This window comes from Mytilus californianus, unplaced genomic scaffold, assembly GCF_021869535.1.
Source record: "Mytilus californianus isolate M0D057914Y unplaced genomic scaffold, xbMytCali1.0.p SCAF_3, whole genome shotgun sequence".
Taxonomy (NCBI): domain Eukaryota; kingdom Metazoa; phylum Mollusca; class Bivalvia; order Mytilida; family Mytilidae; genus Mytilus; species Mytilus californianus.
In genome coordinates, this window is record NW_026262679.1 from 118108268 (window position 1) to 118252446 (window position 144179).

The 144179-nt window shown below is 32.8% G+C and overlaps 3 protein-coding genes and 3 long non-coding RNA genes across 6 annotated transcripts in view; 3 read left to right on the forward strand and 3 right to left on the reverse strand.

Moving 5' to 3' along the window:
• Window positions 1-4632, reverse strand: part of LOC127735949 (aspartate and glycine-rich protein-like) — a 6853-nt gene extending 2221 nt beyond the window's left edge. Inside the window, exons 1-2 of the mRNA XM_052246403.1 lie at window positions 4589-4632; window positions 1680-2298 (exon numbers count right to left, since the gene is read on the reverse strand). Coding sequence (XP_052102363.1) covers window positions 1680-2297 — 618 coding nt within the window. The 5' untranslated portion in view covers window position 2298; window positions 4589-4632. The remainder of the gene's footprint in view (window positions 1-1679; window positions 2299-4588) is intronic.
• A 27180-nt stretch (window positions 4633-31812) lies between these two features.
• On the forward strand, window positions 31813-35346 carry LOC127733611 (uncharacterized). Its single transcript, XR_007997144.1, has 3 exons — window positions 31813-31993; window positions 34170-34320; window positions 35230-35346. It is a non-coding gene; the product is annotated as an uncharacterized LOC127733611 (long non-coding RNA).
• Window positions 35347-43176: 7830 nt separating this feature from the next.
• Window positions 43177-44458, forward strand: LOC127733612 (uncharacterized). The gene is made up of 3 exons (XR_007997145.1): window positions 43177-43196; window positions 43335-43738; window positions 44349-44458. It is a non-coding gene; the product is annotated as an uncharacterized LOC127733612 (long non-coding RNA).
• A 4405-nt stretch (window positions 44459-48863) lies between these two features.
• Window positions 48864-50064, reverse strand: LOC127733613 (5-hydroxytryptamine receptor 4-like). Its single transcript, XM_052242934.1, has one exon. It carries the CDS (start codon window positions 50021-50023, stop codon window positions 49013-49015), a length of 1011 nt encoding a protein of 336 aa, XP_052098894.1. The 5' UTR covers window positions 50024-50064; the 3' UTR covers window positions 48864-49012.
• An 18265-nt stretch (window positions 50065-68329) lies between these two features.
• On the reverse strand, window positions 68330-79217 carry LOC127735950 (mytilin-3). Its single transcript, XM_052246404.1, has 4 exons — window positions 79129-79217; window positions 73545-73618; window positions 71165-71417; window positions 68330-70489 (listed from the first exon to the last, which is right to left on the reverse strand). Exons 2-4 carry the CDS (start codon window positions 73600-73602, stop codon window positions 70276-70278), a joined length of 525 nt encoding a protein of 174 aa, XP_052102364.1. The 5' UTR covers window positions 73603-73618; window positions 79129-79217; the 3' UTR covers window positions 68330-70275.
• Window positions 79218-93974: 14757 nt separating this feature from the next.
• Window positions 93975-98036, forward strand: LOC127733614 (uncharacterized). The gene is made up of 2 exons (XR_007997146.1): window positions 93975-94013; window positions 97186-98036. It is a non-coding gene; the product is annotated as an uncharacterized LOC127733614 (long non-coding RNA).
• The last annotated feature ends 46143 nt before the right edge of the window (window positions 98037-144179 follow it).

Sequence of the window (144179 nt, forward strand, 5' to 3'; positions counted from 1 at the left end):
CAACTTTGAGACAGCCAGGTGGGAAATGAACATTTATCATTTCGGGGACTTTTAAAGCTGACTTTGCGGTATGGGTTTTGCTCATTGTTGAAGGCCGTACGGTGACTTAAAGTTGCTAACTTCTATGTCATTTGGTCTCTGGTGGAGAGTTGTCTCATTGGCAATTATACCACATCTTCTTATTTTTATATTTCCTCATTGACGAAGACCGTATGGTGACCTATATATGCTAACTTCTACGTCATCTCTGGTGGAGAGTTGTCTCATTGGCAATCATACCACATCTTCTCATTTTCATATTAACATTATATCCCGCACCATATGTCGTCATTAAAAAAATAAGGAGTCATGGTATAATTGCAAATAAGACAACTATGCACCAGCAAATTTAAGCAACTATAGGTCACCGAACAGCCTACATCAATGTGCAATACTCATACCGTATACTAGAAGTAGGCTATTAAAGGTACCTTTGTGACAAAATGTAAAACAAATCAACCCAGAAAACCAACGGCTTGCTTTATGCTTAAACAATAAATGAAAAAAAAAACATGCAAAGACAACCACTGAATCACATGCTTCTCGCTTCGAACAGGCAAGGTTGAATTGTGGCGAGATTAAACAAGTGTGTCAGCGCTCAACCTCCCCCTAAACCGGGAAAATGGTGTAACAGCACAACGTGAGAACAAACTGTCTTTTAAAACAGTTGGAAATTATTTCACGTCTCAGATCTACACGATGCACAAAATATTACAAACAAAAGGACAAATGACACAATGCACGGATCTCAGAGTACCCACAGTCAAATCCAATTACATCGGAACAACCAATAAATAAATCCAGTATTCCCAGACTTAAATATCAAATAGTACATATCCAAAAGGATTAGGTGCAAAGACTTCATAAACAATCTGAAAACGCTTGGCTTAGTTCATTTCCAACATATAACTTATCGATAGGATGTAGGATCATGCGTGTTCATTACAATAGAATTTTTTTGTTTTGATTTATCAAGAATAAAATAAATGTTACCACTCATAAAGACAACATATAAAGATCACACAACAGTTCCAATTGTCTTTATGAATTAGTTACTAGTAACTCAAAAGATTAATACGTTTACGTTGATCGTATCTAAGTTTATGGTCTCTATAAACAACATTACTATAATAATTTAACAAGCACATTCAAAACCCTATCCATTCAATTTTGTTGCCATTCTTTGTTTTTGCATTACGAATTGTTATTTTCATGTAATTACAGTAGTAGAATATTGAGTCAATTGAACTGAAGAAGGCACCAAAAATATTTAAATTTTAAACGAATTAGCACCAAAGAAAGAAGTAAGTTCATAGACGAAGGGAACAATATATAAGAAACATAAAAGTAAGGAAGTAATAAAGGCGAAAACAACATGCGAGTTGAAAGAAAAAAAGCCATATAGACAAATAGAATAAGGAATCTTACATAAGTGCCAACATCAGAACTATCTTTTTGTCGTTTTTTCATTTTAACTCAATCGTTTCTTTACTCTTCCAGTTTTCATTTCATGTATAATATAAAAATAAGGAGATGTGATATGATTGCCAGTGAGACAACTATCCAACCAAGTTCGAATGAAGTGGATGTAAGCAATTATAATTTTTAATACGTTTTTTGTAAGTGATAAAAATGCATACCTGGAAACCCCATATGTTTTCAGAAAAGCTAATTTTAGCGATGAATTCTCCCTCTCCTGTTGTTGTCGTTACATCAAATACACAAGTTTCTTCTTTTTCCGCAGTATCTTCTTCATCAGGACAATCTTCATCAAATTCAACATCTTTGTCATCCTCATCAAATCCAAAATCTATGTCATCTATGTCTAATCCAAAATCTTTGTCATCTTTATCAAATTCAACATCTTTGTCATCTTTATCAAATCCAAAATCTTTGTCATCTTTATCAAATCCAAAATCTTTGTCATCTTTATCAAATCCAAAATCTTTGTCATCTTTGTCAAAACGATGATCAGCAAAACTCTTTTCGTCATTAAAGCCATCATCGCTGTCATCATCATCGTCATCATCAAGACCATACATTTTGATACCATCAATGGAACTTGAATCCGATTCACTCGAATCTAGATCATTCGAATCATTCAAATCGTCGAAAAGGTCGTCTTGATCAATATTCTGACTATCTAACGCACCAAGATCAGTTCTATCTTTACCATTTGGGTCATCGGTGTTAAGTGGCTTATTAGGTTTGCAATGGCACCTAAGTGCCATCAGCACTACAATCAATGTAATTCGCATTCTGAAAAAGATGAGGATTGTGTTTGTATTTCAATGACATATATAATCAGTCAGCTGATTAAATATATTAATATAAATGTCACAATATAAACATTAAAATCCTAAGCCTTATTTGTTTCATTTCTTTTTATTCAAAATCATTAGTTTAGGTCAATATAAACATAAGAAGATGTGTTAAGATTGCCAATGAGATAACTTTCAAATGGGAGACCAAATGGCGTAAAGTTAGCAGCTATAGCTCCCTATACGGTCTTCGACAAAGAGCAAAACCCATACGGCATATATAGCAAGCTATAAAAAGGCCCTGACATAATCGAGTTGACCTAAATCAAGTGTAAACATTCGTCACAAACCACCATGCACCAACTGAATGAATGTCATTTCTCTCTGATTAGAAGTTGCTTAGCTCTCGACCACATCCGGATATGCATATTTAAGATCAGGGTCACCTTATTTTAATATACATTACGGACAAAAGTTCACGCTGTAATATGAAGATGTTCAGATCCGGATCTTAACGCAAAACGTAACTAGAGCCAAACATGGGTAAAATGTACATAAGGTCATTTTATATTTGTATCGACTTTTATCACATGATACATCACCTGACTGCAATATTCAATATAGTAACCTACATCTTTTCTCTTATACGCAAACCAAACCTAACCAGGACGAAACTCAAACCTAACCAGGACGAAATTCAAACTCAACCAGTACGAACGATCGAATAGAAACACTACACACCCAAACGCCATTGGACGAAAGAATTATAAGGGGACGATCATTTGATTTACTAGGGTGTGGGTAGTGGTGGGGGAGGTTATCAGGGGAATTTTGAAAATGAATATACTGGGCTGGTAGGAGCAAAAAATGAATAACCTTGCACAAGATAGGATAGAAATGAATAATCTTCGACACAAAATGCAGGAGTACAAAAGTGAAAATAAATTTTCGCGCGGCCGCGGAAACAAATAAGCATACGTACTAACAAACACATCCCCCTAGAATCAAAGGTCGTCTCTTCTTCTATGCTTAGTAAAACATATAAATTAGATTATACATAATACTTTTTTTTACCTTTTACTTATCTAAAATTGTTTATTTCTAAAGATATGACAAATACGTTAGAAAAACAAAAGTTGTCTTTCTTCTTGTAAAAAAGCGAGGAAAACTGCTAAAACTGTACATGCGCTACTGTATTTGCAGAAAAAAGCAATTGCTATGAAAATATCATATGGGGAAAAAATCATAATTCAATATATTTTGTTTATATTTAAAATCCTCGGGGTATTTCACAACTAAAAACATTTATCAATGATTACGTTATTTATAATATATTTAAGAAAATTGTTTGTCTGTGCTTTACTTTACAATGTTAGTCCTCATCATTGTGCGTTATTGCATAAAAGCTTTATAATTAAATTACAGATGTGTTATTATAAGGATTGCAACATTTTGATAAGAAGACGACGATCACGTGGTGTTCAAATTGAAGTTTTGCTTTTAAAATGACACTTCCATCACTCCATAAGAGTAACTACAACAATGCAAAGAAACATTGAAAACAAAACAAACGAACAGTTTGATTGAATTTCTAGTCTTGAGCATTTAAATGCAATTATAAAAATTAAATGCTTCTTTTTGTCATTTTATTGGGTTGTAAAATGATGCTCTATTGATTGCCTTTATCATGTTTATATGTTTGACGAAATGATAATGTGCTACGGTCAATATTCACATATCTTATATTAATTTAAAGTTTAGTGAAAAGCGCAAATTCTAACAGGAAATCTAATTTATATAAAAAGAAAGTTAGTGAAGAACAAGTATAGGAATGTCTAGATCATATTAGTTTACATTCTACTGGTCTTTAGGGGCCTCGGTGGCCGAGTGGTCTAAGTAGTTACTACTGTAATCACTAGCCAGTCAACACTGAGGTTGTGAGTTCGAACCCCGCTCGTGCGGGTGCACTCGACTCCAATCTTAATTGACTAGGATTACCAGTTTTCCTATCGAAGGTCGGTGATTTTCTCCGGGCACTCCGGCTTCCTCCACCAATAAAAACTGGCCGCCACGAAATAGCCCAAAAGCGGTGCTTAAAAGTGGCGTTAAAACACCAAAAATCAAATCAAATCAAATCTACTGGTCTTTGAAAGAAACTTGTTAATATATTAATTCATGATTTAAGTCGAAAGAGACATTTCCCAAATGCATGTTTTTTTTCAAAAAATTTCATGCAATAATAAAATGGATATTGATATGATAATAAAAAAATATGTATTTTCACTTACCTCTGTTTTCTTTATGACTGAAACAATCGTACTTAGTCGTTAACACTGAAACAATCGTACTTAGTCGTTAAATAACTAGGTATTATATCACTAACATACGTTGATAAGGTCCTGTTGTAAATCTTTTCAATAACATATTTTATTTTTATTACATGTTAATAGTTTAATTATTTTCAAGCATCTTTATATAATTTTGAATCCGTGATTGGTTTTATATTAAGTCTTTTAATCCGTTTATCATAATACAGAAGAGAAAGGGAAGTATGACCCGAACAATAACGCTGTATGGAGTTTGCGACCAGACGTCAAATAGAAAGAGCACATCGTTTTACAGATCATTTGGCAAGAATGATAAAATCTGTCAGCATATCGTTTAAAATCATTAGAGAAACAGATTCCACCATCAAATGTCGTGCAATACGATATTTCTCCACTCTCGTCCTACTGGTATTTGCAAAATACTAGACCAACGAATTGCGGACTTTTCTATTTAACACAAAGAGAATGTTAACCATAAAAGAAATAGCTTTAACAACTCTTGAAAATTGGAAATCGCTTGATATCAACTCTCGTTATTTAATTTAAATACTGATGATAAACTCGCCAAAGGCTCGTTTATTATCATATTGAAATCAAATAACTCGAGTTGATATCAAGCGATATGCAATTCTCACTAGTTATGAAACTTATAAGTATTTGTGATCTCCTATTAACTATTAACTAGCTATATACCAACTTTTATCTTACTCATTACTGCTGATTACATTTTGGAATAAATACTTTTCTTTTTTCCTTGAGGACCCGACATACTCTACTATATCTAGAAGATGCCTTTCTACAATATCCGCTGGCCTTCAATTACGAATACTGGTTATTTGACCAACATATCGCAATCGTTTTTTCGAACAATCAAGTTATTGAAAAAAAGAACCTTAATAATAAATCGTCGTACTTTAGACGTTTATGCTAATATATGTGCACTATTATTTCAATAACTAAATATATATATGCAGACGGAAAAATGGTGTCAAAATATTACCTCTCCTGCAAACACTGAAAACTTGATCTTTTCAATGTTTGTCCCGTTTTACCGAGGACGCTATTAATAATAAATTCACAATTATAAAACATTCTGGTAAATATACATAGTAACAATAGAACTGAATTGAAATAAAAACAAAATTTCCATACAATGTTATCATTTTCCCACCCGTAATAGCAAACGACGAGTACAGTAGGCTATAGGAGCTTTGTGTAAAATTCGTATAAAATGTTATTATGCGAATACATTCATGGCGTACCAATTTCAGTTATTTTTCTACTGGCTATGGAACATGCCAATTAGCCGTACATGTATGTAGCTATATCAGAGAAGCTAAGGATAAAATACCAAAAGAATCGATTGATATGCAGCAAAGATTAACATTTTTGAAATGAAGTTGCTAAGAAAATTCAAGCGGACTTTATTCCTATTGAAACATTAAATGCGAATACATCGAGAAGACCGCAAATACATGAACAAAAATCGACCGAGTCTCGACCTATTCTTAAAATTGTAAAAGAAAAATTAGTAAACAAGTTTTAACGGATTGAACCTACTAACTACCGACACTCAAATTATTTTTCCATTTCCATGAAGTTCATCTCTAGAAATTCCATACCATCTTCCCGTTTCTATTGTAATTTTAAGGTTCCACACCGGATTTTAATGATATTGTCACAATCTGAAAATGAGTGTTGTTATATATTATAGATATTTATGGAACGGTTCAGGTTCAACTTGAACATCTTTAGTGGACGGTTCTGTTTCAGCTCGGGCTACTTTAGACCTGTTAGAATCCGCTTGAATCTCCTCTGTTGAATCCGACGGGTCGCTCACAACCGTTTCCCTGATGTCCGTACATTTTGATGTGGAAGCTGTTTTAGCAACAATTTCGCTATTTTTTTTCGTTCTGTTTTATTCCATTTTTTTTTTTTCTTACATTCGTCTCTAAAAATAACAATCAATAAATAAATATTTATGTCAAATTGTCTAATGTTTGAGGGGGCGTGCAGGGATACTCCATCCCCTTAAGCCTAAATCCACTTCCTCTACCCGAATCCCATAATTGCAACTCAATATCCCTACTTCCTTCCAATCCCATAACTCCCGCCAAATCATGTTACAAAATTGGAAAACATTTCAATCAAATCGCATTTTTAATATAAAAAAAAATAATTTGATCCCATAAGTCAAAAATAGCAAAAAGACTACAATCAGACTTTCATACATTTTTACGCATAGAATAGTGCATTTATAATTTTCGATAACAGAAAAAGTACAAGCTATCAAAAGGACAAAATTAAGGGGGGAAATAACTTAACCAATGTTGTTTTTCATTTCATTTTTGTGTGTGTGTGTTTATGGTTTGTTTCCATGTCTTTTTGGTTTTGTTAATTGTGTTTACGTCTTCCTTGTTATTCATTTTTCAAGGGGGATGGCTGCATACGCAAATTTCTTACCGGATAGATTCATTTGCAATTTTGTCTTGAGGCGTGGCCATAAGTTTAGCAAGTTTCGTCGAAATACGATTTTTTAGTTGTTTTGTAGATTATTTCTCATACAGCGCGTCATTGGGAACTGAATCAATCTTTGTCTTTAAGTTTTCTACTATTTGTCCTCAGGAGCAGAGCTGAAGTTGGTAAGCTATTGAAAGAAGAACAACTTCTTGGTCTGACACAAACACACTGGTTGTCTTCCTCATTAGAATAATTGGTTCTGAAATAAATTATTATCTTCATATTTTTTTTTATTCATTTGGTTTAAAGTACCGAATCGAACACATGCGCCTCATCTCCGCGCCAATGATATACCCTTTCGTGACCTTATTTCCAGATATACTTTTTTTTTGATGTATGAAACCAGTGGAATATAAATACAGGGAGGGAAAGGAATAATATGCTGGAAAGATTTCATTCAACACTCTTTAAGTTTTACCCGACCCTAGGACATATCAGAGATGATAAAAAAATAATTTGTTTCTTGCCATCGGTTTAAAACATTATCGTTAGTATGACAATAAGTTATGACATGCATATTCATATATTTGAAATCTGTTATTCTAAAATTAAAACGTCAATACACAGTTTTGTTTACCCGCTTAGGCGTATTAATCACAAATATATAATACAGAATTTAGAATCAACAATGTTGAACAAAACATTTGATTATTTTGTTTCCTTTGCGTATTTTTTGTACATTGTAAACGAATTAATTGCAGCTACATTTCTAGTGTAACATGGTGAATGTATTCGGACTGTTCAATTGACTTAGTTGTTATTTGTTCAGTGATATTCTTTCATTTTATCGTCTGCATCTTTAGATTTTTTTTAATTATACAGTATTTAATATAAAAATAAGGAGATGAGGTGTGATTGCCAATGAGACAACTATCCACTAAAATTCAAATAAAGTGGATGTAAGCAATTATAGGCAATCGTACGGCCTTCAACAATGAGAAAACCCCATATCATATAATCGGCTATAAAAGGCCCCGACATGAAAAATACGAAACAATTCAATTGAGAAAACTAACGGCCTAATTCATAACAAATGAATTTACGAAAAACAAATATGACAGACATGAACCAACGACAACCACTGAACTACAGGCTCCTTCCTGACTTGGGACAGGCACATAAAAAATGTGGCGGGGTTAAACATGTTTGTGAGCGCTCAACCCTCGCCCTAACAAGGGACAGTGGTGTAATAGCAATTAGTCTATATTATCATTGCATTAATTTCATAACGCTAGCTTCAGCCTTTCACCATAACCTGTGATATATTCGATAATTTAGCCATAAAAGGTTTCTTAGCATTTTGTTGGTATTTTTTTATGAATTTGGCAGTCTAGTTTTAAATAATAGTTTTTTTCTCAGCGTGAATTTTAAATACTAGTATGAAATTGGAAGGAGATAGAGGTGCATGTTGGGAGTATTTTAAATTCTAAACTCTTTAATCGTAAAACTCAAACACATACAAAAATAAGAAGATGTGGTATGACTGCCAATGAGACATTTCTCCACAAGAGACCAAAATGACACGAAAAAGTAACAACTATAGGTCACCGTACGGCCTTCAACAATGAGTTAAGCTCATACCGCATAGTCAGCTTTAAAAGACCCCGAAATGACAAATGTAAAACAATTCAAACGAGAAAACTAACGGCCTGATTTACGTACAAAATAATGAACAAAAACAAATATGATATACAGAAACAAACGACAACTTCTGATTTACAGGCTCCTGACTTGGGACAGGCACATACAGATTGCGGCGGGGTTAAAGTAATTTGTTCGCGCCGAACCCTCCCCTTAACTTAAGACAGTGGTGTAACGGCACAACATAAGAACAAACTATGCAACACAATAAACGAAAAACAAATATGAGAAACAGCAAAAAACAACCAATCACTCACAGGCTCGTCGTGTTGCTCATGTGAGTACAAACCCGGTGATAAATGTAATCGGTAGGTCACATTCGAGGAAAAGGGAACGGTATTGTAGTTACGACAATTGGAACATATCTGTCGTCATCTGTGAAACAGATATTCCATAACGATCAACCAACTCGTGATGGAGTCTGTAAAACTAACGAATGGATGATTTCAACTTCACCACTTGGAACTCTTGGTTTAATGGCTTCCTTGTGAACAGCAACCCTCTATCAAGGAAATCATTATAGGAAATACAAGCCCTGGAATATCGTATCAACTGGGAGATGTATACTCTGTATGGAGGCGCTGCTGGAATGTTGCTACATAGAAATGGAAAGTTCACAATTGAGAAGCTGAAATCATCTCTTTTGTGGTAAAGTTTTGTTTTCAACCAACCCTCAGTAACCTTAAAAATATTAAAAATTGAAAACCAATCAAAAGAAAGAGAAAAAATCTCAACCCTCTAAGACAATCCTTCAACATATTAAAATCATTACAAACCTGCTCGTGCATTTTTCATTGTTATTCAACGCAAAATAATTATCTAAGATACCTGGGACGATCTCATTTCACAAAGGATTTCTATTGTCTACTTATTGTACCTCGAACTTAAATACCCGGTGTAGGTCTTTAAGTTGAGGTTCAATTTACTAAAAGTTAATCGGGCATGACTAATTAGATACGCCCTCTTAAAATCAAGGGGTCCGAAATAGGATCGGGAAATAACACCCAGCAAAATATCATAATTTACAATTTTAGAAATTTTTTTATTCAAAATGCTTTTGGTTGCTTTAATATCTCCATTCAATAATCAATTGGTGGAAATACTAAGCTGTCCCGAACCGAGAGATGTTGGCTGCAATAGGAATTTATTTAAATAAAAAAGTCCATATCTCATTTACTTATAGTGGCCGTTATTGTTTGTAAATTCATGACGTTCTGTTTTTTTGGCATTCGTCTACCGTGGAGAAAAAAGGGGGAAGGAGGGCTAATTTGATTTTGATTTTTGGCGTTTTAACGCCACTTTTATGCACCGCTTTTGGGCTATTTCGTGGCGGCCAGTTTTTATTGGTGGAGGAAGCCGGAGTGCCCGGAGAAAACCACCGACCTTCGATAGGAAAACTGACAATCCTAGTCAATTAAGATTGGAGTCGAGTGCACCCGCACGAGCGGGGTTCGAACTCACAACCTCAGTGTTGACTGGCTAGTGATTACAGTAGTAACTACTTAGACCACTCGGCCACCGAGGCCCCCAGGAGGGCTAATAGCTTAGCTTACGACTTCGATCATGGTTCAACTGTATTCTATTACGGCATACGTTTTACTTCTAGCGAACGCTCTGCCTTATTGTAAAAAGTGCCACTTTAAAATTGTAATCATTTGCCTCAGGTTGATCTACTTTGCATCTCGTCGTAAATATACATGACATATTTGCCACTGGACATAAAAGGAGCAATAAATTAATCAGCTTCATTTAGTGACGTATAATCATTTGGTTTCAGTAAATAATCGTCACCCTTGTGGGGAATACAAATATGGTCACTTGGTCTTTTTCCGACCGGCAGTAAAACGCTTGCCAAAGTGGGGCGTCCGTTTGGCTGTGCGGAATGTATCAAGTTTGCAGCCACGTCCGGTCAGATTGGGGACGTTAAATCCGATACCTCGTGTACAGAAAGTGCCACACTCTTTGCACGTTAAGAATCCTTGCAACAACTCTTTGAGGGGTCCGTAGGTTGCCTGTTGCAAGGCAAAATTTCTGTCCCTATCCAATATATCCTCATTGTCTAGTGGCAGTCCAAATTTCCCCGACCATCATCCCAGATGGCCTCTATTATTACAAAACCTACCTATTGTATTTATTGTTAACTTGTTTTCGTCCTGAACATTCATGAAATATTTGCCACTGGACGTTAAGCAACCAACAATCAATAAATCAATAAATAATCGTCTCAAACAGTTTTCCAATTTTTATATTTCATTTTTATTGAAGTATTAATTTTTAAGAGTAAATCTTTCTTCCATCATTTTTCTCTTTGCATTTAATTTTTTTTTTTAACATTACAAAAACGTTGTCGTGGTACACATCAGGGGTTACATTGTATCCTTTAGCAAAACTAATAGGAGAGGGGACAAGAACAGAAAAACGATCTTCATTGAGTGCCAATAACGGCTGTCTCATCTACGTATCACCATTTGCTGTTTCAAGTTTATCTCAGACTGGTATAATAGTTGCCATAAAAGCAAAAATGTATAAAAAAATGTTGACAACAATTTTTCAAGGATTCAACTTATTTTGGGCGTTTCATTTATTTATCTTTTAGATATTGTTTTGCTAATCGGTTTCGTTATAATTTTTTTTTATCTACAATTGTCCTAGCAAAATTCGAAAAAAATGTGTTAAAATCAGCCATGCGACTTATTTGAAAAGATTTAGCTGACCTTTCTTGTTGATATTACACATTTCGATCATTCAACTCGTGCATAGATCGTTTTTCCCCCTAATGTTTTTTTAACGTATAGATAGCGTGAAATTCTCACTACACCAGGAATCTGATGTACATTCCTATTTCGATGGGACAAAACTGCGTATTTATATATCCGATAAGCCAAACGAACGCACCCATTTAGTAAGGACGGGAGAGGTCTCAGATGTCAATATTTCTATACCCAAGTGAATCATTTGATTTTGAATAAAAGGTGATAAAGATATACTGTACATTAATGCGAGAGCAACACAAATACACAGACATATCAAAACATTTATAGTCGATTTTCAGTCTTTTTTTATAGAAAGATCCGTATACAGAAAAATAATCAGTGAAAACCGCCTAATGACTTAATAGTTATACAGAGTTAACTCAATGATAATTACCGTCAAATATTATATATCCCAAAAGTCACATTTAATTTAATACTATTTACCGTCAAAGATATCCCAACAATCACTAGTCCCTGGTTGAAAAATGTCACCTGCCCTATTTTAATTTTGATCGGTGAAAATTTAAAAAGTTGTAATATAAACCAGTAGAAGAAAAACACTTCACTGTATAATAAAACGGTAAAATAAATGATGATAATGGATGACGACCAGCGGCATATAAAAAGAATATTCAGGACGATAACATGTAAATACAATACGAATATTAACCCCGCTTTTTACTAGACTGACACGCTGAGTCGGTGTTTTTATACGTAAGTTCCCAAGATATTAGTTCGCAGGAAAAAATGTCACCCGACCCGGACACATTTCCGACTCTGAGCCGACCAGTCTGTGTTCCTACTCTATGATGTCACGTTTTAAGCGCCAAGTAATAGCCAATACTAATTTAACGTCTTTGTTTGGCCCGGTCGGGAATCGAACAAACAACCTCCCGCTCTCGAGGGGAACACCTTCACATGAGACCAACCAGTAGAGCGGTAGTACATAATATACCAAAACCTCAAGTACAATAAACAATACAGTTTCACAGACTTCTCACAGTTACTAAAGCGAGCTAAAAGTATCTAACCTAAATTAAATGCGTGAAATGATATTGTCAACTACACGTAAACATCGATGATCGACTTTAGTGTAGATTTCATGGATCAACGCTCTCGGCAAATTAAAAACTCTTGCACAAATTATTTGGGTGGTCCGAATGTGGCCAGGTGTTGCAAGTCTAAATTTCTGTCCTAATTCAATATACCCACATTTTCCAGTGGTATTTTAAAGTTTCACGTCCAACCTCACTGTCGACGTCCTATTGCACGACCTACCTATTGAGTATTGTATTTAAAGACTTCATGCGTTATAGTCATGAACATGCATGAAATATTTGCCAATGGACGTAAAGCAAACACCAATCAATCAACTTCATAAATTGTTCCATGTACTTAGCACTCAAAGACAAGATCTTGTAAATTGCTATGAGGTACTATTTCTTTTAAATTTTTATGTTTTTTTTGTGTTTTTTTTTCCTTCAATTTATTACATAAGTGACTGCTTATAAAAAAGTTTTATATTTTTTACTATGGTTCTTATCTACTGTTTTAATACGATTTATAACATGATGTTTTGTCAGTAAAGGATAAAACTAAGAAAGGTTAAAGTTTTTTTTGCAGGTGTTTTGCTTCAGTTGGACATAAAAAGGGAATAACGGACGACTAAAATAAAAGAGTTTGTTTTCATATAATACATCGAACCTACGAATATATGTCACCTAAACACGTTTTGATCGGGTCAGTGAAACCTAGTTGATGCTATAGATGTCACATTTATGCTTTTTAATACGATTTTATTCATTGAAGTTTGCATGCATAGTTTTTATTTAAAAAAAAAAACCAAAGCAAGATCTATTAATTAATTGGACTGAACAGACAACACTAATTATTTTGCATTCGCATGTAACGTAGTGTAGGAAAATTACAGAATCAAAAAGGAATGAACATTTACCGGATGAATATTGTGAAGGACCTTATGCATCTAGGTCTGTTCGATTAAAAGTTCTGAAACAAGCTGTTTAAAAAGCTAATTGATGGAAGAATTTACTTACTGTTTTCTTAGGTCTGGTCTGTTTCATGATTACTGACAGATTAAAAACATCATATATATATATATATATATAACAAGAAGTTGTTGTGCAGAATATTCATTGGTCAGTTATAAATGAGGTATGTATAGGGTTTTGAATGCCTCATTTATTAAATAAGAAATCGTTATTTTGAAAAATTGGATCAAAAATATAAATTTACCCCCTAATTTTGTAAAACTATCATTTGGTGTTATTTTAATGCTAAACAAAATATAATAAATGAATAATTGAATGATGTACTGCCATTTTATCGGTCCGTTTCCGTTGCAATTTGGTAACTGTTAATTGTATATATCAGTCTGAGTACTGTTTAACTATTATTTAAGGTAAACATATTTAGACTCGTCCAATTCAGGGGAATTAGGTTTCTGCGAGTGCTTTTTGTGTACTTTTCTTATGTTTTTGACGGTTTGTAAGTCAGTAAAAGTTCAATGATTAAGTTAATATTGACATTAAATGACCTCCTCACAAAAAGGGCTGTTCAAATCCCCTCGCCCTTCGGGCTCGGGGATCTGAACATCCCTTTTTTTCGGAGGTCTTTTAATATCAATATTAACTTATCATTGAACTTTTACTATTACATAAAGTATATGTATAAGAATAAGGAATAATGATCAAATTTAAACCAACAAGGACCACTTCCTTTTTGTGTCTATTAGCTTTTAATGTTCGGGATTTGTACGTTTTGGGTTTCTTCCATTGCCATCGCTTTATTATTATATATATAAAAAAATGTCATTATACGTTGTTGGAAAATTTGTTGGGAACAAATGTGACTGACACATGTCTGTCTAATACATTAAAACTGTATGGCAACAACCTCATTCCAATAATTAGCTAGGGATATCTCGGACCACGTCCATGTATACAGATTTATACCATCTGCTACCTGGTGTGTATCTATACACCATATATTTGTAGTAAGCACTAAACACTACGTATTACATTGTTCTCATTTCATCTGGCGCAAATGTATTTAACTTAGTAGTCCGTTAGCTTTCCTGATAGGCTTTCTCTTTCCTGGAGCAAGCCATTTTACTGCTGTTTATGATAGTGATAGTCCAAGAATGATCAGCAGAACATAAACTGGAGACAGAAAGGAAGGTCTTGTTTACAGTCCTATACCGGTCGACCTGTAATACAGAGGATCTGGATGGGGTCTACTGAATAGAGAATAATGGGCCAAATTCGTAGAAAAATGGGCAGAAAAAGAAGAAGACAGAAAAATAGGCAAACAAAAAAAAAAGAATAGAGAATAATAGAGTGCTAAAATATAAAGAATACAGAATAATGGGCAAAATTTGTAAAGGTAAGAGAAAAATGGCAGAACAATATAAAGAGTACAGACCCTCTATTACAGGACCTACTCTTATGTGTATTGTTAATTTGTGCTCGTCCTGAACATGCACGAACCTTTTGACACTCGAAGTTAAGCAAACAACCATCAACCAATGTATAGTATAATCAAGTTAATTCAGTTTATTGAGCGGCTGCAAAGCTCTCGTAATCTGCTTAATTCTGAGAACTGGATTGTAGGAATGATTTTTAGCACAGTGTATAGGTAAGCTCACGGAGAGAAGGAATTTGGTGTTTGTCTGTGGTATAAATAAATCAATAACAAAATGAGGAAATCCAAATAAAACATTTCAAATAAAAAAAAAATAGCGTTGTATTCCAATATTCTAAAACACGCACAAAACCCTGTGTATATCGTTACAGAACAAAAAGTACAATATACACTTTCAGTTAAAAAAAACATTATAGAGTTTTACAGGTCAGATTTTTCAGGTTTTATAGAGTTCGATATCCGCTGTTTTAAACAATATTAAAGGGGCATAGGCTACGAGATATAAAACAAATAGGATATTATTTTTTTTTTGTTTAATCATTAATGAAAGTGAAAAAGCGAAATAATAATTCACTTTTATCAGCCAGTTTGGTTCAATTTTATCAAAAAAAGCTAAGAAACATCGCTGATAAATTATTCATGTGCAAGTGAATAATTCGACCTTATATAATCCGTATTCATCTGACTTCCAATTTATCCCCTTAGGATAAAATTGAGAATGGAAATGGGGAATGTGTCAAAGAGACAACAACCCGACCATAGAACAGACAACAGCAGAAGGTCACCAACAGGTCTTCAATGCAGCGAGAAGTTCCCGCACCCGGAGGTGTCCTTCAGCTGGCCCCTAAACAAATATATATACTAGTTCAGTGATAATGAACGCCATACTAAACTCCAAATTGTACACAAGAAACTAAAATTAAAAATAATACAAGACTGAAAAAGGCTAGAGGCTCCTGACTTGGGACAGGCGCAAAAATGCGGCGGGGTTAAACATGTTTATGAGATCTCAACCCTCCCCCTATACCTCTAGCCAATGTAGAAAAGTAAACGCACAACAATACGCACATTAAAATTCAGTTCAAGAGAAGTCCGAGTCTGATGTCAGAAGATGTAACCAAAGAAAATAAACAAAATGACAATAATACATAAATAACAACAGACTACTAGCAGTTAACTGACATGCCAGCTCCAGACTTCAATTAAACTGATTGAAAGATCATGTCTTCATCATATGAACATCAGGCACAATTCTTCCCGTTAGGGGTTTAGTATCATACCATCATAACATATATGAGAAGAACATAACCCGTGTCATGCCAACAACTGGATTTTAAATAAATGTGTTTAGTGCCGATGCAAAGACCCTATAAGTGAATCAATATTAACGCCAAAATATGCAATCTTTAATGACCTGACAACAGTATCGTAACTATATCCCTTCTTAATAAGTCTATTTAAAGGTTTTGTTAGCTTCAGAGGTGAATACTGACATTTTTGTGCTTTATAAAGAATATTTCCATAAAAAATTGGATGTGAAATACCTGAACGTATAAGAAGTCTGCATGTTGAGCTATATTTACGAATGATGTCCTTATACCGATGATAAAATTTAGTAAATGTTTTGATAGGCGTGTTCAGCTATTTAATGGAAAAGAATGTCAACATTGAAAGTGAAAGAAGGGTAAACCATTTGGTTGACTGATTCGATCCATAAAAACTCATTCTTATACAGGTAAAAACGATTTTTTTAACCTATAAAATGAAATCAAACAGACCTAGAAAAATCTAATTGCACGTGTTCGCTATCCATTTATATCTGTTTTTATGCTTATATCGGATTATATGACCATCGGCAGTCTTAGGAGGTCACCTCGATAGTTAATTAGATGGCGTCTAGACTAAAATACACACGAAAGGCTGATACATATTATCGCGTGTATGCATCGTAAATTGTTTATTTAAGACTTTTTATAATTTGGATATACAACATGTACGTTTTAGTATGTTATAAATCAAATATGAGAATTTGAGTCAAATCGGTGAACATGAATTTGACAGCTAATGACCCTTTAACGTAATATTTACTTTTAAAAGAATATTCGCCTTTCCATCGATAACTGATCAGTGCATGTTAAAAGATCAACTGTTAAGTACAAACTATCTACTAATGAAAGATAAGACCTTTCTTATTCGACACCATTTATAATGTTGACGTATATTTTAGTGATGGTACTTACTATCCAGATGTATTCATGTAAACCAAGTTACAGAGAATACATTCCGAATGGATATATTGTTCCGAATCCTTGTGTATCACCCGGAGTATGGGATGCAGTCGGCCATTACAACCCATTACATCATACACTGACAAAGAATCAGTTTGGTGCAGTGAGTTGTAATTATGCATAAAACAATAGACTAATTATTTCATAGAATGTAAAATTATGATATTTTTTTTCAGTGTAACGAGGAAAGGGTGTTTGGAAGGGTTAGTAAGCTGTGTCAGCAAATGGAATAAGGGCGAAATGTATCTATTAGTGCCAAGTAAATATTACCCCTTCCAAATATTTACCCCAAGCTAATTGATTTGCCAAAAGAAAGAAACTTATTGTAATGGAGAGGTCCATTTATAACGACATGAATAAGTCTGCATTTTTCAAGGACTATAATTTGATCCTTTAAAATAAGCATTGTATAGGTGCAGAAAATTATAGTGGACCTGACAGTGGCGGATCCAGAACGTTTTGTAAGGGGGGGCCCCGCTCCAGTCACGCTTCAGTGATTCCCTATATAATCAACCAAATTTTTCCCACGAAAGGGGGGGGGGGGGCGGGCCCCCCAGGCCCCCCCTGGATCCGCCTATGGACCAAACGCGCGTATAGTATACCAAATTATAAACCTGGTATCTGTGATGAGTTTTTTTTAACCCTTTGAGCAGATACTGCAGAACGTTTAACCTCTCTATATACATTTTTTTCCATGCAACTCCTGTTCCATATATTCTTAACACCCTTATTAATGTATTAAGGTTTTCCTTCCCTCTTACTTCTTGCTGTCGTGTTTTACTCACTTTAAAAGACGGATTTTCTTAGCATTGCAATTCGACAAATTAAAAATCCTTATATATGAAGTAAACTAATTTGATACCATGATAGATCGCGACAATTAGGCTAGTTCTTTCCGGCTACAACACGAATCCAAACATGTCCCCACGTATCAGAAAACCACTTAGTATTGACATGAATAGCAGAAATCTGATTTAAAAAAAGAACTATACCTGTGTGTAGGTTAAGTAAGATTGATGTCTCCCGTCTAGTCCCTTCATGTTGTTTTTTTAGGATTATGGGAGTGAAACAAGATGGTCACACAGGCTTTGTCACCTCGATTCCGATCGAGATGGTAGAACAAATGGAGAGGAACTAGGCGATCCTGATTGTTATTGGTTTGTAGGAGAAATCCCTGCCCACAAACCTATAGGGCATCCGGGTAAGTATAGAAGTAAAAACTCATGAAAGTCTAAAACTTTAATTACACATACGTGTTGACATAAGATGAATTTGGCTATTCATTTAAACCTTAAGGGCATAAGATACAGTTACAGGGGAGATAATGACGTTGCTAACGTAAAATGTTATTTTTCGCGACGTCAAGAAATATCGGGAAAAGATGCATTATTCGACTGATTTTTATCAGTAGTTCGAAAATGAATACATCGACCCCTCTTTTAAAAATGACATTTGAATTGATCATGTATCAAGATTAGTTGTACCAATTTTTATGAAAAAAATCACCGATGATTTTTTTTAAATCAGATAAATGTACAGCAAAAAATGACGATTTTTTTTAAATCATAAACATTTAATAAAAATGAATTATTTCCAAAGAGTTGATACACAAAATTAGAATATACTTATGTAAAGAAGATATTCCAAATCCTTTTACAAAAATCTGCTTGTGTTTACTTTTTAAAAAAGAAAGTCAGGTAGGTCTGTCCAAAGGATAGATATGTCCAAGACCCTAAGATTTTGAATAAATGTCTAAAATTTCGATCTCATTTATCTCTAAAAGTAGCACATGAAGGTTTTTTTTTTCTTATTACATATTTGAATTGACTAGGCGAAAAATAGCTTATATGCACATTTTCGTCAAAATTTACCATGAGATCGAAACTTTATCGTATGCCCTGAAGGCCACAGAGCTGATTACGTGTTTACGTATTTTTACGTCCCCTACTTTCAAATGTTTAGGTTTGGATGTTCATGATGAGAATAGTTCAAGAAAAGCCCTTCGGACGGACGAGGTATGAAAAGTCTTATTTTCCTTAGTTTACAATATGATTTGGTAAAAGCATTTTATGCTGTTGCAATTTGTTTTCTTTCGGTGGAAATAGTTTGATATATTGAATTATAATGATGTACGTTGTATTTATATTATAAAAGATTCCAGTTTTACATATTTGCGTTATTATTCTACTAACTAAAGTTGGTTTACGTTAATTGTTTTATTAATATATACCTGGTCTTTTACGAAGTTTAACCCCAGGAATAGATTACCTTAGCTGTAATTGGCAAAACATTTCGGAATTTTGGGTACTCAGTGCTATTCAACTTCGTAATTTATGTGGTCTATTTGACTTTTTTGATTCGAGCGTCACTGATGAGTCTTTTGTAGACGGTGTGCTCATTTTAAATCCTGGTATCTATGATAAGGTTTTTTTTAACAACCATTGGGTCGATTATACTGCTGGTGGGCGATTCGTCCCCGAGGGTATCACCAAGCTGTAAGCACTTGTGTATGAACATTAAATATAATTAATCATTTTTTGCTTCATTAAAAATAATAGCCCGTAATGTAAATACAAATATCTTGTTTAATGAAAGACTGAAAATCGTAATTTGTAAAAACAAATTATATATACTCGAATTTAAATAAAAAACAATTATCTTAAACTAACATCATCAAAAGCTTGATTTTTTTATTGACAACATTTTTTTTTTACTTCTGTTGGACGTATTTTCCAACCGACAATTGGCCTTTCAATGGGATTCAACTGTTAACGTATGCGTACCGACTTTATTTAAATGAGTCAGACTTCATTCAAGAGCTTCTCAGGGAGAATGAACAAAAGTTAGCATTATGTTTTAACTTCACGTTGCCCTATAAAGACGATGTCCTCTCACTAAATTATTCAAAATTTGGTGACTATGTTGAACGCATCTATCCTTTCGAACTTGAAATAAAGGATTTCACAGATACAGTTAAGTCTATCTACGATCAGTTTATTTTAGGGATGTCAACGAGTACTCGATTACTCGAGTATCGCTCGATAGTACCGAGTATCGATTACCAAAATGATACTCGACTAATCGGTTTCCTGTAAGAATGTTGTTGCTTTCTTGCTTTCTTAAGCTAAAACAACAACAACAAAAAAGGTTTTTGAGAGCGCCTCCCTGGAAATTAAATATTAATCAAAATTAATAAAACTTAAAATTCGATTCGAATGTTTGTGTTTAAATGTCATTTAAAATTCCTCCAAAGAAAGGTAGGATATATGAACAAGAGCATGTTTCCAAGGCTTACACCTTTGGCTGATCTTAATTATTCCTCCACTTCTCTACCGTAAGAGTATATATTTTCTTCAGCAGGACTGTTAGTTACCTAACAAAGATGAGAAATAGCCTCGTCCCAGAAAAAGTATACAAGACGATATTTTTCAATAAGAACAAATTCATTGCACCCTGTGTTGACCCTCAGAAAAAGATTATGTTCTAATCATCACCCCTTTGGTGATCATTAAATGTGTTTTTTACGATTACTGTTGTTTGAGTAATTATTTTTCTATAGATATTAATTAATTACTTGATCAGATTATTGTCAGCTTACATAATCAGTTCATGTAGTAAATGAACTATTAATTATGATATAAAATTCCTTTGACTATTATCTAGTCCTAAGTAATAATGTTGAGGGTTTAACGTTTATAATGCAACGACCCACAATACATAAAATGAATATAATTTTGTGTTTCCATTTTGTAAATATTAAATGCTTGACCGAGCGAGTTCTTAAGTATCGCTCGGTAAATACGAGTACTCGATTAGTTTATCTTCACCGAGTTGACATCCCTAATTTATTTACAATCACTGGGTTGATGCCACTGCTGTTGGTGGACTCCTCCATGAGGGTATCACCAGCCCAGTAGTCAGGACTTCTGTGTTGATATGAATTATCATTGGTCATAATTATAAATTTATTGTTTACAAAACTTTGAATTTTTCGAAATACTATGAATTTACTTCTTCAGGCAAAGATTACCTTAGCTGTATTTGGAATATACCTATCGAAATTTTGGGTCCTTAATGCTCTTTAGATTCGTACTTTATTTAGCCTTTTTAACTTTTTTCATTCAAGCCTCACTGATGAGTCTTTTCTCTAGCGTACACATTTGAATTGTGGTATCTATGATGAGTTAATTCTTATCTTGACTTCTAGAAATTGGCAATGTGGTTAGGTAGAGAACAAAACTGTTCGACAAAAGGGATGATTGTTGCTTCCCAATTATAAACTTTCCATCTTGTATGTAGCAACATTACAGAATTTTCTGCATGTGGAGTGTAAATTTATTCATTACTACACTATTCCAAAGCTTGCGTTTCCAATCAAGTGTTCATTTCGGGGCACCTGAAATTACCCCAAGTTTTTGTGATATTTGTTTCTCTCAGTTTTATATAGTGCTTTGTATACTTGTTTGACTTTTCGTTGTCTTACGGTTTTTCCCTTGGCGTTGTCAGTTTCGACATATGAGTTTAGAATGTCCTGTTTGTATCTTCCCCCTATGTTTGACTGTTATAAAATGTTAAATTATTCGAAATACTAAGGTGTTTTGCATCCCATCCACAAGTATAGATTGATTACCTTAACCGTATTTGGCACAACCTTTCATACACAAGTATAGATTGATTACCTGAACCGTATTTGGCACAACCTTTCAAAAATGTTGACTTACAATGATCTTCAAATTTGTATATGATAAAGCCTGTCATAAAAACTGCTTTGATTCGAGCGCCACTGGTGAGTTTTGTGAAGACGAATCGTTCATCTGCTGTACAGAATTGTGAGCTTGTTATCTTTGACTAGTTTTTATTTCTTAAAACTATTAAAGATAGGGAAAATGTGACAAAAAAGTTAATATGCCAAGAGCTACCTATTCCCTAATTTCACCAAAACTATAACATGTCTAGAAAAATTTATAACAGATAGGAAAATATATAATCAGCAATAATTATCATAAATGACGACTTACAAGAATGTTGATATGACTGAAACCATCATACGAACGTTTATGGAAGTTATTGTTCTTCGGTGGTTTGATTAATTCACGTGTTTTTTACTATTATTTTCCAAACTATAATGTAAAGGTAGAAACTGTTAACAGCAAAAATTCCAGCAATACACGACTTACAAAGATTAAAAAATCATTATACAACTCCTTAAAAACAAATTTTGTTCTTCTGGGACAGACCTGGGGTCAATTGCATACCAAAGTAATTAATTACATTTCAATTAAATTTATTTTTAACTGTAATTAATTACATCACAATTACATTCATTTTCAATTGTAATTAATTACATAACAATAACATTGCCAACGTAATTAATTACTTTTCAATTACTTTTGTCCAAAGAAATGTAAGAGCTATATTATATAAGATAAAATCATAAAAATGGAAACACACTAGAATGAAACTTTTAACAGTGAAAGCATTTGTAACAAATTCAAATTTCAAATGTCATTGTTACATCTAATCATAATTCGATTTTTAATGCTGACTATTTGATTTGATTATTTTAATTTAAAAATGTTTGTAAAGATATATATATATATATATACAAGTGGATACATGTTTTTATTCTTAAATAACTTTTTCTTAAAATTGCAAGTTTCTACTAAAATATTTATTTAGATTTTTTTTAAAGTCTTTCTTACTTATCTCATGTCAGTCAAACAATTTAAAGTAACTTTCAAGCTTCCATTTATTACAGAAGAACAATGATAGCATTTTGCTTTTAGATTTCCATACTTCTATTTTGTGAAGTATATTGGACTTCATTCTTTTATCATATGTTTTGACTGCTATATTTAAAATTTTGTAGAATGTGTTTAAATAATAACCATCTAAACAGATTTTAACATATACATATGGTTTTTACTCCTGGTTTGCCCACATTTAATTATACCAATTATCTATTAGTAAAGAAAACAAAAAAGACAAAAGGTTTAATGAGCATACAATTGTATAGTCTGTTCCAACTTAATAGGTTTATAGTTTATCTGTGTTTTCTATATATTCAGGTATTTTTCATTTTTGTAGTTTATATTTCTATAGATAAATGGTAAATAAATCGAACATTTTTTCTCAATAATTTAATATCAATTCAAGCGATTCATTTGACATACAACTAATAACAAAACAATTATGATATAAATACACCAATATATGATAAAATTGTCTTTTATTGCAGACATAATTTATATTATTTATGAATCAAATTTATACATGCATTGCGTAAGGAAATAAATTAAGCACTATGGTGAAAATCAAGTAATAAGGGGCACTATATGTGACCAAACATGAAATTTTGGGTCCAAATGAGGTCCATGGTGCAAAATGAGATTTTTTTTTTCAATAAGTACCTATTTGTAATAGAAACATTACTGCAAATTTTCAGAGTGATACGGGCTGTAGTTTTATAAGAAATAGCCTTTTGTTACAAATGTTTTATCTCAAAAGTGAAAAATAACAATTTTGCCCTTGTTTCTGGTATTTGGTGAAAACTTAAAAAAAACACAGAATACAACAGCTGTGTTTGTTATTACATCTGTCTAATTGAAATAAAACCGCTAGTTTATTGTTTTCTGTTTGGTATTGAATTAATAATAAAGATCGTTTTTGTTACATCTTGCGATCCGTTTGTTTGACAATCGCCAATGGCAGTCAGCAGGGTTTGGGAACATCCGTTGTTCGACCTGTTAGTCAAATGCGTTTAGTTAAAATATACTTTGTCGAAATCCGGATATGGTGTACAAATTTTTGCACCTCATGTTTGTGGTAAACCATCTTTTCCACAAGTTTATTGTTTTCTGTTTGGTATTAAATTAATATTAAGATCCATTTTGTTAGATCTGGTGATCAATTTATTTGGCAATCGCCAATGGCAGTCAGCAGGGTTTAAGAACATCAGTTGTTCGACCTGTTAGTCAAATGCGTTTTGTTAAAATAGACTTTTTCACTTCTTTTGGTCTTTTGGAAATTGTTGTTTGTGCTGTATTTAGACCCCTCTACCAAGAAATTTGTTTTACATGCACACGTATAAAAATTGCGGTTTTTATCCAACGCAATCATAGGTTTGAACGTTGTTTTCAATTTAGACTTTTATATATTTTTTCGTTTGGGCTTGTATTATATTTTCCTTCGGGTTTATATGATCCGTTCATCCTATTTCGACTCTTTAAAATTCAAGAGTCTTTCCTAAATTGAGGTAAATTATATGGCCTTCCAAATACCGTTTCGATCCCTAACATCACTGAAGAGACATTAATTGTCGAAATCCGGATATGGTGTACAAATTTTTGCACCTCATGTTTGTGGTATACCATCTTTTCCACAAGTTTATTGTTTTCTGTTTGGTATTAAATTAATATTAAGATCCATTTTGTTAGATCTGGCGATCAATTTATTTGGCTATCGCCAATGGCAGTCAGCAGGGTTTAAGAACATCAGTTGTTCGACCTGTTAGTCAAATGCGTTTTGTTAAAATAGACTTTTTCACTTTTTTTGGTCTTTTGGAAATTGTTGTTTGTGCTGTATTTAGACCCCTCTACCAAGAAATTTGTTTTACATGCACACGTATAAAAATTACGGTTTTTATCCAACGCAATCATAGGTTTGAACGTTGTTTTCAATTTAGACTTTTATATATATATATTTATATCTAGGTTAAACAATTAACAAAAAGAAATGATACCCTGTCAACATATCTCTTTAAAAAATAATGAAGTAAAGGATTTGAAATAATTATATATATTTAACAATCCTCATAATTTATTGTTAAGGCAATGCTGGGCATGTTCTTTTCCTATTTTTTGATTTACAATGTCCAGCTAATTTATAGTGTACGTTTCCTTTTTTTGTCATTTTCTATTGCTGATTTAGCAAGTTCAGTTATGGCACTCTTGCTATGGGCAAGCTTCTTTATTTATGCAGCTTGGTGCTACTTCTGTGTGTGAAATTATTAACAGCTTGGGTGTAAATTTCAGAACAAAGTATTTATTAAAATCAAAAAAAATAAATACAGTGAATGAATAAAAAGAATTTTAAATGACACTTATTTATTCTCAAGTTTCATTTATTTACTTTTTACATATTTTGTTTCGGAATGTACCAACAATTTCCAAAAAAATGTCAATAATTTGTCAAACTAATGAACATTTTTTGTATTTTTGTTAAAATATTTGTCAAATTCAATACAACTTTCTGGTAAATTTATAAAATATCTTTGCAACTTTTCCTTGATTTAATAGTAAAATTAAGTATCTTTTATAAAATTTTACAGGTAAAATAAAGATCAAAATATGACTATATATCAGAAATAAACTATAATTGTTAAAACAACAAAACACCCTATGTTTTTATAAACCTGCAATTAAATGTGGGCAAACCAGGATGACACCATACATATGATGGTTTAAAAGAAAAATTGCCTTTGGCATTTTTATCAAGGAACATGTTGTAAAATTAATTAAGAGAAAGGAAATATCTTGAGGCTAAGATAATTGTTAATTGTTAAAACAATATATTTACAAATTATATGTCAATCATGTCAATAAATTGTTATTGTTTATAGTTTTTAGATTATTTTTATGCATGTGAAAAAATTGCTAAATTAAATACAAATAATGATTATATTCCTTGCTATAATGTTTAATGAAGTATTGTTATAAATGAATGTTATTTTTTTAACACAACAAAATGTTTATAAAGTATTTAAAAAAATCGAATTACAATGTGTATAATGTGTGTGTGCATCAGAAAAGCCCACAATGTTTTTTTTTTTAATTTCCCAGCAAATATCTAAATGTAATTGAAAGTAATTGAAATGTAATTCATAATTACATGGCAAAAAGGCAATATAATTAATTACTTTCAATTACATGTAATTGAAAATATGCTCAATTACATTTTACATTGAATTACTTTCAAATTTGAAATTAATTACAGCTTATTACAATTACATTTTTAGCTCACCTGGCCCAAAGGGCCAAGTGAGTTTTTTCTCATCACTTGGCGTCCGTCGTCCGTCGTCCGTCGTCCTGCGTCCTGCGTCCTGCGTCCGTCGTCCGTAAACTTTTACAAAAATCTTCTCCTCTGAAACTACTGGGCAAAATTTGACCAAACTTGGCCACAATCATTATTGGGGTATCTAGTATTAAAAATGTGTCCGGTGACCTGGCCAACCAACCAAGATGGCCACCATGGCTAAAAATATAACGTAGGGGTAAAATGTAGATTTTGGCTTATATCTCTAAAACCAAAGCATTTAGAGCAAATCTGACAGGGGTAAAATTGTTTATCAGGTCAAGATCTATCTGCCCTGAAATTTTCAGATGAATCTGACAACCCGTTGTTGGGTTGCTGCCCCTGAATTGGTAATTTTAAGGAAATTTTGCCGTTTTTGGTTATTATCTTGAATATTATTATAGAAAGAGATAAACTGTAAACAGCAATAATGTTCAGCAAAGTAAGATCTACAAATAAGTTAACTTGATCAAAGTGGTCAGTTGACCCCTTAAGTAGTTATTGCCCTTTATAGTCAATTTTTTACAATTTTCATAAAATTTGGAAAATTTTGTAAATTTTTACAAAATATTTTCCACTGTAACTACTGGGCCAAGTTCATTATAGATAGAGATAATTGTAAGCAGCAAGAATGTTCAGTAAAGTAAGATCTACAAACACATCACCATCACCAAAACACAATTTTGTCATGAATCCACCTGTGTCCTTTGTTTAAGATGCACATAGACCAAGGTGAGCGACACAGGCTCTTTAGAGCCTCTAGTTAATTACCCCAGGTCTGTTCTGGGAAGATTTGTACACATCTCACTGGCTTTTAATTCTTAAATCATACAGATACATAGAATCTGTTAGAAGAAAAATATCAGCGATAAAATATGTGTGGAAAAAAACTTATTTTGAAAACTACAATAGACAGAAACTGTAAACAGCAAAAATGATGAGCAATACAAGATCTAAAAAAAAAGCAAACATGAGCGAAACCATTATTTACCTCTATATAAGAGTTATTGACCTTACATGATGGTTTTAAGGAACTTTGATGTTACGATTTAAAATATAACGATAAGGAAATGTGGTATGATCGCCAGTGAGAAAACTATCTACCAAAGGTCAAATGACGTGGATATAAGCAATTAAAGGTCACCGTACGGCCAAAAACGATGAGAAAAACCCGTTATAAAACGATTCCGTATAGTCAGGCTATAAAAGGCTGCGACATGAAAACTGTGAAACAAATAAAACGAGAAAAAATAACGGCCTAATCTTAACAATACAGTTTACGAAAAACAAATATGACAGACATAAACCAACAACCACCACTGAATTACAGGTTCCTTACTTGGCACAGGCACATAACGAATGTGGCAGAGATAAACTTGATTGTGAGCTATCAATCTTCCCCTTACCATGTAATATTACAACATAAGAATACACTGTAAAATTTGTTGCAAATGGCTTAATCAATAGTTCGGTACGAAGCACAACAAACAACTAACATAAAATCATTAACACAAAACACGATACTCACAGTTACTGAAAGTTAGTTTCTAGCCAATTACAACTAATAAAAAAACCATGTTATCCCAAACTAAAGTAGCAATCAGTGCAGATCCAACTGATTTAGTATAAAGACGGTGATAAAAACACATGACCTTCTGCAATGCCAAATTGTATGTTATCATTATCGATAGGCTATCGATCCTTTAAATAAACTTATTCTAAAAGGTTACCAATTCAACACTGTAATTAGATCATTCAATATTGTTTTAATTGGTACTAATATTGATTTTGTTATCAGTAAATTAAAAGCAAACTAAATATTATTGATATATATACATATACACATTCATGGATCTACAATCTGTCGATACCTGTATCTTGGCATTTTCTCTGACTGTTTATGACGTCTTTACAAGAAATCCATTGGATGTTGGATATGTACGGACTGATAATTTAGTGTTAGATGCATGATTTTTTATTAGTTGTTAGTGGCTTTGAACTAGCTGTCAGTAACTGCAATTACTCTCAGATCTGTACTTAGTGTCTTTTTAGTGTTTGGATGTACAAGTACCCGGTCACGTCCACCTGTATTTGTAGTATTTGTATTTTTATCCATCTGATGAGTTAAGCCTCTTTCAACTGATTTTTATAGTTCGTTCTTATGTTGTACTGTTACACCACTGTCCCAGGTTTAGGGGAGGGTTGGGATCCCGCTAACATGTTTAACCCCGCCACATTCTCTATGTATGTGCCTGTCCCAAGTCAGGAGCCTGTAATTCAGTGGTTGGCGTTTGTTTATGTGTTGCATATTTATCATTCGTTCATTTTTTGTACATAAATTAGGCCGTTAGTTTTCTCGTTCGAATTGTTTTACATTGTCATTTCGGGGCCTTTTATAGCGGACTGTGCGGTATGGGCTTTACTCATTGTTGAAGGCCGTACGGTGACCTATAGTTGTTAATTTCTGTGTCATTTGGTCTCTTGTGGAGAGTTGACTCATTGGCAATCATACCACATCTTCTTTTTTATATATAATAAGATCATGGGTACATATAGTAAAGGAGTAGGCCCAGTAAGACCCCATTTTTGTCCCAAAATATAACATTTGAAAAAAATTGTTAAAAATGTAAATTTTTAGCTATTTATTGGAAAGTTTAATACTTTTGTTACATAAATATTGGCTGTTTTTGACAATACAGTGCACATGCATCAAGTATTAGCATCATTAATTCATGCAAAATTAATGAAATCTTCACAATTTTAGCATTTTTGCTTATATTTAGACGGTTTTTGTCTAAAATGGTAGTGGCCGCACTTGTGTTCAGTCTTAATATTAAAATATATGTTGTATTTGATAATAATACATAACATATATAAAGGTTGAGACTGAACACGAATGCGGCCACTTCCATTTTTGACAAAGACAATATAAAAAGTGACGTTTTGTGGCATATTTGATAGATTTTAATACTTAAGCTTGCATTTAGACGTCTTTAATGACCAAATCATTTCAAATCTTTTACTTAAACTAATTGAATCGACTGAAGAAAATACCTAATTGTTTAAAAAATGTCAAAAATCTTGTATCAGATGTACTTCAAATTTTGGGCCAAAATAAGACCTTACCGGACCTTCTCCTTTAAAGAGTGATTTATTTTTACCGATTTGTTTTTACATGAAAATGACTTGTTTTAACATTTAAACCACATTTAAGCTAATGTATCATACATGAGATTCAAATTCAAAAGTTGTGGATGGGACAAACGACTTATTAATAATTTGTGTTCTATTAGGAAGAAATTACTAGTAAACAATTTGTAGATTTCACAAAATAATGAACAGTTTTAATTTGTAAAGTTTACAAATGCATTTCCACGCCGACCTTTCAAGAACAGTTAACAAAACAATTATGTTTTATATCAAGTTTGAAATGTTAAATTATTTTTTGTCTTTTTCCTAAGACGTAGCGATTACAACTTTGTTTTAAACACATCTCTTTTTTGTGCTTAAGAAGTAATATTATATCCCTCAATGTAATTGAAACTTAGTGAATCTAAACAACTATAGCACAAGAGCGAAGTGCAAATGGCTAAGCCCTAACAAATAGATAAATGCATTGATCGTCAGTGATATATGTTAAGAATATCGAGGCCGTTTCGTGGTATTCTTTAAATGAAAATGCCAAAAAAATGAATAGGTCACTGAAAGTGTTCAAAATGTTCATAATTTATAAGGATTAAATATTGAAGTACGAATTTTGACTGATAAGAAAGAAAACTAAATTATATAATTGTTAAATAAAGTATAAGCTGTAAAGTCTTCTAAATAGAGAATAAAAGGAAAAATGTTTACCGTACTGGTTTTTTGTTTGTTTGTTTGTTTATTCGGTTTTTAATTAATTTATTTTTTTGGTGGGGGTTGTTTTTAAATTATTGACCGGTAACTTGATGCCATTTACTATCCAAGATGGCATCAGGCTTTCGTACTACCTTAAGTATTACAAAGACGATAATGTACTCGTGTTAAACGTCCAGTGAGAAATATTGAATGCATATCCGGTCGAGAACGCCACGCTATACGAACACATTTTGCTGACTATAACATAAATGTATTCTATCAATTCTGTCATTTACCAAAAACAAGCTTTTCTCTTTCTTGTAGGTATTTGTGAACCTGTTGGGAGTGCTCTATGTATAATGGAGCAAGGTTTCACATGCAATGACTTAGAGAACAGTGCCAATCTTAAGCCCTAAAATGATTATTAATAAAAAGCAGTAGTTTCTTCATGACAGATTTTATGTGTATTAAATACAAGATATTGAATAATAAATGCACTGAAATCTAATTGATATATAACAAATTTGCATGAAAATATATTTCTTAACAATAATCAATGAAAAGTAAAATAACAAAAATACCGAACTCAGAGGAAAATTCTAGACGGGAAGTCCATAAACAAATGGCAAAATCAAAAGCTCAAACACATCAAACGAATGGAAAACAACTGTCATATTCCTGACTTGTTACAGGCATTTTCTTATGTAGAAAATGGTGGATTAAACCTGGATTTATAGCTAGCTAAACCTCTCACTTGTATGACAAATTATAACATATTATAGCATACACCATTATATTCAATATCCTTCCATTTTTTTTTAGAATAATCGGTATGACAATACAGCAGCACGACTGAACAATATTGTTAACCTCTTTTCTCTTTATATTGTAAAATGAAGATTATCTCGGCTATAGTCTCTTTAGATTCCGCTAAGTTCTCGTAAGCAGCTTAATTCTAAGAATTGGAATGGACGAAATGCTTTTATCACAGTGTTTAGGGGGTAGCTGGTTGGGAGAAGGGAATTGGTATTTGTCTATGTAATAAATAAGTAAACAACAAAATGAGGAAAACTAAATACGGTATAGTGATATAACATTTAGAATCTAAATAGATATTATTGTGTTCTAGAATACAGACAGAACCGTGTGTACATGTATATCTCAACGAAACAGTACTAAGTTAACTTCATAGGAAATGCTTTAAACACGAGGAAAAGGAATAATGGTGTCAGTCTTTGGTAAAAATAAATAAACGACACAATGAGGGAAAGCAAACTGTTAAAAAATGTTTAAATTTTTAATAAATATAAATATGTTCCAGAAACAGACAGAACCTTGTGTATATCGCAACGGAACAGGAAACAGTAAACATTTGTTATGTTCAATCTGGACAAATGGAGTCTTACAGTTCAGATTATTCTTCTTTTTTATAAAAATCGTTGTCCCAGTTAGCAGTATTATGGTACCCTATAAAATTACAGAGTGGTTAGTGATTAAAAATCTAGGCTTGGGTTTTTCAAACTTTTCTCCTTTCCTTCGATAACTGATCAATGCATGTCAAAAGATAAAGTCATACGTAAGAACTGTCTAGATACGATAGATAAGACCTTTCTACTTCGAGACAATTTACAATGTGGACGTGCATTATAGTTATACTGTTAACTATCCAGACTTTTTCATGTAAACCAAGTTACAGAGATTACATTCCAAATGGGAACCTTGTTCCCAATCCATGTGTATCACCAGGGATATGGAATGCAGTTGGCCATTACAACCCATTTCATCATACACTTATCAAAAATAAGTTTGGCCGGGTGAGTTTGTCAATCGTTATAAAACATTAAGACTGATTCTTGGAGTTCATTACTTCTTCGCGGGTTTTTTTTTATGTTATTCCGGTTGAAAGGGGAATATAGTATATTTAGTCTGATTAACCTGTTGTATTCTGCAATTGAAATAAGAAAAAAAGTAATGTTGATGGAACTTTCGAACATAACTTTTTTCTTGGATTTGATGTAAATGGATAATATTGCATGGAGCCTTCTAACAATTGTACAAATATGTCCACAATAGTTATCTTTCTTTTATGGTTTGGGGTAAACCACTAACTGAAATTTTATGTATGAGAACAATTTGCACAAAGATAGAGAAATGTCTATGTTGACATATAAGAGTTTTCAGATATACGATATACAAAAGAAAGGTGATGTACTATGTCTGTTTGTTTCGCTCACACAATTTTGTCAATATAATGGAATTATATGCGACTGTCATACAAGTGAGAGGTTTCGCTAGATATAGAACCAGGTTTAATCCACCATTTTCTACATAATGAAATGTCTGTACAAAGTCAGGAATATGACAGTTGTTTTCAGTCGTTTAATGTGTTTGAGCTTTTGATTTTGCCATTTGATAAGGGACTTTCCGTTTTAAATTTTCCTTGGAGTTCGTTTTTTTTGTTATTTTATTTTTTGCTCAATATCGTGACAGATGGTCATATACAATGAAGTAAAGAACTTATATTTCCTTTATATTTTTTCGACTTTGAGCGTTCCTGATGAAGGTACATTCGGAAAAACACGACGGATGTATAACATTTATAAAGTGTTGTTTTCACATTGTATTTCGATGTAAGCAAACTCTTGCACAATTCATGTCTTCATTGACTGTCTATGACGTTAAAAAACTAAATCTCTGGGATGTGTTTTAGTTGATTTTAGTCTCTGATGCATGAATTTTTATTATTTATAGTTTTTGGCTTATAACTAGCTTTCAGTAACTGCGAGTACTCTCAAATGGTACTTTCGTGTTAATTTGACCTGTTGATACAATTTTTAATGTATTTTTGTTATTAAATGTTTACTTATTTAGTGTTATATCTCGTCTCACTATATATATACCACCTTTGATAAGTGTTTAGTATGACGACAAATTTTCACTTTTGTTCTCGTACTAGGAACAACAAAATTATTTATTTTGTAAAAATTATTTCCGTACTCCATGTATACCTTACAACAAAATTATTTTTATTTACCTGTGTACGTTATTTTATTTGCCGGCATTTTTTCCAAGGTTATGGTTGTCTTTCTGATATTGTTTTACATCTAACCCCCTTGTTTTATCAATTTTGTATTTACATTGTGTCATAGATCAAATTTATTCGTTCAGTGTATGTTCACTTGTTTTTGTTAATATGTCTTTTGATTGAGTTAAGCCATTTCAATTTATATTTTATAGTGTGTCTTTCTATATTGTGATGTTACACTATTGTTTCAGGTTGGGGCCTATTAAAATGTTTAAACCCGCTGCATTTGTTTGCACCTGTCATAAGTCAGGAACTTGATGTTCATTAGTTGTCGTTTGTTGATGTGGTTCATATTTAGATTAGACCGTTGGTTTTCCTGTTTGAATGGTTTTACACTAGTCATTTATGTGGCCCTTTATAGCTTGCTGTTCGGTGTGAACCAAGGCTCCGTGTTGAAGGCCGTACTTTGACCTATAATGGTTTACTTTTACAAATTGTGACTTGGATGGAGAGTTGTCTCATTGGCACTCATACCACATCTTCTTATATTTAACTTCAATGCAGATTGTTTTGTAGGTGTCTGCTTGCAATTAAAGACTGTGTAGTAAACATCCCTGGTTTTCAAAGCGTTCTATTTTTCTGGTTAATTCAGAAAAGCGCGTCGGACGCACGGAATTGAAAACGTGTTATTTGCATATAAGTAATTACATGAAGCGTTTTTTTTATCAATTGGTAATTGATAGCTATAAAGATTAACAAAATTTAGCGGACATGCTTGATGAAACAAATATCTGACGACGAATTTGATAACATACTTTTTTCATCTAGTATGCATGATTGATTGGTTACAGTATTTGATCAAACATATTCACGCAGAGAAGTAAAATTTCCAACAGAATTAAAAACAATATATAAGTTTAGTAACATTGGTGTTTGATACCTAGACCCCCTTATGTACATTTTAGGATTTTACGAGAGCGTCAAATTATTGGAGCTTAAGGCTTTGTCGTATGGATTCAGATCGAGACAATAGAACAAATGGAGAGGAACTAGGCGATCCCAATTGTGAATGGTTTGAAGGACAAGTTCCATCTGGTTTACCTATAGGCCATCCTGGTAAGATGCAAATAAAAACCTAAACGTAACAATAATAAATGTAGATGGAACATGAACAATATTATTTTTGTTAATAAATTATTGATGTTTTGCTTTTTCATATTATACCTTTATGTAGAAATACATTAACTAATTGCTTAAGCACTAATGAACCGAGCTAAGTCATATGAATGAACTTTAATTTGTGGATAACTTACATTGCGATATCAGAATTGCAGCAGATTGTGCTTTCCGTGCCGTTTTTATTTCATCTACTGACATGTCGTGTTCATAGGTATTAAGGAAAAGACATGTTTCTAAAAACTTTACATAACCAGTCACATGCGTAAACACAATGTCTGAACAGTCGAACTAAATGGAATAACAAATAATGGAATGTTATTCCAAAATTTAAAAAAATATTTATTAATGATTTAATTCAAGATTTATCATGTATAAAATGTTTTCTCTAAAGATCGGAGAATGGAACTTCTTTTTGACACACCAAGTATCAATATTATCCTTCGAATGATTCAAAATTCATACAGAAGAACAATTTGTGATTTTAGACCAATTTTGAAATAAATCAAAGTTGTTGGAAATTTATGAATCATTAAAACTATGTCACACAGACAATAACTCGAGAGGACCTAAAAAAAAATAAATGAGACCAACGACGATGAAAAACGCTTTTATATAAAAATAGTTCTTTATTCCGTTCTAATATTTCTATAAGATGTCAGTTCTATTGCTTATCGTTAAAAACCTTCCAGTAAAAGAAATGAAGTTCTTGGTGATAAAAAAAAAAAACAACGGTTTCAAGAATAATTTTTTTTCATGTGAGATGTCATGTAATTTTAGAATGGAATGATGTTGGTGTGACGTTCTGTAGACAAAAGCGTTCTCTAAATCTCGTTTCTTTTCTTTTAGGTCTTTGTGAACCAATTGGGAGCCCCCATTGCCTAAGAGAGCAAGGTTTTACCTGTAGTGACTTGGAGAACAGCCCTCATCTTAAACCCTAAACTTATGTTCGTTACTACAATGTTAGCAGTGTCTTGTTTCTTTTTTTTTCAAATAAAAGAATATAAGATCATTAAAGGACTGAAATTTGTTATATCAAAAACGTTGCATTAATTCAAGCTCAATTTTAAAACTATTATCAGTTTTAGCATTTGGTAATTAATATGTCTCTATTTTGACAAAGGGATACATACTGTTTAAGTAGTGATATTTTCTTCATCTTTCATATAACCTTGTCCGAGTTAAATATTTTATAACCAATGACATTGACTTTCGATATTTGGCATGATGGTGTTTAACCATAAGACGGTGTGTCGAATATCAGCAGGAACAAAAACTTCGTAATAGAACCATAAGTGACACAATATATAGTTACACACAATATATGAAATGGGCAGTAATCTATGATATACATGTGTTTTATCATATTTCAAAGTATTTGCACTTCAACACTTATATTAACATCTTTTCGATATAGTATGAATTATTTACTTCCACCCAAAACTTTTCATGTACCGTTTTAACATTATATATGTTTATGATGACATGCGTCCTTTTTTAACCAGATCCAATTGAAATTTTTTTCATTCTTCTGTGTATCTATCCATCGCCCTGATTCGATGGAAAACTTTATGTACCAAAGCCTGAACGTATATTTATTTACTTTATGACCCCTCTTCAATTTAATAAATCACTGTTCTAAACAGAATAATGTCAAGGAATGTGCTTCAGAGAGTTAATCACTTCAGGAAAACATAATGGAATAAACTTTCCCGGAGACGGCGCTTGACAGTAATTTTCATAAAATTAGAAATAAGAAATACCTCTTGTTCTGGAACATACTACATCTCACATAAGCAAACAATCAGTAAATCCAAAAATGTACATGGTTAAAAACTTTAATAGATATAAGAAGATGTGGTATGAGTGCCAATGAGACAACTCTCCATCCAAGTCAAAATTGATAAATGTAAACCAATATAGGTCAAAGTACGGTCTTCAACACGGAGCCTTGGCTCACACCGAACAGCAAGCTATAAAGGGCCCCAAAAATTACTAGTGTAAAACCATTCAAACGGGAAAACTAACGGTCTAATCTATATAAAAAACGAGAAACACTTTAAGAACCACATCAACAAACGACAACTACTGAACATCAGATTCCAGACTTAGGACAGGTGCAAACAATTTTAATGGTACCAAACCTTCACCCTTATCTGAAACAATAGTGTAACATCACAACATAGAAAGACACACTAAAAAAAAATTTCAATTGAAATGGCTTAACTCAATCAAAAGGCATATTAACACCAGTGAACATACACTGAACAAATAAATTTGATCTATGATACAATGTAAATTCAAAATAAATAAACTAAGGAAAGAATAATTAAAGTAACATGTTATACCGCTGTGAAACAATTTAAGAAAAACAATATACTTGAACAAAAATATCAGCCATTTGCAATTACTTTAAACACAGGTAAATGAAAATAATGTTGTTGTTAGGTATACGTGTACAGTTCAAATAGATTATTAATACTCATTTTAATGCCGTTATAAAGTGTACAATTAAAGCGCTGTTCCTTTGCTTTTTATGTGTGTGTGTTTTTTTTTTTTTTTTTTTTTTTTTTTTTTTTGGCTGTGCATGTACAGATTTTGTGCCACATATCCTTTGTTTTTCTATTAATTTATTAGATATCTTGGTATCATTTATAACTAATTTATGCCAAGACATACGAATCTCAATTTGAACTTAACTTAACTTGAATTGAAAATTATTCGAGTTCCGCAGCTATCATTAAATATGCACTTGTTCCAAGTCACGAGCCTGTAATTCAGTGCTCATAGTTGGTTGCATAGGCTCCTGTCATTGTTGACGACCGTACTGTAAATAATGAAATCAACACGTTACATAATTTCATGCGTCCGAACATATAGTTCCTTACTTTCACGTCATTTTGGTTTCTATTGGATTATTGTTTCATTAGCAATTGTACCACATCTCCTTAATTTTGAACAGAACACTTTCGTCTGATTGCAACATTTTCATTAAACCATTATAAAAGAAACTTCCTCTTGGGAAATAATACATTCAATGATTGTCAATACTTAACAAGCCAGGACAAGCGATAGGCTGAACCAGATTTTATGAAAATAAATGTTAACACAATTATCTTTAGAAATTCTAGTTTTAAATTGTTTTGCAATCTCCTTTTGATCAACTATTGCATTGCTTTTACAATTGTGTGAAAAAAGTAAAATAACAAAAATACCGAACTCCGAGGAAAGTTCTTAACGGAAAGTCCCTAAGCAAATGGCAAAATCGAAAGCTCAAACAGAATGCAGTGCATTTCCAGCCAATTTTTTTTTTATTAAAATCCACATTTTATTTTGTCACCATTGGCTGTTCCCTACCCTTGAAGATCATATAAGGCATTGTCTAAAGATAAAATACATTAAATGTTGTATTGATTTTATCAACTTTCTAGTAATTTTAATGACTATCGTTCAAAACCGGCTATACCTTCATATCCCGATTATGATAACTATATATAAATATAGGTTGTAAGCTTTCTGGAAAAGGACCAAAGTATCATTGGCAATTGACAAATGTAGTCAGGTCATTCATTACAGATGCTATTTTATCCCATTGTATAAAATGATATGATATCGAATAATCTGACAAAAAAGTCCTTTATTCCTTATATCTGAGTATTGTGGATATTCGCATAACACATTTGGAAATAAATTCACATATTATAAAAGGGTTGGTAATGCGCCAATATCAAGAATAAAAAACAAACCTCAAGAACTCGCAAAGCGTTTTGTGATTGCACCAGCTGACTAGTAATGTGGTAGTGGTATAACATGAATACTACACGGAAGTTCCTCAGAAGGCAATTATAAGGTATACTACATGCAATGCCGACCTAAGGCCTCATCTGAACATTTGAAGGCATGGATCCCTACTATGTATTGATTAACTACAGTACACAAAGAAACCTTCAAATACTGTTTCTCCTCAGCTTCAAGTAAGTGTTCTACTACTAATCCTTCTGCGCTTTTAACTAGATCCCTTACTTAAATTAGAGATCTTGTTTTTGCAGAAAGAAAAAACATGTGAAAATGATTGAATTGAATATTTTTTTAATGTAAAAACATATTAAGAAGTTTTTAGATAATTTACGTGCTTTTGGTGGTCTTTTCAATTCAGTTGACATGCATGACTTTTCGACACTGTACGATACACTTCCTCACATTCTTCTCAAACAGAAGTTTCCTTCCTTTAATTAAATGGTTATTAGAAAATTCTGATTGCAGACTTATTTGCTGCAACTCATTTAAAACCTTCTTGCAAATTTTCAACTTGACAACATTTAAGTACGTTTCGGCTCTAAAGTTAATAGACAGACTGGAGGTGTTTCTATGGGCACCGACCAATTGCACCCTTCTACTAGCATACTTGTTCGTGTGTTGTTATGAATCAGAATTATGACAAAACTCAGTAAAGCTCCGTCTTAATTCCATTTAATTAATAAATTTGATTACACTTACAATTAACAAATGATATGTTTGCTCTAGATAAGCACAAATTCCCAAATTAAACTGCTGAAATTTACCCAAAGCAATAGTAGTCCTTTTCTAGATTTGGAGATTTCAGTTTCACAGAGGAAAACCAAGAACATATTTTCCACAAAGGATGCGATTGTTCGTTCCATATTGTTTATCGCCCTTTTTGGACAATGCAATTCCTTTTGCCCCTTCTAACGATGTGTATATTTTCAAACTCGCTCGTGTCTGCAGAGAAGTTTTAGATTTAAATGGACGTAATCTATGTAAACCAGTAAAACTATTAAGTCAGTGATTTCGATATTATAAATTACTTAAATGTGTTACTAACTTATTTCATAGGAACGTTTGGCTGTACCTAGAATTCTTATCAAAAACGGGATATTAAATGCTAATTTGTACAGTAATGTTCTTCATTAATTCTGTAAATTTAGATACGATATAAGTAAACCTATAGATCCTATGAATAAGTTTTATACTTATTCTTATAGAATATCAATTTAACAACATTGTAAGATCTTAAATTATTGTTTTATCGATACAGATATTGATTTGCTTTTGATTAATTTAAACATAAATAGATATGTCTTGCTATACATTTATGAAAACGTATAGCTCTGCATCCTGTCGATAGCATTAACTTCTATTTTGACATTGAACAAGATCATACCATTCTCATACTGTTGATGACATCTTTTCACTTAATACATTGGATATGAACTGATTAGTGCAACAGTCTAGGAGAACATGATTTATCTATTGTAGTTGTTATTAGATTTGAACTAGCTTTCAGTAACTGTTAGAACACTTAGATTGACACGTTGTTTTTTCTGTCTTTATATTCGTTGTTTTTGCGCTACATGTCTATCTGTTGACGCAAGACATTTCTAATTTTTTTTTTTCTTCAATTTTTCGTATGTTGTGCTGTTAAACTAATGTACCAGGTGAGGGTGATGGTCGAGCGCTTACAAACATGATTAACCCCATCATCTTCTACTAAGGCCTTTCCCAAGGTAGGAGCTTGTAATTCAGTGGTTGTCGTTGGTTGCTGTTTGTCATCTTTGTTTTCAGTTATTGTTTTATTATCAATCATGTCGTTAGTTTTTTGTTTGAATTGTTTTACATTTTGTCATGTCGGAGCCTGTAATAGCTGATTATATTGCATGGGTTACTGTATGGGAGCCTGTAATAGCTGATTATACAGTATGGGTTACTGTATGGGAGCCTGTTATAGCTGATTATACAGTATGGGTTACTGTATGGGAGCCTGTAATAGCTGATTATACAGTATGGGTTTGAAGGAGGTACGGTGAACTATATTTGCTTAAATCCGCTTGATTATTTTAATTTTTCATTGGCATTCATACAACATCTCTTTGTTTTATAACATGGCCATTGTATCGGGGTATAAAACATAGAGGTAAAACATTTCAAATGGTTGTTTTATGTCTTGTATTGTAAATATTTATAGAGTTTCAGTTTATTTATAGTAGTTACGTTTTATCTTTTAATACTGCTGTAGTTGGTCTCGAGAAAAAATTGCTATTGTATGGTGTATTTTTTTTGTTTTTTTTAGTTTTTGTGAAAAGAGTTATTACACGGCATACTATTTAACTGAATAACGACAGTTTAAATTAAAAAAATTGTAAGTAAACATTCAATACTTCTTCTTGTGCAGGTGTGAAGCATAGTTTGTGTTTGGGAAAAGACGTAGTGCATGATTAAACAAATGAATATCGATATCTAAATTTGTATTTTAAATTAATCTAACTATTATTAAAGCCTCAGTTGTCGAAGTAAAATATACAATTATATTCGTCACTCGAATTTATTTTCAGAACGTGCTGGTCGCGAAGAAGTTATAAAAAAATCCCCCAAAAAAATATTTTCACCATCTGCATGGAAACAGAACTAGTATCGGTGCTTCATCGATGACAGATGACACTTTTGTGCTGAAAAATAATTTTCCCGGGCTCAGTTCTGCTTACGTTACGGAATTACAGAGTTATTTTGCAAACGATATAAACGGGCATTCCATTCAATCCCCGAATGGCTCTTTTTGTTATGAATCTGGCGAAATTTTAGGTGAATGGCAACACGGTAAAAAAATAACGAACAATAAGTGCAACGTGCTTAACACACAGATGTAACGTAATCGACATCTAGTGACCAGAGAAAACATTACAAGGGACCACTTTTAATTTGCAGTGAGGTGTCAGCTTTTGTTCCGTTTTCAATGTGACTTTGAGATGTAGAGCATTGAAATTGGCCCTTTCTTTGCTTTAGGTCTATCTAGTTCTTGTGTCATGAATTCATACCCTTTACCCTTTTTTTATCATTGCAGATCAGTGTAGGTACCGGAAATCCCGTTCAAACGTGATTTGTCTTCTTTATGGAAATTCAAAACGGTTCTCTTGAATTGAAAAAAAAACATATTGACTGCCAAAGTAACATGCTATTTTTAAATATTTCAAAATTCATAGTATGCATATTATTGTTTAGTAACAACAATGGTCGTGTATGTTACGACGTATTTTTGTTAAAATCAACAAAGACCTATCGAAACATCTGATACGAAAATTTATGAACACTTTAAGATATTTGGATGATATGTTGGCTCTCAATAATGACAAATTTAAATAGTATGTACACTAAAGATATTTATCCTGTTGAACTTACTTCAAATAAAGCTTATACTAACAATGAACACTGTCCTTTCCTCGATCTTGATATATGTATCTTTTACGGGTAGCTTAATACTAAAATTTACAATAAAAGAGATGATTTTTCAGTTCCTATTGTTAACTATCCGTTTTAAGATAGTGAAGTTCCCTCGGTACTGTCGTATGGTGTTGATATATCTCAACTTGTTCGATTCGATCGTGTATGTAACAACGTATTTGATTTTAACGAAAGAGATCTCTGTATTACTGAAAAATATTACACATCTTATATGTTCAGGTTTGGTAATATTCTATACAAAGCACAAAAATGTCGTCATTCACCTAAAAAGCTAACCAAACCTTTAATCAGATTTATTCGAAAGGTATATAGTTACGATACTGTTGTCAAGTCATTAAAGATGGCTTTTTTGGAATTAATATTAATTCACTCATGGTGTCTTTGCATACCAAATATTTATTTGCAACATCCTTTCAATTCCTATTGACAACATGTATGAGAAATTAAATTGTAAAATCTCTAGAGGAATATTAACTATCGATTAACTCAAACTGATAGACTTCCAGGTACATGTTCCAATATCAATATTCAACTTGAAAACCGCCTTGATGGTCTCATGGTAGAGTGTTCGCCTTGAGTGCGAGAGGTCGTGGGTTTGAATCCCGGTCGGGTCAAACCAAAGACTTGAAAATTAGTATTTACTGTTTCTCCGCTAAACACGCGGCATTAAAGAATAAGAGCAAATACTGATTGGCTTGGAGTCAGAATAATGGGTCCGGGAAGGGTGACATGCCTTACTGGGACTGTTTTATTGTGAACTATAACGTTAAAAATCCGGCTCAGCGTGTCGGTCTAGAACAGAGCAGGGTTATTAGTCTGTTTTCGTCCTGAATATGCCTTTACTTTGCCCCTATCGTCTATAATCATCATTATCAATTAAAAAAGAAAAGCAGGAACCAGATTTTACTTGCAATTTTGATATAAATGTTGAACAGTCAGTAATTATTACATAATCAACTGAATTTAACGGACGACTGTGCATCAACCTGCAAGACAGAGGGATATCTGATATCGCACATGGCAAATAACTGAAGAATAATATGTACGTGTTGTATATACCATTTTTATTTATCTTTTGAATATTTTCGTTATAATTATTGTTGTATCTAATTTATCTTCAAATAAATAATTTGGGTACAGATATATATGTGAAAGATCGTGCAAAAAAGAGGCAGAAAAGAATTCATCCAGTTGATTAGAAGAGATGTAAATGACATTGTATGAAAGATGACCGCTTTGTATCTAAAAACCCTTAAAGCAGTAAGAGTTACAGGATAAATACTTTAAAAAAAAGAACATTGGCAAGAATTTTCAAAGATAATTTGATAGAAAAACAGTGTTTTCAAAAATATAAAAAGGAAAGAAGAATAGAAATAATGTTTGCTTTACAATAAAGTTTTACTATAGTTCGTGCATCACTAGACCTTGATCGGCTTTGTATTTTAGAAATATTTATCTATCTTTTTATTAAGCTATTGTTATGTAATTTAATGTCATGTATTAAGACTTGCATTTGATACCGAGTTTTTACAACAGCTGGTCCTTCATCAAGTACACTTGAGGTCCGGTGTTTTTACAACAACTGGTTCTTCATCAAGTACACTTGAGGTCCGGAGTTTTTACAACAACTGGTTCTTCATCAAGTACACTTGAGGTCCGGAGTTTTTACAACAACTGGTTCTTCATCAAATACACTTGAGGTCCGGAGTTTTTACAACAACTGGTTCTTCATCAAGTACACTTGAGGTCCGGAGTTTTTACAACAACTGGTTCTTCATCAAGTACACTTCAGGTCCGGAGTTTTTACAACAACTGGTTCTTCATCAAGTACACTTGAGGTCCGGAGTTTTTACAACAACTGGTTCTTCATCAACAACTGGTTCTTCATCAAGTACACTTGAGGTCTGGAGTTTTTACAACAACTGGTTCTTCATCAAGTACACTTGAGGTCCGGAGTTTTTACAACAACTGGTTCTTCATCAAGTACACTTCAGGTCCGGAGTTTTTACAACAACTGGTTCTTCATCAAGTACACTTGAGGTCCGGAGTTTTTACAACAACTGGTTCTTCATCAACAACTGGTTCTTCATCAAGTACACTTGAGGTCTGGAGTTTTTACAACAACTGGTTCTTCATCAAGTACACTTGAGGTCCGGAGTTTTTACAACAACTGGTTCTTCATCAAGTACACTTGAGGTCCGGAGTTTTTACAACAACTGGTTCTTCATCAAGTACACTTCAGGTCCGGAGTTTTTACAACAACTGGTTCTGCATCAAGTACACTTGAGGTCCGGAGTTTTTATAACAACTGGTTCTTCATCAACAACTGGTTCTTCATCAAGTACACTTGAGGTCCGGAGTTTTTACAACAACTGGTTCTTCATCAAGTACACTTGAGGTCCGGAGTTTTTACAACTGGTTCTTCATCAAGTACACTTGAGGTCCGGAGTTTTTACAACAACTGGTTCTTCATCAAGTACACTTGAGGTCCGGAGTTTTTACAACAACTGGTTCTTCATCAAGTACACTTCAGGTCCGGAGTTTTTACAACAACTGGTTCTTCATCAAGTACACTTGAGGTCCGGAGTTTTTACAACAACTGGTTCTTCATCAAATACACTTGAGGTCCGGAGTTTTTACAACAACTGGTTCTTCATCAAGTACACTTGAGGTCCGGAGTTTTTACAACTGGTTCTTCACCAAGTACACTTGAGGTCCGGAGTTTTTACAACAACTGGTTCTTCATCAAGTACACTTGAGGTCCGGAGTTTTTACAACAACTGGTTCTTCATCAAGTACACTTGAGGTCCGGAGTTTTTAAAACAACTGGTTCTTCATCAAGTACACTTGAGGTCCGGAGTTTTTACAACAACTGGTTCTTCATCAAGTACACTTGAGGTCCGGTGTTTTTACAACTGGTTCTTCATCAAGTACACTTGAGGTCAGGTGTTTTTACAACAACTGGTTCTTCATCAAGTACACTTGAGGTCCGGAGTTCTTACAACAACTGGTTCTTCATCAAGTACACTTGAGGTCCGGAGTTCTTACAACAACTGGTTCTTCATCAAGTACACTTGAGGTCCGGAGTTTTTACAACAACTAGTTCTTCATCAAGTACACTTGAGGTCGGGAGTTTTTCTTTTGGTAAATTTATTACACAGACGAAAGCATTAAAACCAAGAAGACTATCTGCAACTTTGACAGCAAGACAAGGTGTTATCAAAACGAAGCTTTCATAAGTCGACAAAAAACACGATGTATTGTGGATTTTCTTTTTTATATATGTTTGAGTTCATATTTACTATCTAAATATATCGTACACAATGACAAAGTTATCTATTTATAATCAATCGTGCTTTAGGTGTAACTTAGTTCTTATCTTATCACCTGTTTACTTACAACCCCAGAGAAACTTCCTGATTTAAGACAGCTAATTGCAATGTTCGGCCAATCTGTTTTGGAATGTACCCTTCTTTTTCATGTGACGTCAAACAATAAATGAAATTATTGTCTATTCACGTATTGCATTTTTCATTATGATTTCCTTGAGAGAGGGTTGCTCTTTACTAAAAAAGCTAATAATCCAAGAGTTCCAAGTGGTGAAGTTGAGGTTATCTCTTCCTTCGAAAATTTTACTGACGCCATCATGAGTTGCCTGACCGTTATGGAATATCTGTTTCGGTGATGACGGCGGGTATGTTCTAATTGTCGCAACTACAATCCCTTCCTCTGTACCTAGAATGTAAAATATCCAGTAAGACTTATCACCGGGCTTGTACTTATATGAGCAACACGACCGGTGCCACATGTAGTGCAAGATCTGCTCAACCTTCTGAAGCATCTGAGATCACTCATAGTTTTTGGTGGAGTTCATGTTGCTCAGTCTTTAGTTTTCTATGTTGTGTCTTTCGGATTTTTGTTTGTCTTATGGTCGTTTTTCGCTTTTGTCATAGCATTGTCAGTTGGTTTTCGACTTATGAGATTGACTATCCCTTTGGTATCCTCCGCCTCTCTTTTATTTACTATAATAAAATTTATTTTTTTGTTGACGAATAAAAAATTCAAACACATGAAAAGAATCAATCTGATGGGTATCTAAAAGTCTGAATTAATTTTGTTAACATTATGACAACAAAAAATGAAATTTATTCAAAACATAAAAAATGCCGATATTGCTACGAGACGTTTGTCATAGATCTGACTCAGATGTCCAATAACAGTCAACACAATTACTATTTGATCGTTTTGACGAGAATAAGTGTAGTCAATTTTTTAATGTAGGTTGGGGGGGGGGGGGGGGGGGTAATTAGGAACTGTTTAACTCCATGCTTAACTTTACTCATTTTTTAACACTCTGTATTTCGTATTAAAACAATCTCTATTGTAGTGGTTCGTTTATTTAACTAGATTATAAATTTTAATGATTTTCTACCCCAGGAAGGTTACCTTAGCGGTTTTTGGCAAACGTTTAGGAATATTGGGTTTTCAATGCTCTTCGACTTCTCACCTAATGAGTCTTTTATAGACGAAACACGCCTCTGGCGTACAGAATTTCAATCATGGTGTTGATTAAATTGAAAATGGAAGAACAATTATAATGTTGTACTAACTCATTGCAAAATAATCAAAATAAAATCGGATTTATGTAAATGATGAATCGATTAATATCATATTAAAATTTCCTCTGAGTCTTTAAAATTTATACTTTATTAAACGGTTGTGATTTACATAAGTGATGTAATGACTATATTGATGTCTACGGCGTACATTTTATTGACTTCTGTTTATAGTTATATGTTACATTATTGAATAGCAGCGATCCTTATTCAAAATAAATTGTTATCACAGAGATATGTCTCGCCTTTTTGTAATTTTGATAATGCAAATGTTCAAATTGAAATAGCAATACTTTAACATGTAAGTTATGCAAATATTCAAAGTCGATGAACCAATACTGAAGGTACAGGGCTAAACAATCTCCATGAAAATGAGATGTGCCAATGCTAATACAACTGTATACCAAATACCATTGACTTATTATAAGTCGTTCCCTTAAAACAAACCTAAACACAAACATTAACTTGTAAACTATGTAAAAGTTTCAAAGTCAATGAACCATGATGAGGGGGTGGGGCTATATAATCTCCATGGAAACGACACTTGCAGATGCCAATAAATTTGCATACCAAATATCATTGACTTAACATTAGCAGTTCATCTAAAACTGACCTAATCACAAACTAATACATGTAAACTAAGCAAAAGTTTCAAAGTCAATAGACCATAACTAAGTGAGCGGAGCCAAATAATCTCCATGGAAACGAGATATGCCAATGCTTATACAACTGCATACCAAATATCATTGACCTACCACTAGTGGTTTCCCATAAACTGACCTAATCACAAACTAATACATTGTTGACGCAGCCGACGCCGACGCCGAAACCGGAAACAGCATACAATACGTGTGTATTGTAGTCAAGACGCCATCTAACCAGATATAAATATAAATATAAATATCATCATTATATATAGATATCGAACACGTGCAATTGCATTTTTCTAGGTCTAGGTTTCATATCATAGGTAAAACGAATATGCTAATTATCATTTTTACTTGTATAAGAATGATTCTTTGTGGATCTATTCTGTCAATAAATGGTTAACCCTTGTTTCACTTTCAACGTTGACATTAGTTTCCTTTTAGTAGCTGAACACGCCTAGTACATGCGTTACCCAACTCTAGCTAAAGGAACATGAATACGAGTTCAATGAGGTTAAATTATTGACTTGCAAGTCAATAATACATCAGCGATGTTTTTGAGCTTATTTGACAAATTTGGGCCAAACTGGCTGCTTATAACAAATACTATTTCAAAATTCCGCTTTTATTAATGCTTTTTACTGCAGTTTATTCCGCCCCATTTGGTCATCAAAGGCCAATAAAACCGAAACCCAACTTAATGAAAAGTTAAAAATATCGTCCAAGGTGACCACCGGTCTGATTATTGTGCATTTTAATTCAAGCCAAGGACTCTTAACAGAGCTATCATATGAGAAAAATGAAAGAGCAATTTCTTCATAATTTCTATATTTATCAACGAAAAATGTATGTTATAAATCACGTCAGTGGCGAAGCACAACTATCGTAAATGTATTTGATGCGACAGACTTAAGGTCGATCGCTATGGACCTAACGCATACCTGCCTTTTGCATATGCAAAATTCTGAAGTCGCCTTTGTATCGATATGACGAGTTAAGCCTTTTTTAACTCATATTTACAGTTTTTTCTTATGTTGTGCTGTTACACAACTCTCCCATGTTAGGGTGAGGGTTGAGCGCTCACAAACATGTTTAACCCCGCCACATTCTTTATGTGCCTGTCCCAAGTCAGGAGCCTGTCGTTCAGTGGTTGTCGTTGGTTCATGTCTGAAATATTTGTTTTTCGTTCATTGTTTTTTTATAAATTAGGCCGTTAGTTTTCTCAATTGAATATTTGTCATGTCGGGAGCTTTTATAGCCGACTGTACGGTATAGGGTTTTCTCATTGTTGAAGACCGTATACGGTTGCCTATAATTGCTTACATCCACCTCATTTGAACTTTGTAGGATAGTTGTCTCATTGGCAATCATACCTCATCTTTCTCATTTTTATAAAAATCCCACACACAAATAAATTCAGACATGAATACAATAATTTTGATTTATTTTCGAATACATTGGCAGATGTTTTGCTATTTAATGCAGTTGAAATACCAATTCAGTTGCACTATATGCACCCGAGTTCACTTCCGGATTGCCATATTATGAACGTTTGATTTGGAATTATTGTAACCTCTTCTATACATTTCATTTGTTTTCTTATATAATCTTTTCCCACAAGAGCCAAAAAGGGCAATTTGTATAATGCTTGCAAAGTTTAAGACTGTTCATCCTAATTTTGTTCTTGATTTAACAGTAATTGTTTTTAAAAATTTCATCCAGATTATCAATGAAAAATAGCTTATAACATCTAATCGTTTTCAAATGTGTTTATGTAAACAAAAACAGTGAATTGAACATCGGACAAAACAGAAGGTACCGATATTGGATCCAATGAATCAATCAGTTAGGTGGTGCATTTAACTAGTCAACTAGGAGTTGCTTGAAAAAGTTTAATTCGGCTTATCAATGAAAAGTAGCTTATAACATGATTGCATTTTATTAATTCTTATCGCTTTCAAATATGTCTATGTAAAAAAAAAACACTGAATGAAAGTATTAATAGTTTTTATAAAGATTTGTTCTAAAATGTTCAGCACAACTCTCGTTCATGCTTCATACACACTTACCTACTTAGCATTAACACTAATTTTCCATAAAATGAAGGTTCCAAATCTAAAACCCATGTGTTAAGGATTGTATATTCAAATGTTGCATTACATATACATTTCGCTTTCTTTTACACAATGATCCCAAGCAACATAGTTTTATGTTGCAAGCGTTTTTACATGGTGGTCTGTTCAAAAAATAATATAAGTAAGGATTAATAGTTGAATTCATATATCCAAGCCACGTTATCACTAGTACGGTAGTTTCTCCTGCTTTATAATTAATCAATGGGTCTACTATGTTCAATACGAAGAATGGCAGCCAACAAAGAAAGAAGCAACTTAACATAGTTGCAATGGTTCGAGCCACTTTAACTTCTCTCTTCATCAATATTTCGTTTTGTTGTAAAATACATTTACTAAGTTTGCACAAATTCCTTCGATTTTTTCGAACATTACGCAAAATCTTCAGATTGCAAACTAACATAAAAACAGACGGTATATAAAAAACTGCAGTACTGCATATAACAGCATAGTAAATATTGACCAAAAACATACATGTGTTCGGACATTTTGTTATTGTTTGTATTCCAATATTATGCACTTCTCCGAAGATCAAACCAAATGAAATAACAACTGGAAGTATCCAACATATGATGAGTAAAGCTGTCACAGAACGATTACACATTAAATTATGATATCTAAATGGTAAACAAATAGCTATGTATCTATCAACGGTCATACACATAAGATGGAGAATAGATGTACTTGTAAACATGACATCTAAACTAAACGACAACAAGCACACCGATCTTAAGGTAAGCCAAGACATATTTCCGAACTGTTGTAGAATTGAAAATGACATCACAAAGATCGCAACAGCTATGTCTGTTACTGCCAATGAAACGACGAAGACATTGGCCTTTTGTCTAAATTTATGGCGTTTTAGTACAGTAAATATAACTAAAATATTTCCCGCAATAGTTATACAAGGAAAACACGACAAAAATATAATCAACACTATATCTTCTGTAACTAATTTGTCAAATGTGGTATTTGCGCAAGTTACGTTGTTCATGTCTGGTTTATATTCTTCAAATACTGTTTTAAATCACACTATGACCCTGAAAAATGAAACAAAGCATTTGTTAAAAATACTTTTTTCTAAATTTAAAAATTATATATAAAATTTTGGTTTATTGGATTAAAATGAATTCAAAATTGCAAATGAGTTTTCCAAGTTTACGTACGAGTTCAAGTTTTCATTCTAGCAAAATTTCATTTTTTTCAATTCTCTGTATGAAAATATCAATTCTATTCACAGTTTAGGGCAAATAGTTTACCACTGGAGAGACATTATTATAAATTAATATAAATTTCCTTAAATTTTAATCACCTGATGCTTTGTTCCGACTATAATCGTCCTCTGAAACATTATAAGATATTTGCCGATTAGTATCTTTTCTATATCAATAACCCATGCAATGCAACACTGGACAAATGAAATTCCCGTAGAATCAGTTATTTTGTTTATCTGAAGTAATTGTATCCTGTTAAACTTATGACATGTGCCCAGGGTCTGAAGCATTATCTTTGTTCGCGTGAAAAATGACGCATTGATTCTAGCGGGAAAATAACTTTGTTTATCAATTAAAGTATTCTCACTCATATAAATCTGTTGATATCCTCCAAACAGATAATATATGATTAGAGACACACGCTTTGCATAACCAATACATACATCTAAGCCATTTCTACATCACTTCGATATGAAATATTCTATTTATATGCGAGGAATATAAATCAACTCGACGTGACAGTGTAAGAAAACTGTATGTTATAAGTTTGATAACATCATGGGTTACAACATTAGATATGACGTATATGATCATGTATTGTTATGATGTTGGTGCTTTGGACTTAGTTACTTTATGAGTGGCAAGCATAAAAAAACCACTGAATTCAAAATTTCCATTCTATTGTTGAATGATAATGTTTAAGTCATGCGTCTACAAATATGTTAGTAGTGTTTTCCGTTATTAAAGTGAATCAAAACAATCTTCAATAGGATTAAAATAACTGAACGTAATACAGGGGTTCTGGTTATAACAAGATTGCACCCTGTATACAGCTTACCTTTTGCTAAAATGTCATTCTTCCTCAAATTGAAATCTTAATCAATATCTGACTATGTGTTGTCACATAATAGATATTGTGGACAAATTATGTATAAAATGTAACCCTTGTTTCATTATTATGAGAACAATGTGTTACAATTTTAAATGTTACTAAAACAGCTGTTGGAAAAATATGCTTGCCAATCATAATATAAATATGGAATTGTTTTTGGTAAAACTTTGCGGAATTTTTGTTTTTAATTATTTGGTTTGGCCTTTCATCTGTTTTATTCGAACGCCACTGATGTGTAGACGAAACGCATGTTCGGATTTCAAATGATTGGCATTGAGCGTTCCTGATGAAGGTAAATCCAGAAAAGCGCTTCGGACGCATGAAATTATTAAACGTGTTGTTTTCAATTTTTTTTTTACTACCATAGTATACGCTTGGTATCTTTGATATGCTTTACCTTATAGACATTCGATTCCAGGTTATCTGATATGCCTACATCTATATTCATTTGAAGGCAATTTTTATGTCCTTTTTTGTATTTTTGGGTTGCCTGTATAAATGACCATTTATGTGATCATATTGCTTTGCCCGGATCTTTTTCTCGTGCTTAGACTATATATAGAGACAATGAAAACCGTCTGATTTAAAAAAAAAAAAAAAAAAAAAAAAAATTGTTAATTGTGTTTTAATTTAGTAAATTTTGGTTGAGTCTGAAATTGCATGGTGGGTAATAAATGCATAGTTCGAGACGCTTACATCTACCACGTTGCATTATACCTTTTTTAAAGTTTATGCAATCAGGGTTTTTTGGTTTGAATATACAAAATATATGAACGAATTCTTAGTTTGAGAAAAAAAAAAAAAATGAAATGAAGGTTCCCAAATATCATGCATTAAGGATTTCATTTGTTAAAATATTTTGTTACAAAATTTAAAAAATCTGTATTAAAATTTAGTTTATCGAATTTTAACGAACATTAATAGCATTTACATAGTGACTTAAAAATCGTAGTGCTTATGAAATAACAATTGTCTTTATTCCCCTTCATTGGAAACGCTTAAACTCAAACATTTGAAAGTCTACTTAAGGTACTTGAGTTAACAATTTCATTATAGTGAAAAGTTTTTCTAATTCTATTTGTTAAAATATCAATTTCATGCACAGTTTCAAGCAAACTGTTCTCTCTTGGCAAAACAGTATCACTCAATTATATTACTGATTTTTGTGAAATTCGATCATTTTATGCGTTGGGCCCCATGATAATCGTATTCTGAAACGTTATTCAGATTTTTGCACATTTATATCTTGTCTGTATAGATAAAGGCAACAGTAATATACCGCTGTTCAAAAGTCATAAATCGATTGAGAGAAAACAAATCCGGGTTACAAACTAAAACCGAGGGAAACACATCAACTATGAGAGGAAAACAACGGAACAACAAACATCCTTTCAATGCAATACAGTAGAATGAAATATCAGCAGAATCAGAAATGTTGTCAATCTGAAATGATTGTAGCCTCACATGACATGTGCTGAGGGTTTCAAATATTATCTTTGTTCGTGTGAAAAATGAAGCATTTATTCTAGCAGGCAATCAACGTTTATATCAGTAAAAGATTTATCAATCAAACGAATCTGTTGATATCCTTCATACAGATAATATATTATTAGAGACACACGCTTTGCATAATAATTACAAACATTCAAGCCATTTCTACAACACTTCGATATAAAATAGTCTAATAACATGTGAGGAAGGTTTAATTTCTCAAATTGATAAATTGTGCTCGACGTTACACTAAGAAACGTTGATGTTATAAGTTTGATAACATCAATAGTTATTGCAGCAGCTAGCTACATGTATTAAATGATATATATAATCAGTTATCATTTATCTAGATTAAAAGAGAGGCGCCGGATACCAAAAGGACATTCAAACGTTAACTCATAAGTCGAAAATATACTGACAACGCCATGGCTAAAAAAGAAAAAGACAAACAGATATAGACAAACAACAGTACACAAAACAACATAGAAAACCAAAGACTGAGCAACACGAACCCCACCAAAACCTGGGGTGATCTCAGGTGCTCCAGAAGGGTAAGCAGATCATGTAAATACAAACCCGGTGATATGTCTAATTCGTTAGGTCACATTCGGGAAAAAGGGACGAGATTGTAGTTACGACAATTGGAACATATAAGCCGTCATCTGTGACAGATATTCCATAACGGTCAACTAAATCGTGATGGCGTCCGTAAAATTTACGAAGGGATGATTTCAACTTCACCACTTGGAACTCTTGGTTTAATAGCTTCCTTGTGAGCAGCAACACTCAATCAAAGGAAATCATGATAGGAAACACAAGCCCTGGAATATCGTATCAACTGGGAGATATATACTCCGTATGCAGGCGCTGTTGGAATGCTGCTACATAGAAATTTTCATCTTTCGTACATTATAAACCTATATCAGTAGCTTTGTGGGTTGGCACCTAAAAGACAATGCTTGTTTTTGAAAAAAAAGTCTTTCATTGGTAATTAGCCGAAAACAATCGCTACTTTTTCCGTAAAAGACAAAGTAATTGTCTAGGGATCCCAGCTCTTTTTCAAATATAGAGGTGTAGGTTAAATCTGCTGCCTCCATTTAATGAATTATATATGTTAGCTAAATTGACCCTCACCTTGAACTAACCGATACTCAAACGTAACACAAAAACTTAACCTTACAACTTAACCCTAACCTACAAACAAACAATAATCTTTCCCTATATGCTTTTGTTGTTGTTCAGTGTTTCTGTTGTTCCGGTGTTTTCCTCGTATAGTTGACGTGTTTCCCTCGGTTTTAGTTTGTTACCCGGTTTAGTTTTTGCTTAATCGTATTATGACTATTGAACAGCGGTAAACTACTGTTGCCTTTATTTACCCTAACCCTGAACTGAATTCTAATTCTATTAGTAACTACTGGGAGTGGGATTTGCTCATCGTTAACGATCGAACTGTGACCAGTAATTGTTCACATGTTTGTTCTTTGATCTATGGATAATTGTTTTATTGGTAATATTACCATATCTTCATTTTTATTGTCTGTAGAACTATTTATGATGTTGGAATTTCTTTGAGCTAGTTAATTAAGTGTCATCCCGCTTTTCCCGGTTCGAGATTCATAATTTAATTTGTTTGTTAAGTTTTGTACTCAATCGATTGTCTAGTTGTTATTTTTTTACAATGATGGTCTTTCTCCTTTACTGATTGTCCTTAAGGTCTATTCATTTAAAAATGAGGAAACTCAAGGAAACGCTCCCTAAGTATAATCTGAAATGCAATTGAAGGTATTGATCGGTTGGTTACTACTTTATTTCTATGGCATAAACCAGAGGCTACAATAATTCTGATTTGCCTACCACCTTTACTCATTCTCTCATCATAATAATCAACCACTATAAGCTGGAGATAGAGATCATTAAGGTTTATCGTCATTCACCCTAAAGGCTAACCAAACCTTTAAACAGACATATTCAGAAGGGATATAGTTACGATACTGTTGTTGATTCACTCATAGGGTCTTTGCATAGGAAATAAACACATTTATTCTAAAACAACTTGTTGATACGGGTTATGTTCTTCTCATATATTTTTTGATGGTATGATACTAAACCCCTAACGGGAGGGATTGTGCTTAATGTTCATATGATGAAGACATACTCTTTCAATCAGTTTAACTGAGGTCTGGAGCTGGCATGTCAGTAACTGCTTGTAGTCCATTGTTCATTTATGTATCATTGTCATTTTGCTTAGTTTCTTCTATTACCTATTCTGACATCGGACTCGGACTGCTTTTAAACTGAGATTTACTATGCGTATTGCTGTGCCTTTGTTTATCCTACATTGGCTAAAGATATAGGGGGAGGGTTGAGATCTTACAAAACATGTTTAACCCCGCCGCACTTTTGCGCCTGTCCAAAGTTAGGAGCCTCTGGCCTTTGTTAGTCTTGTATGTATTTTTAATTTTAGTTCATTTATATGTTTCGGAGTTAGGGTGACGTCCATTTTCACTGAACTAGTACACATTTTTGTTTAGGGGCCAGCTGAAGCCCGCCTCCGTGTGCGGGATTTTCTCGCTGTGTTGAAGACCCATTGGTGGCCTTGGGCTGTTTTCTGCTGTTTGGTCGGGTTGTTGTCTCTTTGACACATTCCCCATTTCCATTCTCAATTTTATTAGTTATTAGATAAAAAAAGAGGGAGAAAATATCAAAAGGGCAAAAAATCGACAACATCCTTAAAATAATCTTTATAAAGCTAAAATATACTGACGCCAAATTTTCAGATTTCAAAAATTCAATTTGTATTTTCAGCAAATTTGATTTGTTTTACATATATGATAGCACGTACCGTGTCTTAATAAATTTTTAATTTATCAAAGGAAATTTTTAAATACTTGTTATAAATAATGTCAGTGCCGAAACTGTGACTTCTGAGCTGATAATATCCTCGGGGACTAACAGTCCACTACTAGTTTCGACCCAGTGCGGGTAAATGAAAATAACATGATAATTTCGTGGGTTTGAAGCTCTTTCCTTGAATTACCTAAATATTTGAATGCCAGAGATGTAAATTATCTACAAAAGTTAGTAGCTTCATGACCAAAATTCAACTTAGGTCTACATATATCATAGCAGGTAACCTTCTATATAATAAAGGGTTAATGACTTTTATAATTATTGTTACAGAGACATAAAACATGATTTTATAGACTTTCATAACCTTTGAGATCAAATACATTTATCCTTTAAATTGTCCCTCGAAATCAGCATCAAAAACTGACCAATAATAAATCCTGGTTGAAAAATAAGAAGAGATGTATTTTCCATGAAGCCAGACATAATTCACTGTCTTCATTTTCATTCATATGTCACACATATCACATAAAACGAAATGAATCATTGATTGGCAAGGCGTTAATGTATATACCATTGATGAATGACCAAAAAAGGAAATGCGTTTCAAAGAACTAAGGAAATCTTTGACGGAACAAAACTATTGACTTTCATTATTGAGTTAGCTAGACAGAAAACTATGTCAATCTCTGAGAATGACTTTAGATTGAAAACTCAGAATACCAACATATAAGAACGCTGTCCAAACAAAACTTTACATAAACTAGCACATTTACTTCAACGCAAACGCAAAACATATCTTTCACATGGATCTAGTAAACACTTGTGGTTACACGTGAAATTGGTTACAGCAAGTCAGTGTCATTTTATAAGACTATTCTTCCGCTTTGTTACTAGCACAAGTGGAGTCTTTATAATAGTATAGAATGAGGTGATACATTAAGGAAATCGTTTTGGACTTTTAGCTCGAAGCTGTTTATTATCATTTTAAACACATACCCAAGTGGAATGAAAATGTACTAAATAATGGTAAAAAATTATTTAACGCTTATAGATACAAGCTAATGTAAAGTGGCAATTATTATAAAAAGATAACTTACCAATCATTGTGTCGTAATAGCATAAGTTCACTTTTCTGTTTTGAAAATCTATTGGTATATTGACAATGAAAACAAAATATATTAAAATATTGTTCTTTTCTCACCGCAAAGTTATTAAAATAATCGGGTTTCGTTTAAAAAATGAATCGATGAAAATTCATATTAGATCTTGCTTTTGGCTCTTAAAAAATTCATACTTTGTTAATTGATCACGATGTTTATAAGTGATAAAATGAAAATATTGATCACAAAGGCGTAGATTTTACAGACTTTTGTTGATAATATTATACTTTGTCACGGAAAGTAAAGATGCTCATTCAAACCTAATTGTGCGTAGGATATTAAACGCAAAAGACGTTTCACATGTCATGTATCCGAGGCGCTCATCGGGAGCGCTCAAACCTAAATAAAGTAAAAGTAATGTAAAGTAAATTTTATTTAAAGTCGGCATATATGTAACACAATAGCATAGAAAATATGAGCCCTGATGAGCTCTTTAACCGACTATATAAAAACATGCAGTTTCATGCAAAAAATAATAAATGGAAATAAAAAAGGCATGCAAATATAATGAAAGCAAATTTTGATTTCTGAACCTCCATGCTCAATACTCATGCGGCAAACACCTCTATGTGCATTGCATTGAATGGGGGAACTAGCAATCACTGAAGTATCATAAAATAATAACAAACTAAAAAGCTTAAATAAATAAATTTATTTAACACTGGCATTTAATAGCAGCTATATATAAAAATGCATAACAAAGCAGAGCAAAAGGCCAAAAGTAAAAAGGAAGAAATTGCAGATTTGAGGCAGCACTGTGTAGAAACGGCATGAACTGCAACTACATTTTTTACCCCCACTCCCCACGAATTTACATAAATCCTAAACAGGTCAAGAGATGTCATTGTTCTGGCCTCATTGGGAAGGGAATTCCATACTTGTGCTGCCTGAAATCTAAAAGATCTTTCACTGTAACTTGAGGTTCTTGGTCTAGGTACCTCAGCAGTGTTCACACACCTGAAATTATATGAATTGTTTTTATAACAACTAGATCTTGAATATAGAAAGGACATTTTTTATTAATTATTCTAAAGGTCTCTAAGGCAATTGAACGCATACTACGAGTTTTTAGTGAAGGAAGGTTTGGAATCTGCTGGAGTGTTTCATAAGAGATAAATAAAGCGAAGCGCTCGTTCTTGTATTTTTCTATTCTTCTTGTGTTGTGTTCCCTGCAGAAATGCCAAGTCAAAGGGCAGTAACTAAAGTTGGACATAGCAAATGAGTAATAAATTGTAGGTTTACTCAGTTTGTTCAGGTTTTACCAATTCTTTTCAAAACATTTAATTGCCTTGCAGCCTTTTTACAGGTATTTGAAATATGTAAATTGAAGTTTAATTCAAAATCAATTGTGACTCCAAGTAATTTTACCTCAGCTCACGTGATATAGAAATACTGTTCAAATCAAACACAATATTTTTATCATGTGTTTTTTGCCAACAGAGATAGCTTGAAATTAATTGCTGACTTCCTCAAGAGCAGAAATTACAGCTCGTAAGGAATTTCCAGACTTTGACAAAGTATTATCATCAGCATAATGATATTAAGAACATTATTTTACAAAAAAGAACAAGTCATTTATAAACATTTTGAATAAGATGGGTCCATTGATGGAACCTTGTGGTACCCCTCTAAATATATCCAGCATACCACTTAAAACTTTTGGTTTACTTTCACACACTGTTTTCTGTTTGTTAAATAACTATATAAATATCAAGTTAGGATTGTGAAAGACCATAAGCTTTTAATTTCAGGAGCAGTGAATAATTTTCCAACACTTCTATGCCATTTGATCTCTGTACACTCTATTTACTCAATAGTATGATTACTTAGTTAATAACTAACCGTTGTTACATGAAGCTTGTGCATTTTTAATTCGAGTGATGAGTCCAAGATCTTCAAGGTTTTGTTTTGAAGAACAGCAAAATTTATTTAATATATGTCTTGCTTCATTGCGTAATTCATATATCAAAGGTTTACCTCTGTACCTTTTAATTGCATATTGACACATTTACTTCACAAACCATTTTAGGGTTTATTTCAGGTGTAATATATATATTGTAAACAGTAAACGATAATCTATCTTTAAATAGTATAACTTTTATAACACGGAAGAGTTAAAATATGTTTGTTCTTTACTGTGCGATAATCTGGATGATAGATATAAGAAGATGTGGAATGAGTGCTAATGAGACAACTCTCCATCCAAGTCACAATTGCACAGCTAAGAGTGTTTTGATGATTATTTACATGAAAACCATATTTTACAAGTACTGAATAATAAATTAAATGGAAACCATAATCTACAAGAATTCCATAATCGATTAACCAGATACACAAATCCCTCAAAATTGAATAGAAACTATGAACATCAGTTTTATTAGCAATAAAAGCGGAGCTTCGGAGTTACTGTGAAACTATCTACTAATCTGCCACTATATTTTGCAAGTGACGGACAAACACCAATATCTTGATTTTCATTTATATTTTTCCCATTTCACACAATTGCAATATATACCATATTGCATCGGAAGTCATGTACACAATAGTGATTGATAAAATTGCGGGAGTTTTCTGGAGGAGCAAAACTATCAATTGGCATCAATATATGTGGCCAGACAGAAAGCCAGATCAATCCCTGTGAGTGCTTTAGATTGGAAATTCTGAATTTCAATAACTAAGAACGCTGTTCGTACAAAAAACATCGTCATAAACTTCGTAATGTTACTTTACAGCTAAAGATAGGACACATCAAACACATTAATGTAGTAAACATCTGAAGAGGACAAAGTGGATTCAATATTCAGTAGACAAAGTCAGTGTCACTCTCTACTCGAATACTTCATGACCAGAACAAGCGGATGTGTTCATTTCTGTACAACTGCGGACAACCAGCGGAAATGTTAAGGCGGCTTTATTTTGACAGAATTATTTGGAAAAAAGGAAAAGCATTTTGTCATTTACAAGAGCAAATTTTGTATAATTATTCGCTTAAAGCTGTAAGTTAGTTCAATTTTGTCAAAACAAGCTAAACAAAAAAATCACCGATACATTATGGTCTTGCAATACTATAATTTGTATAATCTTTATTTACCAAAGTCATAACAACTATAGGCATACAACATATAAACTACACACGGTATACATTGATAGTAGAAGGTAGTGTGAAACATATTACAACATGTTAGATCTTACTTTTTGTGCACGAAATATAAATTTACCCAATTACATACTAAGATTATTCGAACTCATCAATTGTATATATTTATACATAAAAGGTTTTCTCCAATAATTAGGTTTAATAAAATAAGATCTAAGACCTTGATAAGTGGGACATTTTAAAATGAATTGTATCTCATCCTCAATGTCATTTTTACAAAAACTACAGAGTCTATTACTTCTTGAAATTGCAGAATAGCGTCCACATTCTATAGCTAAATCATGACTACTAGGTCTTATTTTGGTAATACAAGTCTTATAAATAACTGGTATTGGTTTACATAAGTAATATTGTAAACAAAAAATTTGAACCATATATCTATAACTTGAACATTTAAGTAAATTACTCAATTGGCTCTCAAAATCTTGCTCCAGACAATCAAACAGGCGCTGTTTAATTATCAAGTAAAAAGTACTGGGGAGCTTATTACCTAAAAATAAACCTTGATTATACCAAATACCACCTAAACCTATACTAAGCAGCTCATTTTTTATAAAATAGCAAAAATACAACCAATTTGTCTTATTATTTGGACATTTTTGTAAATCATCGTATTAAAAAAGTAAATAAAGACAACAGTAGTATACCGCTTTTCGAAACTCATAAATGATAGAGATAAAAACAAATCCGGGTTACAAACTAAAACTGAGGGAAACGCATCAAATATAAGAGGAGAACAACGACACAACAAAAACACAACATTAAAATGTAACACACACAGAAACGAACTATAATATAACAATGGCCATTTTCCTGACTTGGTACAGGACATTTTAAGAAAAATCAATAGTGGGTTGAACCTGGTTTTGTGGTTTTGTAACAGTTTTTCAAAATACAGTTTGTGGTACATAGCAGCTTAACGTTCATATTTATCTATTAAGAGGTTAACTCCTAACTATCCTACTGCCTGTCGATACATTTATGTTTGGAATTGCACAAGTCATGTCTTCTTTGACTGTCCATGACGTTAAAATACTAAATCCCTGGGATGTGTTTTAGTTGATTTTAGTTTCTGTTGCATGATTTTTTATTATTAATTGTTTTTTGGCTTTTAACTAGCTGTCAGTAACTGCGAGTACTCTCAAATCGTATTTTCTTGTTAATTTGACTTGTTGTTACTATTTGTAATGATTTTATGTTATTCAATATTTACATATTCAGTGTTATATCTGGTATATATACCAGCTTTGATAAGTGTTTGGTATTATTAAAAATTTTCACTTCTTCGAACTATGGACATCAAAATTATTTATTTTGTAAAAATATTTCCTTTCTCCTTTTAAACTGTATACCGTACAACAAAATTATTTTTATTTACCTGTGTATAATATCATTGTAAATGGCGGATTTTTGTTTAAGGTTATTGTTGTTTTTCTGAAAGTTTTTAACATTTCACAGCGGTATAATACTGTTACTTTAATTATCATCCCTTATTTTATTCATTTTGTATTTACATTGTATCATAGATCAAATTTATTCGTTCAGTGTATGTTCAGTTGTGTTAATATGTCTTTTGATTGAGTTAAGCCATTTCAATTGATATTTTATAGTGTGTCTTTCTATGTTGTGATGTAACACATAGCTTGCCGTAGCGGTGTGAGCCAAGTCTCCGTGTTGAAGACCGTACTTTGACCATAATGGTTTACTTTTATAAATTGTGACTTCGATGGAGAGTTGTCTCATTGGCACTCATACCACATCTTCTTATATCTATAAACCAGTATTTAAAAATTCTATATTTTCTGGTGTGCAATAATGGCAATCTACCTAGCTCATAGTACACCATGACATTACTAGTAGAGCTTTTTACTTTCATAATATTTTTTACAATAGCCCAGATGTATCCTCTCTATAGCTGGTGCCTTATGAGCACCCCATATCACAGCCATAACAAAGTACACTGTTAATATAAGTATCAAAAAGTGAAAGTAAAGTTACAAAATTCAAATAAATATCTTTTATGTTTCTCCTTAAGGCAAAAACAGCTTTTATACCCTGTTCTGATAGTTTCTGCTGTAACAGATTATATTTGCCACTAAAATTTAACAATATACCAAAATAACTAAACATATTTACAACTTCTATTTCCTGGTTATTATAATACCATTTTTCATTGTCATGTATTTTCCCCATCCTTTCTAAAAACAACAATTTTCGTTTTTGCTATATTAACACTAAGTGACCATTTGGCGGTATAATCATACAAAGTATCAAGTAACGTTTGTAAACCAGGGGCCTGTTTATCGAAGCAGTCTTAGGATTAGGACGTGTCCTAAGACCAACTTAGGACATATCTTAGTCCTGAGTGGGTTTATCAAACATGCCGTAACTTAGGAAAATCCTAGGAATTGTCCTAACTTTAGGATACCAATTTAGGTGTCTTAAGTTAGTCTTAGGATGGTCCTAACTTTAGGATATATTTAGGATGGTTATTTTATAAACAAATATGGCCTGTATTGGTTGCATTTACTTTAGGGAACTACCATTTGATTTTTATGACGGGGGGGGGGGGCATAGGATGAAAAATGTTGTTCTGCTCTTTTTTTTTTTGTAATCTCTGTCCTTCTTTTTTTATTTTTCACTCTATTCGGTCCTGCCTTTTCTTTTATTAGTTTATCCTGGCTTTTTTTTTGCAAAGTTCCTCATCCTGCATTTTTTTTTTACTCCCAAACTCCTGTCCTGCCTTTATTTTATTAGTTTATCCCGACTTTTTTTTTACATAAATTGTTATCTTGCTTTTTTTTGCAAAGTTGCTCATCCTGCCTTTTTTTTTACTCCAAACTCCTGTCCTGCCTTTTTTTCAAATTTCATCATATTAAAAATCAAATGGTAGTTCCCTTAATGCATATTAAATCCCTATCCCTCTTTTCAGCACCATTTGTTGCAACATTTGACAATTTACCAAAAAGCAAAGTGTTACTCTTGTCCACGTCGTCCAGGAGAGTCTGTAGTTTTGCAGCGGTAGAATTCGAATTTCGTCTCTTATATTCACACATATCATCGCATGTTATTTGCAGTAATAAAATAGTTGAAAAACTCAGTATTTATATGAAAGATGCACGAGATTTGCCTTTGAACTTTTAAGTATGAAACCGTGACACTTCGAATTCAGCTCACTCAAAGCATATAATGATTTTACAGATTATATATTTTATTTTAACTATTTACAATTTGTTTGTTTCAATTCTTATATAAAACGTAGTTATATTTTTTGTCTTATGTTTTGTTTTATGAGTTTAAATGTACAATTATAATATAGAAAGTATTTATCACCTTTAATTTAAAACTAATAACTATTTTCTAATTATTTATCTTTTTTCAAAATTATAGTTATTGGTTAAATTTGATACAATATTTCATTTTTTCATTTTTAATTTGTTATTTTCTTTTACGCCAATACTTAGAACAGCGGTTAGGACATCCTAGCTAAGATAATCCTAAGATAGCTTCGATGTGCATGCTGAGACATGTCGTAAGTCGGTCCTAACTTTATCCTAATTTCTGTCCTAAGAAATTCTTAGGACCGATCTTAGGACAGTTTCGATAAACAGGCCCCAGATACAGTTTATTAAAGAATAACCATATCGTCAGTGTACACATGTACATTAATAAAAATAAATTAAGTTCCTTTACCTCATAAGGAATCGATTCACTATTTATAAAAGCCATTTCACAATCGTTGACATACATTGACAAAAATATAGGTGATAATACTTCACCTAGCATTAAACCTAATTTTGGGTCCTTATACCCTCGATCTGATCTTTAATTTGACCTCAATTGGAGACCAATTGCACATGGTCAGCAGTTTTAGTTATTTAAAAAAAGAATGTCACAGCTGAAATATAGAAATTAGGAAAGTCAGCAGGAAGGCCGATTATATTGACTGGTCCTGCCCTAAAAAGAATATTTTCTACAGTAAGAAGATATTTACATTCTTTTTTATCAGACATAAAATCAAACAGACTTGGCAACATCGTCAAATATCCAGTGCACATGCTTCCATCCGAAACGTCTGTCTATCTATATTCAAGTATACATGGAGCCTCGATGGCTGAGTGGTCTAAGAAGTTCATCTACAGCAATCAATAGCCGGTCAAAACTGAGGTTGCAAATTCGAACCCGCTCGTGCAGGTGCGTTCGATGTCTACCTTATTTGACTAGGAATGTCTGTTTTCCTGCCAAAGGTTGGTTGTTCTTTCCGGATACTCCGGCTTCCTCTACCAATAAAAATTGGCTGTCGCGATATAGCCAAGCGTGCTGAAAGTGGCGTTAAGTGGCGTTAAACACCAACAAATAAACATTCAATCAATCAAGTATATATCGGGTTCATATGACCATCGTCATTCTGCAGAGGTCATATCGCTGGTTAAAATACGCAATAATGTTGATACTTTATTACGATCACATGCATTGTTCATTTTTCCAATAGAACTTATGTAACTCTGATAAATGTTTAGCACATTATAAATATTATAGATGTTGAGTCAATTTGACATCAAAGCCCCTTTAAGGAAAATCGGTCGAGACTTTTTAGCTTGCAATTAGTTTCCTTAACAGTATTTTCAATCATGCGGTGTAAAAATTCACCGAATATCGGGAAAAAGTGATCTAAACGTTTATTGATTAGCTTCAGTCTAATAAATTTTACTTCCTCTGTAGTGGCTTTGAATAAATGAAAATTATTCGATATTATATTGTTAACCTCGATCTGAATATGGTAACGAATTGTAGACAGTTATGATCAGTTCTAACCATTCTTTAGAACTGTCAGAATAATCTTTCATAGAACTATACTAAACAGTTCAATATAAAAATCAGAAAATGTGGTATGATTGCCAATGAGACAACTCTCCATCAGAGACCAGGAATCGGTTTCACAAAAAAACCTTACGACTATAAGATTGACCGTAAGTCATGAACAATTCAGTATACCTTCGATCTATCTTAGTCGTAAGTTTTGTGAAACCGACTCTAGATGACGTAGAAGTTGTTAACAACGATAGATTACCGTATGGCCTTAAACAATGAGCATAACCCATACCGCATAGTAAGCTATAAAAGGCCCCTAAGGTTGAATAGTACAAAATAACGTAAAACGGAGTTTTAGTATATTCGAGTTTACCTGACATCATACAATGTATGTAGTGATGCATATGTTGCTTAATATCATTATGTAAATTTTGGCACACACTTGTATTGACCACTTTCATAAAGGTAAAAAAAATACAAATGTATTAAAAACAATATTATAAAGAAATGTACAATACTAAATAATTAATCACGAAAAGTAACAACTCTATTCAATATCAGAAGTTCATTTAATGGACTTCTGCCAATATATAAATTGCTTGAAATAATATAGATAAAATTTACAAAAAATTAAAAATTGAACTAAAGAAATGAAATAAAGAAAAAAATGAAAAATAAATAAAACAATAAAATAAATATATAAAGATATAATGTAAAGTGGGTTCGACATAAGTTACACAATTCAGTGTATTTAGATATTACTCTATTAATTCTATTAATTTGCGAGAATATATGAGAAAACAGTAACCCATAAATCTTTGTTATTTAAACGGGTTTACTTCAGTAAAAAAATGAAAACAACACTTTATAAATTGCATGCGTCCGAAGCGCTTTTCTTGATTTACCATCACAAGGAACGCTCAATGCCAATGGTGTATAAGACCCGAAACAGCAAAAGAGCTATATGACCAAAAAAGACCTACAAATAATTGTCTAATCCATCTAGAGTCAACTGTGCCTCAAATTTGCCTGAAGTAGTTGAAACCTTGGTTTCTTTATAATTCATAAATTTATAAACGGACAGTTCTAGAAAGGTTTCAGTCAACACATACAAGTTCAACCGATTCGTTATGGTGTTTTCATCAAAGTTCTTCTTTTGTTTACCTTATATATCAAAATATGTTAATTTCTTAATCCGTCCCGATCAAATAAAATTAGAACTTCGGAATCCTTGCAAACTAAAAAACATTTTTTCTAGTATTTTGGAAATAAAATTCTGTAAAAAAGAAAATGAGTGTCGTTTCCTGTTTTCCTTTACCTACTCTTTGCTTCTAATTGTTTTTGGTTATCTTTTCCTTAACTATGGGATGTCGATATTTATTCATTAGGTTTAACTCGTATTAACAGAAATTAAAGGTTTTATCAATTACATGTAGCCCATGAAGAAAATTATTGACGACTGAGCTAATGTGGACCAAAAAATATGTAACTATAAAGTCATTTATAAAACTCTCTCTTATGTTCCAAATGAATGAATTAAATTGCCCCAGAGGTTGTTTCTTAACTGTTTCCTCCTTTTTTTTGGATAATCTGCACAAAGCATGCCAGAAATATAGTTTATGAAATATCTTTCACAATAAAAACGTCCCTTCTTTCAAAGAACAGCCACCAGAGCGCGTACTTTATTCAGATAGGTTGATTTCCAATTTTTTCTACTCTATCATATTTTCTACAAAAGCAGGATGATAACCTGATAGAGATCGAGGTCAACTGAGGCTATATACTACACATTGTCATGTTCAATATTTGTCATAATATCAATCAACTGTCATATTTACAGGTAACTGTCATATTTTCATTTGTTAATATGCAGTACAAATATTGTCCTAGTTTGAAGGCATTAAGCGAAATAAACAAGGAGATTACATTTTTTTAACTAATATGTTGAATAGCGTCGTCTGTGCTAGAGTTATCAGAACAAGGCAACATCCTAGAGATTGATTCAAAAACAATAGAAATCTATATTAGATCGAGAAAGAGCTGGTGACTTCATTTATTGTAAGTCCAAAACCACTTATAAAATCGTAAAAGCGTTCAAGTTTAACCTTGCTTAAAAGGTACGGAGTGGCAGTATCATAAAACACGTCAATATGAAGCAACAATGTTTTATCAGGTTCTTCAATTTTAGCCCTTATCTTCCGTGTTTAATATTTTCTGCCATCTGGGACTAACTTCCAATCAAGGACCAAAGTGCATAAACACGATAGTCAAATGCAGGACTTCGGGAAAGTTCAGAGCCGACGACCTTGCTTCCGAAGATGATCCAGGACATAAGGCAAACAATCAGAATTAACCAATATTTGTTGAATAATAATTTCAAGATCGCGTAATTATCGAAAGAAACCAAATAGCTTTACATCGTGACACTATATAGTAAAAGCCAAATTATTTATTCATCGGGTATCGGATCGAATCTTGAATACCCATACTGTAATTTTTCCGTTTTTTGATGTTCTCCTGTCCAAGACATGTTCTTTTTCTAGCCAATAGAATCTTATCCATATGATAAGGCAACCAATGACAATCGATACTTCAAGTTACGTAATAATTTCAAGATGACGTGAGTATCGTATGAAATTAATAGCTTCGCACCGTGATGCGAAGCAAACATATCAACTGATGGAACGAATGGAGTACACCATACGTTCTTACTTGGTTAAAGTGTTCTCTATAAATGTAGCTGTTTAATCTTTCAAAAAGATCACTCAGAAGAAGGATGTAGGTGTTTTTCTTCATTTTCTTGATATATGTAACATGACTTACAGGAACTTTAGGATTACTCTGCAGTAAAACTATGATTCCAAATCCTATACTGTTATTTCTTTTTCACGTCGAATATACTACGGGAGAGGAGTTATAATCAATATACAGAAATGACAAGTACAAAAATGTTGGTGTATCTTTGATAGTTTTTAACTGAAATACCCGCGTAGTAAATATACAGAAGTGCGGCGCCAACAAACACAATAAATCATTGATATAGCTTCAAGCTAATGGAGCAAATTTGAATACTTATTTCTTTTGTTTTCTTAGACTGTAACCTAGCAACACAATAAAACAAGAAAAGAATCAAAAGTCCAATATACGGTCTTCATCATAATACAAGTTTTTATATCAGATGTCAAGCTCTAAATCGTTTACAATTTAGACAAGAGAGGCGAAAGATACCAAAGGGACATTTAAACTTTCAAGTCGAAAACAAACCGACAATGCCATGGCAAAAAAACGAAAAACGACGAAAAAACAAACAACAGAACACAAAACACAACATAAAAATAAAAACCTACCAACACGAACCCCACCAAAACCGGGGGTGATCTCAGATGTTCCGGAAGGTTACGGAATAAGCAAGATGTTAATGCGTATAACAGAGATTATTTAAGATTTGCTATTAGTACCATATTCTTTAACATGAAATGTCATGATCCTATCAGAATATTCGTCTTTGTACACCATAAGATCCAGCAAGATGTAAAGCTATATGATCAATTTATCTGTCCCATCTCATTGTATCTAAATTTTAATTATGCATATCGATAAGAAGTGTATAAATCACGATTATATATCGATGTAAAACTTTTGTTTTCGTCATTTTGTTACTTATCAGTAATTACTTCTTTTTATTTCAGGTTTATCTGTGATTGTGCAATGAAATGACCAAACATTTAATATTTTATCCTTTATTCATCATGCAAGGAATTTAGTACAATATGGTAGTAAAATATCTACAGAACTGACTTTAAGCCAATAAATAAAATTTCTTTTATTATAAATTAACGAACATTCAAGATACTCCTGCAATCTGAAAAAAAACATTAATGATATACACATGAAAATGGAATATGAATCATAATTGCAGTAAGAAGTCCGGTGATAGACTTTAAAGGTAAAATATTCCTTCCTGTAAAAATGTATAAAGAATATTACACATTATTAAATATCATTATCTGTATTTGTCCCGATATCATCCCGAAACGCGCATGACAGTCCAAGGAGTGTAGGCAATACTGCGAGGTCTGAAATTTGATCGATTGATATCGATGATATCGAGATTGATAAGAAAAATTACATGTCCTAACTTTTCAACGCAAAATTACTATTCAGCATACATTAATCATTTCGATTTTTTTTTATGCAGATGCATTCCTTAAACATTTTTAAATTCTTTTAGTGAGATATCGATAGTTTTCAAACTTTAAAAAAAAAATGCTCGTTTTTGAGTTTTAATAGTTCATCTAAACATTGTAACTTGTTTATGCCCGTATGTGCACGAAATATTTGACTGAAGCTGATAACAAAATCAGTCACTGTTATGGGCGTAAGAATGGGGGTAAAACGTTATTATAGCAAAAACAACGAAACAACTGTTACATGACAATAAAGTTAACAGGCCGAAATATTAATAAAGAAAACACATTTTTGTCAACGTATGAGAAAAAAGAAAAGTTATTAAACTTAACAATGAATAACAGTGGATTTTACAACATGAAAATATTACATGGAAATATATTACAATCTACACATTCAACAATTTAAAATAAATCTTAAACATACAAAACACATCACATGTTAAAATGAAGCTATCTTTGTAGATTTAGTTAGTTCGTTAGTTTTTCAAAAATTAAAGTTATATATGTACATACTTTACGTTGTTAAATTTTCTGTTAGTAAAGTTTTTTCAGTCTATAACAACTAAATGAAATTGGTTATTACAAATGTTGATCTTACCTTACTGTACGAGACACCTAAAGCAAACGCACCTTCGTATAAGTACTTTGCAACTCGATTAGTTTAAAATAATTAATCTTTATGAGTGGTCATCGGCATTTAAATGTGTTTTGAAAATTGATTGGAATCTTATTTTAAAAATGAAATTTCATCAATTATCAATGAAGACCTTCTGTAAACCACTTCATTACAAGTTTGGTTCATCAAATGCACCAAGATTGAAAAATGTTTCCGTAAAACCGTCATTTATGTCGACCGAAAATCATCGTCGTTTCAAGTGTCGTTTTTCAATTAAGACGTCGTAAAATGGCAAAACAGACCAATGAAAATAAATAATTTCAATTAACAATTGCGTTCCTAGAACGATAAGCACAATAAAGAGTAAATATAAGAATTTAAAAAGTGACAACAAACGCAGATTTATTATAAAAAAAAACTGTTTGTTTGGTTGGGAGAGCGGTTATCTCGTACAAGTAGGAATATAATCAAATGTACAATAATAAATGTACATGGTTAAACCAACACTCATTATTATAAATTTATGGCACATATGAAAAATAGCACTATATATATTAATGTAAATCTCATTTACTTATTGTCAACATATTATCTCGGTCTCATTAATTTTGATGTAGGTCATCGTGTAAGTAGAAGCTGCCAGGTGTTGACTGTTTTCTGCTTAGGAAGCAGCAACCATATATGCATTGTATATGTAATACACACAGTTATTTGCTCACACAACAGTGACTGTTTGTGTTATCTTATCATACTGGGATGTATGCAAGTAGTATAGCCGTGTTACAATGTTTCCCCAAAAGTATATAAATATACAATATTAGTGTATCATGAAGAAATGAGAATCTTAGCCTATCGTGTACCCTATTATTTAAAAAACGGAAGCATGCCGAATAGTCCTTTTGCGAATTTAGGAACACCCTTTGAATATGTAACTTTTCCTCCTTTCAATCCTGGACCACTCTGACTCATTACAAATTCACCATTACTACCGCCACCTAATGTTCCTCCAAATGCAAAACCTTTTCCGCCTCCGGTTCCACTAGAAAATGACATTCCTCCTGCGTTTCCGCTTTTACTCCTGTATAAGAAAAAAAAGACGACCTAAAGACTTTGTTATTTTATATTATGTATTTTTTCAATGATTGAAGGATTACAAAGATATGTCGCTTTGGTGTCCAAGTAGCAATATGCTTTTCATTTATGGTAGTATCTCTTAAACGGCCGACGAAGCCCGCAGTTTTATTTTGGCAGTATGACAATTCCTCACTGAGTAGAACTTGGAAACGTTATAATGCACTTTAATCCTTGTCTAAATGAATTTTTAAGGAGAACCTAATTTGAACTTTGTTTTATTTTTTGATTCAAGTTTTTGTTTGCGAAGGACTTTTTAATAAAGGTATAACACAGTTCTTAAACCGCTTACTCCGGTACCTTTTATTGTAGATATTGATAAAATCAAATCAGATTTGCATGTTTATTTGTTTGTTTATATTCAATTTGTATGCATTTTCCTTTTAATAATGTTTCATAAAAATACCTGTTTACCATTTCGGAGTATCATAATTTAACTTCGGATTTTAACAGAAATCATGCTGCTAAATCTTCAGATGTATCTATTTTTATGGGAACCAAAATTTACTTTTTTTTAATGCAAACCCATGGCCATATATAGCTTTAAATAAGCTGTGCATATCTTTTAATGCCTTTTTTTTACTTCTGTTTTATCTCGTCTGGTATCTTATTATTGTCATACCTAAATGCTATCCCTTGACCGTTGTCAACACGGAAAGTTTTCTTGGAACCAGGAGCCATATCAGTGAAATCTATGGTTTTGAAGACTGATTTTTTTCCTTTTATCCCTGGAAACAATGGAGGGAAACCCGGATAACTTTTAGGATGTGGGAACTGTGGTTGTTTCATATTCATAAGTTTGTTGAATGTCGTGATGAAATCAATCATATATTTATCCTTATTGAATGGATTGTATAACGGTTTGCCAAATACACCTAAAAGAAAAAAATACATATTCATATAATCCAACCTATACCAATCAATATAATTGTATTTTCACTGAAAGAGTAATGTTATTAGATATTTTCTTGGTCAAGTTGATAAATGTAACATATCATGGTGTGTAAAGGTTGTAGGAGACATACTGAGTAACATTTTGTTTTTTAATATTTCAACAAACAAATAAAGAGCTGCGCCATGAGCGCATGATACGCCCGCTGCTTTTTCAAAGAATAATGTTCCATAACTCCTCAATGTCATATCAAAAATTTATAAAAAAAAACTAAAGGGAGGTTATTTTAATAGATATAAACCAGTCACCAAAGTTTCATGAAAACTGCTCAAAGCACTTTTGAGTTATTGTCCGAAAACTGTAAAGTCCCCCTTTTTTAATGAATAAAACCCCATAACTCGGAAACGTAAAATCAAAAATTTATATAAATCGAAAGGGAGCTCACGTCAATAGATATGAATAATTCATCAAAGTTTCATGAAAACTGCTCAAAACATTTTTGAGTTATTGTCCGAAAACTGGGAAATCCCCCTTTGTAATGAATAAAATCCCATAACTTGGAAACGTAAAATACGAAATTCAAAAAAATCGAAAGGGAGTTCACGTCAATAAATATAACGACGGACGGACGGATAGACGGACGGACAGACGGACAGACAACAGTATACCATAAAACGTCCCGTAATCGGGCGTATAAAAACAAGTTTTTTTTTAAATTGACGCATTATTAAGAAACGAGCCAATTTCACATTCAATCATTCTAGAGTTAAAGAAAATCATTGATATCTTTCATTTGCAAATTATAATATTTTACAGATTAAACCAAAAATAAATTCATTGTAGATAAACTTTTGAAAGATGAATGTACCGTTTTTTTTTACATTCTATTAATCTTGAGATTAGTTTTCCTTTCAGTCGATAAGATTTTATAACAACTTAATCCAATTTCATCACAAAATAAGGATATGTGATATGATTGCCAATGAGACAACCATCCACCAGAGTTCAAACAACAATGAGAAAACCCATATGGTTTGTTACATGTGTTATTTATGACGCCGTGTGGTTTATTCTATTCTTTCCCATTTTCGTGACCTTAAGGGTTGACTGAGGTATGGTAATCTGTGGACTACACACGTCCAGCAGTTCAAACGTGAAGCAGCCGTTGGATGTGCGGGGTGTATCATTACACAGCAACGTTAATTCCGATGTCTCGTGTTGGGAGAGTGTCGCGTTCTCTGCACGTTAGAATAAACCCATTGCGACACTTCTCTGAGGGTCCTCAGGTGGCCTGTTGTCAGCCTAAATTTATGAACCTTTCACATAAGCCCTAATTATCATGCGGCAGCCTAAATGTTAATCCCCTCATCTCGGTTGTCATACATTACAAAATATACCTATTGTATTGAGTATAGATGTGTTCCCGTTCTGGAAACGCATAAAATATTTGCCACTAAACGTTCTGTAAGCAACAATTAAGCAATCGTTCCAGTTTTCATTTACCCATACGTATGTTTTTTTGTTTGTTTGGTGTTTTTTTTGTTGTTTTTTTTTTTTTGCTCTTGTGCATTTGTTTGATTTCAAACCCTTTTAACTGAAATATATGCAAATCGGTTTTATAGTATTAACATTTACACGACCGACTTATACAACACGAAGAGATAAAAAATGAACGTTTTAACTTTAAAAGTACACTCTGTTTCATCTCAGGATAATACATCGGAATTGATTTTTCCTGTATAAACAATGATACATTAGTTTTCTAAAAGCCATTTCTTTTTCTAATATGTGTTTAAGTTATAACTTTATTTTTAAGCTCCCATGCGACAATGATATCAGTTTTTGCACGCATTCTTTACATATCTAACTTGATATTGTGCAGTCAATCAAACTAAGGGTTATTAAACACAAGAATGGGTTAAATCATACAAAAATAAATAGACGAACAATTTTTGTTGCATATTGTTTAATATTTTCTCACTATAAACATTTATATATTATGTCAAATTTTTCGCGAGTTAAATTTGCAACTATCTTATCTATGATTGATGCCTGAAAACCTGAATTTTATCATACAATTTTCCCATTTTCAAATTAATCCAATACTTACCGAAAAAGTTTGCATTTACAAGCTGGATGGTGACAATTAGGATAATCCCTTTCAACATTTTGTAAATTTTATGTCTGAAAAATAAAACAGAAAATCCATATGGTCAAATTCTCACATATATGCGGTTAGCTTGTGGTTCGCGTAATGACGAAATAAATCACTCGGCTTCTACAGAAGAAATTGTTCATACGATAGACAGTTGACGCCTACGCTTTATAGTTGACGTATAATAATTACACTTGATGGGGTCAACGTTATGATCTTATTGACAGTAAGTATCTCCATAAACTACCATAAACAACAAAAAGTGCAAGCCGTAAATATTTACAAATAATAAAGTTATTTTTAGCACTCTCCCAAAACAACACCTACATAAATTGTTAGTATATAAACTCATCATTGATACCAGGATTGAAATTTAGTATTTGCGCCAGACGCGCGTTTCGTCTACAATAGACTCATCAGTGACGTTCGAATCAAAAAATTTAAAAAGGCCAAATAAAGAGTATGTTTTTTTAAACTTTCTAAGTAAACAAGTATATTCATTTTGTAAACATTTTTCCTTTGCTTGACTTGTCAGCATATCTTCTTTCAATCCCGGGTACAAATTCAAACAATATAAAAGAATTTGATTTTGAATAGAACAGCTTATTCGCCTGAAGAAAAGTGATATTCACGTGCTTTTACATGTGTATACTTATGGTAAAATGTTCGATACACAATTGGTCTCGGTAACTACATGTCATTAAATACATTGTTTTCTCTCGGTATACGACATAAATATTTACTGTCTTGTGTGGTTTAATTGTTCCTCGTTCGTCGCGTTGCGGGGGGGGCATAGAAATACCGAGCGTCCGTGTGTCTGTCCGTCAGGTCTTGTTACAGCGCTCTCACGTGTACATTTCTTGTCAGATTTTTAAAAAACTTATTTATCATAGGTTTGTGTCAGCAAAGTCTCGAATATTTTTGAAAATCATTGCCGATCAATTATTTTTGAAATAGTAATGCCCCTTGGAGATATTAATTATATCGGAAATTGCATTATATTTGCTCTCCAGCCTTCATTTTTCTAAGATATTTATAAAAAGTTTAATAAACAATAAAGTTATATCAGTTTTTTTAAAAGTCAATATTTAAGTCATCAAAAGGCAATAGTTGTATATTTTTTTTTAAATCAATGTGAAATATAGCTCTATTTAATATTTTATTTCAACTTGCATTAAAATATGAATATAAACTTTTGATAAACGTCAATGAGCAGCCCAGGATTTAAAAAAATAGATATGTACTATTGCTATTTACAAACTTTTAAACTATATGTCTTACTATTCTTCATCACTCTCAAATAAACAAACACACAAAACCAGAACGAACAAACAAGACAACAAAACGGGTCGACATGGGTTTTTTTTTGTAAGGAATATTTATAGAATAACTAATCGAAGTATTCAAATATAGAAAAATATTCAACAAGTGACCGAACAACACATTAATTCACGAATGCGTGTAGTGCATGAGTTAATTATCAGTGTTGTTAAGGTCACTCGTTGAATATTTTTCGATATTTGAATTCTTTGATTAGTTATTCTTTTTATTACATTGACAATGGGCTTTTTAATAAAATTAAAGTAGAAAATGTAAGGAACTATATCTTTTTCTAACGCATTCATAATTTGCTTTGATGCGACGTCATCGACAACGTTTTGACAACACCTATTGTTGAATGACGTCAGAGGAGTCACTAGTGAAATTATCGGTTTTTATTTCACTGGGAAATAACGGTAATTTAAATCAACCGATAATTTCACATGTAAAACAAATCCGATATTTTCACTCATCTTACGTGTCAAGACGTTGTCGATATCGATGACGTTGCACCAATACAAATTGAGAATGCGAAGAAAAAGATATGATTCCTTACATTTTCGACCTTATTTCCAAAAAGTAAATGTAATAAAAAAAAATATCGAAAAGTAATCAACTTGAAACCGAACAACACTAAAAGTTTACTAATACGCTACGCGCATCCGATAATTAATTTGTTGTTCGGTTACGCGCTAAATATTTTTTCTGTATTTGAATTCTAGGATTAGTTATTCCATAAATGGTCTCGAAAAATGAGGGTTATTTACCACTTAATATCTGATAATAAAAGGTTTGATATATCACTAATTATAAGCTATGCCCATACTTCTAATCACTTCCCTCTTGTTTGTCTATTTTCATAGTAATGTATATATTGTGTTCTTTTTTTCAGAATATTTGACAGTTATTGTAATCAATTTACTATTTTTTGCATATGTACACAGTTATGAAAGCATGAATATACATTGTTGGTACTAATCAAACTGCATTATTAACCTAACAATTTTTGTTTTTGTTAATGCCTGAAATGCAACAGAAGTCAGCGAGTAATAAATGACTTAATATAACTAGAACACACCCGCGACATCGCGGTTCCGTGACTTAATTAAAGTACCCGTGCCTTATTCTATGCCTGAATTTTTAGAATTTTTATTGTCATCTTATAAAGTCATGCTGATTGTAAGGTGCACAGTATTCTCTGCTTTCAAAATCTTTCTGTTTGAACCCGTCCTGGTTTTTCAATTTTCAACTAATTAACCAAAATTAATAGTGGTATTGAGGTGGAAGAAAACAGACTTAAATAGTGAACTATAGTGTAACATGGATATAAAACAACTACTGGAAGAATTCTAGGTTGTCCTGATAAAGGAGATATTTACAGAAGGTACAATGTAACAGGCAACAACCGGAAACTACATGTGACTTAATATACTATTGATATCGGTATCGGGTTCGACTCAGAACTTGTTAAATATTGGTAATATTAATTACGTGGAAAACAAAAGAGCCTACAATTGTGTAATTTTTAAACAACACAATTGTCTTATATCAGTATTATATAAAGTTGAATTCATTGATTCGTCGTTTTTATGTCATGCCGGCTAACAAATTGGACCTCGTTATTTTAGTAGTATAGATGCTAACAAAGAGAACACAGGGAACATTGAAACTCAGCTGTGAAAAAAATAAATGATGTGTTGTCAAGTTCTGACATTTATTCTGTGCCCAAAAGGGTAAGATTTTGGGGGTGTTCTCAGATAATGACTGCACTGCTTTGGCTATACTATTGAATGGTGCACACATTTAACGCCGCGTTTGGAGGAAACATAAACAAAAATATGATAACGATTTAGATTATCTTTAGATTTTATTCTAAAGAAAATATTCTTATCAACATTTTCTGATTTAGATTTGAAAGATGTTAACTTCCTTAAAATATACAGCAAAACCTCTTGGTTCTCTTCGTTCCATGTCGCCACCTTTTTTATGCGAAATAATACTAAAATTCTATAAAGTTGAAAATTTTTATATTAATTTTAGTCTTTACGCATTTTGTATCTAAAACATAATTTTGATTTAAGATTGGTCTTTTAGTGTCCTAAAATTTTAAATGCCGCTCCAAATACAAATTTGTCATTTCACCCAAACGGCGCGAGACCGGGTGCGTCGTGCATATTATTGTTAGGAGCAACTAAAAATGCATACTTTTTTTTTATGTACGAAATATAGCTCAACACTGGGTAAAAACAAGAAAATTGTAAAGGGAATTCAACGCGATTTGTTTGCCTGTTCTATGGTTACCGCTATTTGATCAGTTCATCTTTAGGAACTCGATGCCGGGAATAATATTCAATAGAAATGTGTACGTTTTTACATGTTTATATCTTATTAATTTATTTTGACGATTTTCGTGACGATCTTCGTGGCCATTTGATAAATATATTAATTTTGAATTTCAAAGTCTAGTTCATTAAGTATGAAGAAGTGTACTATCTCGGTATTGTACGGATTTTTTTATTTACGTTACATCCGAATTTCATGAATGAGATACAATGGATAAGGATTGTTTCATGGTAAAAGTTACCATGAGCCCAGAGAGAAATGGTGATCACGATTTCAAGCCGTGATCACGATTTTTTTTTAATCGTGATATTTTTAATCGTGATATCGAATTCCAGTTGGTTTGATGTCCAAAATACCTAGTACGTGAAATTGATATACATATAAACTTTTTTGCACAGAAATATGTATATTTACATCAATTAAAATACTTTTACTCTGCTTATTTTTGCCATTATTGGAGACTTTAAACCGAGGGTATACACGTACTGTATATAAGTAAAAAATAATATGTAAAAACAGCAAATGAAAATTACATTATATTGGATATTTGCTAAATTGTGTGATTTTGATTGGGATTTACTCAATGCTGGATGCCAATGTTAATAGACAAGTATATATCGTTAGTTTTTTCGAAGGCTTACTCAAAATCAGTGAGCAACATTATGAAAAGCACTAAAAATTACTTGAAGGCGTCCCCTTTTTCATAACATTCAAACGCTGCAGCACAATATACTTCACTCGGTCTTCAAAAGTTTTAAACTGTACTATGAACCAAAAAAATTGTCTTCTAAAATGTTTTGTTTGATAGTAATTTTCTTAATCTGTAAGACTGTTCTTCTCATCTGATTCTGTTAAGAATGTATATTTGGCCTTACAATCTTGTAATATCATAGAAAAGGTGGATTGTTGTTTAAGGATCTTTAAGTGTCCGTGAGGTATTTATTTACATTTGTTACAAAAAATATGCAGGTACTAAAGGGACTATCAATATCCAAAAAGTCCAAGAAAAACCGATATTGCCATGGCAAAATAAAAAGAAAAACGACGAAAAAAGCTAATAACAGTCTGCAAAACACTATAAAGAAAAAAAAGATAGTTATGGCCTAATTGAAATCACAATCCCTTCCAGGTACTCGTTGTCAAAGTGCACATATGTTGAGCATTCTTAGAGAGTTGCCAGATTTATACTAATTGCAATTATTGTTTTACTATGGTTAAAATGATTTTTTCCTGGAAAAGTAAGATCTACGACAGAAAATGTTTAATACTATTTAGCTTCTGGCCTGTTTTCCGTGTTTAATATCAACTGTTAAACTATTGTCCTTTATAAGCATTTTGTAAGAGAAGTTTATATGATTATCGCAGAAGTTTAAGGATTGAAATAGAAAATATAAAAATGGTGGAAACAGATAACAATGTTGTTAATTATCACTACAGCGCCCATGAAGCCCTCGTAACTGATGTCAACAGCTAAATCTGCTATAAAGAACAACATCAGAATTATAGAGATAGTTTTGTTCAAATGAGGACTTATCTTTAAAGTACAAGGTTTCAATGTGATGCATTTCCTAGTCCTATCTAACATTTGATAATTTTAACATATGAATCTTGGTCAGCATCTTTTTATTTTTTAAATTGAGGTTTTGAATTATTCCTCATAAACTGCATGACTTTCGTTTATGTTTTGTGACCAAAGTTATTGCAACGAACACAGGCATCAGTTTAAAAATAAGTTAAGAAATGATAAAACAAACCAATAGTTAATCATATGACAGCATCTTCCTCTTGAAATATGAATCTGTCTTAAAATGGTATCTTTAAACTAAAAATCAACCGAAACCACTTGTAAAAGAACTGCCAGTCCGTTATACCTTACCTTTCTGAATTATAGCACGTACGTCCTTTACAACTATGAAGATAATAATGCACTGCAGATGTTTTTAATGTAACATCCTGGCATGTATCTTCATTAAGTGGATGACAATTTAGCTCCACCTATAGATATGATTAGAATAATTAAACAGGACCATATCCTTGTTTGGAGACTGTTAACTTACTATCATAAGTGTGAAATGACATCTTTTATATGTTTATTAGTATCATCATTACAAATCTTAGCATATTATATATATTGACAATTTATGAGATAATATATTTAGAGGTAATTGTCTTTTATGTGTCTTGCTAATAGTTTTGGTTAATATTGTGGTAAATAGTTATAAATACTTTGTTTCCTAAAAGAAATTACAGTACAAATGTACATTTTTGTTAACTTGAGTATGTATTTTTGTGTTGTTTGGTTGCTGTCAGATTTATGTTAACCACTCGAATTCTTTGTATCTTATGATTGAATAATTCAGTTACACAAAGTGATATCAAAAATAAAGACTTAGCCAAAGGAACAACCACTGACTTATGTAACCAATTCGCAACATTTATTTTATTAAACGTATATCTATATATAAGGATGAAACAGACCTAGAATTGGAAAGGATACCTATGATTTACTGAAATAGTGTAGAAGTGTTCGTTTTGAAATCACAGCCATCAAAAATATTTTATTTTTTGTCGAAGCCGAGTTTTGTTGTATCGGTAAGCAATATATATATATACATCCTTGTTCATTTTGTGCAAGAGACAGAAGTCGTTAATGATATCTATGACATTTATGGTAGTTTGTGCTGTCCAAGAATATATTTCAGTGTTGTCCGTAAATCAATATGAAAATGTAATTTGTCCGCATTTGATGATTTACTTGTCATAAGAAATGTCCAGTAGGTGCTACCATGACACAGCTACATTACACACGACGTCTGAACCAATCTATCTTGAATAAACTTATAATTGTTGTACGATGTTCACAGGAATTTGTTGAGCGCATACATTCTATTTTCAATAAAAATATGTTTCTAATAAGAACATTATTTTATAATATTATTGAGCGTAAAAGATTGGTTATTACTTAATACATCTTAATACATCTGCATGAAATAACTGCCACTGAATGTTAAACAAGTATCAATCAATCTATTATATATGTAACAGTAATGCATACCTGGTTGACATAGGGCAGTAGTTTTTTTTTATGTATAAATACCTTATTAAATATTAAAAATTGTCTCGGAAAAGTAATGAACATGGTTGAATAACTTTCTGACAAAGTTTTCAGGGCGTCCGGAAAGGTCAAAGGAATATAACTATAAACCAATAGAATATAACTCGTCTACCTTAATGTTTAAATGAAATAATGAGAATCATGGAATTATTTCTTACTCATAAAAATGTGTTTCGCCGATTTCGTCGGTATTTTGGTTGATCGTATTTGGGATTTAGTGTTTTTTTTTCAATATACATCTGCAATGCGTCTATAGCGTTTGTTTCTCGAATAAAACGAAGGACGAATGTCCCCAGCATTATTTCGCATACACGATCAAAATGAATTGAAACCTAATGCATTATGAATATTAGAGTAAGATTATATACTAAAAAGATGTTCAAACAATTTTACATATATCTACAGAATAAAAAAAATATTCTGTGTAATATATTGCTGTTGAAACAATTTTGATGATATATTGCAAATTGTACATGAAAATTTTTGCATCGAAGGACATCATTAACCAAAGTGATTGAATAAAAATGCATGATAAGGCCACATTGTTGGACATTTGCTTGAATTCAAAAATCAAAAGTATAATATATCTATCAAATAACATCATAAAGATGTTCTTTATCGGTGAATTAGTCTTTCAGTTATCATTATTAATATTTTTTGATTGTTTTTAACAAATTTGCTTTAGGACTTTAAACACCTTGCTTTTCATGCAAAACTGGAAAAAAACTGATAATCTTTTAACTAATTTTCAATATAAGTCAAGACTTATATTTTGCTAGTAGATGTCTTATACAAAGATGTAAATGTAGGTAAACTATCTTTTGGATAAAGGCTTTGGTTCATTTTTGATTTGCCAAAAAACTATGTGTAGAATTACCATTTTATGTCAAATATATAAAAATAAGGAGATGAGGTATGATTGCTAATGAGACGACTATCAACCATAGTTCAAGTGAAGTGGATGTAAGCAATTATAGGTAACCGTACGGCCTTTAACAATGAGAAAAACTCATACCGTATAGTCGGCTACAAGAGGCCCCGATATAAAAAATAGGAAACAATTCAATTGAGAAAACTAACGGCCAAATGTATAACAAAACAATTTACGAAAAACAAATATGACCGACATGAACCAACGACAACCACTGAACTACAGGCACACATCGAATGTGGCGGGGTTAAACATGTTTGTGAGCGCTCAACCCTTCCCCTTACCTTGGACAGTCCATTTCAACATGTTTATTGCTTAACGGTGACACAACAAACCAAATTTAGATTATGAAATTTCCAGATTATTTCACCCTATCAATAAAACTGACCTAAATAACATTGGATGTAAGCGGTTCCCTTTTTTTCAATTTTCGGGTCCAGATGATGGTTCTTATAGCTTTACATTACATTGGTTATACTTTCTTTTTTTGTTCTTCTCATGGAGAAATACTAATATGCCATTATGAAGTATGTGATTAATTTAGAGGATAAGGAACTGGATATATATACTTTATCAAGACACTCGGAAATAAAAGTTTAAGTCTGAAAAAAAATCTTATCTGTAAGCAAAAATCATATATTTAAAACTTTAGTTCGAAAAATAAATTTATATATTTTTTATTCACTTGTAATTGTTTGATAAAATTGAGAATGGAAATGGGGAATGTGTCAAAGAGACAACAACCCGACCATAAAGCAGACAACAGCCGAAGGCCACCAATGGGTCTTCAATGCAGCGAGAAACTCCCGCACCCGGAGGCGTCCTTCAGCTGGCCCCTAAACAGATATGTATACTAGTTCAGTGATAATGGACGCCATACTAAACTCCAAATTATACACAAGAAACTAAAATTAAAAATGATACAAGACTAACAAAGGACAGAGGCTCCTGACTTGGGACAGGTGCAACAATGTTGCGGGGTTAAACATGTTTTTTGAGATCTCAACCCTCCCCCTATACCTCTAGCCAATGTAGAAATATGAATATCAAGCACAATCCCTCCTGTAAGGGGTTTAGTATTATACCATCATAAAATATATGAGAAGAACATAACCCGTGTCATGCCAACAAGTGGTTTTAGAATAAATATGTTTAATTTCGATGCAAAGACACTATAAGTGAATCAATATTAAAGCCAAAATATGCAATCTTTAATGACCTGACAACAGTATCGGTGTGATGTCCACTATTCGTAAAATAAAATTACAGCTGTTCGTTGTGTTTGGTGTTTTTAGATAGTGGTATCATTAAAGTATATTCCCTACATCTACTTTGTTATATTGTAGTCTATCAATATCAAAAAAGAATGTAGAAAATGTCAAAGAGAGAGGGGGAAGGTACCAAAGTTATATTTAAACTCATAAGTCGAACCAAGTCGAACCAAAATGACAACGCCGAGGCGAAAAAACGAAAAACGACTGAAAAACAAACAATAGTCTACAAAAAACAACCTACAAAACTCAAGACTGAGCAACACGAACCCACCAAAACCGGGGAGGTGATATCATGTTCTCCGGTAAGGTAAGCAAATCCTGCTACACATGTGGCACCGGTCGTGTTGCTCGTCTAAGTACTTTTAGTAGCTAGAAATTCGGTAATGTCACATTAGAGGAAAGAGGACGGAAATGTGGTTACGACAGTTGGGACATATCCATCGTCATCTGTGAAAACGGATATTCCGTAACGGTCAACCAACTCGCGTAATGGCGTCCGTAAAATTTTCGAATGGGATTTCATTAACTTTACCACTTTGGACCCTTGGTTCAATAGCTTCCAAGCTCTGGAATATCGTATTGACTAAGAGATATGTACGCCATTTGCAGGCGCTGCGTTGAAGTTGCTACATAGAAATGATGAGTTCTCAATTGGGAAGCTGATAGCATCACCTTAACCGTAAAGTTATGTTCTCAACCTATCTTCATTATCAATTTCAAGATATGAAACAGACTTTATTGTATCTGTGGTAATCCTTTATATCAAGTTCAATGGGATAGGTACGTTCAACATAGTCACCAAACTTTGAATTATTTAAAGAAAGGACATCATATCGCGGAACGTAAAGTTAAAGAATAATGTCAGCTTCTTTCATTCTTCCTAACACAAAAGTAGACAACACCATGGACAAAAAGAAAAACGACGTAAACACAAAAAATAGTCCATAAAAAATACAAAGAAAACTGAAAAATGAAAAACACCAACTTCAACCGGGGGGTGAAATTGAGTGTGGAATGGTAAGCAGTTCCTGCTTCACTAGCGGCACTCGTCGTGTTACTCGTCACAGGTAAAAAATTAGCTGATAAGTCGCATGTCACAATCGAGAACAAGAAGATGGGTTGTGGAAACGACAAAGGGAACATATCCATCTGTGTTAATCGTAGGTTTCATATCTTCAAAAAATCAATGAATTAGCACTTTACAAAGTTCTAAAAGTAAATCATTACTTCTTTATACTTTATCATGTTCGATACTACTGATGTCTTACAAGTGATTGACATTTACTTTACTTCCGTAAGGTGATTCATTCTAGTTATAAGTTGAAGAACCATTGTGTTGTGATAAATATATATGTAATGAAGTGTGTAATATGTTTTTAATGCACATACAGGAAGACAATACAGTGAACGCCCTAGTTCCGTAATTTGTAAGTGTACTTCTAATTAGTACACTCCAAGAGTACAAATGACCACTTATGTTCAAATGAATACCTGCATGAATAGTATTTAATCACTGTCCTTTCATGAGGTAAATGTGAAGTTTTATCATATACATAGAGTAAATAACTTTTGCAATATGATAGTAGCATTAAATTACAGTAAATTCTATATTTTCCGAAATGGTGTTTAGTGCGCTAATTAGTCCAGACTAGAAAACACCCGCTACATCGCGGATCCGTGACTAAATTAAAGTACCTACGCCTTATTTAAAGCCTGGATTTTTAGTATTTGTATTGTCATCTGATAACGTCGTGCTGCTTATAAGGTGCATAGTTTTCTCTGCTATCAAAATCTTTCTGTTTGAACCCGTCCTGGTTTTCTTACTACAACCGGAAAATTCATGTGACAAAGATTGAACTTAATAGTATTAATCCCTGTATAATGACGAAGTTCATGACCTCGTTATTTTAGTATTATAGATTTTATAGCTATAAATACGTTACCATCATGAATTCTAAATTCTGAGTGTAACCCCAATTGCGTCATAGGTCAGATGGAAAATCCCGACTAAAAATAAACGTACTCTCACTGGTCCGGACATATACCCCTGTTTGCCCATATTCTCCCATTCAATTTCCATCTGCGACATCGGTCACACGTGCAAATTATTACAGATTCAACAGAGAAGTGTTTAGTTGTTTGTAAAGTTTTTTGAATAGCTTAATTGCTTTTCATATATTGTGTATATTATTGGAAATTTATTCCCTTGTTTAGTTTGAATTTCTAAACAAATTATTTGTGTTTTTTTGACTAAAGTAAATTTTATTATGGACTTTAATTTGAATAGTCCTTACGTAAATATTCCAGGTTCGGACTATCTACTGGATGGGTCACTACCTTTAAGTCCCCCCCCCCAAACTACCAGTACATTGACCGGAGATTCGACAACGGTGTCTGGTAATGCTACCTATCCGACCCTTTCACAAGGTTCGGCCATGCATTTTGGGGGGTACCTACGTCAACTTCGGTGACTCATACTTTATCTAGGCCTGTTAAATCATCGGGTACTATTGGTTCTGTCCAAGGTACAGCTATGGGCTTAAACTTGCCAGGGTCTAGACCCCCATTATCCTATTGTGGGTATATGCTTCCCAACTCGGGCACCCAACCTTTACCCTCATGGTCTCAGCCACCTTGGCCACAGTCTTACCCTTATGGTGGGTTTATGCCAAACCAACCTGGTTTTTGGCCGTATAGGGACAATTTCTATGGTCCCCCTTCTGGGGTAGCTACTGCACCACCTTTAGCTCCTGCTCCACCCGTAGAAGTATCTTTGACTCCTGCAGTAGCTCCTTCTACCACCGTACCTGACTCTCGAGCTCAATCTTCTAGCTCTTCTCATGGTACTCAGGGTTCTGATCATGCATCATCTTTGGATGGTTTTCAGAAGTTACTTTTGGACTTTGGTGAGTCTTTCAAGGCTGAATTTAGTACTCTATCCAGTCGTATGTCTCTACTGGAGAATAGAGTTTCTTCTCATCAACCTTCTCCAGCTAAGTCTGTAGAATATGATGAGAGGGAGGATGACGAGCTTTCTGTTTCCCCTGGGAGTCATGAAAGGGCTTTCCTCACTGATGAGGATGTTGAAAGTTCTTCTTCTCCCAAGGTATCGAAGACGGCCCCTGAGCCTTCTTCTAAGTCAGCTCAACAACCTCCCACCAAGGAGACTGAGGATCCTCCATCCTTGAAGGATCTTAGGGATAAGGTGTATACCTTGATGAGGGATCAAGCACATATCCCTTTTGCCTCTCCTTCCAAACCGAAGAAACCTTCTTCAACTTTTGAAGCTTCCTGTGGTATTTCTCAGGATACTGTGACTTCTCACAATTCTTTTCCTGAATCTGGCCATATGGAATTTGCTTTACAATTTATTAATGAAGGTATCGCTAATTCTGCTAGTAAAAAGGTTGCTAATAACAATATCTCTGGATTTGGAATGTCATACTTTTCTAATCAGGTTAAGTACAAGGATTTTGATATCTTTGATTCTTCACTGGGTAGACTTGTTCCAAGTTGTGACAAATCTCTTTCATCTTTATTCGGAAAAAAGCCAGTAGATGGTCTTCGTCTCACTCAATCTGTTTGGTCAAAGACTGAGAATCTCCTTCGTAGTGCTTCTCAAGTTCTTTGCACAGCCGAACATTTTCTAGCTGCAACCGGACATTTGCTTAACAGCGAAGATTCGGTTGTTCCAGCAGAAGTACGATCCTTCTTACTTCAACTGGATAAAGCTCTAGGTTCATCTCAGTTGCTTTTAATGGGTTCTATTGCTAATTGCACCCTATCTAAAAGAGCAGAGTTTCTTGAAAACATTTCTGTTGCTGAGCCTTTGAAAGATTCTTTACTGAAATCTCCACTTACTGACAAAATGTTTGGTTTACCCTTACAGCGGGTTCAAGAGGAACTCAGCAAAAACCCTCCTCCAGTCAAAGTTAGTGTACAAGTTGCTAAAGGCAAGATGTCGGTTAATGCTACATCTAGTTCTACTAGTACTTCTGCTTCAGGTGGTCCTCCTTCTTCTGCTAAGAAAAGGAAGAACAACTACGGCAAACCGCAGAACAAACCCCATAACTCCGGTAAAAGCTCAGGTAAGCCTTCTGGTGGTTTTAAGGATCCCAAGAAACCTGGGTCTAGTACCTAGGTTCTTGCTCCCTCGTACGTTATTGACAGCTTCCCCAGGGGAAAATTTACAACAAGTTCCTCAAAAATCAATACCAGTAGGGTTGAGGTTAAGTTTTTTCCTAAATCAGTGGGAGAAAATTACCTCAGACTGTTATGTGCTGTCAATAATTCGAGGGGGATTAACACTTCAGTTCAAGAACCCACCTCCTCTGTCTGCAGTTCCGATAAGTTTGTCTCATACTCAAGACCCAGTCAAGTATCAACTTCTATCAGTAGAAGTAGACACAATGTTACAAAAATCTGCAATAGAGGAGGTGTCGCTCTTAACTCTGTCTCCGGGATTTTATTCCCGTCTTTTTCTGGTTCCAAAGAAGACCGGAGGAATGAGGTCGGTCATAGACCTATCTATTCTGAACAACTTTCTTATTGTTCCCCATTTCAAAATGGAAACCAACAGATCAATCAGGGCTTCAATCCTTCCAGGAATGTGGACTACTTCTCTGGATCTTTCAGATGCTTATTTCCACATTCCCATTTCCCATACTTATAGGAAATACCTTCGCTCTATTTGGAACAACAAAGTTTTCCAGTTCAAGGCTCTCCCTTTTGGCCTGTCTACAGCCCCTTTGGCTTTACCAAAATCATGCAGGCAGCTATAGCTCACCTACATTCCCTGTCTATTCAGATTCATTCCTAATTGGACGATTCCCTTCTCAAGGAATTTTGCCCAATCAAATTGAGGGTTCAGACAGATTTGGTCATCAATTGTTTTCTGTCCCTAGGCTACCTAATCTCTTGGAAAAAGTCAGAGATAATTCCTTCTCAAGACTTTGTTTTCCTGGAAGAACATTTCCTAACCAATCTAGGCCTAGTTCTCCCACCAGAGGAAAAATTTACAAAACTATGTCAGAAAATACATTTATTCCTGACGGTTCAATCAGTCACAGCACGTCAATTCTTGCAACTTCTGGGTCTATTGAATTCTCTGGCAGATGTAATTCCATTGGGACGACTTCACATTCGTCCGCTTCAGTTTTATCTGCACAAGTTATGGATTCCAGCTTCACAAGAATGGGAAGCATTGATTCCAATCACTCAGCCTTTATTTCCACATTTTCAATGGTGGTTAGTACGGGAAAATGTAATGAGGGGCCTATGTCTGTCCCCTCAAGTTCCCAGTCTAACATTATTCACAGATGCCTCCACCCTCGGTTGGGGAGCATATCTGGAGGGGCTGACAATCTCGGGAATCTGGAATCCAGATCTTTTGGAAGAGCATATCAATGTATTGGAAATGAAAGCAGTTCTGCTTGCACAGAATCATTTTCAAATGTCTCTAAAGAATCAGTCTGTCATTCTGGCCACGGACAACAAAACAGTTATAGCTTATCTCAAGAATCAGGGAGGAACTCATTCACCTTCTCTTTATCAGATAGCCAGAGACATTCTCCTGTGTTTTCAACTCCAGGTTCATCTAGTGGTGAGACATTTTGCGGGGCACCTCAATATTCTAGCCGACGCTCTATCCAGATCCCTTGCTCCAGTAAACACGGAGTGGGAACTACTTCAAGTAGTTTTCAAAGCTGTGACTCTTCATTGGGGGTCACTCAGATAGATCTGTTTGCGACCAGTCTCAATCACAAACTTCTAACATTTGTGTCTCCGGTTCCAGATCCAAAATCTTTTGCGGTAGACGCAATGAGCCTATCTTGGAAAGGAATGTTCGGGTACGCCTTCCCTCCTTTCAGGTTTCTCTCCCCAGTACTTCAGAAAATAGCAGGGGAAAATTGCAAGATCATAGTTATTGCTCCAGCATGGCCGAAACGGTCTTGGTTTCCAGACCTTCTGCGCCTATCATGTGCTTATCCTCTAGTTCTACCTCTGAGACCAGACCTTCTGTCTCAAATCAAGGGCAAGGTTCTTTATCAAAATCCAGAAAAACTTCATCTACACGTCTGGCTTCTCTCAGGGTTAGCCTCAGAAAGAGAGGTTTTTCTGAAGGAGCAACCAAGCATCTCACAAAGTCTGTCAGAGACTCCACTAGCATTGTCTATGATGCAAAATGGTCAATCTTCTCAGATTGGTGTAGTGAGCGGGAAATTGATCCTTTCCAAGTCACTGTACAACAATTAACAGACGTTCTAGTTTTTCTTTTTGAATCCAAAGGATTATGTCCCTCTACTATTAAGGGATATAGATTAGCTATTTCAAGAACTATTCATATTTCTGGTGGCCCAGATTTTGGAAACAATGAGCATATTTCTCTTTTGGTTCGTAGTTTTAGTCTTGAAAGACCAAGACAAAAAACTTTAGTTCCTAAGTGGGACCTTGGACTAGTTTTATCATTTTTAAAACTTCCTCCTTTTGAACCAGCAGAAACAATAGATTTAAGGTTTCTTTCCTATAAATGCTGTTTTCTTTTAGCTTTGGCTTCTGGACGGAGAAGGAGTGAAATCCATGCCTTCTCTATTTCTGATGCTTACCTTCGATTTAACAGGGATAAATCTTCTGTTACTCTTTTAACTGATCCTGCTTTTTTGGCAAAGAATCAGATTCCAGATAAGGGTGTAGAACCAGTCGTGATTCCTGCACTCCCTAGCGATTCTATTTCTGTACTTTTATGTCCAGTAAGAATCATTTCTATTTATCTGGATAGAACGAGTAGTTTACGTTCTGTTTCTAACTCAAGACTCTTTATTCCTATTAAAAAAGGAATCTCAGATCTTTCTGTTAAAACTATTACTACTTGGATATGCAAATGCATATCTTTAGCTTATGGTTCTTCTAAGGCAGAACTTTTAAATAATTTTAATGTTAAAGCTCATGATGTTAGGGGTATCTCTACATCCTGGGCTCTGTTTAACAGTGCATCTTTAGAAGAGTCTGCAGGTTTCTGGAAAAATGAGAACTCTTTTATATCTCATTATCTCCAATCTATGGCTACTTTTGCCGAGAGTTTATACTCCCTTGGACCTATAGTTTCAGCACAAAGATTGAACTTTCCTCCTGTTTCTTCTGTTAAAGGGGATTCAGCTTTACGTTAGATTCTGTTACTCAGAATTTATGATGGTAACGTATTTATAGCTATAAAATATTCAAATTTTAAAGTAAATTTAGATTTTATTAGATAAATACTTACCATCATAAATTATAGGTCCCACCCGCCTCCCCTTCATCCCCTTTCCTTACGTTTCTGTTTTGAGGAAATTGAATGGGAGAATATGGGCAAACAGGGGTATATGTCCGGACCAGTGAGAGTACGTTTATTTTTAGTGGGGATTTTCCATCTGACCTATGACGCAATTGGGGTTACACTCAGAATTTAGAATTTATGATGGTAAGTATTTATCTAATAAAATCCAAATTTACTTTAAAATTTAAATATTTCGCGGGCAGTACGTCGACTGAGCATGCGCAAAAGCGTATAAGACACGGATCGATAACGGAATTTGGATATTTTCTCAAAAATTGGCGTTTTCTGTGGAAAAAAGATTGTTTCAAAGACAAATTTAGGAAGTACAAAACAATACATTTATACGTCATATCACAAATATTTCTGACTTTGTATGGTTTCAGAGGAGTTGCGGCTGAATGAAATCGGTCTATTCCTTTAGTAGTATAGATAATTATGACGTCTTGAAAGGCTATTTTATTTTTTTGCTTTGACGCCTTACTGCGACTTCGAAGTAAGGCGTCTTGAGCCTTTCAAGACGTCATAATTGTTTGGACTATGGGCTGATATGAAAAATTTATAATTTGCAACAGTAGTCGTCATTCGGCAGATTTCTGAAAACATATGTATACGTATTCGATTGGGTAAAAAGCGGAATTTTATGAAAAATGTAAAACAAATAATTATGTATAGGTATCGGCCGAGAGCCGGGGTACCATAACTTTGAAGGGAAAGGTGCCCAGTCGACCCTTCCTCCTTTCGCTGTCGCAGCCCCCAGCCCGCCGTGTCCATTTTCTTTTTGCTATCGTTTGTCCCACTCGGCCTTACGGCCATACAACTTTCGAGCACGATAATCGTACTCAGACTCAGAATTCAACCAGTCAAAATACTGGATTTGTCATTTCAAGCACAAATTTTGTACTTCGAGTACTGAATAAAGTTTTATGACCGAGGGCCCTGGTTGGGGTCGTTTCGACGTTTCCTTTGTTTAAAAATCATTTTGACGAGAGAAAAAAGACGACGCACCGCCACACAGAGTTGAAAAGAAGGCAAAACTCCCTAGCCTCATATGCCGTTTGCTTTTTTCCCCTCTCCTTTCTTTTAACCGGGGCGACGTTTGCGAGACGAATCAGATGCGATGACACCAACGCTAGTCTCTGGACAAATGTTTATACAGTCTATATATTTACCCACAGTTTATCATTTCACATAAAAAAAATGCTATAACTGTGTATGTCTTTTATAAATTATAGGTAATATCATCCAAAAGCTTTAACAATATTTAAAACAAAATCATTATCTTTTTTTTAATCTTCGCCATGTTGAATAATAAGATTAAAGTCGACGGCAAATGCTGATTTAAAACAATGTAGCTATACTCAAACATGGTTTGCAAACCTTCAAGCAAAGGTCACCTTGGTTTATTCTAGATGTTCTGTTTATATACTGTTTCATTTCGGGCACCCAAATGATGGATTGTTTTGAGTTTAACAACGGTCCGTTTAAAACATTTGTTCATTGTTATTCAGCTTCTGCATCATGTCTTGATTTTAAACCTTTCGATTTTTCAAATTTCTTTTGAATTTGTACACGTATTTAATTTTCATGTCTGCTGTTTACCTGTAGTTTGAGATGTTACCATAATTTCTGAAATAATTGATTTTTGAATCTGAAGATCAGTTTTTTACTGGAACTTTGTAAGCAATTTTTCAATCTGCCCGGCAACACCTCATCATTTAGACTGTTTACTGACACCTGATGTTTTTGACAAACTGCGTAATTATTTAACCTTGTTATGAAACATTTTAATCAAGACAATATACGCCGTAAATATAATCATGTAGACCAATACATTTTCCAGAACATAAGATATACATTTGCAAATGAAACAATAAACACTGTAGGTCATTTTATGCATAATTAAAGTCACGTTTTTAATTATTAATTTCATTATTTACTTTTCAGTTGTTCATTACATGACACAAATTAAGCATTTCGTGACTTCCTACGCAAGCCAATATGAAAAAACGCATTTAACAAAAACTGCGTGATTTGAATTCTAGAAACATCGGGAAAAGAAACGTTCAATGAGTAAACAAATTTTAATTACTTGTTATGAAAATTTTAACTACTTGTTATGAGGAAATCAGACTTGTTCATGGGCACGTAATGTGACCTAAACTTGCTTATAGCTTCCTCGTTTGAACTCTGGTGGATAGTTGTCTCATTGTCAATCATACCACATCTCCTTATTTTTAGAAAGGTTAGTTTTAACGACCTTGATAACAAAACATCTTATATTTCATGACTGTCCTCAATTATGCAATGCAGTGACAGATAGAACAATTGGTATATTATCATATAATGAATGCTTATAGTGCACAATTAAATTATCGATTTATATATATGAAACTCTTGAGAAGTACTTTTTAAGGCGATTTTCAGCGCAGTTTTAAAGCTTACATCGGATTTCAATGTTATCAATAAAAGCAAATCTACCATTAAAAAATCATGATAGGAGAAACAAAACACTACTTTAAAGATAAATTATCTGTGTCACGGAGATGATCCATATATTAAGTGGCAATACGCCTGTGGGGTTAGCTAATCTGTTTATATTAAGTGGCAATACGCCTGTGGGGTTAGCTAATCTGTTAATATTAACTGGCAATACGCCTGTGGGGTTAGCTAATCTGTTAATATTAACTGGCAATACGCCTGTGGGGTTAGCTAATCTGTTAATATTAAGTGGCAATACGCCTGTGGGGTTAGCTAATCTGTTAATACGATATTCCTGACCTTGTTCTCGGCTATTTCACTAACAGGAACATTTATCTTATCTAAAAATACTCAAATCTCGAACAATAAACTAGAATGCATGGTCATATTCTAGTTACATAAAATAAAGTAAACTTGGTTTTAATTTTTGCTGCCTAAAATTCTACTTAACACCATATTTTATATGCGAAATAGTTTGAACTCACGAGGGTCAATTTTCATTTGACTGTTTGACATAAATATATAGCCCTACGTACAGGACTTCACACTTCAGATGAATCTCAGTATCTGCTAGAAAACCGAAAGAAATCCAGACAATAACAAATAAGTCTTGCTTCTTTTGACCCTATAGAATTTATGTTAAAGTGGTAAAGTTGAAGCCATCCCTTCGTACACCACGATTCAGTTGACCATTATAGTATATCTGTCACAGATGACCATGGATATGATCCTATTGTCGTACCCACAATCCCGTCCTCTTTTCCTCGATTGTGACATCATCGAAATAGAGTTATCATCGAACTTGTCATTACCATGAGCAACTCAGCTGATGCCACTAGTGGATCAGGATCTGCTTACCCTTCTGCGGCTCTTTAAAAAAAATCTTAAAATTAAAAACACTCGTAAGTCATACACATTTAAGAATAACTTACGATCAATTTTAATCGTAAGACGTTTTATAAAAAAAGTTGCTGGTGCTCACCCCTAGTTTTTGGTTGGGTTTGTGTTGCTCAGTCCTTAGTTTTCTATGTAGCGTTTGTGAAGTTGTTTGTATTTTCGGGCTTTCGGGGTTTTGTTTTAAGGGGGAAAGGGGGGGGGTTCATGGTGTTGTCAGTTTCTTTTCGACTCGTGAGATTTGAATGTCCGCTAGGTATCCTCTGTCTCTTATTTCTGTTTTCTATAACTTTCGAATTCCAGATTTTTAAATGATGGAAATATAAAAAAAATACCAATTTATACAAATATTCGCTTGTTACACCCAATGATGAGTATGAAAATATATCATTTTGAATATCTAAGAGTCTGAAAATTATATTTTGAAAAAAAGGTCATGCAGATACAGACTTAATTGCATATAATGTATACAAATTAATTATCAATGAACGTTTTTGTACATTATACATCTATATGAATAAAAGGAGATGAAGATATTCGTTAATGAAAACAACCATATGATACTAAAACAAAACCAAATTAAAGACAATTAGAGATCAAATACTGTCTACAATAATAGACAGGTGTTTATGCAATATGTCAAGCTCTAAATAGAGGCGGTTATGATATGTGTCACAAACTCTTTAAGTCGTGTACAGAAATGATCGGAATAAATTTGAACATGGACTGGTTTGGACAGTTTGTACAGTAGAATGTGCGTATATAGTATATGCAAGCTACCGGTAGATTGTTTATTTATGTCATAATTATTTATACTGCTACATGAAATGTCAGTGACTTTAAACATAAAGAATTCTGAAATAAGTTCTTTACGTGAAACAATTTCAAATATCCACAAAACGTGTATTTCAATGTGGAGTAAACAAAGAAAATGAAAACCTATGCGTTATCTGCAGTAATATATTTGATTTTGGTAAACTCAGGTATCAATTTTGATAATTGAATAAAAGGGTTATGAGATAATATATTGAAAAATACTACAGTTGTTAGTAAACTTATCGCCTATCAATAATTGAAAACTTGCCTTTTCATTGTGAACATTCAAAACATTGAAACAGTCTGAGGTATGTAAGTATTATGCCTTGCTTGATTTTACTTAATTATGATACATTTCACATTTATATTCTTTAAACTACTACTTTAAAAACGAAATTTTAGTATTTATACATCAAAAACTTTCAAATGGTAGGGTTTGGGCGTTCTTGGTGAAGGTTAATCCAGATTAGTGGTTCGCAATCGGCAAATTATAAAGTGTTATTTTCATTTGAAAGAAATTATAAATTGACAAAATTCATATAATTTATCTTTTGAATTTATTACATTGAATGGATTAGTAGTTAGATTCGTTATTTCCAACCAATATTAACTTTCAAACAAAAAACAAAAACAAAAACAAAAAGGTCGAAGAGCTGAGATAACTGTTCAAGAAAGCCAAATATAGAGCTTAACAGAACTTATGTACCAGTGCTTACATCGAGATATTCAAACTAGCAGTTTATTTCTTTTACTTATTTCGTTACTAAAGTATACTGAACACGTGATATACCCGGTTAGCGTATACCAAAACAGGGAGTGGACTAAAATATTTATAAGATCACTTCCAGTTGAATTATTGTTATAATTAATTGTATCACGACTAGATTTGATGTTAAAAAAGAAAACTTTGTTACCTTTATCTCCGATTTGTCGGAGAGGGGTGGGGTGGGGGTGGGGGGAATTGTAACAATTGATCCCAGGAACTTTTTGAAAACAATGAGAAACATGTGTGGAATTGTTCCACTATGTGTTTGCAGCCTCTATCTGCGACAGATCGATTGTAGTGACCTTTTGCTACAGTAATAAGTCTTATATCAGAACATTTTCAGGCCGGGTAAACTTTTGAGATAAATATCAAATTTAAACCTTTTCCATAAAAGAGAATCAAAAATATTTTTTTCCATCTGTACGAGCTTAATTAACGTGACCATTTTGGGCTGGAAAACTTAATGCAATTTCATTAATATTTGATAATCCTTGACTTTGTTCATTATAATACTGCTTCAGGCCCCCATATGACATCTCTTTAACCTCATAATTGCTATAAAGCTGGAAAGAATCACCAGGCAGAGCCATCCCGCCTAAGGTTTGTATAAATGAAATGTTGATGATATTGAAGATGATAACATAAAGACCTCGATTGACCTATGTTCTATAAACTCAATCATACAATATGAATTAACTAGATAAAAATAAGTAGATGTAACAAGATTGCAAATGAAGCAACCATTCCTATTTAGACCAAAGAACAAAATTACAGGTCACCGTACGGCCTTCAACATGAGCAAAATTCATACTGTATATTAAGCTATAAAAGTGATAAAATATTTAGAAAAAAATCAACGTCATTTAAATTACAACAATGAAGGAAAACAAATATGACAGACGATTGACAAGCCCTGGATTGCAGGTTTCCAGATCGGACAGGTACATAAAGAGTGAGGCGGGGTTTAACATGTTTCTGAGTGCTCGAAAACAGAACCATTAATCTAAATAAGTTAACTTAGTACATTACGCCTGTTGCCAGGTGTAAGATACCAGTTATATTAACAGCACCACAATGTAGGATGAGAAATACTGTCTCATATTATTTTTACGAAAAACTGTTAACTAACAGTAAATTCGCTGATTGAATATAGACTAAAATATTTGGGAGTATTCAAAAGTAGTGGTATATCTGTATCCTTGAGATGAAATGTGTGTGTTAATGCGAGGGAAAACATAGTCTAGCAATACGAACAAGTTATAAAATGTACACGCCATAAAATGCGACAACAGTAAAATTACGACCCAAAAAGGAGAGTTTGTGGTGGCAAAGTTGAAATCGTCGGTCTTGTCGCATATTTTAGTTTCTTTTTTTCTCATTTTGTCAACAGTACAGGTACATGTAAAAATGGACAATTTTGTCTGTTTTTATTATCCTTATTAAACAGTTGATTTTATTTTTCCCTTTCAAATTAAGATAGTGCCTTTATGAACCAGGAACCATCTGGTCTTACTTTTTTCGGAAAACATTATTTTTCTTTCGTTAATCTGCCGTCATTTGTTTGTTTTAAAACTTTGTTTACATTTTTGTATTAAATGATTCGTAGACATGATGAATTATTTGACAAATCAAACTTCCGTACCCTGTTTAATACTCAAAAACATATTCAGAGAAAATGTCATGTCCACAATTGAATAGACCTTTTGGAGCAAATTGTCGTATTTATGTCATTTAGTGTAAACTGGATTACTCTAAAACTCTGTAAGAACATATCTTTGTGCATGAAAACATTTGTTATTTTAACAGTGGTAATACATCTTTGTAACTAAATTTTTTTAACAGTAATTTTACAATGAGATCATTAGGTTGAAACGTCGTAGAGTGACGGTCGATATTTCTTGCATTTTTTTTATCGACAATGTGGTTGAAACATAATTAAATTTGGCTTAAAAGACTTAACTTAATTTACATTTATTCGTTTACATATGTTTGAAGAAAAATCAAAATGTTTTAGTTTCTTAGGTTTGCCCCTTACGCTAAAGATATTCACTAAAAATAAGAAAATTGCTGTAAGGCATTCAAAATCGTAAGTCAACGGGCAGCAGCAATCATGACTAAAAGAAAAACCAAAAAGACAAACAACATAACACGGGACACTTATGATTGAACTGCAAATATCCAAGTAAAATCGAATGTTAAAATTGGTGATCCCGAAAAATAAGCATTTTACTCCTTTACTTGCACCCTTCAAGTCCTCATTGTTAATTGTTCGGATTTTTAACGTACCTTCATGTGTGGTAACAGTTTATTGTATCACACTCAGAACTAATTTACACTTTTTCAGATCAAAAGAAAGAACACAGATTTATAGGATATTTGTACTGAATGTCTTAGGAACTGAAAATGTCAAATGAAAATATAAAAACACATACAATAGCAAATAGTACACGGACTGAAGTTGACGGTAAAATTTATGAAAACATTTCAACAGTAAATACAAGTGGAGAAATGACCAATGGACAACCCGAAAGAAGGAAATCGTTGGACCACACGAAGGACGTTCTAGTGAGACCAAAGAGAAAAACATCCCTGGACCATACATGGGAACCTCAGAGTCAAGTAGATATTGATGTGCGCATGTGTAAGGCATTATGTAAAAACGAAGAAAACAAGTTTAGGAATATGGATAGAATGTTTGATAAGCAAAAACATGACGCTATACAGTCACAAGATTTTGCTATGTCAAAATACCATAAGAAATTGGAACGATATAAAAAAGCCAAAAGTTAAAAGGAAATACATTGTTTAACCATTTTTCATCCAAACAAAACTCATTATCTGTTGATTTGTAATTTCATTTCCTTATTGATATTTTGATGATATTATAATATGAAATTGTTATCATAAAAAGAGATGTCAAGGTCCACCTGAATTGGGGAAAGTTTAATAAACTCATGAATAATCAGTCATTACTGCATGGTCCTCATTGATTGGAGAAGTCGACTTAAGATAGTCGATCAAAATGTAAAGCATGTTTGTATCAAATATTATTCAATACTTGAAATAATGAAGAGTGGAACAGTTTACCATTTCAGTATACTAGTACATATTATTCAATAAAATAAATAAATTTTGTAAAAGCACAAATACAATTGTAAAAGCGTCGTTGAAAATAAAAAGTACATGTTTACCGAACATATGACATCTGTTTATATTTTGGTGTAAGAACACCAATCACATAGATACTGTTAATAACATCCAAAAATAACATGTTCATGTTGCTCAGTCTCGATTTCTTGTTTTGTGGACTGCATTTTTATGTACCTGTCCTAAGTCAGAAGCCTGTTGTTCAATGGTTGTCGTTTGTTGGTGTGGTTCATAAGTGCTTCTCGTTTCTCGTTTTTTTTTATATAGATTAGACCGTTGGTTTTCCTGTTTGAATGGTTTTACACTAGCCTTTTGGAGTCCCTTATAGCTTGCTGTTCGGTGTGAGCCAAGGTTCCGTGTTGACAGCCGTTCTTTGACCTATAATTGTTTACTTTTTACACATTGTGACTTGGATGGATAGTTGTCTGATTGCCACTCATACCACATCTTCTTATTTATATTGGTTGGACTTTAGTCGTTTTATTATTATTATTATTTCCATGGCGTTGTCATTTTGTCTTCGTTTAATAAGTTTAGAATGTCCCCATGGTATCTTCCGCCTCTATTCTATAGATGTTAGAGTGCATGACGACATGATTATATATTTACAATTTAAGACGTTTGTGTTTGCCTTCAGTTACAGCTAGCTCTCTTTCAATACGTTATTTTTATTTGTCTTTAATCTGTCCTTTTTGTGATCTGTCATACGAATATCATAGTGTTAAGTGCATATCCAGTAATGATGTTTTTACCTGGAAGATAAATCAATAAACATATATCTATATTTGTGGATATGCAAAGTTGTTTGAAAACCCCATGAACAACAATTATATGCAAACCCCTTTCTAGCAAAAATAAAGAAAAAAAATCCTTTATAAATTCCATGCAATACAAGAGAGTCTTATGATTATAGTTTGCCCTTTTTGAAATTGGAAGCATCTGGTATCAGTTAATTTTTGAGACAATGTTGTCAACTTATCCATGAAGGTTAACATGCTTTTATACATCATTTTGACATTTGAAAAATGATCAAACAGGTTGTCATTCTATATTCACATCACTTAGTATGCACTGAAAATATAAAAAAAAGGATATTGGACTCAAACTAAAATAAATATTTTTCCAGCTTAATTTAAGCCGCTGAGCATTTCTCCCAATGCTGTAATATCTATAATTTCGTTATAATAGATTCCACTGGAACGCTGGTATTGAAGTCCATGGAAGTCCGCGAGTATCAAATATTGTAGTATAAAAGTAATCAGTGTTTTATATTAGATTCATTAAATGATACATTTTGATTGACATCTTGTCTGTTCATGAATAACTCAATTTGACTTGAACAAGTTTGCAAGTCCCTGGCCGATTATTGAATTCTTTTTTGATTTTGATGCTTTAGACTGCTATTGCTTGATTTCTTTATTCTGCAGCATATACATATACATATTTTATTAATCTAATCATGGTGCTCTGAATAGAGCAGTGCAGTCATTCACAACTAAATAAACAGATTCATAATGAAACAAGAAAAAACTATTTTTTTGTCTTCAGTCATTTTTTAGGCTTATCTTCTGGGGTAAATTCAGTAATGTTCAGAAAATTCATTTGGTGTCAATTAAGAGTTGTTCATTCTATGATCAGACTATTCATATAAATAATAAGATGTGGTATGAGTGCCAATGATATTTTGTGTAGTTGTTATTTACCTGTACACATCAACATCATTCTGAAATGTCCGAGAAGTTACTGGATAGTACTGAATTGATGTTCTTTCCACAGTGTTATATATTTTTGTTTTATTTGTATGGCTTTCCAAACTACTTTTCTCTAACGGTGAAGATTAATCCAGAGACTCTTGTCGAACGCTCTGAAATCAGTTATTTTCAATACCTATATTTTGCTTTCTTTTATGTTTGTAAGGGTGTGTGTGTGTGTTGGTGGATAAATGAGTGTGTGCGTTGTTCATTCTGCTGCATTTTCCACGTTCTCTCATCTTTTCACGGTGTTATTCATTTCTTTAACTTTCATTATTTTGGTTTACTCACATTATATTTGTAATAGGATTTCACTGTCCCTATCTTCGTATCGTTTAAAACTGGGGGTCACTATTGTTTATGTAGGGGAAACATAATTTTTCCTTATCGAGGAAACATTAAACGATAGAATTGGTTAAAATTCGAAGAGAAAATTGCTTTTCATAAATACATCTGAAATATCAAATAAAAATAGGGGGTCACAGGCCTTGATTTTCTTGAAAAATAAAAATCGTCCTATCAAATGCAGTATGGTTATCTGCCCTTGATTTTAAAAGGTTTTTTTTTTTTTTGAAATTTTAAATTTACTTAACGACATTTAATTTTTTTTTAATTTTTTGAAAGTTTAATCTTTAAATTTCAAGTTTTAGTTGCTTTGTTGTATATTGATTGATACTTGGTAAAATATTTTTAAAACAAAAACAGTATGTTTGTAACATGCTCAGAAGGGATGCTCAGAAAAAGACACCCGATCTACTTTAAATATTTTTGCAAATTGTCGAAAAATTCATCGGTGTTGTTATTGATATTTTTTCTAGTGATATAAATGCAACAGCTTGAGTAAGGTTCGTGAGTCTCAACAATAACTATATTGTGAACAATGCTATAGACTCAGTGTTATAAATGGCATTGAAAAGTAAAATAACAAAAATACCGAACTCCAAGGAAAAATCAAAACGGAAAGTCCTTTATCAAAATTAAAGGCAAAATCAAAAGCTCAAACACATCAAACGAATGGAAAACAACTGTCATATTCCTGACTTGGTACGGGCATTTCCTTATGTAGAAAATGGGGGATTAAACCTGGTTTTATAGCTAGCTAATCCTCTCACTTGTATGACAGTCGCATAAAATTCCATTATATTGACAACAATGTGTGAACAAAATAAACATACATAATAGGTAAAAATGTCAAAAATAGAGGTACAGCAGTCTTTGAGCAGGTTTGACTCTTGTTCTCATGGTCTATGTTTCGTGTTGAACCTGGATTGTTGTTGCGAAAAAAAGCGTTAATTATACCCACGCAATTTTTGCGTCGGGTATAATGTTTTTAACCAGTCTGTCTGTCCGTCCATCCGTCCGCCCGTCAGTCCGTCAGTCCTGTTCTTGTCATCGCAACTCCCCTGTAACCACACAACAGAATTTCATGAAACTTATAGATAATAAGGACATACTACCGGTATGTAGATGTGCATATCGACAGGAAATTATGATTCATTTTTTTTCTAGGAGTTATGCTCCTTTGCACTTATTGGCCTCAATATACTACTGCACCAGTTTGTCATCGCAACTCCTCTGTAACCACACAACATAATTTCATGAAACTTAGTAGATAATAAGGACATACTATGCAGACGTGCATATCGACAGGAAATTATCATTCATTTTTGTCTAGGAGTTATGCCCCTTTGCACTTATTGGCCTCAATATACGACTGCAACAGTTTGTCATCTGAACTCCTCTGAAACTACACAACAGAATTTCATGAAACTTAGTAGATTATAAGGACAAAATATGTGCATATCCACAAGAAATGTTTATCAGTTGACAATTTTTGTTTACCCAGTGACAATGTGGGGGCGTGTGGTATGTGAGCGTGCTTACTAAGGTGCTTTAATTTGTTCTATGCTTAATTTTGCTTGTAAATTTAATTAGCTTTCGGAGGATCAAATATATGACCCTTGTACAAAATAGTTGTAAAGCCAAATAGATAACGAAGTTGAACACCAAATTTCTACAATATCCATCCGAGGCTAATTTTAATTGAAACATATTTTATTAAAGAAAATGGCTGAAAAGAATTGGATATCAGGCTAAAGCCTATATACATTCTCTCCAATACAAAGCAACATTACAAATACTTGTGTACAAAGACGGTTTAAATTCTAAGGGAAATAACTCAAATTATAAAACATTAAAATCATCTTATATACAACTGATATTCAACAATAGTCATAATATAATAATGATGGATAATTGCAAGTGCAAAGGCAAATATTATGATGATAGATGACAGGAATCATATAAGATAATTTATTATATACTTAGAAGTAAATACAAGTAAACTGTGTCTGTAATACATTCAATGGCAACCATGCTGTATCAGTCACCCGTGATGATATCGATATCAGTCAAGGTTGCAAAGGCTTTATCAAACCCCTTTTCTGTATTACGTTATGTGTCACGCGAAAAACATCGACTTATACAAGGTATATAATAAAGTGATTATAATATGGCTTTTTCAATATCACACATCGTAGCAACCCTGAACCAATATAATCCCGCGAGCAGAGCTCTTAAGATTATATTGGAGTCTCGGGTTGATATGGGTGTGATATTGAAAAAAAAAACATATGATATTCTCTATATATAAAAATAAAAATCATAATAACTTATCAAAGATGCTAGGTTTAAGGTGTTAGATATATATTAACGTGTCTAAATTGGTTGCTGAATACTGTGAAGGCTGTATGCGTGTTACTTCATCTACCAGAAAACAAATTCCACGATTTGAGATTTATAATGTTCGACAGTCCAATCACCTTTATTGATCAGTATTTAGGTATTGATCTGATCCTCATATAATTAAAGAAGTGAAAAAGAAATGTGATTAAACATATTAATAAATATATAAGAATACTAAATAAGGCTTGTCAATTATAGTGATCCCCTGCTGTAATATACATATTGCAGAACTTTTTTTATATTCTTTTAAAATCTTTTAATTTTGTTTTGAATAAAAGTTTGAACAGCAAGTACTAATTTGAAAAAAGGATGTAATCCATAAATTCAACACCATGAAGAATGTTTTGAAAGTTCTTTAAAAAAAAACATTTTTTGAAGTACATGTCTTAGAATATTATAAGCTGGGCATAAGATAAAGCAATGACTTGGATCTTGAAATAAGTCACCACAGTGTCTAAGGTCATCTATGCTTAAGAACAGAAAAATGTAGTGTTCAGAATTTCAACAATTAATGAACAGTTACGTTAACAGAAATTGACCGCATCAATGATATTTCATGTCAGCACATGAGTGATGCCTATTGAGTTTATGATATCATCACTGTCAAAACGTTCACAAACAGTGACATGTACCCAGTAATTATAAAAATCCATTAAAGATATCAGCAATTACTTAGTACACCAGATATGCGTTTCGTTTACATTAGACTCATCAGTGGCCCCAAATCAAAGCTACTGGAAAACCATACCTATTGCAATCTTGAATACATAAAAACAAAATTTCAAAACGCTGTACAATATTAACTAAGGCCATTTAAGAATAATCGATATTTTGTGGTAAATAATCGGCTTGAGTATTCGGAAAAATACTTGTATGATGTGCAAAATTTAGCTACGGCCAATTAAGAGAAATAAAGGCAACAGTAGTATATCGCTGTTCGAAATTCATAAATCGATTGAGAAAAAAACAAATCCGGGTTACAAACTAAAACTGAGGGAAACACATCAAATATAAGAGGAGAACTACGACACAACAGAAACACAACACTAAAATGTAACACACACAGAAACGAACTTTAATATAACAATGGCCATTTTCCTGACTTGGTACAGGACATTTGAAGAAAAAAATGGTGGGTTGAACTTGATTTTGTGGCTAGCCAAACCTCCCGCTTTTATGGCAATGTTAAATATATCATTAAAATGACAACATTACATGACAGGACTACAATACAAATAAATGGGAGAACATATAGGACAGAGAAACATACGAATATTAGCTAACAAAAGGTACCAGGTTAAAATTTAATACGCAAGACGCGCGTTTCGTCCACACAAGACTAACCAGTGACGCTCAGATAAAAAAGTACGAAAGCCAAAACAAGTACAAAGTTGAAGAGCATTGAGGACCAAAAGTTCTAAAAAGTTGTGCCAAATATGTTTACTTCACGGTAAAATTTGGGTGGAATATTCCCGGGCTTGTGTTTCCTATCATGATTTCCTTGATAGAGGATTGCTGCTCACAAGGAAGCTATTAAGCCAAGAGTTCCAAATGGTGAAGTTGAAATCATCTCTTCGTAAATTTACGGACGCCATCACGAGTTGGTTGACCGTTATGGAATAACCGTTTCACAGATGATATCGGATATGTTCCTTATGTCGTAACTACAATACAATTCCCTTTTCACGAATGTGACTTACCAAATTAGACTATTTACCGGATTTGTAATAACATAACAACACGACGGGTGCCACATGTGGAGCTGGATCTGCTTACCCTTCCGGAGCACCTGAGATCACCCCCAGTTTTTGGTGGGGTTCGTGTTGCTTAGTCTTTAGTTTTCTATGTTGTGTCATCTGTACTATTATTTGTCTGTTTGTCTTTTTATTTTTGGCCATGGCGTTGTCAGTTTGTTTCGATCTATGAGTTTGACTGTCCCTCTGGTATCTTTCGTCCCTCTTTTACGAAAAATATGTGAATGCCATACTTATATGATAATGTTCGACTGGTTCGTGAGAACGACTTCTAAATGATTGCAATTGTGCTATAACTGTATGGACATCTCCATTGGACTAACCTTTTCACAATATAACATGATTATATTCATTTGAAGTAGTGAATTTTTCTTAAACAGAACTCACAAATGATAAACACTATAGTAGGCAACTACCATGGTAAAAATGTTTCGACTCGTAAATATCTAATCTCCAGTACGGTGATGATCCATCATTTTCTAAGGATATACTGTAAGGGACTCCCACATGCGTCTAATATTCCGAAGTGAAAAAATATCAAGTAACAAAAATGCTCTCTCTTTGACAACTGTGGCAAAACTGCATCGGCAAAAAATGTTTCGACCCGTAAATATCTAATTTCCAGTTCGGTGACAGACCATCAAAGGCAGCTTACAATAGGATTTATGTTTACTTTTGTGTTATTTGTTTCAAATAAAGGCAGTAGTTTACCAATGTTCAAGCCTCTTAAATCAATTAAGAAGAGACAATTCAAGGTAACAAACAGAAACGGGGCGAATCTCATGAACTGCAACAGGAGAGAGAACATGTGCGTCGAAAAGCTAAGCGTCTCCTCCCACCTCGAATTTGGCTAAAAAAATTTAAGTTGGAGTATGTATTTAGACTGTAGTTTGCCATACAACTTGGAGTTCGGTATTTCTGTTAAACTTTTAAACTGTACACATTGTATAGAAACAAATTAACAGAAAGAACGTAATATATATATGGAGATTGAAAGAGTGGTCTCTTTTAACATCTAAATATCTGTATTATTATTCATTTAAAGAAAGAAATTGGTCATGATAAAATATGGTATATGTGTACCACCCAGTTTTGTTCTAAAGAATCACAAAAAAGAAACCAATTTTGTCAAATGTATTATGTATACTAGTATGATGTAAATGAAATCCGACGTGTAAGAGGTGTTTTATGTTAATTGCTTGAATCCCTTACATGTGGAGCAAAATAGATTCATTTTCAATGCTCAGTTTGTGTTCAGTTTATGATTTTTAAATATTGTGGCCTTGAGCATCAATGAAGAGACATTGATTGTCGTAATGAGCCACTGGTGCAGTTGAATTGGTACCGTTATGTTATTACTACCACTGGGTTGATACCTCGGTTGGTGTGCTGTTAGTTCCCGAGGATATCACCAGCCTAGTATCTAGTACTTCAGTACTACATGAACATATACAGATACATGTATCATTGTAACGAAATTTGATGTTATAAAATTTGGTAGTTATTCTTGATTAAGAAATAGATCTTCGTATACATAGCTCTGATTATTTGCCCTAATTTGGATATACATTGTACTTTAGGTCCCTTTTTATACTTCTCAGCTCTTCAACTTTGTTTTATTTTTATTTATATACATATATATATATTTATTTATTGGCCTCGAGCATCACTGAAGAGACATATGTCCCTAATCGACACCTGGTGCAGTAAATTTGGTATCGTTTATGTTTTATCTGCTTATACCACCGGAGCACCTGAGATCACCCCCGTTTTTTATTTGGTTCATTTTGCCCAGTCGTTAGTTTTCTGTGTTGTGTTTTGTAGACTTATTTTTACGTCGTTTTTCCTTATTGTCATGGCGCTGTCAGTTTCTCTTGGATTATTTGTTTGAATGTCCCTTTGGTATTTTCCGCCTCTTTTTTACGGTCAATCCCTATAACATGTAAACAATACAAACATGAAATGATCCTCCTGAGACCAATCTGATATAGATTCCATATATGTATTGAAGATTATAGGTTACCAAATAACAAGTACAAAATGATGAAAGATCTAAATAAGACAATGAAGTCAGAATCGCATTAATTTATTGTTCAATTGTTTTGTAAATATCATAAATATTGTTTTGGATACAAACATCATAGACGGCTAAAATATCCCTTTAATACTAAAACTGTTCTACGATATATCTTGTATCCTGTTTCAGGCAAATGGTGTGCTCCATTATTTCAAAGCTTTATTTGCATTGTACGGACGGATCTCTGTGTATTTTTTCTCATTCTACTAATTTAGAGTGTAATTTCTTAAAACAACTGTCCGCTATATGTTTTAAGTCGAAGACAACATATAAAAAACTTGATATCGTTCATGGTTTCATTTTGTCGTTCGATTGTTATCTATTGAGGTCTTACCAACACTTCATTTATCATAACTATGTATCCGTTTAATATGTTTGCAATTACTAATACGTATGAATAGATTTATTATACAAAAAAGACTTATATATTGTTTGATGTTTTTGTTGAATACTTCTTTCCGTGCAAGGAAAGCACATACCAGTCAACAGCTTCATTTATATACCTTAAATTATGCCGGGTTTGTTTTTATATTGACGTAAAAATAAAGAGATGTGGTATAATTGCCAGTGAGACAACTATCTTCCAGAGACCAAAAGACGAGCATGTTAATAGTTTGGCCTTCAACAATCAGCAACAGTCATACAGTATGGTAAGCGTTTAAAATAAATCGGCATGACGAAATGTAAAACAATACAAAACAGAAAATTATTTGCTTGATTTATGCTAAAACAAACAAAACAAATGGAAACAAATATAGAAAATTGAAACCAACAACAAGCACTAAATTACAGGCTTCTGACTTTGGACAGGCTCATAAAAAAAGACTGTTAGCGCTCAAACCTCTTGTAACCTGGAAAAGTTGTGTAGCTGCACTATATTAGAACAAAGAACTGTGAAAATCATGTAAATAAATAAAGGCAACAGTAGTATACCGCTGTTCAATAGTCATAATTCGATAATTCGTAAATAACACATTTCAAAACTACAAAATACATACAAAGAGATAATTTTATTTTGATTAGGCAATTTTTGACCGCTTAAAATATGATTGAATAGTTTCTTAGACTCGATTCGAATAGGCAGAAGATATATATTGACTTATCTCCCTTTTGCCAAGTAAAACTAGAATACACTAAACCATATAAAAGCCGTAACAAATATAACAAATGATTCAATAAATCGATTACATAATCTTTCTGTTATGCGAGCTTTGAGTGTTTATCTAAATATGCACGTGACGAATATCTTGTTTTATCTTCGCACGACTGCACTGTCAGGATCAGTACTGTGAAAGTACAAATGATTTGTATTCTCGTGGTGCAGATGATGGCAAACATAAATAATATTTTTAATTAACCACAGTGCTACAAATGCGGAAATCCATATTAAAGTACAAGGATCTGAATTTTTCTACTTTCAAATGTGTCTAAACGATCCTGCCATTACTAGCACAGCAATGCAAATCTCAGTAAACATTAAGGATTCATAGAAAGTGATAGTTTTGTTCTTATATTTTGTTTGCCCAAAAAGGTCATAATACATGATAAAATATGATATAAAAATCTTGCATGAAAGAAATAAATGTATCGAAATATCTTTTTATACAAATAATCAATCAGTGTTGTGCATGAGCAAGATATATTCCTTGATTTCAAATTATTTCCTAAGTTTTAATTAAAACAGCTTTTAATAATAATAAAAAATCCCTATGTATAGCATCTTGGCTAAGCATACTAGTAAATAAAAATAAACTTCCAGAAGGAAATATACGAACGAGAGACGGAAAAAGGTATGAGATAGCTATGAAACTGAAAGGTGAACTGAGGGGAGTCAAGGAACATACGAATGTGACAGACAGACAGACGAACTGACAAACAAACATACGAAAACATAGGAAACATAGTGCCTTTCAACTTTGTCGATAGGGTTAACACTCAAAAAAATATAAGGTAGTAATATTTAAAAATATTTTGAAGAATTGTTTTCCAATTGAGATATCAGTATTCATTTTCTAAATATTATCTAATATTATATTAAAAGTAACTTTAATCAACGGGAAAAGAAACTTATGATTACTGAATAAGCTATATGATAAAAAGTAAAATCACAAAAATACTGAACTCCGAGGAAAATTCAAAACGGAAAGTCCCTAATCAAATGGCAAAATCAAATGATAAAACACATCAAACGAATGGACAACAACTGTCATATTCCTGACTTGGTACAGGCATTTTCAAATGTAGAAAATGGTGGATTGAACCTGGTTTTATAGCACTAAACCTCTCACTTGTATGACAGTCGCATCAAATTCCATTATATTTACAACGATGCGTGAACAAAACAGACATAAAAGGTAACATTGTCAAAATATGATTTTATTGAAAGCACTAAAACGTGTAGCAGACACACAATTACATTGATTTTAAATGGAAAGGAAAAGTTTTGTAAAAAAATACAATTGAATACTAAAAAAAAATTGTCGAGTTCTTGCCATTTCATCATTTCAAAACAAATCTATTGTTCGAAGTGTCGGAATCGATATCTATAGAAATGCGTAACATAAAATTGTGTTTTTGAATCCAGTTTAAAAATCGCCGTGCAGTGGCTTAGTTGTCAAGAAATTTAACTTAAAAGTTTAGACAAAACTGTAAGCTTCGTTTTATAAGAAATTCAATCTAATATGCAACTGTTAAAGTGTTATTATGTTCGAATATTATTTCCTGAAATAGCAGTTCAGAAAACAGTTGAGAATAGTCATTTTGATGATTTTGAGAAAAAAAAACATTTAGATAATTTTTAAAATAGTAATTTTGATGAATTTGAAAAAAGTGTAATCTTTAGTTTTCTGTTTAGTAGTTTATGAAGGATTTTTTTTATGTTTTTGGAAATTGTGTTGTCTGATTTTCTTCAACTTTTGATAAGTAGGGATTAAATAGTCAATATTTTCTATATATTTTCAAATTTGGTTGTGTCCCTTAAATAAAATTTACAACTCAAAATGTTCCGTTATTTTGTGCAATTATTTAAAAAAAAATAAAGATTCGTAGATAGCTTACTTGCTCTTTTAATAAAGTGTTTGTTGAGTACTACTTTCCTTAAATGAACAGATCGGGATATCACAAGGAATAACTTATTCTACGATTTCAATTTCGTAGCTGACCTAGTATTTAACGACTGTGACTGGTTCCTCATTACTTTTCTTGATACTGAATTACCCTTTGTTCTTACTCTGATTAATAATATCAGACATTTAACTTTAAATCAAATATATTTCAGCTATTGCAGAAGTTAATATTGCAAAAAGTAAAATAACAAAAATACCGAACTCCAAGGAAAATTCAAATCGGAAAGTCCCTTATAAAATGGCAAAAATAAAAAGCTCAAACACATCAAACGAATGGAAAAGAACTGTCATATTTCTGACTTGGTACAGGCATTTCCTTGTGTAGAAAATGGTGGATTAAACCTGGTTTTATAGCTAGCTAAACCTCTCACTAACATGACAGTCGCATTAAATTCCATTATATTGACAACAATGTGTGAACAAAACAAATAGACATAATAGGTAAAAATGACCGCATCAAAGATATTTCATATCAGCACATGAGTGTTGTCTATTGAGTTTATGATATCATCACTGTCAAATAAAGGCAACAGTAGTATACCGCTGTTCGAAACTCATAAATCGATAGAGATAAAAACAAATCCGGGTTACAAACTAAAACTGAGGGAAACGCATCAAATGTAAGAGGAGAACAACGACACAACAAAAACACAACATTAAAATGTAACACACACAGAAACGAACTATAATATAACAATGGCCATTTTCCTGACTTGGAAAACGTTCACAAACAGTGACATGTACCCAGTAATTATAAAAATCCTTTAAAGATATCAGAAATTACTTAGTACACCAGATATGCGTTTCATTTACATTAGACTCATCAGTGGCCCCCGAATCAAAGCTACTGGAAAACCATACCTATTGCAATCTTGAATGCAAAATGATGAGAAAATATGTTTGCTTCACGGTAAAATTTGGGTGGAATATTACGAAAACTATGTGAATGCCATACTAATATGATAATGTTCAGCTGGTTCGTGAGAACGACTTCTAAATGATTGAAATTGTGCTATAACTGTATTGACATCTCCATTTGACTAACCTGTTCACAATATAACATGATTATATTCATTTGAAGTAGTAAATTTTTCTTAAACAGAACTCACAAATGATAAACACTATAGTAGGCTACTACTATGGTAAAAATGTTTCGACTCGTAAATATCTAATTTCCAATACGGTGATGATCCATCATTTTCTAGGGATATACTGTAAGTGACTCCCACATGCGTCTAATATGTTATTTTTTTCAAATAAAGGCAGTAGTTTACCAATGTTCTAGCCTCTTAAATCAATTAAGAAGAGACAATTCAAGGTAACAAACAGAAACGGGGTGAATCTCATGAACTGTAAATATAGACAATGCAATTTCCCATAGGAACTCCCTTTGCGGCTAAAACTGTGACACTTTTACTATGAAGTTTCGTAAAAAATAATATCCTAGAACGGAAAGTTTATATGCACTACTATTTTAGTCAAAGGTCAAAATATAGGGCTGTGCGGCATATTTTCAACATTTATATGTCCTGAACTTCTAAGAGTTTAAACTTATACTAAAATTCTATACTACCCTTACCTCCATTTGTGGACCTCCTAAGAATTAAAATTTAGGCGCTACCATGTTTTTCTATACTGGTTACATTCCCAAGTGATGTCTCTATGAAATGAAACACAGAGATCACCAGTACGTTAACAAATTAACCTATCTATGAATATTATATATCTCCCCAAAAGAGGCGTGGTTTGAGAAACAGCTGTATTTACAAAGTGCAACCTGTAACAGGAGAGAGAACAGGTGCGTCAAAAAGCTAAGCGTCTCCTCCCACCTCGAATTTGGCTAAAAAACATTAAGTTGGAGTATGTATTTAGACTGTAGTTTGCCATACAACTTGGAGTTCGGTATTTCTGTTAAACTTTTAAACTGTACACATTGTATAGAAACAGATTAATAGAAAGAACGTAATATATATGGAGATTGAAAGAGTGGTCTCTTTTAGCATCTAAATATCTGTATTATTATTCATTGAAAGAAAGAAATTGGTCATGATAAAATATGGTATATGTGTACCACCCAGTTTTGTTCTAAAGAATCACAAAACAGGAACCAATTTTGTCAAATGTATTATGTATACTAGTATGATGTAAATGAAATCCGACGTGTAAGAGGTGTTTTATGTGAATCCCTTACATGTGGAGCAAAATAGATTCATTTTCAATGCTCAGTTTGTGTTCAGTTTATGATTTTTAAATATTGTGGCCTTGATCATCAATGAAGAGACATTGATTGTCGTAATGAGCCACTGGTGCAGTTGAATTGTTACCGTTATGTTATTACTACCACTGGGTTGATACCTCGGTTGGTGTGCTGTTAGTTCCCGAGGGTATCACCAGCTTAGTATCTAGTACTTCAGAACTGCATGAACATATACAGATACATGTATCATTGTAACGAAATTTGATGTTATAAAATTTGGTAGTTATTCTTGATTAAGAAATAGATCTTCCTATACATAGCTCTGATTCTTTGCCCTAATTTGAATATACATTGTACTTTAGGTCCCTTTTTATACTTCTCAGCTCTTCAACTTTGTTTAATTTTTATTTATCTACATAAATATATATTTATTGGCCTCGAGCATCACTGAAGAGACATATGTCCCTAATCGACACCTGGTGCAATAAATTTGGTACCGTTTATGTTTTATCTGCTTATACTTCCGGAGCACCTGAGATCACCCCCGTTTTTTATTTGGTTTGTTTTGCCCAGTCGTTAGTTTTCTGTGTTGTGTTTTGTAGACTTATTTTTACGTCGTTTTTCCTTATTGTCATGGCGTTGTCAGTTTGTCTTGGATTATGTGTTTGAATGTCCCTTTGGTATTTTCCGCCTCTTTTTTAAGGTCAATCCCTATAAAATGTAAAAAATACAAACAGGAAATGATCCTCCTGAGACCAATCTGATATAGATTCCATATATGTATTGAAGATTATAGGTTACCAAATAACAAGTACAAAATGATGAAAGATCTAAATAAGACAATGAAGTCAGAATCGCATTAATTTATTGTTCAATTGTTTTGTAATTATCATAAATATTGTTTTGGATACAAACATCATAGACGGCTAAAATATCCCTTTAATACTAAAACTGTTCTACGATATATCTTGTATCCTGTTTCAGGCAAATGGTGTGCTCCATTATTTTTAAGCTTTATTTGCATTGTACGTACGGATCTCTGTGTATTTTTTCTCATTCTACTAGTTTAGAGTGTAATTTCTTAAATAAAACCTGTCCGCTATATGTTTTAAGTCGAAGACAACATATAAAAAACTTGATATCGTTCATGGTTTCATTTTGTCGTTCGATTGTTATCTATTGAGGTCTTACCAACACATTTATCATAACTATGTATCCGTTTAATATGTTTGCAATTACTAATACGTATGAATAGATTTATTATACAAAAAAGACTAATATATTGTTTGATGTTTTTGTTGAATACTTCTTCCCGTGCAAGGAAAGCACATACCAGTCAACAGCTTCATGAATATACCTAAACTTATGCTGGGTTCGTTTTTATATTGACGTAAAAATAAAAAGATGTGGTATAATTGCCAGTGAGACAACTATATATCTTCCAGAGACCAAAAGACGAGCATGTTAATAGTTTGACCTTCAACAATCAGCAACAGTCATACAGTATGGTAAGCGTTTAAAAAAAATCGGGATGACGAAATGTAAAACAATACAAAACAGAAAATTATTGGCTTGATTTATGCTGAAACAAACAAAGCAAATGGAAACAAATATAGAAAATTGAAACAACAACAAGCACTAAATTACAGGCTTCTGACTTTGGACATCTCATAAAGAAAGTCTGTTAGCGCTCAAACCTCTTGTAACCTGGAAAAGTTGTGTAGCTGCACTATATTAGAACTGTGAACATCATGTTAATAAATAAAGGCAACAGTAGTATACCGCTGTTCAATAGTCATAACTCGATAATTCGTAAATAACACATTTCAAACGTACAAAATACATACAAAGAGATAATTTTATTTTGATTAGGCAATTTTTGACCGCTTAAAATATGATTGAATAGTTTCTTAGACTCGATTTGAATAGGCAGAAGATATATATTGACTTATCTCCCTTTTGCCAAGTAAAATTATAATACACTAAACCATATAAAAGCCGTAACAAACATAACAAATGATTCAATAAATCGATTACATAATCTTTCTGTTATGCGAGCTTTGAGTGTTTATCTAAATATGCACGTAACGAATATCTTGTTTTATCTTCGCACGACTGCACTGTCAGGATCAGTACTGTGAAAGTACAAATGATTTGTATTCTCGTGGTGCAGATAATGGCAAACATAAATAATATTTTTAATTAACCACAGTGCTACAAATGCGGAAATCCATATTAAAGTACAAGGATCTGAATTTTTCTACTTTCAAATGTGTCTAAACGATCCTGCCATTACTAGCACAGCAATGCAAATCTCAGTAAACATTAAGGATTCATAGAAAGTGATAGTTGTGTTCTTATATTTTGTTTGCCCATGAAGGTCATAATACATAATAAAATATATCAAAATCTTGCATGAAAGAAATAAATGTATCGAAATATCTTTTTATACAAATAATCAATCAGTGTTATGCATGAGCAAGATATATTCCTTGATTTCAAATTATTTCCTAAGTTTTAAAACAGCTTTTAATAATAAAAAATCCCTATGTATAGCATCTTGGCTAAGCATACTAGTAAATAAAAATAAAATTCCAGAAGAAAATATACGAACGAGAGACGGAAAAAGGTATGAGATAGCTATGAAACTGAAAGGTGAACTGAGGGGAGTCAATAAACATACGAATGTGACAGACAGACAGACGAACTGATAAACAAACATACGAAAACATAGGAAACATTATATTTACAACGATGCGTGAACAAAACAGACATAAAAGGTAACATTGTCAAAATATGATTTTATTGAAAGCACTAAAACGTGTAGCAGACACACAATTACATTGATTTTAAGTGAAAAGGAAAAGATTTGTCAGAAAATACAATTGAATACTAAAAAAAAAATTGTCGAGTATTGCCATTTCATCATTTCAAAACAAATCTATTGTTCGAAGTGTCGGAATCGATATCTATAGAAATGAGTTACATAAAATTGTGTTTTTGAATCAAGTTTAAAAATCGCCGTGCAGTGGATTAGTTGTCAAGAAATTTAACTTAAAAGTTTAGACAAAACTGTAAGCTTCGTTTTATAAGAAATTCAATCTAAAATGCAACTGTTAAAGTGTTATTATGTTCGAATATTATTTCCTGAAATAGCAGTTCAGAAAACAGTTGAGAATAGTAATTTTGATGATTTGGAGAAGAAAAAAACATTTAGATAATTTCTAAAATAGTAATTTTGATGAATTTGAAAATAGTGTAATCTTTAGTTTTCTGTTTAGTAGTTTATGAAGGATTGTTTATATTTTTGGAAATTGTGTTGTCTGTAGGGATTAAATAGTCAATATTTTCTATATATTTTCAAATTTGGTTGTGTCCCTTAAATAAAATTTACAACTCGAAATGTTCCGTTATTTTGTGCAATTATTTTGAAAAAAAAAATAAAGATTCGTAGATAGCTTACTTGCTCTTTTAATAAAGTGTTTATTGAGTACTACTTTCCTTAAATGAACAGATCAGGATATCACAAGGAATAACTTATTCTACGATTTCAATTTCGTAGCTGACCTAGTATTTAACGACTGTGACTGGTGCCTCATTACTTTTCTTGATACTGAATTACCCTTTGTTCTTACACTGATGAATAATATCAGACATTTAATTTTAAATATATTTCAGCTATTGCAGAAGTTAATATTGCAAAAAGTAAAATAACAAATATACCGAACTCCAAGGAAAATTCAAATCGGAAAGTCCCTTATCAAATGGCAAAAATAAAAAGCTCAAACACATCAAACGAATGGAAAAGAACTGTCATATTCCTGACTTGGTACAGGCATTTTCTTGTGTAGAAAATGGGGGATTAAACCTGGTTTTATAGCTAGCTAAACCTCTCACTTACATGACAGTCGCATTAAATTCCATTATATTGATAACAATGTTTGAACAAAACAAACAGACATAATAGGTAAAAATGTCAAAAATTGGGGTACAGCAGTCAACATTGTGTTATAATCTTAATCACTATAAAAACAAAGAAATATGTCAACAAAGAAAAACAAAATGGCATATAGACAAAGCACGTAAGCAAAAATGAAAGACAAGAATACAAAAAATTACCACATCACAACACAATGGCGGAATGCATAAGTACCGAGCCACGCCAAAAATGGACTAAACAGTAAAGGTAATAATTTACAAAGACAAATAACAGATCACTATAACACGTAATTAAGATGATAAACAACGTCAGTACCTAAAATCTATACTTCAAGACCATCATATATTATTTGTGAAGTTGATACGGAATATTTATCAACAAGGTCTTCGTATCTTCCGATGAACTTTTTTTAGAAAAAGGACGATACGTTCTTTGACCTAAGCCTTGTTCGTCAACCTTCTGCTCAGACACTGGTGACGTTATGCAAACCAGTTTGCCTTTTTATACTTTGAAATTTTGAGGTTAAGATAGTAACCATGTGGCCATGATGACACAAGATAAAATTTACCAAGACTGCAAAATATTAATTTTCTTAAAAGGAGCCAAAATATTGTCTTATCATATCTTATTTAGATGTTTTTATCTAGTTGTTATCGTTTTGAATATTTTGAAAGTAACTTCCTACATAAAAAATATCGACCAACGATATCAAGACTGAAAATTGAATATTTTTAAAAAGTATGGCGAGCGATTACTAGCTGTCTTTACAGCAAACGGTAGTGTAGTCGTTTGGTATTACGATGTATACATGCACATATACTCAAACCTACGATGTATACATGCACATATACTCAAACCAAAAATTCTAAAGTCTAGTATTATAGTTCTAACTACTTCTCTTGATAAAAAAAATCACAAATGAACTCGTTCAACAACGACTAACTTTAAGCTTTAACTGAATAACACAAGGTTCTTATTATGTAGTGGCTTAATTTGCACAAGACACTTTGGTAGTTTCGTTTATATATGGATCAAGAAAATGTGTAATTACAAATACTTCTATTCTGCTGACAAGTGCTCTTACAAACATTTAGAGACTCGTTATCAATTTTAATTACAATATCTAAAGCGACAATAAGCAGTTTTAAAATGTTGAAAAATCTAAATGTGTTTTAATAAGATTTTTTTTTATTTAAGATTAATTTGTGTTTAACAGTTATGATTCCACTATTTTTTATACGACACAAGAGCATAATCGTACTATATAGACATTTTCCAAATTATTACGATGGTCTGATAAAAAAAAATCGGGGTTACGTTGTATCTGTTGTAGTCTTTACAGGTATTATTTGAAAAAGAGAGGCGGAAGATATTGAAGTAAGAAGTAATGTAATTCTTTATGCGAATACAAATTAATTAGAAAGGCATGGACATTATACTTTTTGTGTTTTTTCATGAGATTTTCATGTTGATAGTTACCGTCTCATTGACGATTTCACATTATCTCCTGTAACTCATTGAAATGTGCAATATACCAAATGATTTGCAATAATTTGATATGGTAAACAATAAATTATTCTCTTAAGAGACATCGCTTGTCAAAATGCGTTTCTGGTGCTGTAAAATGTGTCCCGTATTATGTAATAATTACCACTGAGTAAATACCTTTTCTGTGGACTGATAGTCTTCTAAGATAACAATAGCTAAGCATACAAAAACTTTGGTACTAACATAAACAAATATGAAATTTGCAGTGATTAGATCTAGGAAGTTATTTGAAATTGATGTGTTGTCTTCCTGATGCACAGGTTATGGTCATTAAAGGTTATATCATTTCCCCAGGTTTTATTAGATTTTGGATAAACAAATATGTCGGCCTCTAACATTACTGAGTAGACATTATTTGTCAAATTTGAATCTGAATTTTGAGTTGAAATCTTTATATATAAAAATAAGAAGATGTGGTATAATTTTCCAACGAGACAACTTTCCACAAGAGACCAAATGACACAGAAATTAACAACTATTGGTCACCGTACGGCCTTCAACAATGAGTAAAACACATACCGCATTGTCAGCTATACAAGGCCCCGAAATGACAAATGTAAAACAATTCAAACTAGAAAACTACCGGCCTAATATACAAAATAATGAACGAAAAACAAATATGATACACAGAAACAAACGACAACCACTGAATTACAGTTTCGATTGTTTATAGTTTCGTTTCCGTATAGCACTAGTCAGATACATCTGCCCAATCTAAATATTTCAGTTCTTTGGTACTAATATGAAAATTCTTATTCATTTTTTCTTGACTCAGTCGACGTTTTAGATCTCGATCCGTTTGGAGTTTCACTCAGGTTTTTATTTTTACTTCGATATATAATTTCATTATGAATTTTACAATATTTGAACATCAGTAATCCATTATTGCTTCTTATTTGTGTAAAATAAAACAACCAAGAATGCGAACCTATATTCTTTCTTATTTCCTGAATAAAGTTGATTTTAGTAATTTCAATGAAAATAATTTCTATTTCTAAAGGTACAGATTTGTTTAATACAACCATGAATAATTTTTCCTTATGTAATATATTAGAACAATCACATATAGACCAAAAATTTGTTCTTAAATAAGTATGGCAACATATTGTTTTTTGTCAATCCTTGGGCACAATTTCAGAAAATTCTATCATATGATTATCTGTCGTGAAAATCTATTTGAAACAACCAACACTGAATAAATCATATAAACAAAGTCATATTTATATCGTTTTATAATATAAGAAAGGAAATAAATTCTCTATTTGATAAAAAAAAAACAAATATGGAATATTTTCATAGTATTTATATTGCCCTTGTATTTAGTCTAATATTAAAAGAAAAAAATAATATATGAATGTATATTAAATGTATTCTTTGAATGAACATAATATCATCAAGCGACATGCTCTCCATTGAAACAGATGATAATTCATAGATGGTTTTTTTCTAAGAATTATATTGTCCAGGTTTTTTGTTCACATACATTGATTAACGTTTTGCTGTTAATTCTATAAATACACGAAGAACCATGAAGTCATAACAAACCACACGGAAACTATGTTTTTATAACATTTAATGAAAATGTCAATCAAGCAGAAGCTGGCAGATGGAATAAGAATTTTCCTCTCCTAATTATAACTCCTTATTTTAATTTGAACTCGATCAACTTCAGTTTCGATTCACGAACTTGTAATCTGTATAAACAGTTTATGTTTTTTTGAACTTGTAAGGGAAATTTGATAAGAAAATTTTGTTTACTCTGCAGTTAGATTTGTTATGAAAGGCTACTGAATTTGACATTTTCTTTATTAAAAGCAGAAATCCATTTAAGATCCGTTTTCTTGACACTTGTAATACAAGAAGTGATTCATTCATAGAATAATAGGGAAAGCAACCAAGTAAATTGATAAATTGATGTAATTGTATTTTAGAATGGTGACAACACCCAATATTATCAAATTATAAATAACGTTTAAGAATTGTCATTTCCCCAAATAACAAATATCTTTCTGTATCAATATAACAGACTATGACACGTTCTCACTTTTAATACGGTTTTTTATGATAAAGATAAATATAAGAATAGTAATCAGCTTATAACAGTATTAGATAGATGTCTGTGCAACCAATATAGACTGTAATTTGCTGACATTACCCCGCATGTCTGAATGTAAATGCACAGATATAGGCGTGATTGAAGTCTTGCATAGAATGCTTCTTAAAGGGGGCTGTTTCTTCTGGATCTATGTGTGAGTTTTTGCTCCTTGCTGAACGCCTAACTTTGTCTGAGTTGAAGAACAGTTATAAAACCGTTGTTTCTTTGAGTTTGTTAAGTGCTTGTTAAGCTTCTTTTCCTTTATGTTTCCCTTTGAGTAAGTCTTTGGCGTTAAATTTGTGATCAAATAACGCAAAATATTTTCATGAAGGTGATTGTACTCTATATAAAAATAATTCCAACTAAACTTATCAAAGCAGAACGCACCCAGACAACAATGAAAGCATAAGAACCCTTGTACCGTCGGGGATATGTAACTATATAACTAATTAAATTATGCTTTAGTTTTATAATTACTATGAATGCAAGATTTATTAACTGTCTAAACAGGGAATAACAATACACTTTATCGCTATTATTTTGTCCGCAATTACTTGCCATCATAAACGTTTCCGTTAAATTCGTCAAAGAAATGTCTGACGCAGCTATACAAAATTAATTGTTGTATGACGTCAATAGTTCAAGTGCAACAGAAAATCGAGTCAATTGTCGCAGATTCCGAAATAGCGACAATGAATAGTGTGCTTAACTTTATGGTATATAAATACATGATACGTTTCCAAGGGGACAATGAAAGGCAATATATCAAACAATGACAGGTAACATTTCCTATGGTAACATTCCCTATGGCTCCAGAGGGCATCATCTTCATAGCGGAACACACTTTTTCGGTTTAATTTAAATATATTTTGCCAAGTGTCATTAAATATACAACAGAAACATCAAAACTAAAAATTTAAAGATTAAAATATTGAAAAATTAAGTTTTGTCAAGAGGATTTAAAGTTTTCATAAAAAAAATCCTTTTATAATCAAGGGCAGATAATTATATTGGATTTGATTGGACAATTTGTGTTAATTTGATTTTTCAAGAAAATAAGGCCCGTGACTTGATTTTTCGGAAATTTAAATGGAAAGCAACTCCCTCATTGAATTTAAATCAATTATATCGTTTAATTATTCCTCAATAAGGAAATTTTTTTTTTCCAATAGAGGACCCATTATGGGCATAATCAGTACAGTGATTGTATATATAAATAAATGTTGTTTGTGCTGTATTTAGACCCCTCTACCAAGAAATTTGTTTTGCATGCACACGTATACAAATTGCGGTTTTTATCCAACGCAATCATAGGTTTGGACGTTGTTTTCAATTTAGACTTGTTTATATATATATGTATGATAACTGTGATTTCGATTTTCTGAATGTATTTAAACGAAAAAAAAGGTCCGTGATACCCAATTCTTATATTGAATTTGAAAGTACATTGACTTAGAAGTTGTTTAAAGAAGTTAAAGAAAAATATATCGTCGAACATTTAGACACCTAGCTACCTTAAGGCATGTTTAAATGTAACTGAAAATATGTCATATTTTATAAAATTTTAAAATTGAGCTTTTACAAAAAGTCTTTCCGTGTTTTTTTTGTGTGTAGATAATACGGGAACATGAGTCAATAAAGTTAGAACGTTTTCAAAATACCTTTACAATATTCTAAAAATGTACCAACGAATCATCGACTCTAGATTTTAGCCTGTAACCATTCAAAGACATATTCAATCATCAATGATGTTTGTAGAGTTTACATATTTTATTTGTAAAATAAGTATTTTATCTTTAGATAGGAAGAAAATGTCTTCAAACTGTATAGTTACTTTGCAAGTAATTTACGAAATGACAAATAGAAGCTGACAGTTGCTAAAGGATAAAACATGTTTGCTTTGACGTTTCGACTACATTAACTACACCTTTGACACGATATTTTTGCGTATAAGCATGTTGATTCCACGTTATTTGGATTATACATAGATTATAACCTAACGAGACATGTTTTCTATATCAAGTGCATCCTGCAGTTGTTACCGATCAGAATATTGACAAAGTATTTACTTAATTACAATAACAGTTAAGAATAACTTCATAATTGGTAAGCCAACTGTTTTATTTAGTGCGAAAATCTCTAGCTTCAGTCACCGTGGTGGCAACTTTGATTGGCAAGTTGTGTTCAGGTTTATTTAGCTGTAAAAAATTGCTTATATTATCACCATTTATTCATCAGGTCATTACGTGTAGATATCACGTAGAAATTAATTATGCAATATAATTGATTTTCTCTTGAGATTCGTTCCATGTTTCTTCGATCTCCCGATTAAGGCACTAATAAAGATCGACATGTAATTTAGATCTGAGAATTGGTATCAAAATCAGTGATGCTTTTGTGGGATTGTGTTTGTACTTGACAAACCGATAGTTATTACAATTGATTAGTATGTAATGCGATACCTTGAAAATGCTGGTAGTTTTTAAGTACAGTTAGCTTCCTGACATTTAAATACAAATACATAAAACAGTCACAGTTTTATCAATAACTAGTATTCATTTTGCTTGGCTTGGGGCCAGTGTAAGACCAGCTTGTTTATTAAACAACAAGGTGTGCAATTAAGAATCTATACAAATAAAAAGATTGTTTGTATCCAAAAAAGAACTAACAAAAATGTTCAGCCTCCCGATATACTGTATGTGCCTGTTCCAAGTAATGCGCCGTCGTGGTTTTCTGTCTCTCATACTTGATTTTCGTTATCTGCATATTATTCGCATAAATCAAGCGTTTTGGTTGTTCTCGTTTGATTTGTTTTATATTTTTTCAAACCGGGGGATAGCTTTCTATACGGTATGGAATTATCTAATTGAATGAAGGTAGAACGGACAATCATTGTTGTATATACATCCTTGGTATTTTGTAGATTTTTGTTGTTGTCATTGTTGAAGGCCGTACGGTGACATATAACTGCTTACATATATGTCATGTGGTCTCTAGTAGATAGTTGTCTCATTGGCAATCATACATAATGCTTTTATATTTATATTATACTACTTGTTTTATTACAATAGACGTGCAATAGTCGATTTTGGAGTGAGCGAAAATATCATTTCTTAATTAGCAGACAATATATTTCTATCTTGCTTTCAGTAACTGCAAGCATTCTTTGCTTAAAAAAGAGATGTTCCTTTGCTTTATATTTTGGCAAGTGATTGTGTGCCATTAATCTATAAACCATATAATTTCATTTCTTTTCCATATTAATACTTAATTATATCGAATTGCGTTATAGTAATCTTAATATCATTTTAAATGAGTACATTCAGTTATCCAAAAGCCGAATTATGCCCCAAGAAACTTGATGCGAAATTCTACAAGTTTCTTCAAAATAAAAAGTACAGCCAAACTAGTAAACAAAATGATTTGTTCTTTTCTTTTGTCCAACTTCAAAGACGTCACTATTTTGAAAGGCGATATTGCAATGGATAACTATATATATAATACACCCTGTATTCCTTTTGGACGTTGGTTTATGATTTTCATCGAATGCGATTGATGGACGAATGTCTGCAAAACATTGGCAATACGAATGGTGCCACTACATGAGAAGGAACAACTTGCTAACCCGGAATACACGAGTTCATTCCGGATTTTCTGTTTGGTTCATGTTGTTCAATCTTTATTTTATGTGTAGTGTTTTGGAGATTTTTTTATGTTTGTCCTTTTTTCTGTTGACAATACTGGTGTCTGTCTTCCTTTAATTTTTATGTTTTTAATTGATACTTGTTTTCTTCTCACCTTTTTAATATACAGTATCATTAGGTCAGTGTACCAAATGCAATGCCAAGATATATCTAAGCTGCACGATATGAATACTGCCTGGATACGTTTTATCATTGGTTTTGTTTATAATAAAATAAAACATACCTAAATATGTATGGCTATACAGTTATATGTAAACACTTTCGGTTAAACATCCTGAAAACATTTCCTATTTTGGCATTGCATTAGGTTATTTTTTACTCTGTTCATGAAGTCTAAATTCATTGAATATAAAGGGGTTGGTATTTAAGCCTGGGGGACATGATTTATTGATATGTTGGAAAGGGCTTTCAACTAATGTAGTTTACAATAACTGCGAGTACACTTAGATCGGTATCTTGTGTTTTTTTAGTCTTTTTAATACATTTTTTTTGTGCTTAGTGTCGATCTTGTGAGTCAAGCTTTTGGAAGTGATTTTAATCGTTTGTTCTTATGCAAGGGTGTAACACTACTGTCCCAGTTTATAGGAAGGTTGAGCGCTTTAAAACATACGTTTAAATTTATTTTAAGCAAAAACCAGGTAGCTATTTTTTTCTTATGAATTGTCTCACATTTCGTCATGCCGGGGCCTTTTTAATGTTACTTCATTCATTCGTCTGGAAGCCACTTTCCTGTACAAATTTTGGTCTTTATTATGAATTTTAACTTTGGCCTTAGTCCTAGTAACATCAAAATCAATTGGGATCTTCATCTAATTATATGTGATCATATTTCCAAGTAAAGTTACAAGCGGTTGTAAATTAAATAAGTAAGCTTTCGAAAACTTAAATGACTGACGAACTGAAAGATGGTCGGGTCAAAATCTATATACTCCCACTACTTAATAGCGTGGGTATTCTAATAGCTTATCCTACTGAAAGTAAGTCATGATTAATGCCTTGAAAAGTCCAAGCATAAGCTGCGCTTCACATTTACTATGTCAGCAAAAGATTGCCATCAGGAAAGATTTATTGTTGAAAGAAAAATTGGAAGTTGTATAACCTATTAGCTTTTATGTCTTCCATCACCAGAGAAGGGAAATTAACTTATATTTTATCTATATTTGTACGAAAGGGGTTGTCAGTTTATAATTCTATATATTCCATGGAGAGTTATGAAGAGATGGGCTCGATTGCCAGAAATTTGCTTATTTTCCAGTTGAGATTTGATTTGACTGATGTCTAGGTTAATCGGTCTGCAATCATCCTTGATTGATAACGTGACCTTTCAGTATATAATTCCCTATAAAAACTTACATCCGGACTATCGATAAATCCACAGCTAAATTAATAACTGTACGTCAAGTATACTATTTGGATTGAAGCCTTTATTGATAGCTAAAGAATATGTAAATATGTTCTACAGTCTCGGAGACTTGAAAGATCGCTGACATTCACGGCACGAAAACTTCAACAAAGAAAATAGATGGAATCAAATAAAAACATATACTAATTGTCTTCTGTAGACGATTGAAGATGTCCATTGCAAAGTTGATATTGACAAGATGCAAATTTATTCAATCGTCTGAAATATAAATCTATGTTGACATTTATCTATATAATGTCAGAAAAGATCGAACTATCGACATCTTTAACGGGATCTTGTCAGCTGTGCCTTAGAAGTTGTTCTGTAGAAGACTACTTGTTGTTACGTATTTGAATCCAAATCAATCAAAACGATATAAAGAATTAACTTTTCAGTCGTAAGGTTTATATCGGTTAAATTAGGAGGATCTGATATAAATTTTACTCAACAATAGTGATTTCCTTACTGTTGTTTAAATGCAATGTTGCAGGAAGAAAAAATGTAATTACGGGATCATCCGCTTCCTTTTGCACACATATTAAGTTCAGCTATCCAAAGAATAGTTTCAAATTCTGTTATAAAACAGTAAATTACCGATGTACCATAATAGCATTATCATTAAGATCATCAGAATTATTTATTCTTTAGGTACAACTAAATTGTATAATGGTCTATCGATTTAATTAAGTGGGTTTACTACCTTAATGCTTGGGTTTGATTTACATTGATATTTTTGGGGGGATTAATTAACATTAGTTAAAAATAGTACAAACGGAATTTATACGCACAAGGTAGTAGGAAAATTATATTTAATATAATTGGTATTTACAGTGCATATAGAAAATATGAGCATTTTTCCCAGAATATAAAGTTAAGGTGGTACCTAACACTACAGGGAGATAACTCTGTAAAAATCAACTAAACGTTTTAATCACGTTATATTGGTAAGGAAATATTAAGCTTCTCTATGATCAAAATTAGTGTTTGTCAAACTGCTATATAACCAGTGAAATTCTTCAGATAAAGTGGTTGGTTCAAATTATTTGAAATTTTTATATTTTTGTCAAAGGGTCAAAGTAAACATTTTGTCAAAATTTTAGGAAAATTAAACGAGCCAAATTAATATTAGTCAAGGTGTTGGGTACCACCTTAAACAATAACTAGTCAATAAAATAACAGTATAAACAGTCAGTGAAATACAATACTTCAACGAACTTCTTGTTGCTTATACATAAACTAGTGCTTGTATCTATATTATCGCGCTTATACAATGTTTACGATTATCTAGACGTTGTTCCTGTAAAATGGAACGTGTTTAACAATTCGGAAAGGGTTCTTTTGACAAATAAGATATGTGATGAGCTAAGAACATAGTTTGTATAATGAACGCATGTAGTAGTTTGACATAAATATGGAGGTTCATTATCATTACTTATTATCATTTACACCGAATATTTTAAAACCTCTTTGTGTTATTGTTTTCCACAGTGAAAAAAACTTTCGAAATAAATGGAATGATGAAATATGTTTTGCATAAAGAAGAATTCATGCTGCACGATTTTCTAATGTATATAGTTTTTGATATAGGAATCCGTTAATTTTCTTTAAACATGACATTAGTATTACAAGATGTAAGCGATTAAACGCTTCATAGTTTAGTCGTTATTGCAATAAATAAGTTTACCAACATACATACTGAGTTATTTCCTATTGCGTCACAACAACAGACGGATTCTCCAAACTAATAGAAAGTAAGGATACCACTGGTTCGGGGCACGAGTACATATTATACCTATCACCCTGATTCCATTTCCGTCTACGTTTAACTTTTAACTAAATTTGTAAATTAGTGAAACGCTTATTAACATTTTTGCATTATTTTAGTGTGTTTACAAATAGCTATAGAAAATATTATAATAAAAATTATAAAGGACTTGAATCCATATTATCCTTTCACTTGGTTATTGGTTCAAAAGTAAACACCTAATCGCTATTTATTCCATTCCGGATAAGTTCTAAAATTACACAACTTTTTCATCCAGTTGAAGCTTTCTGGGGCCCTGTTTAAACAATGCACCACGCATGGTACTTTTTAATGAGACCTGTTTAAAACATCGTAAATACTTCAAACAAAATATTTTTTGACTATAATTTGAGTTTCGAAAAAGTGGATCATAATCTATCAAAGTTTGCTATTGATCGCTTTCTAAATTTTTCCCTCCCTCAGTTCGTTACTGATGACCTTTGTTGTTTACCCTGTTGACCCAAACAGGAAGTTGTCTTGGATTGGACTAAATAGCGATAAGGTTTATTGCTTGATGGTTCATACCTTTTTCTTCAGTGAAAAATACAATTCCACCTGTACCTGTACAGTTACCGTAGTGTTGACGATGGTTTCTGGCAAAGCGCCTTTCCTCAGACCCTTTCCAACGGTTACTACAGTGGTATTTGTACTCTTATCTTAAGTGATGCAGATCTGGGCGCATTAATTCGTCTGGTACTATGAATTGTGTCCTAGGAACATCTATTAGTCCAACCTGAAGAACATTCTTATCTTCTACTGTGATGATATGTTACCAGCTGTTTCCACTCATGCTTATAATTCTGTTGCTGTGAGTATTCAAGTAGGGGGTAATACTCAGAAGAGGAAAATAATGCCCCAACTTCTAAAGCATCGAACAATGTCTTCTCAGCTTGACTATTTCTCGAGGAAGGATATATGAAAGATCCACACATTGACGAAGATCCTTCTTACATCTCTCAAGTGGCATTAGCATAAAAAATAAAGAGGCTATGCAAATTCCCCTTCTTTATACTGGATACCATAATTGACCAAAAAAATGTATAAAGAACGATATACAGCTGCCTTTGTTTCTAAAGCTCTTACTACCATTTTTTCTACACTAAAAGAAGGCCTTCAAAAAAGCTGTGATGATGTATACTTAAGAAGCGGTGTTAGATGTGTATTCTCAAAAATTAGAAAGATCTACTACAAAATCGTCAACCATAATCCATATAATTTTGAAATGGTCTTAAAACTTTTGATTTTTGTACGCTTTGCACTATTATTTACAATGCTCAATTGAAGACGACTACATCTACCGGGTTTTTTTTTTAATTTGTATTGGGGGTCATGAAAAATAACAAATACACAGAAAATATTTTACTTTTTGAACGACAAAATATATGTTTATGCAAATTCCCCTTCTTTATACTGGATACCAAAATTGCACAAAAATACGTATAAAGAACGATATAAAGCTGCCTTTGTTTCTAAAGCTCTTACTACCATTTTTTCTACATTAAAAGAAGGCCTTCAAAAAAGCTGTGATAATGTATACTTAAGCAGCGGTGTTAGATGTGTATTCTCAAAAATTAGAAAGATCTACTACAAAATCGTCAACCATAATCCATTCCATTTTGAAATGGTCTTAAAACTTAAAACTTTAGATTTTTCTACGCTCTGCACTATTAATTGAAGATGGACAACATCTCCGGGTTTGGTTTTTTTTTTTTTTTTTTTTGGGGGGGGGGGGGGGGGGTCATGAAAAACACAAATACACCGAAAATATTTGACTTTTCGAACGACAAAATATGTGTTGAGTTTGATAAATATTTTAAATACAAGTGAGTATTCCAATGGGTATTTATTGTGCATCCCTATTGATCTATTTGTTTTGTACTAATATAACGTATAATTCATACAAAAAAATTTCACAGACAAAACGAAAAAGCATCTTGTCATGTTCTTTAATTTCACTTTCAGATGTATTGAAGCCCTATCAATCAATAACACACATTTTAATGAGTGCTTATATTTTATAGATCACAGTGAAGTTGAAATTTTAAATTACGAAACTACTGAAACTTTCTTTTTTCTTGATATATATTTACCAATGAGCAACTTACAACTAGGATATATAACAAAGTGACGATTTCATCTTTCCCATTTCTTATACGATATGACTATGCCTAAACTAAACTAACGAACAACAAATTTACGCAGTCTTGGATCTTTAGAAAATTAGTACCGGAAAAACAGTTCGCTGGTCTGTAAAATTCCTTATATGCGACATTTACTGAGTGTAGATTCAAATGGCACGTGGTGAGTGCATAATAAGATACCCTTACCCTGTCCATAGGCTATGTCTCGCTCCGTTAGAAGTTCGTGCGATCCCTCAGTTCATAATTTCTGTGTATTGTATATTCTATCTTGCACTATGTTTTCTGCATTCTAAAATGATTTTGAATATCGAAAAAAGTACTGGTGCAATAAAGACTAAAATCGACTTAAGCAGTTATAGTATCCACTAGCAGTAACAAGAACCATTTTTATGTAATAAGTCATTGGAAATCTTTAGAATAAAGAACCCTATATGAGATATATTAGGGCTTTGGTTGTAGATTCAGTGAACCGAATATAGGATATTTCAAAGGTATAAATCATTCATATAAAGAACGGTTTATTGTGGCAAAAAATACAGTATGTACCAATTAAAAAGTTCACTAACAGTGTAAGAAAGTTGACTGAATTATACGGTTTACCTGTTTGAAAAATTACTTCTGATGTAAGCCATTACTTATCAACCAATATATCATTTTTGTAAATATCTTGAAATTATTTATTACATGTTTGTTACATTTTTCTTTTTCAATTATAAAGTAAGAGGGAAACATTAAGTTATTAAATGAGAAATAGAAGCTGAAGGCAAGTGGCTTGTTACTCCATCATACCTTTATGTAATTGCTTCATACAGCCTATTTCAATTAATCTTACTGAACAAAATGTTTTAAATAAGTTATTGTCACAAGTGTATTCAATAAATCTTTAACACAAAAACAAGGCAATAGTTGTGTGTCATTTGGCGTCGGTAAAAACCACTATAGAATACAAATATGCTGGGAAATTACTGGAGGAAAATAAGAATGATAATAGATTAGCACAAGGAATAAATTAGAAGAAAAGACAACATCATTTATAATCCACATCCGAAACATGTTCATTTTGCATTTTCAATTTATTGCAACACAAAACCTGACGCGTCTACAGTTTGTCTTCGAATTTTGCAATTTGTGGTTTGGTTTTTTTCTATATCATTTAGGCCTTAATTTTCAATTATAAGCCCATGCAGGTTTTGTAAGGTGATTTAGATATATATTGTTTTTTTAAAATGTCATAATATGGCAGTTGTTCCCCACTCGTTCCGTTGGTTAATTTAGTCGAGCGTTTGGTTTTGTCAGGTTTTATGAACTATCCCTTTTTTGTTTCGGTATTTCTGTAAGCACTTTTCATTCACATCTGTTAAAATTATCTCATTTTCAGATTTTTTAAGTATACTACTGTCTCCTTACTTTAAGTCCTTGCTTATCAAATTTCTACTGTAGCACTAACTAATCACAACTCATTTGTGTGATCAAACATTTCAATTTCTTTTATGTATGTGCATGTCAAAAAGTTAACGATACATGCAGTCTTCTTAAAATGTGGTTAAATTTATAGACATATATTTCCCTTGCAGTTTGGTATTTTTGTTATTTTACTTTTTTCAAAATATCACGAAAATTTACAAGTTGTCGAAACAGATATATTTTTTTGAAATACAAGTAAAAAATTAAGATATCAAGATATCAACCCTTTCGAATAAATATAACAGCTATACTTATGTCTATGAAAAACGTCTTAAGGACCTCTTGAAACCAAAGTTTCCTTTTATACACATCGGCACATGTTATATAGATGCACAATGCATATGTATGAATTTCGAATTTTCCTTTGAATTCCCCTTCAACATACTTGGTCGTGTAATTTCTACCTGTTAGTGACACAGACTATGTTACACATGAAGAATTACTACAGAAGCCATTACAAGAGCAATATAACCGTTTTGCTGCTGAGGCTGGAATTGTTAGCTGATAATTATATTTTTACTCACTTGGAACTTTAAATGCATTTGGCTGTGAAAATTGATTTGATCAGATCTTTAACATTTGTATTGAATTGGATTTTCAAATTGTTTGGCCTCCAGTATCACTGAATAGAATTTAACTGTCTAAATGCGCATCTGGTGTAGTCAAATTTAATGTTATCAAAACCAATTTGATCATATTTTTATTTTTTTTATTATTCATAAAGATTGTTTGCAAATCCATTTATCATCAGTATTACTATATCTAAATATAGATTATTGTTTTTTTCGTACTTCAATAGTTTCACCGAGAATGGTGAAGACTTTCAAAAATCGAAAGGTATCATGCTGAATGCTAGTACTGAAATGTCCTTAAACATCTGGACGAACAATTAATGATTTAACCATGACTCACAGGACATAAATTTACTACCGTTTACTATTTTTATACATACTATGTATATTTAGATAATAAGTATATTTAGGAACAAGTATTGTCGTCCTCTGTACAAACTACGGAATTACAATTCTTTTAAACGTTCATAATTGGGTGTATAAAATAAACCTGTGGCAAATTTTACTGTATTAGTTACTTAAAATAACTACTATCATACTATTGTTGGAATTTTAGAACTGACTCGAAGTCGTTGATACAAAAACCCAGTTGACAGTACATCAAACCTTTCATTGATAATAAGAAATGGTTAGCATCCATAGTTTATTTCTTAAACTAACGCTGAACAACTAACCCATTAAAAAGTGACATAAACAGCTTTTGGATGTTTATTCTGGGTTTGCATCTTTTGATATAAACGCTTTATGTATTAAGTATTTATTAAGCAGTCCAAATATTCGACTTTTATTTTTTTTTTTTTTTTATAAAAGGGTCATTACGATGATGGTATACCGAAATCGGTATGAATGTCAGGTTATTAGAAATATGTTAACGAAAAGCGCTTTTTGAGTATAAGCATGGAATGTTCGGCTGTTGTCTGCTCTTTGGTCGGGTTGTTGTCTCTTTGACATATTCCCCATTTCCATTCTCAATTTAAATCTCTGATGATTTTTTTTTCAATAACAACAAGAACAGATAATTTTAAACGGATTAAAATCATTTTAATCAAGCATCGGCTGCAATGTTTGCTCCACCCGTTGTATGATTTCAGTATCATACCCAGTAACATATTCGATGGTCAGGAATTCATGTCATTATAAACTACTTTGGTCATCATCAGGAGATTTTCCGTCATTAATAGGGTTTTAAAAAGGGATTTGATTGAATCAATCAAAACCAAGAACAGAAATTATCAGAACTCTCAAACCGTATTTTCCGCATGAATCAAAAACGGAATTCGCACTTATCTGGTTTTTTTAAGATTCACCAAAGAAGCTACTACCGTAGCAAACAATACATGTAGAAAAGTTTTTTATTGAGTCTATTGTTTCATCGCTAATGATTTGTATTTTTTTACAACTCGTAGAACTACACATGTGCTGATTGTCATTTAAATATATATATATGTGTGTATTTATTTCTTATTTATATATCTACTTTCATATCTATTTTATCATTTCTTTTTCTTTCTACATTCAAAATGATTTCGGATGAGGTATTACAAAGAGATGTGTATAAGAAAACATATGCTACCGAAGTCCGTGAACACAATACGTATGTCTGGAATACCTTTGTAAGTCAAAACTAAGATATCTATTGTTTTCATGAGCGATGACGTTATTCTGTTATGGATCTTACTTATATCGAATACATAACATAAAATGACTGTTATCCGTACTATAACGGCTTCCGTCAACATGCTGAAATCTTTTTAAATCTCACATTCAAATGTCCTCAAGCTTCTGCAAGACAACCAATTTAATGAATCAACCATGACTCACAGACTTGTGGACATTTACTTGTGTACTCTTATTAGACAGAATCTAAATATTTGTTAAGATTATCTAGGAAAATTTTATGTAATTCTATGTGTTCAATATTGAAACTGAAATATATACAGACCTCCCAATCGTTTTAATATGAACACTTGAATATATCGTATTAGCCTCAGACAAATACAAGGTACAAGTTACTTACACTAGTCAATACTAAGCTGTTTTTGGAATTAAAAAATGCTTTGTAGCGGAGTGACAAATCAAGAAAACGTCGCTTATTTTAAGAGTTGAATGGACCGACATATCTCAAGGCAGAATAATATAACAGTTTTACTATTCAATATTCACCTCAATAAGTCATGTAACGCTCCCTTTTCCGATTTTCCGCTGTGTTTTTTTTCACAATGAATTAAATTTGCATTTTTCTAATTTTTGTAAATAAGTTGTTGTCAGGGCAGTGGTGATTGTAGAAACCAGCGTACTCTTCAGATTATTTTAGAAGATTGCTACGATAAGGATGATGATCGAAGAACTATTAATCTAAATGCCCAATTTTTCAAGTTTTCTGCAGTTAGTGGCCTCCGACTTGATGTGGTTGGGGATCTCTCTCTCTCACACACACACACACACACACGCAATAGAACCACAAAAACAAACCAAAACCAAACAAACAAACCTGAACACGGTTGGTGCGCTTTCAAAGCAACTGGAGATATTTTTGTATCGAATATTTGTATCGGAAGTATAACATACAATGACATTAACATATTTTGTTTTCTTAGTATTCCGTTACCTTTTCAAATGGACGTGCATATTGATGTCTAGTGTTAGTGTATTATATACTTAGACAGCTTCTTTTGTAGCGTAATATCTCTGTCAATCGTGTTTGTTTGTAGTTCAAATATATATCGGGCTTTTAAATCGGTTTTAGTCATTGTTTGTCTTGTTTTATGAAAAAGGGGGACACAAGTTTTGTACTGATTTATATATTAACATAAAAAAACAACTTCATATACTATAGTGTTAATTCTGACATTTATGCATGAAGACTATTTTCTTATTGTTCGAACATTCTTTTGGGTTTAAATAATCAGTAATGAATTTCATCGTTTTTTTCACTAAATCACGGACCGGGTGTTAACTTTACATTTCTTATTTCTCCTCTGTTCTTTATGGCATTTAAACAAAACTTTCTCAAAAATATCTTTAAAGTTTATATGTTGTCATATATCATTGCATAGCTAAATATTAAATATGAATATTTTTTGTCGATAATTTCCGTAGATAAAGATATTTTTTTCATTTTCTTATAAGTTATAAGTCTCTGGCAGTCAGGCATAAATATGACTAGCGAAATTCGTGGAGCATTCCCAGAGCATACTTCCATAGAAAATATTTCTCAGTTATCATGGGGGACAACCGAGAAATTGTCCAAAATGTCCAAAAATTGCGATTTTTTTAAATCCCCCCTTTTGACCTTTGACCATAGTTTTCAAAAATCTGCACCACTTTGGCACTCTACGACATGCTTTAATCAAAGGGTATTATATGTATCTTCAAAATAAGACCAAAATTAACCGTGAGGTATTTAGGTCCATTAAATTTTTAAATTTACCTTACTTGTCACCGTACTATAAGTCCCAGTTGAATGTGCAACCATAAAGGTGACAGAAGTTTACCGATATTCAAATCAAATAGAAAATGAGTGACATTCCTGATATTTCATAATTTGTTTTCTAAAAATAAAGCAGCCCACATTTTCCAAGCAACTTGACATTAGATGTTTTGGGATATCCTGTAATGGCACTTATAGACACACTATATATTCAGTATATATTCAGCAGCCCAAATTTAAAAACTCTTTTTAGTATACAAAGTATTATGGTAAATATGATGTTGGTTCACCTAAATCCGTTCTAGTATCAGGTAAAATAACAGCAGAAAACCACGCATATGAGACAGTCGGTATCGCATAAATTTTAGACGGGGTGAGATCAGGTCAATCTTAATTATACATCTCTTGCTTTATTTGTAACACCCGTCATCTTTCATCGAAAATGCAATGCACGGAATTCATATCATTTATTATGACATGATATTGTTAGTCTTTAATCAATGATGTGGTTTTTTTTTAATATTAGAAAGCAGAAGATTTTACTGAAACAGTTGATACAAGGAACTGGAAAAACTGTGGATTCATCATCATTCGTTGGTGCGTTTCCGTTGATTTTGTGGGTTAAGGTAAACTACGAATCTTAATGTTCAACGAAGTATACATTTTCTTTATGCATGAACGCTGACTTTAGGATAACCACGAAATCAAACATCCGCAAAAATACAATGTTTCCTCAATCCACGAAAACAGGTGTTCGTGTTGCTCAGTGTTTATTCATCTATGTACTGTTGTTTGTCCTTTCGGCGTTTATTGTTTTTTTTGCCAGTGCATTTTCAATTTATTTCGACTTATGAGTTTGAATATCACTTTGGTATCTTTCGCCTTCCTTTTTAACAGTAAAATATTTAAAAAAATCCACATTAAAAAAAAAGTTTTGTACAGGTATTTTTCTTACGTCGTGTTGTTATATCATTGTTCCTTGTCAGTGGAAGGTCGAGAGGTTACAAGCATGTTTTACCCTCGATATTCTTTTTATGGCTGACTCAAGTGGCTGTCGCTTATTCATGTCTGTCTTTTTTTTTATTAATTAAGGTGACAGTAGTGGCTCGATTAAGAAGACAAATCAAGTTTGCGTCGATAAGATAAAGTTCTTTGCTATGCATGCAACACCTACCATTCAAATCCATCAAAATGTCACAATCCGGAATAGGACACAATCACTGAAATTACAGATCACACGACTTTACTGGTATATAAAGATATAAGACTGCGAAAACTTGTCGCTATTGAGTTGAGTAACCAACACATCGTATCGGGGACCGTAAAACTTATGCAGTGTCGATTTCAGTCGTTTTTCCTCATAACTCTGTTGGAACAGTTGTTGCTAAGGAGTGCACCTTCATAAATGATGCCCGTATAGTGTGGAAATGCGCGAGCGTTACTCTATCTGAGAGATGCAAACGGCATATGATGGAGAAGAGGGTATGTTACTGTTGAGAAATGGGAAGTTGACAATTGGAAAGTTGAAATTCTCACGTTCGCCATATTGATTCTAGTTTGAAGTCTTCCATCTCAGTCAATATTGAGGAAAATATCAAGATATGAAGCAGACCTTCTACATTCGGAAGTATCCTTAATATCAAATTAACTGGGATATATGTGATGTAAGCACTCATTGAAACGTTGGTTACAGAGTGACATCTTCAATATATTTGAAAAGGATATGAAAAAAGACCCATGTCACGATACACCACCACCCCCCTTTCCCCCGTCTTTCCTTCATCACTACAAGTACCTACATTTTATAAATTAGTCGCTTGGCACAATATTGAACGGATGCTTTGATGAATTAGTACTATTTGACAGATGTAAATCCCAAAATAATAAATGGAGAAAAAAACGAAATAAGCAATAACATTCAATTTCAAAAGACTATCGAAGTAGTTTAAAATGTATAAACAAACACATATCGTATTTTAGTAATATTATAAAAGATAGTTAATGCTATATTGTAGAAATTCGAAAAAAAGAATAGTACCAAAGTTATTTTGATAATATGTAAATTCAAAAAGTCGAAATCAATAATGCAATACAAGTTCTTTGTTACGCCAAAAAAGCAGATACTATATCCTTCATCATAAATTAGTTCAGTGGAAAATACCACCTTATTCTAAAGATCAGTCTGTACCAATAATTTCTTATACCTAACCCAAACCAATTGCAACTAAAATTTTCAATTACAAACACGTTTTGCAGGATCTCAACATTGACGACTTCAAGTCTAAACCTCCTGATTGCACCTGTGCTAGTTCTTAATTCACATATAATCCGGCTGGCCACGTTATTACCGGAGACCTCAACATTGTCATTAACACTTCCCTGCGAGCGAAATTTGTTATCCAAAGGTCCGAAATATCGTGAGCCTAAATCCATCAATTGAAAATACTTCAAAATACTGATGGATTCAGTCGAGGATTATGCCAGGCAATGGGCTAAACGCGAGAAAGAAGACGTAGATACACTTTCCGAATGGATTAAGGCTGTGAGGTTTGATACAAATCCGAATTAAGAAACTAAATGGGCATATCACTACCCACGCTACGTCAATTTTTAAAGACCCAAATGTTGCAAAACACTTGTCCTACCTCCATGACAAATATGTTGTTGTCCCCGCAGATAAAGCCCCAAACAACATCGTTTTTGTGTGTAAATATCATTACATAGACTGCTCGATAAATGAATTAGGTATTGACAATTCACTTGGAAACTCAACATATACCCTCACGACACTTACCAAAGAGGAAATCCTGGATAATCATAGGTCTGTTCTATGTTCCTTTGGAATTTCAACCAAAAATGAAGAACTGGATCTTCCATCACTGTATTGGATACCTAAACTACATAAGTGTCCTTACAAACAACGGTATATTGCTGGGTCTTCCAAGTGCTCCACGAAACCTCTTTCTAAATTATTAACATCTATTTTATCAGCAATCAAAGCCGGGCTCCAAAGTTATTGTGAAACTGCCTATTCTAGAGGTGGCGTGAATCAGATGTGGATACTAAAAAAATCCAAAGATCTTTTAGAGTACATACAATCTAAGACTCTCTCATCTTGCAATAGTATTAAAACATTTGACTTTTCTACACTTTACACAAGTATTCGCCATTCCAAACTAAAAGACAAATTGAAAGAGTTGGTATTACTTTGTTTCATTAAAAAGAATGGCGAACGTAGATACAAGTATCTTGTCTTGGGGAGGGATAAATCCTACTTTGTAAAGAATCACTCTGATTCAAACAAAAAATTCTCTGAAACTGACATTATCAAGATGCTTGATTTCTTGATTGACAACATATTTGTTACGTTTGGAGGACGTGTTTTTCAACAGACTGTCGGAATTCCAATGGAAACCAATTGTTCCCCTCTTCTTGCCGACTTGTTTCTTTATTATTATGAGGCTGACTTCATACAGGAACTTCTTAGGAAGAAAGATAAGAAGTTAGCAGTATCCTCTACGTTCCGCTATATAGATGATGTTCTCTCACTAAATAATACAGAATTTGGTGACTTTGTTGAACGAATCTATCCCATCGAACTAGAGATAAAGGATACTACAGATACAGTTAAGTCTGCCTCATATCTTGACTTACATCTAGAAATTGACAATGAGGGTCAGTTGAAAACAAAACTTTACGACAAAAGAGATGATTTCAGCTTCCCAATTGTGAACTTTCCATTTCTATGTAGCAACATTCCAGCAGCGCCTGCATACGGAGTATATATCTCCCAATTAATACGATATTCCCGGGCTTGTGTTTCCTATCATGATCTCCTTGATAGAGGGTTGCTGCTCACAAGGAAGCTATTAAACCAAGAGTTCCAAATGGTGAAGTTGAAGTCATCCCTTCGTAAATTTTACGGACGCCATCACGAGTTGGTTGACCGTTATGGAATAACTGTTTCACAGATGATATCGGATATGTTCCTTATGTCATAACTAAAATACCCTCCCTTTTCACGAATGTGACTTGCCGAATAAGACTATTTACCGGATTTGTAATAACATAAGCAACACGACGGGTGCCACATGTGGAGTAGGATCTGCTTACCCTTCCGGAGCACCTGAGATCACCCCCAGTTTTTGATTGGGTTCGTGTTGCTTAGTCTTTGGTTTTCTATGTTGTGTCATCTGTACTATTATTTGTCTGTTTGTCTTTTATTTTTTGCCATGGCGTTGTCAGTTTGTTTTCGATCTATGAGTTTGACTGTCCCTCTGGTATCTTTCGTCCCTCTTTTATAATAAAGACAGGTATGTAAAAATGCATAACAAACTCACACAATACAGAACTTCAAGGTAAATTCAAAAAGAGGAAGTCCATATGAGACCTAGGAACATAAAGTCATGTGATGATAACAGGTGCTTCGTCGAAAGGATCCGTATATTAGCAAAAACCGTTTAAAGGAACTTTAGTTTCTATTCAAAAAAAGATGACAAACTTAAACAAATGATTCATCTCAGAACAAAATAATCCAACTTTGCAAATTGTATATTCCAGCTCAATCCTCCAAATGTGGTATCAAAAATGAAGAAAGATTGCTCTCGAGAATTAAATGTCCACAGGCAGTGGTACTGTTGGTAGTACAGATAAAACCCACGATATAAGGATACCAATAGCCATAATAATCTGAAACAAGGTATGGCTGAGTAAACTTTAGCCCTAGCTTCAACATCACCATCAAGAATGTTTGAAAAACGATACATCGGATAAATTAAGCTTTTGTTATCTTCTTCATATAGGGGTTTACAAGATAACTTGCTGTGTTACCAATTGAGGAAAGAAGTTTATTTATAATTAGGAAACTAAAAACCCCGTGAATTAAAAGAAACAAAATAAACAACTGAAGATAGCCACCGATCTAATCAACAGAGCACTGAACAATACACAGTAAATGGCCTGAATCTAAATGAAAACAATGGTAAATATGTAGCACCTGTCTGATTGCTTGGTATACAATTCAGTACTAATCATTCACGAACAAAGAAAGGATTGCAAACTGCGAATAAAGAAAATTTAGAAATATTGGTGGCGCATAGAATTCGTAAAGTTCTCTAAAAGATATTGAGACATATACTCCGTAACGGCCAATCGGGTCATTATGTCAATCGTACATATCTAGAATAATTGTTTTTACTTATAAAAGATATATAGCTTGCTTCAAAATGCACATGTGGTGTATCAATTAAATATCACTATATTGCAATTTCATAACGTAATTTATGACTCTATCTTCTTTCACTCCCCAGTTTTCTGTGAAACAGGAATATAAATAAATTGGAAGTACATTGAACTGAAATTTGTTTTTTTCCGTTTCTCCAGTTAACTCATTTTAAATTAAGGAATGTATCCCCCTCAAGCAAAGCTCTGATTTGTTGCCCGGCTTTGAGTATTCTTTTTGTCCTTTTTATGTTCTATCAGCTCTTCAATGTTTTAATAAGTTTAGGATTTTTTAAATATTTTGGCCCTCGGGAATCACCGAAGAGACACCAATTGTTGAAATGCGCATCTGATGCAGTAAAATTGGTACCGTTAATTTTATTATACCAGTAATAACACATTTTAGATGTCAACGATTTATCATCATAAATGACCAACTTATTGTCACCAAATCAGTGACTAAGAAGTGAATCATAATCGAGTGTTTACATTGATGCCAAAGGGAAGAAGCCTGTCAAGGATCAAATCCTCTTTAAGGTATTAGATTGCATAGCAATTAATGAAAATGCCACTTGACCACAATGTAAAGAGAAACTGTATAATAGTCATTATAGACCTTCTAATAACGCCTGAAACAAGTCTCGGAAATTAAATATAATTAATTTGCAGTCTGTCTCGCAAACCAATATTTTGCTAGTTAGATCATTTGAGATGAGTAGTTTTCATGCATCTGTTTTGAAGCACAGAAAACCACTGTACTTTAATTAATCTGGGCTTCTTCTTTTTTGTTAAGAATACATTGATATTTGCAAAAGGTGGAAGAAGATCCCAAAATGCAATAAAAATCAAAACATACAACTACCGTACAATCACATTTCTTTGTTCAGGGAACAACGAAATCAGGGTCAAAACCCTAATTTGAAACAATGAAAATGTGAACTAAGTTTAGTGTTTATGTCGTCAAGGTAACTACTGGTACTCTCAAACCAAATTGAACCTGAAAAAGGGCGATGTAACGATCAGACTGACGAACAGACCGGGAAATATATTGCTTCTCTATCATAATATACTGGGCATTAATGAAAAGACGAAAAGACAAATAAGAGTCCTCAAAACACTGGATAGATATGAAAAATATGAACCAAACCAAAAACGATAAGTTAATTTAGGTGCTCCTACTTCGTTAATGAGACCTTTCGTGTTCCTCGTGAGAAGTAAGACGGTGGTGACCTCACAATGGATGATAAGAAGACAGGATTGTGACTACGACAAGTTGAGCATATCCGTGGTCATCTTTGACAGAGATAAAACCAAAATGGTCCATATAATACCTTTTGCATAGCAATTAATGAAAAAGGCACTTGAACACAATGTAAGGAGAAAATGTATAATAATCACCATAAACCTTCTAATAACGCATGAAATCCACCCAAAAAAGTCAACTCCTAAGAGTAACAACAAAGCGGAATACTGTTGAGGTAAACTACAACATCCACGGTCATATCATAGAAGAGGCTGACTCGGCGAATATCTTGGCGTCTCCACAAACAAACAAACATATTGATAACTAACATCCGAGCTTTTCTTCAAAGAAACAAAAAAAAACTGTCCTAATAAAACTTAAGCCGTATATTATCATACGCTTGTAAGACCACTCATGTTATACTCTAGCACCATCTTGGATCCTGCGACTAAGGACAACATAGACAAATTGGAAGTTATACAAGCCGATGCGCACGATTTGTATCAAATGATTATAGTGAACTAGCAGCGTAACATCAATGCTATAGGCACTAAATTGGAAGACACTACAGGAAAGAAGAGCAAAGTAAACATAAAGTCATAATGTTTTATAGAGTAGTATACGAACTGATTGCCATACCATCTATAAATTTACAGCCAGTAACATCAACAGTAAGAGGACACAAAGAACGATTCCTCATTTCTTTTGCCAGTACTCAAACTATATCGTTACTCGTTTTCCCCAGAAACCATCAGAATCGGACTGCTACAACAACTAGTAAGTTGCACAACCCTTGAATCGTTTAAAGGGGCGTGCAAGAGGTCCAGCTTTGATAGATGTTCAACTTTGTATTAACGTTATTTTAAAGAAGCACAGTTTCACTATAGATAATTCGCACCTAACCGCACATTAGTTGTTCTAACATCGAACATGTACATAAAACAGTACGATAATACTCCCATTGGAGTACTGTACTATAAAGAAACAAAAAAAAAGAAGATGCATTCAATTGATATCGTCTTTCATTGACATTCATGCACCATAGGTACAACCTTATTCTCTAAATCTATTTTTTTTTTACTACTTCTGATTGCATCCATACCAATAATATACACATAATATTACAGTGCTTTGAGTACTTGTTATCAATTTTGCTATTAAAAGGCAAATATGTATTTCTCACTGTGTTAATAGTATTAACATTAGTATGCTCTTTGCGTTCTATACAAATGAAAAATCTTTCATTGAATTGATTCAATCGTATATATCGCATATGTGCCAGTCAAACTACCATATACTATATTTCAGATACTTTGGAAGTTTTACGATAATAGGACAGCTCTTACACGCCTATGAGCTGGTATTACTTGTAATACTTAGTGACTAAGTGAAATCTCTACAATAAAGATATCAGTAACAATTTCATGTACTGGTATTAAAGTTGTTTCTAAAATCAGTTTATTTGAATATAAGTACTCTTAGATTTATGAGAACTGAAGTAGAATCACTGTATATATTTATATTCAAATAACTATAAGCGCGTTGTTGCTAATCTAATAAAAGATATAGACACTCAAGTTGATGCACACAACACATGTTTCGAATGACCTCCTTTAGGAACAGTTGATGCCATAGTTTGGAAAGGAAAGTACACATAAACAATCGGTAGTGCGATACTGGTAATTAAAACAAGTCTAAAGAAAAGTCATCTACATTCAGAAAGGCTTGATAATAAAAGAATCCTTTTAGAGAGTATATTATGTCAGCTGCTTATATAGGTAGACGTGTTTTGAAGACAAAAGAAGAAGGAGGTTTTGTCATAATTAAGAGGTAAAACAAAATGTAAAATTACAACACGTATGATGTGTACAAGAAAGGGAAGAATTTTCGTTTACATATTAAAACTTTTTTGTCGATGGAGCCTTATACTTATCATGAGCACCACGATGGATGGCACATGTGGTCATTTTGGTGCAAGATCTGTTTACCCTTCCGGAACACCTCAGATGACCCCTAGTTTTTGGTGGGGTTCGTGTTACCAATTCTTTAGTTTTCTGAGTAGTGTGTTGTAGAATTACCCCCTTGACATTTTAGATGTACATTTGCATTGTGTTGTAATGTATGAGTAGTCTTCCCTTCTTTACGTTAAAATTAACTTTATCAAAAACTTTGATGGAATAGAATAAATCTTATTTTTTTTAAACCTTGAGTTTAGACATGACTGAGTTTGAGAACATAAATGTAAATGTAGAGGAATCTTTAATTTAATTCAAATTATAGTTAAGGGCAAAGAAGTTATTTGGAATATCAAATCAATTTAATATAGTGATAAGGATATGAGAAGATATAAAGACGATGACAGTTTAAAAGCATTGCAGTCAATCTGTGGAAGGTACTTTACTCTCTTTTGACTTTAAATTTTACATTTTCTTTGATGAATCACTAGAAAACATTGGGTAGTGTTAACAGACGACTTTGACCAAGTTTTCTTATTCGAAGATTTCTTTTTCCAAGTTTTGATGGAAAACTGTGATAATGACGACAGACAGACGACTTTGACCTAGTATTGAATGTCATTACTAACTTTGGTAGTATCAACAGAAACCTTTAAATAAGTTTTCTTTTACCAAGTGTTTGATGGAAAACTTTGATAGTATCAACAGAGCATTAAATCGACTGGTTTTACATTTACATCTGATATTTCATGCTTCTGTCAATATATACAGTTAAACCCGTATCTATCACTTAGACATTAAACGGATGTTCTCGGCGTACCAATATATGTACTTTGCATATATACAAGTTACATATCCGGTATGGGTTCCGTTGCGCATGACCACCATTGAACTGAATTGTGCTACTTAGATTTGGATTCGACTTAAATTACTTTTGCTTTGAGTTAAATAGCTTCTATTTCTTTCGTATTTTAACCATGTATGCTTTTCAGAAGGTCTACACTTTTTTCCTTTACTGACCTTAGGTATATGTTTTGCTACAATTTCAGAGAATATGTTGCAAGTATCATTGAAATTAACATCTAAGTTTACGATATATAAGCACCGTTAATATACCTATACTACTAAAATAACGAGGTCCAATTTGTTAGAAGGCATGACGTAAATACGACGAATCAAAGGATTCAACTTTATATATAAATAATAAAAGACAATGTTGTTGATAAAAAATTATACCATTCAGATTCTTGTTTTCCACATAATTAAAATTACCAATAATAAACAAGTTCCGGTCGAATCCGATGCCGATACCAATAGTATATGTCACATGTAGTTTCCGGTTGTACCTGTTACCTTTTGTAAATCCCTCCTCTATCAGTAGAATCTGTAATTCTTCCAGTGGTTGTCTTAGATCTATGTTACACTATAGTACACAATTTAACAAGTCTGAATTCTTTCACCTCAATACCACTATTAATTTTGATTAATTAGTTAAAAATTAAATTTAGTTTATAGTAAGTTTATTGTAGTAAGAAACCCAGGACGGGTTCAAACAGAACGATTTTGAAAGCAGAGTAAACTATGCACCTTATAATCAGTATTACTTTATCAGACGACAATACGAATACTAAATATCCAGGCTAAAATAAGGTATAGGTACTTTAAGTCGATGTCGCGGGTGTGTTCTAGAATAATACTATACATCTAAGTAAATTCTTTTATCGGATGCATTTAAATGCAATCATCTGAAGGACGTAAATGCTGCTTGACAGTAATACTTCCTTTCAACAGAAATTGAGATCCAAATTCTAAATACAAGGGTTTTGCGTATTAATAAACATAAATAAACGCTAGATTTACAGACCAGGAGCAGTCTCCATTTTTCTAACAAAGGTTATGATTGATGGAACAGATGTATTGAATATAAGCGATATGAATTACGGTCAAACTAGCACCCAGAAGCCCTTTTACTTCCTGTTAGATTATGTCACAGCATAAAAGTACATCATTAAAATGAATTGATT

Coding starts and splice junctions, on each gene's coding strand:
- LOC127733613 (XM_052242934.1), bottom strand. CDS start 50,023: ATGAACAACGTAACTTGCGCAAATACCACATTTGACAAATTAGTTACA.
- LOC127735950 (XM_052246404.1), bottom strand. CDS start 73,602: ATGTTGAAAGGGATTATCCTAATTGTCACCATCCAGCTTGTAAATGCA. Junction 71,418..73,544: donor TGTAAATGCAAACTTTTTCG/GTAAGTATTGGA, acceptor TTTTTCTTTTAG/GTGTATTTGGCAAACCGTTA. Junction 70,490..71,164: donor GGTCAAGGGATAGCATTTAG/GTATGACAATAA, acceptor TTTCTTATACAG/GAGTAAAAGCGGAAACGCAG.